Consider the following 144179-nt stretch of genomic DNA (forward strand, 5'->3'; position numbering starts at 1 on the left):
GACAGGTTGATTAGATATGTTTTTGATCTATATCTTTGCAGCATATTGGAAAGCATTTAGATTCAGCCTGCTCTCTCTTCAGTGATTTATATTTACCTCAGACAGAAAATTTTCTTCCCTTGCCATACCTGTGTGAGAACAGTGGTCTTCTACAACCCCACATGCATTTATTAGAATCTTTGTAAACTTGAACCATTGCCTTGAGTATTCTTACTTCTGTCCTTCACTCTTAAAGCCCCATGAGTCCTTTATAATTTCACAGAGTAAGAAAGCTTCTTTTCTAAAGTTTGCCTTGCAATCGGACTTACTGATTTACTGAATTGATTAGACTGAAAAAACTGTAAAACCATATGTAGCACTATATCTGATGAGAAACTTGTTTAAACATGTCTTAAAATGGCTCTTTGTGGTCTCTTTGCAAACACGTGTTTCTTCTTCCCAACACCCCCCCACAGTAACTGTTATCTCCCATGCAGGAATGTCCTGGGAAAGGTGTCCTGAGGTGTCCCATTGGTCCTTTGTTTAACCCCTTCCTATTGGCTGTTGACCCTTTACCTGATGGTTTTTTCTGTGTGACCCTGAACTTGTGATTGGTTCCCCTTTGACCCTCCTAAAAGCCTTATAAACCCCTTCCCAACAATAAACTCTCTCTTGCCTCCTCTCCACGCCCGGTGTGCTGTCTCTGTGCCTGCCATGGAGCCACGTGGGTGCTGGGGGGAGGGGAGGGCACCTCTCCCCTCCAGGCTCGGGGCCTGAAAAACCCTGTCTCTGGAGTCCCCCTTCCCCGTCCACCAAGACGTCGGAAATGGTTCTTCAGACGGAGAAGGAGCTAGAGCTGGGCTCCCCCACGTCGTGGATGGGGAAAGGGAAACCCAGAACCATCCCTCAAGCACTTGCAATTAGAAAAAAAATCAACATTTCTGGAGCAGGCATGGGGGAACTGACATGAATTTAAGCAGAACATTTTATTTATGGGACTGTAACTGAGCCATCCTAAACCTGGGCACTTCCAGAGCCCAGGTTTTAAATATAAACCTTGCAGAGAGGTTTGAGAAATTGATGTTTTTATCCTCATTTTCCTAAATTGTAGAGCTTTTCAAAGCCTTCAGGCTTTGGTTTAGACCAGAAAAAGTAGAACTCCCTGGGTGAGAGCTCCAGAAATCTGTCTCCTCCACTAGTCTAACCAGCTCTGTCCTCTTTCTTTTCCAGGACTTGCTGTCCCAGCCCATGCCTGCATGCCCCATGCTAAGGCCAGATGGTCCCTGGGCTGACAGAGGGATTGTGAGACCCAGGAGAGCCACAGGCTGCTCCAGCCCTGGCTCTGCTGCTGCATCAGCCCTGAAAACTGCTGGATGCAATGTTGCATTTAACTCTGAATCTCTGAGCCCATGGAGTTGGAGTGTCAGAGCTTTTGCCAAAAAACCCTAGTGAGTTTCAAATTAGCATAGTAGAAGAGAGATGCTTCAAAGGCTTATGCATTTAACCACATTTGGGCAAAATTTCATAACCAAAGCTCTTTTTCTGCAGAGACACATATGGCTCTCCCTGTCCAGAAGTCAAACTGCTGCTACAAAGTGTGACGATCTTGTCCTGTCCCAGAGAACACTTGTAAGGAGTCAGGGACATCATGTCACAATTTTCTTGAGAACAGATGACTTTTTTTTCCCTCAAAATGTTAAAAAACCACATCAATAACGGTAAAATAAAACTGCAAGTATTCACCCTGAGACAGAGGCCCGATGTAAGAAATTTCAGAGCACTGAAAAATAATTTATCCCAGCAGAAGCAGGATTTTACAAGGGAAATTGTTGGCCAGCGGTAACTATTGGCAGCACTGCCAGCTCTGCTTATAGGAAATAACGCGCCTATGCAAATCAGCCAGTTCTTGAAAATTTACAAACCCCGAATGCTGCATCTCAATCATGTAGCCAAAAGGAAAATTTGTTACTTCAAGAGATGCTTGCTGTGTTTTGAGCAATGTCTTTACAGGAAAGGCTTATAATAGATTAAGAAAGAAGAGATCTCAGCTGCCACACTGTTACTAAAAGACACCTGGTAGTGTCTCCAGCTGCTCCTCTACCCCTCTACTCTCTTGAGACCCCCACCTGCAGTACTGCATCCAGATTTCGGGTCCCCAGCAGAAGAAGAACATTGACCTCTTGGAACAAGTTCAGAGGAGGCCACCAAATTGACCAGAGGGATGCAGAACCTCTGCTATGAGGAAAGGCTGAGACAATTGGGATTGTTCAGCTTGGAAAAGAGAAGGCTTTGGTGTGATCTAATTGTTACCTTCCAGTACCTAAAAGGGAGCCTACAAGAAAGATGGAGAGAGACTATTTACAAGGGCCTGGAGTGACAGGACAAGGGGGAATGGCTTCAAGCTGAGAGTAGGTTTAGATTAGATAATAGGAAGAAATTCTTCCCTGTGAGGGTGGTGAAGCACTGGCATGGGTTACCCAGAGAAGCTGTGGCTGTCCCATCCCTGGAAGTGTTCAAGGCCAGGTTGGATGGGGCTTGGAGCAACCTGGTCTCATAGAATGTGTCCCTGCCCATGGCAGGGGAGTTGAAAGTAGGTGATCCTTAAGGTCCCTTCCAACCCAAACCATTCTATGAATTTCTACTGCCCCCAGTTTCAACTGGGGTTATGTCTTCCCCATGCAGGGTGAGGGCCCTTCAGGGTCAGGTCTGTTGCCGCATCTGGTCTGTCTCCTCAGTTTCAGCATAGCTCTTTCAATACACATCTAAAGTAGCCATACAGGCTTGCTTTGTGCTTGAGCCCCTCCTCAGCATGTGTGTGCCGATGTCACTGTGACATCACTTCACAAGGGACTGTGTTTTGAGCCTCTTTGCATGCAGACTCCTGCCATGCCTACATCCTTCTCAGAGACAACATGGTGAATATCTGATGCAATCCCTTTGGCACAGTGAGAAGGGAGATAATATTATCTTATTTTCCTTTAGTATTTGTAATGCTAAAGAAGACCACTGAACTTCTAGTTGTCTTTATCAAATGTCAGATGATACCCAGGAGCTCACCTTCAACACACAAATCTGTATGAGAATGGACTTGGTGGGTTTTGCTGTACACTGCTACAACTTGCTTATTATTTGGGAAGTGTGATCAGGGGTGCTGTAGGCTAAATGTGCACAGGACTGCAGCCTTGACTTCTGCCAGGCCTGGGTACCAAATATTTTGCATTCAGTTATCACAGAGCAAGAAGCCGGTGCCACAAGTTATAATTTACACTTCAGGACAAAATGTTCCCACTTCTCTGGCAGCTTTCATACTCACCCCTGTTTCTTTCCTCTTGTACTAATGAGGGTGTCTCTAAAAACCGAATTTATTGGATTGACCTATTTTACATACACTTCTGCTGACTTGTTAGCAGATTCAGTGTATCAGGCACCCTGTCTGTAAGCTCCACAGTCTGGACTTTTCTCAGTTTGTGCTTGCTGGAACAGTAGATCTCTGTCTTTTGACATTCACCCAAGTATTTGTTGCATGTGTCCACATCTCTAGCCTGCTTAAAAGTGCCATTGTAGGAAAAAGGCCAGTAAAATAACAGGGGGAAAAAGTTAATAAAGGAAGAGAGTAAAAAGAAAAAGAGGAATCAGCTCACTTTTGACAGACAGAAAAATGTAACAAACATAAAAATCTCCTCAGAAAGCAAAGCGACTAATTTGACAAAGATATAGTTTATAGTACAAGGATAAAATAGGATGCATTTTAATATTTTTTTAAGATAGCTCATGTTTCACGTTTAGTATTCTTACAATAGACAGACAAGTATTTTAACATTAAATACATTTTCCTCTAATGTGCTCTTTTATATTTTACACACACTTTGAAACATCTGGTAAATGACTTGTTTTCCCGAAGCACAGCAGAGAGCATGCTTGGATGATCCACTGCTGTTTGTGAAATGTTTTTCTCTATGGAACACTTCCCTTCTTCCATTTCCTCTCCATTTTTGCTTATTCTGAAAATAACAACACTGATCTGAAAGTGCCATAATAGATTAGAGTATTGATTGTGCTGTAGGAATGAAACAATAATATACAACAGATGCCATGTTTTACTACTGAAATATCACAATATTAATAAGATGAGGTATTTAGAAATAACTACAGTTCTCTTGGGAGTGATGAATCGAGGTGCCAAACTACTGTAGTACAGACCATTATGCCATAGCTTCTGTGAAATTTGTCATTTATTTTAAAAGTGGTTATTTTGCCACTCTTATTATAGGCAGTTTGGTATAGAGCTGTTCTCTGACTCTTTAGTATTTGGGAAATATTGTTGGATGCCATTTATCTTTTAATATACACCCTAGTTATCTTTCCCACTCACTTCCTAGGCCATACATGGGATTTTTCAGTTTTCAGCTACAGTTGTAAGTAGCCCCTAATGTTGGGTTGGATGCAGTAAACATACAGCCTCTTGTAGTACCAAATAGCCTTCTAGTGGCTGCTGTTTTGAGGATGCTGCCATAAGCCTTGCAGTAATTGAGAAAGAACATAATAATAAACAAGATAGAACTTCTAGGTAGCTCAGATGAAATATGGTAGACAGACATTTCAGGAACTGTTACCTTGTCTCTTTGACTAGAAATACCATAAGAGATACCAGAATAAGCAAACCTCAGCAATGCATTTACATATCTAGGAAAGTGTTATGTGGAATGCTCATTCCAATTCCTACACCTTACAAGCCCCATACCTGTTTTTTTAAAACAGTTTTAGCCATAGAATTATAGCAGTCAGCATGTTCAAAGAAGTTGCATTCTAGTACAGCAAAATAATACTGACCTTATATAAGCCTGTATCCCTGAGTCAGAGTCATTCTTTCCATCATTTTAGGGATATCTGAATGTGAGCAAACACATTTTTTTTATCTAGAAGAAATTAAGAATGAGATGAGGAGAAAGTATCAGCCACTACAAGCCCAGCCTTGCAATCCATCCAAGAATGGTGCTCTCTCAAGATAAATTATTTATAGCAGTGGTTTTCGCATGTGTGAGTCCAGTGAGGGCATAATTTGAGCATGGAGAGTTCTGGATTGAAGATTATTTCTTTTCCTTTTTATTGTATGAGATTATTTCCATGGTTAATTAACAGTGAAAGCATTCACTCCCCCAGTCCTTTAAAAAGATATATTAATTATTTATTTTGACACCCTTGGCTGCCTCAGGAACTAGACACGAAATACACAAATACAAACCCTTTCCTGGCCTCTTCTCCCAGGCAACCAGCGACAGGACAAGAGGACACAGCCTCAAGATGCAGCAAGGGAGGTTCAGGTTGGACATCAGGAAGAATTTCCTCACTGAAAGGGTTGTCAAGCTTTGGAATGGACTGCCCAAGGAGGTGGTGGAGTCACCATCCCTGGAGGTGTTAGAGGAATGACTGGATGTGGCACTGAGTGCTCTGGTCTAGTTGATGAGGTGGTGATCAGTCAAAGGTTGGACTCAGTGATCTTGGAGGTCTTTTCCAACTTAAATATTCTGTGATTCTGTAATTCAGGTGGCTACTACATCAAAAGTAAAACACTTTTTCACGTGATAATAATTTTAGGAAGTCTGGGGTGGGGGAGAGCTTATTAAATAGATATGGTCCCTTGGGAAAATTATCTTTTAAAAACAAAACCCAAAGAATTTATTTACTGTGAAATTCACCCAAGCTGAGAAATGACCACAACTATTCTCAACTATTATATCACAAAATATAAACTTATGTTCAGAAGTAGAGCTGGACAGGAGAAGCAATGAGGTCATGGAAAGGTAATGGGGAAAGGTTTGAGGAATCTCCCTCTACAGACCTCAAAAATTAAAGAAAAATGCAAGTACAGAATTGGAGTGTGTTTCCTCTGATGAAAAAAAGAAACACAATCTGTGGAAGATCATCATATTTTCTGTCTGGCAACTATTATCTTCAAAAACATAATGAAAACAGCATTTCAGACAAAAGGCAATTGCTATGAACTTTATTTTGCAAATGATAAGTTATTCTCTCAGTGAAGTCCACAATAGGCCTACCTTCTAAGTGGAAATTTGAAAGCCTAGAGAATTTTCATGTACTCCATATCTTCAGGTGTTTTGCAAAAGCAAAGAAGCAATCTAATAACTCTAGGTCGTTGATGGAAAAATGGGTAAAGGGAGGAAAAGGAGTGAGGACATCCACAAGGGAGTCTGACCATGTAGGAGTCTAGCTTCCCCCCACCCCTTCTTTACCCCAGTTGGCATCAGCGATGAGCAGAACACAACAGAAGAAAGCATAAAATTACAATTTCAAGCTGTATAAGAGATCTGAAGGCAGAATGCCATATTTTGCATATTTCTCAAGAGACAGTAAAGGACACTGTCTCTTGACTCTTGTGCCTCACAGACTTCCCATACACTTTAGGGAAGAGCAGTTATGTTACCTTGAACCATAATTGAGTTTCTGTGCTGTTATGGCAGTTTTCTTCTTCTAAGAGGTCCTTGTTAGTATTTTTATTCCAACAAGTCAAGATGACAGTTTTATGACTGTTTCTGCTAAAAATACTATCTAGCAATGTATAGTCATCTAAAGCTTACACAAACCATAGAGATACAAATTGTCTGGACCACACAAAAGATAAAAAATTAAATTACTGGAATTTTCTGCACAAAAAAAAAAATATAGCCCAAACATACAAACACAGAAGGACTTTGGTGAGAGGAGTAGATAAATATAAAAATTAATCCATAGGTACTTCAACTGTTATGGTAATTCCCCAAACTGTGAGCCTTAAATACACTAAAGCAAAGTCAGAATTTATCCTCTTACTGAATGTTAAATCCAACAGCAATAAAATCTTCACCCAGTTCCAATAGGAACAAAAAGTGGTTTCTCTGACATTGAACATACCTGACATGAAGCTGACCAGTCACAACTCCTTGGAACTGCTTCCATAAGTAACACATCTACCAGCCCAATATCTCATTTGTTTTATTTTGCTGTGGAGGATAGGAGTGAAAGGACTTGCTTTCCAAAGTAAATAAGCTGGGTAAGAACAACTCTGTCTTCATGTCTGAAAGCATGCAAGCACAAGAGATGAGTGAATTTTCTGCACTGGCAGTAATATGAAAGCCTAGATATATATTTGGGAAGGAGTGAATTCCCTAGGTGGCAGCTGCATTCGCCAGCTAAACCAAGGTTTGGTTGTTGGCAACCTGCTGTGATAACTTGTAATCAGACAGTCTCAGCTCATATGTTCTTCCCATCTCAACACAGAGATGTGGAAATCCTGAAAGAAATTTCCCTTAAAATATCCAGTAATACATTGAATGGATTCCTAGCACCTAACGAGTCCTGTCAGAGGAGCCACTGGTCACTTATCTCCAGTGAATCCGGGAAGGAAAATAGAAATTGCTGTCTGAAACACAGGGTAAACCCAAAACTTCTGACATAATTGGATGGTCACTGCTGAAGCTGGAGGAGTGCATGGAAGAGGATGTTCAGAAACTGTCCATGAAACAGCAAGAGGGAAAACGTCAGGGGTTTCACAATGTGCAGGAGTTGCAGAGGGGAGCCACCCCCAGGCAGGGATGGAAGAACCTTGTCTGCCTCCTCAGAGATATCTGAGTGGGAGAAGAGATTTAGGCAAGGAATAAGAAGTTGCAAGAACTCCCTGCTACATGTGTGCACAAGCCAGACACTGCCCCAGGACGAAGAGTACTGTGAAATAAGTACTCAATTACCTAAAATTAGAACCAGTGACATGGTTCACTTACTATTCTGCAAGATGCTGCCTTAGGACATGCTTGATATTGAGAAGATTCATTTCTATTCATGTATTTTAGCCTACTAAGCAAAATTTTAATAAATATATGTTCTGGCCCTGAACTTTGCTATGCTTATATGTAGATTTGAAAAATCAGTTTGCCATACTGCATGGGTAGAAGTTTATTTGAAACTGAACATACTAGAAAATTGTGCGAGACCAAGACCAATATGAGGGAAATAACAAGAATTTCATATAAGCACTGTTAAGGATTTAATAACATAATTAGAGCTTCCTGCATGCCCTTCAGAAACCCTTGTAACTGGAAATACTGATGCCTTTTAGGGAAAAGAAACACTATGGAGACTGTAAGTCGAAAGATTTTATGAGAACCATTGAAAGACTTCACATCCGGCTTGGCTTGTGTTGTAGATTTCATGCTGTTTTGCTAAATCTAAAAATATGGAGAGAGAATTGCTTAAAATCAAGCAAATGTACTATCAGTGAAGTCTAGGACAATAACTGATATATCTGTAATATTACCTCAGAGGTTGTTTATTCACGCCTGTATATCCTTTGCTTTTTAGTTATTTTACTTAGCAAAAAAAAAAAAAAAAGTAAAATTTAAAAGTTTTTACAGTTAAAGCCACTAGGTATTTAGGACTACTTAGTGAGCTGATGTGACACAATGTCACAAGTTGCATTCATTTCACTTTCCCAGGTCTCATTTATTTTGTAGACTCCCATGTCATTCGAAGGTTTCTTTTCCCAAATATTAATATATTATTGCTTTATAGTATTTACTGAAAAAATAAATCAATGTTGGAAAGTCAAAACTATACATTTGGTGCAATCCACACTATTTGCCCACAGTTCTTCCATGAGCTTGTCTGTTTTTAGACAATTCATAACCAGAAAGAGAACTGGGGTTAATCATTGAAAGAGCCATAGTATTTTGCATTGGGAAGTTTTGGGACATGAATTTTAAAGCCTGGCTTTCACTTTTTGATGCAAAATCATTCTTTCTGCAGTTGCTACCAAAAGGATCCCTTTTGCCAAACTTTCACTTTTTGAATGAATTAGAATTAGAGAAGGGGAACTGAAGCCATTAGGGCCTAGTTCTGCTCTCAGACTTTCTACAATGCTATATTTCTTTCTCCCTTGCTTCCGAGACCACACCTCTGATGTCAGCAGGATAAGGGAATGGGGTCTAATGTCATGGAGACAGTGAGTTTTGACATTGCTCTGTGAATGAGGACTTGCATGTCTGAACTTGACTGGAGGTATCTACCTGTCACATAAAGCCCGAGCAGTGTGACCCCAGGAAGAGGAGACCTAAATCAGGGGAGGCAGAAGGCTGGATGGTTTGAATTTCTACACCTCCTCAGCCACCTACACCTTCTTCCAACATGCCCATCTTTCTCCATTGAGGATACTGGGAACTGCACTTCTTCAAAGTACACCTAAATACACTGCTGAGAAGGTGTTCACAGCATCTTCTTAGCAGGCAGGACATTTGACAAGCCCATATTTTCTAGGAAACATTAGATTTTCCTTCTTTTGTACAGGCTTTAAAGTGCTCTGGAGTCCATGTCACCAGTTTGTCCTATAATCCTGAATGTATAGATAGGATTCCCCAAAAGCATCTTCTATTTCACACTTCCCAAGGAGCCATTTAATTAGATCCTCCTTTCAGTGCTCAATAAGGAAAGGGAGCCTTCCCTCATGTTGTTTTAACTCTTTCTTCACAGGTCCCATGTCCTGCTCTGGAGCATTTGGCAAATTTTTGTCCAACAGATTTTTGGTTTGGTTTTTTTTTTAAACAGCCTTAACAGTTTTCTCCAGAAAAAAAAAAAAAAAGTCCTCTGTGTCCATCCATAACCCTCACCTTCAAAAAAAAAAGAAAAAAGAAGAAAGAGAGAACTCTGGTCTCAGTGCTTCCAAGTGTTTGCCAAGTTCATCTGGAGTCAGGTAAGTCATAGCTATATACACCTGTGAATTAAAATTTCAGTCAGGAAAGCAAACTGACTGCTACGTTTCATCAATTTGTGTTAGTACCTAAATGTAGCTTCTGTTTAGGAAGAGAATCATTTGATACCTCCTGTGCATCTTTCCCCCCCTCGTGAAATGCAGTGTACCCCTTGGCTTTCTTTCCACCCTGGAACAGCAGAAGGATGTTTGTTTCGATGCTTCCTCTGGCTTGTCTCTGTAAGTATGGACTTGGATGCTGGGATACCCACTTGATTCACATGAACACAGAAGAGAAGTTCAAGACACTCTCTGCTTTCTCTGAGGTTGCTCAAGAGTGAGACAAAGCACTTCTGCCTGTGGCTGCCAAGGGGATTGGCCCTGGCCTGGCTGATATGGAGAGCAGAGCTCCAGAGGCCTCCACCAGCAAGGAGGGGAGAAGGGTGGGGCAGCAGAGTTGCCTCTGAGACACCAACCCAGCACTCCAGTGTGGGCTTTGGGTTGGGGTCAAAGGGCCTGTGCCCAGCTGAGCACAGGAAAACCAGCGGTGCCTTCCCCAAGCACCCTGCCCACCCTGTCTCCGAGTCCCTGTGTGACCTGCTGGGCACAGGAGAGGGTCGGGAGCCAAAGCCTGTCCAACCATTTATTGCAGGTGGTGGAGGAAGTGGGTTACAGAGTGTAGAGCTACTTAATGGATAGATATCTTCTCCTCTCAGGAATGGGAGACAGGCTGAGGGAGTGGAACTGTTCAACCAGGAGAAAAGAAGACTGAGAGGGGATCTCATCAAGGTCTGTCACTGTCTGCAGGGAGGGAGGATGGACCAGGCTCTGCTCGGTGGTGCCTTCCAACCTCAACCAGTCTGTGATATGAAGTTGTATCAGTGAAGATGCAAAGAAAAAAGATGAAAGCTTAATTCTTCTAGTGGGCTGCAAGAACTAGCAGTATCTCAATGATTTTAAAGTGAAACTCATCCTTAATCTCACCAGGGAGTTTGAATTTTTGCTTCAAAACAGTTATCAAATTATCTTACCCTGCAAATTAACTTTCTCTCTCTTGCCTTTTATTTAGCACTCTTTACCCAAGAAAAGGGCATATTTTTTGGATGGGAGTCAAGAAAAAAAGATAAAAAGAAAGCAAGCTTTTCAATGCAGAAAGAGAATGGAGGAGAAAGAGAAGACCATATGGCCCAAATACTATAACTGCTTATTGTAAACCATGCAGGCTTATTGTACAACAGAGACAGACTTTAATGCTCTGCTGTTGTACTTGAATAGCACAGGGACATTTGTTAATGTAGAGCCCATCACATCTGAAAGACCTACTCAGTCCTTGCCAAATAAAAAAAAATAATCTTCTCCAATTTTAAACTAAAAACCACAATAAAAATAAAATATTTGCTTATTTGTGCCACTACTGAGATTAGTTATGTATTAATATAAACCATAGGGGATAAATTTGCTTTACCAGCCATTACAAGTAGGCTACTTGGTATTTGTTTTAGCCCCTGCTAACTGCTTTTCAGAATGCCTGTTTGCAACATGTATACCATTGCACAATATTTACATTTCACACAAAGAAGGAAGCTTCCTGCCCTCAAAAACAGTTGTTTCTGATAAAGCCACTTCAGATAATACTCTACCTCTCTATCTCAAACTTGCCAACAGCATAATTTCACCACTTATTACACCCATAAAAGAACACATAGAAGACACTGAGGACTGCATTTATTGTTACTCTGTAGTACTACCAAATGCATTTCATTCCCCAGTCTCTCTTCATCTGCCAATATGCTGTAAGAGCAAAGTGTAGTGGAAAATCACTTCAGCGGGAAGGAATCAAACACCATTGCGAAATTTTCCTTAGAGTAATCCCGTAATCTGGCAGTTTTTTGAAGAAGTCGTGCATCCGTAATGTGCAGACATCTTAGTGCTAGAGAACAAAGCTTGCCTGTAGTGACTATTTGATATTAAATTTAAGCTTAAACAAAAATACTGTAACTGTTGCTTCTGCATGACACTGCCTTAACATTTGGGTGATATTAAATTGTTTAAACCCATAATTTATTTTTTCCCAAGACAATGCTGCCATTCTCAGATTTTAAAGCATTGCTAACTGTGCATTTTCTTCTTAGACTTTCTCAGCTTCTCCATCACAGATCCTGCAGAGAAACCTGTGGGGTTGGTTTTATTATCTTCAGCCAGCTCAAATGGCAAGTCAGGTGAATTGGATGCTTATTTGTGTGAACTGTCCATGGAGATGGTTTTGGTGGAGGCATCAGCAAACTTCATATGCCACTCAGTTCCTAAAATGTTTTGAAATTTCTCCCGGGTTTCTGATGAGCCAAATATCTAAAGGTAGTGGATAACTAGCAGGGGTACAGGGGTGTGTAAGAGAAGGTGTGTAACACCCAACCTCCTTCACAGCCCCACCATCTTGTAGTTTGACATGGGGGAGAAAAGCAGGAGTGCTGGCCTTGTGATCTTCTGCACTTCTGAGCAGCAATGAGAGGCAGGAGGGAGAACTCAGTTTCTGCCTCCCTCTTCCTCCCAGCCAATACAAAAAAAACAACAAGGAGAGGGACACTGATTTCTTAAAGCACATATGAAAGAGAAGGCTCTTTAAATCTTGTCTGTATGTAACTGGATTTGCCAACATGGCTTTAACCAGTGAAGCTATTTCTGTCCATGTAAAAATGCAAATCTAATTTAGTTCAGCAAATGAAACTTCCTTGTAGGTATAGCTTAGATCAGTTCTCAGAATAGAATAAAGGACTTAGGCCAGTATAAATGCATTTCACTGGGATTTTTTGCTGTTACGGTTATAACAAATTGGGTTGTGTTTTTCTTTTCCATGTTCTTCAGTGACATTACTATGCCAGCAATGCTTTTAAGAGCAAGCCTTACTTAGGCAGGTCTTGTGTGAGTCTGTCAAACAGCCCCTAGCAAAAGCAAACAAGCTCTCACTAGTCAGACGCGTAGGCAGACCCAAAGCAAGAAGAGAACTGGCTGGCTACAATATACATCAGGCTCCACTGAAGGATAACATGAAGTGGATTTAGACCACTTGACATTCAGGATGTGAGATACTCAGGTAGATGGCAAAACCCATGGTCATGTGAACTGTGGTGAAAAGCAGCTAAGCAGCGTGTCTGAAAGGTACAAATTCTCCTCTGGAGTCCCAAACATAGATGTGCCAAACACTTATCTTTTAGTAGTTCAGGTCTTGAGCAACAAACTATTTCCATTCTTTGAAGCACTTTCCTGGCATTCAACTGAAATTGAATGTGAATTGTAGGATCCATTTTCCTGGCACTGAAAAAATCCACCATCTCTTTGTTTTCCACTATGTAGCTCCCAGCACGCCTCCACAATAGGCCAGGTCTTCAGGGGAGCAGAACTGGGACTGTCTGGATAACATCAGGTCAAACCTCACCCTTCAACTCAGTTCTGTCAAATGATCCTCCATCGTCACTGACGTTAAAAAGAAGAGAGATTCTTCCCCAGAACTGACAGCTGAAAACACCTGGACAATAGCTACAGTAGCTTTATGAAATCGTATTTTCTGTTCTCTGACACAGTATTCCCCTTCAGGCTAGGCCAGTAAACCAAGTCCCTTCCTGATTTAACAAAGTCCTTTACAAAGCTGTTTGAGCTGAATGACTGGGAGCTGCTCTCTATTCTTGGAAATTATGCCCTTATCACCCGTACAAGCAGCTTTGTTGCTCCACATTAGGTAGTCTGCAAACAGTCATCAGAATAACCATTTCCAGTAGGAAGCTCTCTCCTAGGATCCTTAGGGAATGTAGTACGCAAACCTTGGCTTCATGTTTTGTTCTTTGAACAAACAATTTGCATGCTACCAGTGAGAACATGTGTCTCAGGAGAAACCAGTGATGCCTTGAATCAGTGATGCCAACACACAACTTATTTCGGTAGCTGTGAGCTCAGACCAGGTTCACCCTGGCTGCAGGCCATGTATGACACTGCTTGGCCCCACAGTGGAGTGGGTTTCCATTGGTCTGTGGCTCAACAGCAGCCCTGCATCCTGAGGGAAATTCCTGGACCTGCAGCTGGGAAGGGGAAACTGGCTAGAGGGGTTCTTTGCAAGGCCCCAGAGCACCACTGGCACTAAGATGAAGTCACTAGTTTGCTTTAAATTAACTGTTGTTGCCAATATCTTCATTTTCTCCTTCAAGTCTTTACATGTCCCTCTCACTAGAAAGTGAAATTTCCATACTGCTCTAAGCAACTCAGACACTGTTTAAAGTGCTCACATACCTGTCAAATTCCCAGCAAATACTCTGTCAGTGTCATCCATGAACTTTCATCCAGAAACTTGGAAGAGCCCACCTCCCAGGAGGAGAGTCCAGCTGCAAACCCATCCTCCTGTCCTTCCAGCACTGGGAGGTGTCTTCAGCCGGATGGTGTCAGTCCCTGTCTCTTTTTCCTCTGCGCTGCATCCCAAAGGCAGGAGCTCTCTCATTCATTCCTTGCAGTTAAAGCTGTCATGCAGTGATGAGAACATCTGTGGCACAGACTTAAATAATATCAATCTACTGATTTTTAAAGTCAGACCAAGAGGAATCTAATTTAAAACCTGGAATAAAGATGTAAGTATATGACTTAGCCTCACTAAAGCCAGTGTTCTTATGTGGGTAATATCCATTACTTCAATCTGAGCTTCAGAAATAGGCTTATACAAATTTTTGTCCCTGTGCAAATGGAAGCATTAGCTCTGAGTTGCTTGGCTTTTGCCAGCTTAGATGAGATTCAAAATTATTTTATGCAGGATTTTAACATTTATATTCTTTAATGCCTCTGACCTTCTTGTCTGCCAGGCAGCTGTTTAGTGCCCACTTGAATCCACTTCAGCTGGAGCTGAATTCACATGTAGCTCTGGAGGCTCTCCTTTCTGACATCAACTATTATGCTTTTAAAACCGCAAATAAATAAAATTATAAATTGTAAGAATGAAGTAGAAACATGTGCAGAGGTTTTTTTTAATTTATTTTTTTTAATTCATCAAAGGCAGCTGAGTCCCTCTAGTGCTTCCATGTTGTGCTCTGCCTTTGTTCCAGCAGGATGATAATGAGAAATGGAAAACACCAGTCTTCATTGTTTTAACATATCTCCAAATGTGTTTATTGGTTCACTGGGAGAGGAAAAGGAGATGGACATTAGACTGCATTTAATTCACTTTTAAATCTGCCCAGGCCTGATTGTGAAATCTAATCTCCAACATATGTTTCAAAAGTTTCCACAATTAACAATTCCACAAAAGTCCTCTCCCTCTCTCCCTTTCCCTCTCCCTTTCCCTTCCCTTTACCTCACACAGTTTTATCTCTATGAAAAGTTTCTAATCAAGGCTTGGAGTTAATTCAACCTGTAATTAAGACTCAGATTAAACACAGGAAGGCGAACTTTCCTTTGGTCTCCTGTTTAACCAGGGCTGTCTTGAATCAGGATGGGTGTAAGTATGTGCCTAAATGCCCTGTTGAACCAGAGCTGTACCCACACAACATCTTTCATTCAGGTAGCTACAGATGAGGCCAATTTTGTGACTGTTTAAAGAGCACTTCATGGTTTTGCTGCTGAAGTTAATTATTCAAAGCTCTTGGTAGGCTGAAGTGGGATCATACATGTGAGAAGCATAAGATGTACAGACTGTGGTAGGATGTGGTGCAGCTTTGAAGCCATTTCTAACAAAAATGATGCCCTAGTGATGTCAGATTTTTCCACTGCCCATCTGCCAGATGGTGCAGAATGACCCACTACTTGGTGCTTAGCTGTGCCTTCAGTGTATGTCTTGGAGTGTCCCTCTTTCTTGACATCACAGCATGCCAGTCTGGCTGTCAGAAAACTAAAGAAAACAAAATAAGAAAACCAGAAGCAAATTGTTCTTATCTTTGATGGTACAGGTTTTCAATTAGAATAACTACTTAGAAAAGATTTCTGTTAATGTGTGTTGCTTGAAAGTGAAATTTTTTAATCAAAATATTTGAATTTAAGTTGTTTTCTTACCCCTAACTTCATCTCCAGCTTTATACATGAGGAATCATACAAAGTGGCAGCACACATTTAAATTGTTTGGGAGGAGACAGGCATATTGTCTTAGTTATACTGGAAAAAATATATTGGTGCACAATTAAAATGGCCACTGCTTTCGGCTTGCCTGATTATAATCTCTACCATATGACGTCCCTCTTGGAACGTGCAGCTCCTTTTTGTGTTCGTAGGAAAATATCTTATAGCTGAGTGCAACTAATATTGGAGAAAATATTAATTTCCAGCTGGAATATCTGTGAAAATTCACAAGCTGGTAGAAACTTAAATTAGATTTGCAGCATTCTGACACAAAAGTATAGTATATTAAAGATGACAGATTTAGCACTGGTTCAACTTAGATTCTGGATGCTTAAATTTAAATATTGTCCAGGTGTCTGGAATCTCATTAGCTGATGGTCTTGGGCTGCAATATGACACATCCTTTATCACACTGAAGCTATCAAGCACAGCTTACAGGCAGAGGGACTGTAGGAAACTGTATTTCTGTTGCCCAACATTAAATCTCTTTCGCACAAGACCCTCTTACACTGTTGTGGACTGTAAAACAGATCTGTGAGTCCAAATCAGGCTACTTTCATCTCCAGCAATAATCCATCTGCCCTAGGCTTCAGGAGCACAAGTATCTGCTGGAACACCACGCTCATAGCACCACTTTGTGAACCTGATAACAATGTTTTGACTTCCCTTCTGTCGATACAGGTTGTTTTGTGTTTTAAGGGGGAATATCAAGCACGATGCACGTTTGCAACTGCTGTTTCACTAGGAAAGCACCACAGTTTGATGCTGCCATGGAAGAGCTCTCAAGAGGGTGCTGCTAGGAGAGGTGGCAATCTCCTGTTCTTTTTCTGCCTCCATATGTTGTAACAATGTGATCTGTTTATGCAAAACAGGGCAAAATGCAAGGGTTTATGCTAAATGAGGGCTATTGCTGAATGCTTACTTACACTCCTGTTGTAGCCTAGACACGTCCTAGAGATTTGGCTCTGTTCTGGGGAGGTGTGGGGGCAGGTGATCCGTTTGCTATATTTGGGTGTCGGGTGACCTTTGCTAGGGAAAACTTCTCACCTAATTATATCCTCTTTGCCTAGAGGACTAAGCAGTCCTGACCATATCACACAGGATTGATCTTTGCTCCAAATGGTGTGTGGTAGGCATGTCTGCAACTGCAGGGGATGAAAAGCTTTCCCAGGTGTATGAGGCCAGAGTAACACTGGGCTGTGAAAGCAAAGCTGCACGAGCACTTTCAGAGCCAGCAGATGAGCAGAAGCCAGACAGCACAGTGGGGTTGTTTGCTGAGGACTCTGGGTTATTCTTCTGAAGCTGCCTTGCTGAATTTCTTTAGGAGTATTTTCTTCTCCATTCCCTAACCTAATTAGTGTATTCATATATTTTGTCTAAAACTTCGCTCCCCACTCCATATAACCTATTTGTCCTACAAAATTCAACAAATCACATTGCTTCGCATCTGCTGACCCGCTTGTGACGTAGTAATGATAAAAGCAAAGTGCTTACTTGTTACTGAAACATAAACAGTGTTTGGAGATGTTGATTTGAATGAAAGCTACTGTGAAACTACAAATGAAGGAATCCAGTTGCCACATTACGAGTTATGTGGAGCTGCATTTCAGAAAGTGAAATCCTGGCTTTGCTACTGCCTGGCAAATGAGAGTGTCATTCATATACAGAACTCTGGGGCCTTTATGCTCTAAGTCCATGTCATGACATTAAAATTACAAGTCCGAATATACTCAGGCAACTGGTGGCTCTGAAATGCAGGTATCAGCTTCTGAAGTACATAGTGGCTCTAGACAATTTCAGGATTTTTCCATACCAGATGTATACAATTATTTCTTTACTCTGAAAGCTCAAACAGAACCAACTTTTAGATAGCCACCAAGCTTTCACTGCTCTGAAACCCCCTGTATTACAACCAATGGCAAAATAGTTATTTTATGACACCAACATGTCTTGGTTTTACAACAACAGTTGAACTAAAGAGAGGGGAATGCAGCAGCTTAAGAACCCTATCACATACTGTTTTGATATCACATACTGTTTTGAGTTTTTCCCTCTTTAATGTTAATACAATTTCAAGCAGTAACTCACATTATTTATTGACAGCATCAGAGGAAAACAGCTACTCCAAATTTTTTAGTTACACCATTTACAATACTTAATAGATACCACAATTTCACAACTAATCAGCTTGGCAGATAATTCTCCAGCATGAACAGTCTCCTCTTCAAACTCCCAGTTATTTTCTAACTTAGATAGTGAAGTCTGAAGATTGGATTCTGGAGATCTAGCCCTCAGACTGGCCTTCTGTCCCAAAGCCAGGCTCCTGAGGCCTCTGAAAGACAGGAAAGAGTTTTCCTTTAGTCTCATGATGTCTGCAATGTCTAAAAACTCCTCTGTACAGTGCTTTCAGTTACCCTGCTCTGCCAACAGGGAGACTGTAGCCTGATCAAGAACTGGAAGATCCTTCAGCCTTGCAAGCAATGAAACCAACGGTGATCAAGGCAGGCACATCTCATTCATTGAGACACCTGCCTCTCCCCACACCTCTGAAAATACTTGAAGACACAGGTTTCATCTGCCACACCCACACTACACAGCTAAACTCATTTATCTTATGACATTAAAAATGTTAAAACCCCCAAAGCTAGAGCATCTGTTTCCTCTGAACCTGGGAGGAAGCCAGGCAAATTTGGCTCCAAAAGGCTGTGAGGCTGTCCTCAGATGAAATGCTGGGTGCTGGGAGCTTGTCCCACCCACCCTGTCAAGCTGGACAACTGAGACAACCTTGTTGAAAGCAACAATTTTCATCTAGGGTCTGAAGCCCACAGGGGCATTAGTGGAACCAGTGACTGTGGCCCAAGAAGAGTGCCTGGGCTGGCAGAAAGTGCCAGCTCTTTTACTCACAAGTTCGTTGCTGCTCCTTCTCCCCAGAGCACTCCTTGTCAGTCAGTAACAAAGTGTTGAGATTCCTGCTTACAGTGATGGGTGTGCACATAAAAGCAGTTAAATACCCAGTCCTTTGTGAGAACAGCTATAAATTGCCAGACTTTTGGTGCAGGGAATGTGTTTAATTGTGATCTTGATTGCTACACAGCTACACTATGCTCGTTTTGCTCGTTTCCCTTATGGTTTTGCTCATTTCCCTTTGCTGGGTCACCCAGAGCAGCAGATTCTCATGTAACTAAAGGGTGCTTTGGAAGGGAGCAGTTCTTTGATTGCATTGCTTAAGTAATACATTATTTGGAGCACGTTCTCTGTTATCCAGCTCTATTAAAAAAAGGATATAATTTCATAATTTTCGTAATTTTGACAGGCTGAGAAAGTTGGGGCTGTTCCGTTTGGAGAAGAAAAGGTTGTGTGGAGACCTCATTGCAGCTTCCAGCCTGTGAAGGGGCCTACAGGGAAGCCAGAGGGGGACCCTTCATCAGGAACTGTAGTGACAGGACAAGGGGGAAGGGCATCAAACTGAAAGAGGGGAAATCTAGATTAGATATACTGAAGATATTCTTTACTGTGAGGGTGGTGAGGCACTGGAACAGGTTTGCCAGAGAAGTTTTGGATGCTCCATCCCTCTAAGTGTTCAAGGCCAGGTTGGATGGGGCTCTGAGCAACCTGGTCTAGTGGAAGGTGTCCCAGCTGATGGCAGGGGGGTCGAAACAAGATGATCTTTAAGGTCCCTTCCAACTCAAACCATTCTATGATTCTGTGATTCATGAACCTTATTACTGTATAAGAGATGCAGCTGCCAAGAATTCATGATCTAATCAAAGAAAAATAGCCAGTGAACTATGACTTGGAAATGCAGTCTTGGTCAGCTGCACTACAACTGACCTGCTGCTGCCTTGTTTGTGCTCTAAAGAAACGAATGCTACCATAGCAAATAGGCTGCCAGTATGTCATAAAACTTTACTAGTTCATCACTCATTTTATTATGCAGCTGTTTGTGAAAGTGTAAAAACTGTTATTGACATTTGTGTAAAATACCAAATGTGTTTGATTTCCCTCACCCCCTCTGACTCCTCACTGTAACCACAGGGCTGACTGACCTAGGTAATGCAGTCACGATGTTTTGGAAATGTAGAACACTTCACCACCTTTTGTTAAAGAAGGAATTGGCTGTATTTGATTGGATCCAAATTCCCTTCAGCATGAAAGGCGGTGCCTGTGAAATGCCATTTTTCTCTCCCCAGAGCCTCTTTAAGCACTACTGCAAGAAGTGAGAGTATGTCAGCACCTCAGCTGGGCTTCAGTTGATATGGATAGGTCATGGAGAAGCTGTTTCCTCTGCAGGCCTTTCTCAGCCTCGCCTTGAATGTTTCTTCTAGTTGAGGAGAGCAAATTTGGGCAATTGCCATCACCCAGAAGTCACGGGACCTCGTCAATTCTGTAGATATCACAGGGTGTTGCCTTTTCAGGACTGTAGCTCCTTGGAATCTTAAATGGAGACTGTTTCAGGTAACACCAACCACCAGCTACATATTAGGATGCGAAGTCTACAAGAAGTAACAACAACAGCAGAAAATGAAAATAAAAATGTATATTTTTTTTCTCTTGAAACTGTATATAATCTTAATTTTAACCTGCTGTAGTAAAATATTGGTGTACATATACATATATACAAATAAATAGTTATTTGCTGTATGTATACATACTTTTAACTATTTATAAATACAGAAAGGGATTGGCTCCCTCCTAAATAATGTTAGAAGCAAAATAGTCCCCAGTGTTTTTGCATGTCAAAGTAATGCTCAATGAAGTGTGATGTGATGAGAATTTTTCTATGTGCTTTAGAGGGGCCAGGATTTTATCCACAGAACAAAGTGGGAACTATTTCTGCAAGACTGAGTCCAAACATTGGCAAAGGAAGTTTTAATAGATTTTTACATGACATAAAGCCAAAAGTATCCATAAATGACTGATATCTCAAATTCCATGGCAAAAATCCTATCGAGCTCAACCGAAGATTTTCCCTTGAGTGCAGTGGTCATGAGATCAGATATGAGGGAGCAAAAATCAGTTTCTTGATGCTTAGTATCTATTTTAACATAATAAAAAGTGTAACCAACAGTGTTAGAACAGCTCATTCATACAGTACTTCTAATTAGAAAAGCACGATCAGGGGGGCCTCCAGAAACTGGTGAGGGAAACCTCTGAGTGCTTGTTAAAGGCTTTGAATTTTGAATGCTCCTTTCCCACTGGGGTAAGGTTAACCAGAGCCGGTAAAACTACTTTTGTATGTATTTTGTTGGTTATAAACACTACTGACAGCAATACTCCTTCTGCAAGCAGTTATTACAACCAGTAGCATCAGTCCAGTTGCACTGTGATTTTTAATAGATGAATTAGTGGTTAAGTAATAAAATACAAAATTACCTCTTTTAACGTGATGTATGGTGTTACAGGTAGAGTTTTCCAAACCTCTTCACTAACACAGTTAATTAGTAGCCTTTTGCATAACATTTCCTTAGATTCCAAGCTCTTTCTGCTTGATGGACTAGTTTTAGTCCAGTGAAATAAAGACGCTCCATTTCCAAAATTTATAGGGTTCTTTTATTACCTCTAGTAACATATTATACTGTATAAATACTCTATCCTTGTTATATGTCCTTTTAAAAAAGTGATAACTTAGAAGATCACATTAGACAAGAAGTATAAAAATAAATATGCTCATTATATGCATTTATTACAATTTATAACCTTTCCCAGAAGGGAAAGAAATATAAAATACTTATAAAGTATATAAAATCTATAGTAATATATTTTACTATATACATATGGAAAGCCATATTCTCTCATTGTCTATGAACTGGCACAAACTTCAATCATGTGAATGCAGCTGTGGATGGACCTGCTATCCTTCAGCTTTGCCTTCCCACCTTATCAGTGATTGAGCACTACAAACGCATCAGAGGCCACACAGGAGGTTCCCATTCACAGTGGGATTCTTCTTTTTTTTTAACCCAAATGCAAACAGTATCCATTGGCTGGGGCAAGGCAAAAGATTTGAATGTCAAAGCTTCACTCAAATGCTCACAAACTCCATCAGTCTGTTTGACAGGAAGGTAGGACCAAGCTGGAATCAGAAAAGCCAGTGGAAGGTATGCAGAAGGCACAAAGAGCAACCAGAGATAATATATGTTCCATTAAGATTTCCACTTTTTCTAGCCTCTGGATTACATATGTCACCACAATGGCACTGGAGTGGATGAGAGAAACGGACAGGCACATTGGGATGACATAAAGGCACTTAAAAAAACCAAAAAATTTAGTTATTTGTGAAGTTGTCCGACTATTCTTGATATTTCTTACTCTTTACACGTAGAGAATATGGCTTTATTTTTATATAAAACTATTCTCTAAAACAATAGCAGCCATGAATGACATAGTTAAAGCTCCTTTTCCAATCCTGTTTTTTTGCCCTTTGTGAGGTAGGTAAGCTCTGACCAATTATTTTAAGCTATCTTTTTCACTCCCCTTTCCCTGCTTTCCTACACCTGGGGACTTGATCAGTACCACAATATAAATCCAAAAGAAGGAAGAAATAACTAAACCCCAAAATGTTTGCTTAAACGTGTCTTACTGCTCCTGTTTTGTTTAATTTGTAATAGACTTTAAAAAAGGCCATTATGATGCCTTCGGGCCTTATCTGCTGAAGTCGAGTGAGTGACATGGGTCTGCTATCCCATCAAATTTTCAGTTGGCAGGGTATTTTTAGGATGCAAAGCCAACTAAAGCTATTTGCACTGTCCCACCTCAGTGGATCCTTACTATGAATTTTTTATGCAAAAACAGATGTGCTGCCTCTAGCCCTCTTTTTTTTTTTCAGTGCATTGTTCTGAAGTTAAAAAAAAAAAAAAAAAGACTTTTAGCTTTCCCAACTTGTCCTATTTTAACTGCAGTCCGTAACGTTGCAGAAGTCTATTAGGTGTTTCGGTTTCTTGGAAGGTTCACAGCTTTCTTGCGGCAGCACGCTGCCGTCGTAAGAAATGCATTTCAACAATCTCTTCTTGAAACCTTTCCCACATGTCTTAGAGCAGGGTGACCAGTCCCCCAGCTGCCACTGCGGGCAGGGCACGTCGGCACAGGGACGGAGGTTGCTGGGCTTCAGCTCCCGGGCGCAGTCGGAGGCCGGCCGGCCCTGCGGGTCCCGGCACTCCACTGCCCGCCGCTGCCAGCCCGAGCCACACGACTTGGAGCACTCGCCCCACTCCTCGATGACCCACTCGGACGAGATGATCTCCCTGATGGCGTTGAAGGACTCTTTCTTTCTACCGGGCGCCTTCTCCGACCCAGGCTGCGTGGGCTTCTTCACGAAATAGGTGAACTTGATCTTGGGCTGTGGCAGGTCCCCCACCGTGAGGACCTGGATGGTCAAAGGCTCCTTCAGGGGGCTGAAACTGCGGATCCTCTCCAGGGCGGCAGAGGAGCCGCTGTACCTCAGCACGCTGCCCTTGTAGGTGATGTCCTGCTCCAGCGTGGACAAGGTGTAGTCACCGTTGAGGACGTAGGTGCCATCTGCAGCTTTGATAGCGAGGAAGCTGCCATCGTGCCTCGCGCCCCTGTGGTTCCGCTGCTTCACCTCGATGTTGGTTGCCCCAGCCGGAATGGTGACGACATCGTGGTAGCCGGGTCTGCCCGAGAGAAAAGAAAAAGACTGAGTCCTCCGCTCTTCCCTGGGAAAGGGAAGAAGTCTCCCAGCACAAGGCTAAACTTTGTTTTTAGTCAAAGCATTTAGGTCATGAGCTGCCAACCTAATTAATGGAGTAAGGGATTCCCCAAGTCACATCCCACTTTTGCAGAGATACGCCCACACATAAGGGCTTTCTTTTGCTGCATCCCACTGTAAGTTATCCTCAGTCAGATCGTTCTGACATATCAAATCTCAGTTCCAATGACAAACTTGGGCAACATCTCACTGACTTGGAAAGCCAGAGTTTACACTCACAAAACAACCACCAGAACAAAGTAACAGCAGCAATCATATACTCACTTTGCTCTTACAAGTGTGCCAGACACTTTCTTGCAAGTGGATCCATTGCCACCACAAATACCGCATTTGTCAAACTTCTTGTTGGACCCTATCACACGGTCACAGCCGGCCTTTACACACTGCCCCTGCACACACACGGACGTGGAATCGGGGCTACATGGGGTGCCGTCCACAACCTTTGCAAGACACAAACAGCAGGACCTCTGATTAGAAGATGCACATTGCTTTGGAACTGCGTAACACGGACACATGTCAAATGCACAGTATGGACAGGTGGTAGACCTGCAGCACCTGTATTTTCAGGGCTTTGGAAATTAAAACCAAAGCAGCCCATGGTCGGAGGTACGTAGTGCTACTTCATCTCACTTGCAAAAATGATGTCATGGTGAGAGAAAAGAACAAAAAATTTCAGTTTTCTTTAATATCCCCTCGTACAAAACTGTTTTACTGATTTCATGTAAAGAAAGAACATTGTTTTCTGATGTCACTAGAAGGTAGTCATGTTCTCCAAAGTACAGCATCAACATTGCTTTTAATGTTGTTCAACATATCCTCTATTTCTAGAAGTACTGGTCTACAAAAAACATGTGTCATCGCCCCGGTAGTTACTGGCTCTCAACATCTGATGACAGTGAGTTCGAGTAGCTGTGCAAGATGAACACTTTTCCTCATGTTTATTTTAAGCTGTCAGCATATTAGTAACCAGTATGAGAAAGCACCAGTGTTTTGGCAAAGATCCCCCCCAGTTTTCTGAACATATCTTCATGTAATCAAATTGGTGGAAGGAGAGAAAAGGAAACCATGGTGGAGTGGATAGAAGGGGCAGTACGTGTGAAATAACTGGAAGTACTGTGCCAGAATAGTTAAAAAGCATGCTTGTACTGATTAAGATGTATCTGTAGGAAGAGGAATAATCCAACTTCAATATAAGAAAGACATAATTTCAGATTCCTGCACTGTTTGACCCTTGACATAAAGAGAGAAAATAAAAATTCTATTCATATTAGACAGAAGAGGTACGGTTTTAAAATACCTTTGGCTGTAAAACAAAGAAGTATCCTGTTCCTTTTGCTCGGCAAACCAACTTGCATCTGTCCTTTGGAGAGACACCAGCAAACTTGGGTGTCCACTCCACTGCAGGTCCACTTCCAAAGGGAGACTTGGAAAACTCATTGTGCTTTTCACATTGTTCCTCCCTAAACGTTTTGCCTGCAGGCAGAGAAAAGACAGGTGGACATTAGATCAACTCTGTCCATGCTCTTCCTCCACAAGACACCAATCCTCTGCCTCAGAAATGGGGACAAGATTACCATCGTTGTCCGGGCAGTCCTCAATGTTACATGATCTGTATTGCACGCGCTTCCCTTCACAGTACTTCCCGCCGTTCCTCGGGATGGGGTTGTCACACTCCCTGAAGGAGTACTGCACTCCACCGCCGCAGGTCCGGGAGCACTCTCCCCACGCCCCCCAGGACCCCCAACTCCCATGCACTGGCGTCTGGAATGACAAGCAGAAGGGGAACAAAAGTTAATACACTAAGAGCAAGACAAAACCAAACCACAAAAGCCACAATCATGCTCATTTTTACCCAAACTACTCATTAGACGCTCCAAGTTTGTTTTATTAGCTGTCTGCCTCCATTGATTCAACCCCTTTTAACTGATTCCCCCCACCGCAGCATTTTCCATGCGACTCTGCAACCCAAGATACATTCTGATTTCTTTCTCAATACTTACATCATAATGCTTCTTCTCAGTTTTATTCACACACTTGCCATTCATGCACCACTTCCCTTCCCCGCAACTGGTGCCGTCTGCCCAAGGGAAGTGTTTGGTTTGGCACACAAGCAGTCCTCCAGAAGTGCCAGTACACCACAGCGTCGTACACGTACTGGCTGCGTCGGGGCAGTGCTTGGACTCATCTCCAAATGTAAACTGGCACTGTCTGTTGGCATCGTACAACGTGCCAGGCAAGTCAGAAGGGAGCTGGATTGGTTTATGGGGCTTGTCTAACAAACACTCACCTGAAAAGGAAAAAAAAGGGGAAAAAAAAAAGGCAGATGATGCTGTGAGTGAATTCAGTTTCAAAAGGGAACTGCATTTGCTTTGTGACAGAAGTCTTTGAGCCCATTTGTGCCACCATTTCTGTAAAACTAAGGGTCTTCTAAATTCACTGGCAGCATGCAAAAGGTTAACTCTATGCTGAAGCAGAAAGCACTCTGTTAAAAAAAAGGAAAAAGAAAGAAAAAAAAGCAGAGCAGTAAAGCACAAGAGCTTAAATGCCACATGAATGGAAAGCTTAATAATCTTACCATGACCATTATCCAAAAATGTTGTAATCATGTAGGCACTACACGGAGACCACGGCTGGCTGCGATCCAGATTGGAAAGCATAGATGCCATCATGTGGAAATCCCGGCTTATTCCATTAATACCAGCACACTGCTTTGCATCGTCATGAGGCATGTTAAACACGTGGCCTTAAAAAAAAAGGAAAGTCTGTGATTTTAGGAAGTCTGTCCTATGCATTACCAGTAGTATTTTAAATATTACTCTAGTGCTGCTCATAGCCTGGTCTTTAAGTAATAACCCGAATCTGAATGCTGCCAGATTTTAAGCAGATGGCACTGTATCTTCTCTCCCCGTTTTTTTCCTGCAGTCAGTCAAACACACAGCTCTTGCAGACAATGCTGTGCAGACTGGATTCGCTTTCCCCAGTTCAACCCTGCTGCAAGGCAAAGCTTTGCCTCCTCCTGACTGCACTGGGTGAGCCCGCGGTGCAGGCTGGGCAGTTGCTTTACGGCATCAAGTTGGCTTCAATTAATCACATGAAATTGCCTTTCAAAGCTTCAAGTACCTAGTTCGTGGGCTGTTGTAAAGGCAGCCTGCAAACCATCGTCTTCTATGATAGAGCAACTGCGGTTTAGATCACAAACTGTTCCCACATCAGCCATCCCAAGAGTATCACATGTCTTGGCACCGCACAGGTCCTGTAAAAAAAGGCAGTTTCATTATTAATCAGATCAGAGACTTAACCTTGGCAAGAGCCATCCAGCCCTGGCAGTTTGCCTTTACTTATGGAAAGAGCATAAATATTCAGCACTTCAATGGGTATGATGGCAAAAATCTGTCTTTGGAACATACACAAGGGTTACACGTAGAAATAAAATGCATAATTTCCATCCTAAATCTGCTAAAAATATATGGGGCAGAAATACAGTGCACAAACTGTGAGTTTCACCTGAGATGGTGCAAACAGCAAAAGACTAACAAAATGAAAAGCACTTCATCTAATTTTTAGCCTACTTCACCAAAGCTGTGATGACACAAGACTGTCTCTGAACACTTTTTTTGGGGTTTCCTGGCAGAGGGGGCCTCCTGGGGTAGGGAGCAAAGGGCATGGGGATGGATTTGACCTTCATGTCCCTTACCTGCCTGGTGAAGAGGATTGCCGTGTCGTAGTGCTCCGCGTGCCGGTCGCTGGGCGGGTTGTGCTGCTTCTGCCAGCTGCAGAAGTTTCTCAGAGTCAGGGCCGCGTTCGAAGAGATATCAGGTCCCTTCCGCTCCTCGTAAATGACCATGATTTTCACCACCACGAGGCTGATGGAGTTGCGGATGCTGGGATGCTTGTACAGCTTGGCCGCCACGGAGAGCAGTGTCAGGAGATAGTGCTTCAGCCCGCTGCCGTGGAACTCGGCCATGGACTGGTCGGCTACCAGCATGGTCTCCACGTAGCGGGGGCTGGACACAAACCTCTTCTTCCTTCTGCTTCTCGTTTCTGCATTAAAAAAAAAGATAGGGAGAAGGAGGGAAAGCGCAGGTCAGCACAACAAAACAAGAGACCACCGTAAGGAAGCCCAAACCCACCGATACTCAAGGGATGTACCCTATGGCCCCGCGCCCACCTCCCGCCCCCAACCTCTGGCAGCCCCCGCTGAATAACCCGTCCAGCTCGCTGCCTCCGGGCGAACGCCGCACCCAGTGCGAAGCACCCCGCCGCCGCCCCTCGGGGTGCGATGCGGAGTAAGCTCTAGCCGGGGCATCCCAGCCAGCGCCCGTCGGGGCGGGGGCGCTGGGCGAGACAGATCCCATGCCATGCCATGCCATGCCATGCCATGCCATGCCATCCCAGTCCCCGCGGAGGGCGGCGCGGCGTCCCGACGGTACCTGCGAGCCCGGCGGGCTGCGGCCCCTCCGCCCCCGCCCCCGCCTCGGCCACGGCGCAGCGGGCGGCGGGGGCGGCCCGGCGGACCCCGCGCAGGCGGAGGAGGTGCGGTCCGGCGCGGTGCGCCGTGCCGGGGGCCGGCTGGATCAGGTACTGCCGGCCCCGCAGCGAGAAGGCGCCGCGCATCCCCGCGCACAGGCTGAGGGCGGCGGCGGAGCTGGGGTCCCGGTTCACGGTGCCGGAGTAGAAGCAGCGGGAGAGGTCGTCCTCGGGCGGCGGCGGCGGCCCGCCCAGGTACTGCAGGGTGAAGTCCGGGGCCAGGAAGCTGCTGTCGGGCTCCAGCTCCAGCGTCAGCCGCTCCCCGAAGGCCTCCAGGCGGAAGCGCTCGCGGCCGGCGGGCGCGCCCAGGCGCCGCGGCAGCACCAGGGCCCGGCGCTCGGCGCTGCACAGCCCCAGCAGCGCCGCCAGCACCGGCGCCAGCGCCGGCAGGGGCCCCCCGGGCCTCATCGCGGCCGCCGCGCTCGGGCGGGGGAGGCTCGCTGCTGCACCCGCCGGCTTGACGGAGCCCTTCTCGTGTCTTTATTTGACTTTATAGAGAAATATGTAATAGAGATATAGGATTATTTTTTTTTGCTTTCAGGTTTTGGGGGGTGTCTGAGTCTCTTTCTGCTGGCGGAGGACCGGGCGGGCTCCGGGTCCCGCGGTCACTGGAGCGGCGGCGTCGGCTTTCCCATGGCCGGGGCGCGGTGGCGGGGAGCGAGGGTGTGCGAGGGCGGCAGCCGTGCCCCCCGGTCCGTCTCTCTGCCTCCTGTCCTGCTCTCGCTGCCGCTTCTCCTTCCCGCCTCCTCCTCGGCTCTCCCCGGCAGCGGGCGGGGAGGACGCTCCGGCGAGTCTCCGGCAGCCCCGGGACGGTCCCGCCTGCACTTCCACGGCCCCGCCGAGGAGCCTCCCGTCCTTGCCGAGCGGAGCGAACGCCGGCTCTCCGGGCCAGCCACCCTCCAGCCCCCTCCGCCGTGCGGGCTGAGTGCGGCAGCGGGGCGGCCGCGGCCGCCCTTTATGGGGTTCTGCCGGGCCGCCCCCGCCGCGGCGCGTCCCGCCGCCCCCCGCCGCGCCGCCCCTCGGCCCGGGCCGCTGAGCTCACTGCGTGCGTAACGCGGCCGCGGGCGGCTGCCGGCCCCCCTTCTCCCCCGCCGCCCCCGACGGGGCGGGACGGGGCGCGGCGGGCACAGCCCGGGGTCGGCTCTCGGCTGCCGGGCGGCCTGCGCCCCTTCCCCCGCCCCCGCTGCTCCTCCTGCCCGGGGCCCACCCGGCCGGGGGGTGTCCGGCCCCCCCAGCCCCGAGGGCATCTGGGCCCGGGCCGTGCCCTGCGCTGCCCGGCGGACGCGGGTGTTTCTTTGGAGTGCCGGGATGGGCTCCGGGCGGCGCCGGTCCGGGGGCTTGGGCGTGCGGTGGGGCTGGGGAGCGGCAGGTGGACGGCCCGGAGCTCCTGGGGCGGGGGAGGGAGGGGAGAGAGATCCCTGATCGCCTTCGTGGCTTTTCCGTCTTTTTATTTAGTGCCCCCATCCCTCCCCCCCCCCCCCGCCATTCACCAAGCAGTTCTTGCCCTTTCACGGCCCTAATAGCTGCAGTCGGTCATGCACCTGTACTTCTGGGAAATGGTTTCTTTTAAATCACTTAAACAGAGACATTTACGTAGGTGCAGCCAATATTTTCCTTTGAAGCCATAACCAACCATAGTGGTGCAGCTAATCCCCTTAATTCTTTATATGCAACGCCCGTGCGATGTGCACTGCCAAGTAACGCTTCCTTCTGCTTCTTGAGGCCGGGAGGATGAGGACAAAGAAGTGGTGAGCAAATGCGTGAATGAAAACAGAAGCAGTGTACCTGTTGGTGACCTCCTGGGCTTCCAAATTAAAGATGCTTGTGTGTCTCTCAAAATGGCATTTTATGCAAGTGTAAAACTCAGAGGTTGAAAACAGAAGTAGCAAAACCTTGTGATAGGGTGAACATTTCTGTAATTTTATGTATCTGCTGTTTTCTTAGGATGGGGTGTCCCATATATGCCACTAAATCTAACCCGAAGACTATTCTTCCTAATTTAAACCATGTCACACGACCTTGGAACCCCGTGTCTGTGTCAATTGCACAGTCTGATTGCCTGCTAAATTCCAACAATACATTCGTTTTCGATGGTGTTCTGTAAATCTTGCAAGTTTATAAATGAACACTGTTTTGAGATGTGCAACAAAACATGTGAAGAGATAAACCCAGTTTCCCAGCTACTTGCTCAACAAAAGTGCAGTTGTGCCACAGAGGGATGAGCAAAATCAGAACTGGGCCTCAAATATGGGACTTTCTTTAGAATACAACAGGAAATGCTGGACATTTCGAGCAGTGTCATGACTTCTGGAGACTGTGGCTGCCACCCATTAATACGTCAGGAGCAGAAATACCCTTTTGGTTACAACAGAGGCCTAATTTGGCTTAAGCTGGAGATGTGTGTCAGTCTCTACCCTTTTCTTTGAGATGTGGTAACGTGTGCCCAACTCTGTTGTGCTTTCCCTAGCATAGAAAACTCACAACAAAGGAACTGTTCATTCATGCTTTTAATTTTGTGTTGCATAGGATACCTACCTAGGAGTTGTACGCACTTTGAAATTTAGGGAATTACAAGTGTCACAGATTAGAAGTAGAAGCATAGAATTGAAAGGAAAGAATTTAAATAATTTATTTTTGAACTTGCATGGATTCAAGATAGAGATGCTTGCAAATGTATTAATTAAAAATATGCAAACCTCCTTGTCTGTCATTTCACAACATAATCAGTGTCACACATAGATCACCAGGGACTAGAGCCAGGCCATGTGTCCACTCAGCTGCTGGATGCTCTCTGTTGTAAGACTTTGCTGTTAATTTTTGATGTAAATTCTCTGATTTGAAAAGATCCTGACCACCTTAAAACAGCTTTATTGGTCTGAAAAGTCTTCCCAATGTCCCACCAGGTGGCACTCGCCTATAAAGAATTGTTCTGGGAGGGTGTTTCACGGTTCATCTCCCAGATTTCAACTGTGCTCTATGTAAGTTTTGCATTTTAGCAGTGATCTTAACAGTTCTGTGATTAGGGCAAAACTTTTCCTGGCCTTTATATACTATCCAAGTAAGCGTTTTAGTAAAAAACTCAGCTGCCTTGTTTTCCACTCATTGCTAGCTGTGCTGCTGTGCACTGCTTGAACACAAATCACGTCGAGAAGACACATTTACTAAAGGTTTGCTGCCCAACACACATACAGTACCACGTGCATCATCTTGCTACAGCTTGAGTTGTTTTCTGTGAATAACCCCAGTGATTTTAGCAGGATTATTTCAGATATTAAAGCCTGCGTACATGTATTTGCAATCCTTATCGTATCTAATCCATGCCAACTCCGATCACAGTTTGTGCGAATCCAGACTTAGAAAGATAAACATACTGAACTTTTGAAGAATTTCAATTAGTTGGATGAAAACCTAGAAAAGACATAAAACTTGGATTTTTTTTTAATGAAGTTCTGGCGCTCAGAGAAAAAAAACAAAATCCAGTCAAGAAACACAAGAAATTGTAACGCCAAGTAAGCCACCAGATAGCGCTCACACATCATCGTATTTTGGTCAGATCATTGTATTTTCGTCTGCAGTGCAAGAATAGTTTTTATGGCTCAGACTCAAGTATTATTAGTCTCTGAGCAGCATTAACAATGGTGAAGTTTTAATTCCTTTGCCACTGTTTGCATAAACGGTTGCTTCCAAAATTAAAGAAAAAAAACAACAAAACAAACCGCCCCACCGTTTTTCAGCCTATTTGTTTAAATGCTACAGAATGACTGCTTCTTTCAAAAGTTTAGAATTGAAACAGCAGATGGCACATTAGGCCCACTGAATAGGGGATTAAAGACCTGATGCTGTTAAAAAAGTCCTCAGAAGAACACTTCCAGGATTATTTATGGAGATTGTTCCGCTATGGTGTCTTTTGTGTTATATGTATTTTTCCATTTATTATTGATTTTGAGGTCATTAGCTGTTGGGATTTGGTACTAGGATAACAGGGTTAAGAGAGAAAACCTCTGATTTTGTCTAAGTGTTTTGATAATCAGCAGAACTTGGAAAAAAGCAAAACAATGTCCATCATCACTTTAATGAGAAGTATACTTTTTTTTTGAGAAGAATCATGTGATTTAATGTGTTGATGTGTTTCCCCATAATTTCTGTTTTTACATTACTAAAGTTGCAAAAAAAAGGGAAAAAAAAGATGCAGAAATTTGTGCACCTTCCAAATTTCATGGCTAAGTAGCCTATGTAGGCCTGTATGCACTCAAAATGAACTGCTACCGGTTATTTCTGCTTTCCGTTATTAAACTTTATTAAACTTTTATCAAAATTGGACTCAGTGGGAACTTGGTCTGACACTTCTGGCTGTGTGAGTCAAACATTTTACTATTCAGAAAATATAATGCAGCAGACTTTGCGGTTCAGAATACAGGTTAGTTCAATTTATAAAAGTAAGGGCCAGCCAAGAAGCTTCATTTACTTATAACTGAAAACCACTTGTAGAAGTAAGAATGCATTTATTGTGTGCCAGTCCTTATTTAGGTCACAAAGAAATTTTCTGTAGATATCTTGCCCTGACTAACATAATACCGCTCCCATGATTTTAGTACAATACAGGCATTATAACTGATGGCATAACTTTTCACTGTAACGATTTTTATGGTACACAGGTAGGAGTATTTGTAATCCAGGTCACCTACTTATCTCCCAAGGACAGTATCTGTTTTTTCTGTTTGCTCCTGAAATAAACATGGTGAAAAATGTATTGACTTTTGTCCACGATAACATGTTTTAAACCATTTTACAGTTTCTTGATTGATGTGCTTGTTAGGACCTGTGAGCTGATGCATGTTAAGGGATAAAGTTCCAAGAGTAGCAGCAACAAAGATGTGCATATATTTAGTGCCAGTTTCATGGCTAGATCAAGACCTGGGGGATGGCCTAGCATTTAGTTTTAAGTTAAACTCTCTTCCCACCTATTATCAGTCACATACCATCGCAAAAGTCTGTTATCACAGCAGGGTAAGGCCGAAGAGGGAGATTTGCATAAGAATGTGAAGTCAGGTGTGACTGTATCACACACAAATCCTCTGGCTCAAAAGACTGTTTAGGTCTGAAGAGTTACTTTCTGGTAGTGGAAATATTCCTACTGAAGAATTTGCATCACCATCTAAATTTCTTGTGAACAGCTGACCTAAATCCAAATTTTCATGGTCAAAACAACTGCTAGGGATCAAATAAAAGCAATCAGGCAAAACAAAATGCTGCATTATACCATGTCTTCAAAAGTGTTTCAGAAGTTAAATATAACTGTAACATTGGCTGCAAAGTCCCTTGGCAAATGGCAAGGAGCACATTCATGCATACCCTGAGCTCCACTGACATTTTGATATTTTTATCACACTGCAGTTTCGACAGATACCACACTTTCTCCATGTGCTTTGGACAGGGGATTTCACAAGTACTGCAAGAAGTGTTACAATTGCCATGGAAGTCCTCCTAATGAAAACTCATCACTGTACCTATTGATAGTTTTTCACCTTTGAGACATCTGTGTGGTATGTCAGACAATTGCCATTCACTTAGCACATGTGGGCAATGGCCACGCTGATTCCAAAGCTACTGCCTAGTAAGGTTTCCATGCTGTCCTGGATGTGGTGGTCGTTCCTTCTGACCAAAGTCTGTATAATGCTGATACACCTTATAAAAATTGCCAAGAAATTTGAACATTAGCAACAAACATTTTCAGTGCAGTTAACTGCCCAATCTCAAGCTGGGCAGTTCCCTCACCCTAGCTCAAGCTCATCCACCCTTCCTACTTGTTATGCTGGATAATCAAAATTGGACAGTAGGTGTACTTAACGAAGGGCAAAAAACATTAAGGAAAGTGATTAACCACTCTCCACTCCCCAAACAATTTATATATGTGTTTAGACTCATCTAATCCATGCTTTGCTAAAGTTCTGGATAGGCTTTCCTCTTGGTTTGCAGGGATGGGGCTGGCCCCTCAAACTCCTCTGAGTCTTGGTTTGCTCACTTGTTCTGAGAGAGTTCCTTTTTTCTTCCCTCTCCCTTTCCAGAAAGCCTCACCTTTCCTGTGTGTGTCTGAAGAAGGTCACTGCTGGATAAATGGCATTTGTTGTAATATTCCCATGAAAACTTCCTTTTCGCCTGGCACAGCTTTTTTCTCCTCGTGAATAACAGCTTTTTTCTTCCTCATCTAGGGAAGAAAGTTAGACCCTTTCTAACTGTGGTAATAAATTCATGTATGAGAGGCTGAATGTATTGTTAGTTCTGTATTATAGTCCGACATGCTGCTTGAGGTTACCTAAAAAGGCAGTTTAAAGTAGAGATTTGTATTCATTGTCAACTTCTTCATCACCTGTGACAGAGATAATACAATAATCGCAATAATCGAGGTGCTCAAAATGGTATATTGCCATTTTCCCCCCTTTTCTTCAGACATGGGTGTTGCCTTTCTACACCTTGTGTTTTTCTGAACTTACTACAATGAAATGGACAGACAGCAGTCCCAGGGGTCTTTGATGTCCTTTTTAAAAGTTAGGTATCTTGCATTTTACCATCCTTAGATCACTGTGTCATCTTTGCTGATACTAAATAGTGCCGAACTTGGGCCATGTTGGTCTCTGACGTAGTTAAAGATTTTCTCAGTACAGTCAAGGGTAGATTTTGCTACCTGAGCAGGTCAGAAGCCCTCTGACACCTTCTAGAAAGAGTGAAAACTTCAATTGTTTCAAATATGTGAGCCACCTCTGTGGTCCTTACTATACTGAGGACATGGTCCTTGAATTTGTTGAGACACTGACCTTGCTTCTGTTGCCTTTTGATAAAATGACAATGTCTTTCTGCCTCTGTGATCTGAGGTCTGTACCACTCAGATCAGAATATCTGCAGACTGTTTGGGAACAGAAGATGCTACTCCTTCTGTCAGCTCTGGCACAGAGGTGGATGTTATGATCAGTCTTAACCTTTTTTATATATATTTTTAGTACCTACTTTTACATACTAGGTCATGGTTGGCACTTGTCGTCCTACATCTTGCTTTGATTTTAAACAAGAGCTTATATCGGCTGAGCAGCCACAGATTTCCATGACACCTACATCCCAAATGGGGTACAGCATTTGTAGTCTCCTCAGTTTACTCTTGGAGTGGAATTTGAAGTGTCAAACAAACATGCAACAGTAGTCATTTGAGAAGTAAACGGTCAAATGCCTTTAAATGTGCAAAAAGGAAAGTGAAACTTTGGGGAAAAAAGAATCAAGCAAGTTACACTTTTCTGCATCCAGCAGTTGAGTAATAAGCCTCAACAGCTCTGAGTTTTCCTCTTGTGAAGAGAGGGATTTTGATATGTCAGTGCAACTCTTTTAAGGCCAAGAGAGTTGCTAGTCCCAGTGTTTTCACTAATCTCTGCGCTACCTGTCAGCAACTGTAATGGAGATTCTGTTAGCTTCTACCTTGCTGCCAAGCAGAACCTGTATCCCAAGTGGAGAAAGTGATGGTCTAACCCTAACCCTTTCCCTAACCTTAATCCTAACCCTAACCCTAAACTAAGCATGAAATACTCTTGCCTGCATCTCTTTTATTCAGAACATGTAAGCAAAATTTCAGCAACGTATACCTCAAGAGAGAGAACCTCAAAAGGCATCTTCACTTACGAGTAAATTCGGGGATTTGCATCAAGACCTTTACTTAGGCGCTTTAATCCAGGCAATTCATCATTTTATTCTGTGACCTAAGCAGATATTTCAAAAATACTACCAGGGATTATAATACAAAGTCATGATTTTAAATACAGTTTTTTGTTTCTTTCTCTAATATTTGTTATATACCAAAATAGGGTAAGATGTCTCTTTAGTTTTTGGGAGACCTGGCTGTGCTCCAGGCTCTTTTTGAGATGAGGAACAAATCACCTTTGCTTAGTCTAAAAAAAACCCGTTAATATGTAAAAAATCAGTTATTTACTCCAGTTGCTGGGTCAATACTATTTTTTAAAATCTTGTTGGCTTTTGGGAGCTCTTAATAATTACCTCCTTCTAAGCATTGGTAGGAGGAGGGGAAAATGGTCTGAAGTTGTGCCAAGGGAGGTTCAGGTTGGATATTAGGAAAAATTTCTTCAGTGAAAGGGTGTTTAAGCATTGGAGCAGGCTCCTTGGGAAAGTGGTGGAGTCACCATCCCTGGAAGTGTTCAAAAAATGAGTAGACATGCCACTTTGCAATATGCTTTAGTGGGAATGGGGGTATTCTGTTGAAGATTGGATTCAATGGTCTTGGAGATCTTTTCTAATCTTCATGATTCCATGATTCTGTGATTGTATTTTTGACTCCCTCTTTGTGCTTATATGGCTCTCAAATGAGCAATTCACTGTCATTAAAGATTATCTCCTCAAAAGCCCCTACCAAGTTCTATCCTTATTTAACAGGCAAAAACATGAGGTACAAAGAGATTAAACAATTTATTATCAATAGGACAAAATACCTTTTTTATATTAATGCAATTCACAGATGTTTGCAGGACCTCTAGCTCTGCCATAACTTGTTGCAACTATTTCAGGACAGGGCTCATGATGTTGCTAATTTGTCCTTGCTTTTTGACAGTTTTATCCACATTTGAACAGGACATGGGATGGCTACCTCTTAGTTTTTTCTGCTTTCAATCCCCTTTGTTTTCTAATGTTAGTCTCTTAACTTCAGATGACTTCTTCACTTCTTTTTTAGTGTTAGTGGAAAAGTAAATGAGAAATCTTTGTTTACTGTTGGGTACAAGGGCACGTAAGTCCGTAAGACTTGCTTAGGTGTCTTGGGATAGAACAAACTCCTTGAAGGTCTCCCTAGGTTCTGGATATACCTATATGTGAACCCTGACACGTTTTAATCACAAGGTCAGCAAGACTTCATCCCATATTTTGCCTGACACATTGGAATGCTTAATATCTCCATTTTATCAATTAAGTGAGTAAAATAAAAGGTTGTAACACTAATCTTAAGTGAAGAAATATATGGTATCATCATGGGTTGACCTTGGCTGGGTGTCAGCTGCCTCTGACATTTCTCCTCATCAGAACAGGAGGAAGAAAATAAGATAGAAAAGCTCATGAATTGAGATACGGGCAGGGAGATCAATTACCGGCTACTGTCACAAACGAACCAGACTTGGAGAAAATTAATTTAATTTATTGCCAATTGGAGAGGGTTGATGAGAAACAAAGATAAGATCTAATTCACACTTGCCTTACCTTTTTTTCTCCTGGGCTCTAAGACCCTCTTTAGTTCCTGACTCCTCTGACTCCCTCGCAAGTGGTGGAGGAGGATGGGGAATGGAGAACTGTGGTAAGTCCATGACAGCCCCTCTTTGCATTTCCCTCAGATATTGTCCCTGCTCCAGTGTGGGACCTCTCCATGGGCTGCAGTCTTTCAGAGCAAACCCCCTCCACCGCAGGTCCTTTCCATGGGCTGCAGGGGATCCGTGCTTGGGCTTGGGAGGTCTTTCTTCCCCCCTGCCCGCTCCCCTCGGGGCTCTCAGGACTGTCTCTCACACTTCCCCTCACCCCTCACCGTTGTGCCCTCCCCTGTCCCGCTGTTCCTGAGGCACCACCGTCGTGGCTGTGGGGCTCAGCCGTGCCTGGTGGTGGGTCTGCTGGAGCTGGTGGAACTGGCAGTGATCCCCTGGCTGATCCTCACGGGGACCCTCCCGGCAACCCCTGCCAGGGCCTGGGCACCCACACTCCATACTGGTACTCTGACTAAAAACGCTGCAGAAAGGACATGCAGAAAATTATATCCCATGGTTTTCCCTTTCCAACCCATTGCCTTTTTGCCTGACTTCACTGTCACTGTCACCTGCTGCCTGTACCCTTTTCCCTTCATTCTGACCAGTCCCTTGCAAGCCCGGGATGCCAGGGAGGGGCAGCAGGAGCAGGGAGAGGCCACTGCAGCAGGGTCATGTTTGCCACTGTCCTGGAGACTGATCCCCTCAGCCTCTTCACACCGTACAATTTTCCGAAGCCATGTGAAAATCTAATACCAGATGTACTGCTCAGGAATCAAATGCTTGACAAAACAGATGAAACTGTTTTCATTGGGTTTGTATTGATGATACCCCATCTTTGGCCGCCCCTTGGTGGCAGTTGCCCTACTCCTCTCTGAGGAGGGCGGGTGAGGTGAGGAGGCCTCTTGCTTCCCTCCCTGCTGCTGATCCAGCCGGGAGCTGTCGGTAGGAAGAGGGTGAGCACAGGGGCAGTGAGGGCCTTCCTTTGCGGCTCTCTCCAGTTTTTTGGAAAGCTTAAACTCCCTGTCTGTCCTAGTTCACTGCAGAGTCACGGTTGCTATCGCCCCAGCAGATCTGGAGCAGCTCACATGAGCCCCTCCTCTGGCACATAACCTCGCTTGCACAACTCCATGTTAAGACTATTAATACACTCTGCCCACGCGAGCAGCCCTCGCTGCAGCCATGGAACACGTATCTCGGTCACATAATGTTAACAGAGGGAACTCAGCAGACACATAGGCCCCAGTCCTGATAATATTTATAGTTAGGCTTAACTCCCAGCATCTTGCTAACCCCTGGAGTGCTCACAGGATCGAAAACTTAATAAAATGTTGGCTAAAATACTCTGTTTACAAATGATATCAAGAGGAAGCATGTGCAATGTCTTACCAGGAGAAATGAAGTTTTTAAAACAAAACAGGCATCCATCCTCCATGTCAGTTTATTCCACAGACACTATAAGAGAGTACAGCAAGAAATAAACAGACAGTAGTAAGCCAATACAAACCAAATTTTTATTTTCACTCTTGTTACTCCTTACCCATCTTCTGGAAAAAACATTGTTCCTGCTTAAGACCAAACACCAAAAAGTCAGTCAACAAAACATTCAACTTCCATTTAACATCACTAAATTTCTCCTCTTGGCTTTGATATGCAAACCCTTATGCAAAACCTTTGCTGTCATGGTGTAGACAGGCCGTTTGACCTCCAGTGGGTATAAAGCTAAGCATGTGAACACGTTTGTGAGAGATGCAGGGGACCCCTGCTGATATGCTGCCTTCACTATGCCACCAACTCCTTTTTGCACAGCATGCCATAAGATATGTTATTGCTTTGGGTGATGAAGAACTAAGGGAGCATGGGGATGTTCAGGAAACCTCATTCAGTCTTATTTCCATGAGTGTCCTGGGGAATTCACAGTATATTTGACTGAATGGTTCAAATTGCCAAATGCATGCCCTAAAGTTAAAAGCTGTATTTAAGGCAAAAGTAGAGGTTTGGATATATGATGAAGATTGGTCAAGGAAAAAAAATTACAGGTTTTGAAATGTCTCAAGTCTTCTAGGAATATGTGGACCTAAGAAGAGAGGGAAGGGGTAAAGTCGGGGAAAGCTTTTCCTGGTAGTATTAGATCTAACCATTAATCCCAGTATCTTGATTCATTCTCTTATTGTTGAGTTCTACCTTCTGTTTATTTAGAGGATTATAAGTTTTAAATCCAAATAAATTTAAATGTGCAGTTAAAATATCGCAGACAGAAAGATGCATCATAGTTTCACACAGAATATTTTTTTAATCAGAATAATTAATTTTATTGCCTGCACAAGTTCAGCCATAATTTGTGATCATAAGGTGGGCGTAACTGGAAGGCAGACATCACATCCCCATACCCGCTGGCATTGCCCTCTCCTGTTGTGAAAGATACCCAGTTTGCCTGTTGGCACTCTAGGATCTGTGGGGAATACAGCTGAGGCAACCCCAAATTCTTTGGGTTGCAGTTGCCTCTGTCTGCTTGGCTGCATGCTGAGACCTGGGCAGAGGGACATCTGCGTGTCCCTTGTGAAATGCAAGTGGGTGAAGAGGAGAGAGAGTCCTCCAGCTGCCTGTGGCTGCTCCAGGCTCCTTCAGGCTCAGTAGCAGTGCTTGTTGAAGTCATGTGGCTGCTGATGGGCTGATCTTCAGCATTTGCAAAAGCTGGGCTGGTCCTCAGTAAGTGTGGGACTTAATAAGGGACACGGACTGGAGGAGAATTCTTGGGCTTTTGAGGTTGACATTCCAAGGGGAAGCATGGTCTGGTTACATATTATATGTCTTCAAAGGCATAAATGAAAGCGGCTAGGGAAACTCCTTCTCTGGGACCTCCAAGGTCTCATAGCAGGGCTCCTGCAGAGCCTGGATTGTTCTTACATTTCCAAAGTAGATCAACACTATTTCTAATCATCTGGGAAGAAAGAAATCAGTGTTATTCTGAGCTGCTTTCCTCACCAACATTTTCGTTCTTGATTATTTAAAAATGTCAGAAGCTGTTGCTTCATAAATAACATTTATGAACTGGGTGTGGCATAAAAATCCTAGCTACAGCACAAATATGCACAGCTGTCACATGTAACACACTTTTTAAAACCAATGCATCATCAGGTATTTCAGCAAACAGGTAAAAAATTCCACTTTATAAAAACATACCTTTATATAATTCTAATGATGCCAGCTGAGCTGCCATTGCTTTAAATGGTAAATACATGAGCTAAAATAGGTTGTGTAAAGAAATTGTTACTAAGGCAAAAAAGTGAAACCAAATTTAACTGAGAGGGACCCTGCCAGCTTTACAATTTGGATTTCAAAGCTCTCCAAGAAAAACGTTCTGTTTTTACCTTTCCAAAAGAATTCAAACTCAAACATGTTATCGGAAACAAGTTGAAAAACTGTAAACACTCAAGCTATGACATACGGCACTCAGAAACTGTAAGAAGTGACAACATTAACTTGTGCTCTTTGCTTCAGGGAGGGCAGAAAAGCAAAAGTCAGCGTCAGTTAGGTCACCCACTGCTAAAAGTGCCAGCACATGTTGCTTTATGTTACTCTCTGTGGCTCCAGCCCCGCAGTATTTTTCACATATTGGTGGACAGCTGTGCTTGAACAGAGGCTCATTGACTTCTTGTCATTCGAGCATCTCTTTTGCCTTCAGGGGCTTTGATCTGTGTGGCTGGAAGTCTCTTCTTCGCTTCTGCCTACAGCAGTGTCCTGACACAGCCCTACCTCTCTCTTAGCATGGTGCAATTCATCTTGACTGCTGCAACCCTGCAAAGAACTATGGAAATACGTTGTGTGTTAGCTCCCTTTAGGTCATTTGTACAGTTATGATGTGAAAAGTACCTAAAGCTCTAGCTGTGAGCAATATAACTGGTGGTTGTCCACAAGCCAGACATTTAATTATTAGTGCCAGTGAAAAGAGACCAATTATTGATGTTAGAGACTGCTGCATCCATAGCCTACGTGGCCTCTCATGGATGCTGTTTCCAGATAAGATCTACTGTAGGTGCACATAGACAGACCTGCTTTCCAACAAGAGGGATGGAGACAGAGGGCATGACAGCTGTAAAACTGAACCTGATGCGTTTCAAGACTGAATTACGTGTATCTACCTCCTACCACAGCAGAGGAAGGGATACACTGATGAAGGAAGCAGCTTCCAGACTCGTGTCCCTAAAATGCTCCAAACCATACATGCATAAATTTCCTGCCTGGGCTTATTTCAACATCCAAATGAATTTGTGAGCAGTGTTTGATTATCCAAGAGTAGGGGAATGCAAACCTTCTGACACCTCCAGAAAGCTTCCAACAAGCACTTGGACTAGGAAGCTGTGCCTGGGGATCGTTACCACACAGAGATAAGTTTAATTACAGACATCAGCATTTCATTGGAGAGGCTGCCTTGTCCAAAATTTTGCTGTATGTGCGTATGTCATTTCAACCCCAACAGCGAGCAAAAAAGGATCAGCTGGTGCTCCAGACTCCAGGGCCAAGTGCTGTAAATAAATGCTGTTCCACACATGAGTAATTCACTTGGCTCTCTCTGTGCTGTCTCTGGGACCATGAGTCAGGGAGCACAGTACAAACCCTGGCCCACTCTTTGTGTGTCTACATTGCTGCAGGAGGCATCCAAAGCCCGACTACCTCCAAGCCCTGTACTCTCCCTATCACAGGTGAAATTGGCTTTGCTATGGCTTGTTTGTCCAGGAGTAGGGATAGAAAGGACTCCCATCTCATTAGGGGAAAAGGAAACCCTGCTGAAAGCATTATCTACTTCACTCAATTTCTTCTTGCCGAAGATGAAACTAGTTGACCACCAACTTTTTCAAAGGGACATTGTCACCTAATCCTGCTGTAGACCATTGGTTGGAAAGGCAGGGGTTTATGGTTAGATTTGGTTATTAGTTGTCATGGACTAGGTACCATGGGATAAATATTTTATGTATGCTTCTAATTCTATGTTATCAGTGCAGGTGTTAAGTTGGAGTTTTGGATGCTTGGGTTTTGTCTGTTTTTGACATATGGTCTACTTTTAGACCCACCAAGGAATATGGGATAAAGACAGAAAATAAACAACTAAATTAATGAGTTTGCTGTTGATCTTATGTTAGGAGTCAGAAGAAAGAAATTTGGTGATATAGGGTGTGACTGAGATACGTAGATAATTATCTTATAAAATAGCATGAACATTGGCCAAAGTTGGAAAAAAACAGTGTTTCTAAATAGGAAAGTATTTTGCTGCTGGGGATTTGGGGATTTGTGTACTAAGAAAGGGCTGGGGGGTGGTTCTTCATGCAGCATGGAAACACTCCCAGCAATTCATCCTCACTTTGACTTTCTTTGTCATCTGACTGCTGCCACTCAGCTGTGTACTGTCCTCGCTGAACCGTGGCTAGGAAGCCGTGTGTTACTACATCCCTAAACTTGTTTCTAGGGAGTGATGGTGAGGTTTATCCTAGGTTACAGCTCCTGTCATCTCTACCTGTTTGTTCTTTAGAGAGCTCATGCACATTAGGAAGCAAAATCTAGGATAAAACCCCCACAACCCCTAGAAACAAGTTTCGGGATCTAGTAACACATGGCTTCCTAGACACATAAGTGGTGTCAAATGTATAATTGATTTGATGAAGCTGTTCTGTAGTATTAGGACCACCCAAAAGATGGCACTAAACAACCTTTAGTCATGCACACTTACACACAACAAAATTTGCTAATAATACTCAAAGAAATAGTTCACTACCTTAATTCTGTAATTTTGTGTGCAAAAGTAGAAGTCATCCTGATGATTCTATGTTAGACCAACAGGAAAATTGAGGAAAAAACACTTTTATATAAGCAGGTAAACTTTGCACTGCAAATATTACTTTCCTAGGCCACATGAAAGCATTCATATTTTTGTAAACATGACAATGTGACATTTGGTGAGTGGTGAAAATGTGTTAAAATTACTCAGGACTTAGGCACTGCACTTAAAATATTTGTTTCTTTAGAAGTTACTGATGCCATTGCTTTACATTGACCTTTATAAATCTGTGGTTGTTGGGCCAAAAGTGGTTTTATTTATGTGGGTGCAATGTGGAGTCATTCCACCAAAGCCTACAGAGCTACATGGAATGACAGGTGCTAGCAAGGGGAAGTTCTGGCCACTTGTCACTGCCTTTTTTAATAGGTAGGGCTGGATATTTCGATTTTTAAATTAGCCTAGTTGTCTGCAGTAGGAAGAACAAGACATGTTTTTACTAGTCACTTTCTGGTTTATGTTGTAATAGTTGAAGGAGGAAAAAAAACCCTTTTTATTTATAACCTCTGAAGACTCAGTAATGGGCTCCAATTTATACTGAACCCTGAAGATGAGAGTGTTCACATAAAGTGCTGGATGAGGGATCCTTGCATTCTGTAGGGGTAATTTTTTACAAGTACTTCAGTTTTATGATTGGAACCAAATACATGTTAATAATAAACAATATAAATGAAAGAACACTGAACACCACCTTTGCTTAGAGCAGAAATCATTTGGGTGGCAAAAGGAGTTGAGAGATCTAATGCCTTCTGCAAATGTTTGATCCCCTGTATTTTGAGGCTCCTCTTTTGAATGTGGTTGCATGTAAACCTGCAGCTAAAGTAGTGGGATAAAAAGAAACTTCCCAGAAACCAGACACAGAAACTTTCACCAGTTACTCCAAAGTGTGCTCCCTCCATGAGTCTAGACTTCTGCCTGTTTTAGTGCCACGGCCAGCATGGATGCATATGGAGTGTTGAGCTTTCCGTTGCTCTGTGCACTCGTTGGATTTAAAGGCATTTAAATCAACTGTATCAGCTCAGAAAAGGGAGTCAAGGTTTTTTTTTTTTGGTAGCTCAGATAAGGCATTCAGCTCATACAGTAATTTGGTTAATATATGGTTAAATTATAACTACTATCTGGTTATAATTAAAAAAATAAACTTGGATGTTGGGGGTTTCTTCAGGGAATGAGCTGGAACACATTCAAGAGAATTTAGTGACACCTGCAGAAAAACTGTGCACAGACATGAAAGCAGCAGCTGACTTGATTATATTTATTCACCATGGAGTAAAGAAGCCAAAAAAGAAGAGATAGTGGCAGTACACACACAGCGAATGGGCGAGAAGCTGGACTCCCTTTGTTCTTGTAGCACAGCAACAAGATTTACTCACTGAGAGATTCTGCACAATGCATAGCATTCAAAGCCTCCGTGTATTTCATGGTCACATTTTGGATCTCATAGTCACAGCTCGTTGAAACTAAAGGCTTACCAGTATTGATGTGTAACAGGGATACTGAGTTGTAATAACCAGTACTAATATATAATTCAAAAATTGAAAGCTCTGTAGTTACATACGATTTTAATATTGTATATCAAGGCTAAGTGAAGGAAATACTTGTGCATCTCTCCAAGGCCTTCATAATTTGATTTTAAACAACTTCATTTTAATTAAAAAAGGCCCCCACAAATAAGTCTTGGCGTAAAAATTAGGTCACTCCACATGAATATGTTCTGGGCAGGGGGAGGTAAGCAAAGCATTTTTCTGGCAATCATTGCAACCTTTACATTCTGAGGGGATTTGAATTCACTGCAAATATTTTCTATGAGGAGAAGAGGTATAGTTTCTTATGAGCTTGAAGATAACTTTCCAATGAAGTAAGAGCTGGAGGACATAAGGAGGAGGGATGATAGGGAGGGAGAGAGTCTGAATTGGAACATTACTAATTCTCACAATGGTAGCTCAGTGAAAAAAAATGCTGCAGAACAAACCTGCCTTCATCCAGTCAATTTTTGGAAAGAATTATAGCCATTTGGAACTCAGTTTTTACTTGAAAACTCTTTGGAAACAGGATACTGCTCCCAAGCACTTTCAGCCCTTGAAACTGGAATGAGATTCCTCTCACTCAGCTACAGACATCTGCACTGTAACTGTCTACATCTGAACCCCATGTCCCTTTGTCACTGGAAAGAAATACACGTTTTTAATGTGTGATCCATCTAACCTATTATGGACATCCCCTGTAGGGTGAGAAGAATCACATGTATGAAGTGCCCATTCTCTCTCTGTTGAATCCAAAAGGCACCTATAAACCCTGTTCAGATGCAGATTCAAAAGTCCTTGCGAGAAAGCCCCTCCCCAGTGTCAAAATATTTTTTTTTACATTCTTGAAAGCCTATGAAAGAGTTGTAGCAGTTTTATATATTTAGACTTAAAAAAATTAATAAGAGGAATGGTGTAATACAGTCTTGGCAGACAACATGCCACTGGAATAGTTTATGACAGCAGTGTTTGTCTTTATAGACCTGCTCACAGAGAAGTCAACCATTGTTCCATAATGCAGTCTGTGGGAGCAGTCGGAGACCAGGGATGCAGCAAACAGGGAAGCATCCCCTACATATAACAATAGAGACCAGTGGGGAGAAACAAGAACCTGTAGGGTGCTACAGGTTTGGGGCAGTGTGGCTGGAGAGCTGCCCAGGGGAAAAGGACTTGGGAGTGCTGGTCAACAGTAGCTGAACACAAGCCAATGTGTGCCCAGGTGGGCAAGGTGACCAGTGGCATCCTGGCCTGTATCAGCAATAGTGTGGCCAGCAGGATCAGGGCAGTGATTGTCCCCCTGTGCTGGGCACTAATGAGTCCACACCTTGAGTGCTGTGTCCATTTCTGGGCCCCTCACTGCAAGAAAGACACTGAGGAGCTGGAGCATGTCCAGAGAAGTGCAACAGAGATAGGGAAGGGTCTGGACCACAAGTCTGATGAGGAGCACTTGGGGCAGCTGTGGGGGGCTCATCCCAGAGAAAAGGAGTCTCAGGAGTGACCTTCCTGCTCTCCACAACTACCTGACAGGATGTTGCAGACAGGTGGGGGTCTCCCAGGCAAATAATGACAGGCCAAGAGGATGCAGCATAAAGCTGGGCCAGGGAAGGTTTAGGTTGGACATCAGGAACAATTTCTTCATGGAGAGGGTTGTCAGGCATTGGAACGAGCTACCAGGAAGGTGTTGGATCACCATCCCTGGAGGTGTTCAAGAATCCACTGGATGTGGCAATTAATATTGTCATTCAGTTGACAAGGTCATGTGGTCAGTCAAAGGTTAGACTCGACAATCTTGCAGGTCTTTTCCAACCTAAATGATTCTGTGATTCTCTGTCAATTAGCAAAGATGCCTGGGTTGACTAATTAAAGGTGCTTTAAGAGTTGCTGTAGGCAGGGCCAGCACTCCTGTCTGCAGTGTGGAACTGCTTCTGTGCATGCAGCTGCAAGAGGTGGCTGGAATGAAAAAAATAACTGAGAACGTAAACCTGATGCTGAAAGCAGCTGTAAAAAATCCTGGTAACAGAGGAACAGTTGTTTTATATCACTATTTTGGAGCCTAGAAGCCCATGGTACATTCCTGGCTGTGGTTCTGCTCACTGTGTGACTTAAAACAGGATAATTATGACTTTTATGTCTTCCAGTTGCTTCAGCTGGGAAACAGGGGTAAGGATATCTTCTGGTGTCTATTTGTCACCACTTCATTTGACCTGTGTAAGCATAGGCAAATTCTGAAATCTTGCAGCTCAACTTCACAGTTAAGGGGAACTTGGGGATATTTGATTAGGATTAGGTTTTGAATGGCAACGCTATCTTTTAGTTAGACTAGTCTCGCATCAATCCAGCATAATTTATTTGGGAGAAAATCCAAGCAATGAATTAATCAGTAAATCCTTGGAGATACAAACTTCAATTTATTTCATGCCATTATATGTATATGCTTTGCTTTTTCTTCTCATTTCTTTTAATTTCTCTGTTGCTGCAATGCATGCTAGCTCAAGGTTGGGAACTGGAGACAAAAGCAGGGAGCAGACATTCCTGTAGGTGTACAGCCTTTCTCCCTTTCTGCCACTACTCTGGAGAGGGTTTGTGTAACTCCACCATTACCCACACAGCTCAGTCACACACTAAGGACATGTGTGAGGGGCCTACTTGATGACTCCTGCCGTTAAACTGCCCAGTGGGAAGGGACTTCCAAAGGCTGAAGTCCTGTTGCTGTACTTACCGGATAAAAGAAGCTAAAATGCCTAACATAGCTATACAATACATCACTTGCACAGAGGCAGTGACAACCATTTTGGAGGCAAAAGTCTCAGCAAGGCGGGCCCTTCTTGGGGAGAAAAAGGGTTTCAGTGAGTGAGCACTGCATTGACACAGAGTACTGGGCAATGCAGTCCCATTGCTGAACCTGGGGTTGGATCCATGTCTCTGCTGTTACATTTCATTCTCTTCTGTTTTTCATGACTTCAAGCTTGTGTACTCTGTGTGTGTTTGGGTGCTTACACTGTCTACGCCCTGTTTCTTCTATTTGTTTGCAAAATATCTTGTAGGCTGAAGCTACTGTGGTGGAAATTATTAATGATCACAATGCGTGCAATGCCTAATTAGACCTGGAACTCATGCCTTATCCTCTCACATGCAGCCAAAAATCCCAAAGTGACTTGAATCATGATGGTTGTGTTGCATTTTAATAAAATTTCCAAATTCAGTCAATATTAGAGAATTCCTGCTTTATAAGTGGCTTTTCATTCTTGATTCGTTCAATTTTTGACATTCTTGTAAATTTATATTTGCTACACAGGGGCTTGAAGGAACAGCACATTGAACTGTTCGCTCAAAGCATTGCTCTGTTACAATGTTTTCTCATAATAAGAGAGCATGAAATCATCCAACTATCTGCTGGAAAACGTACTAATTATTTTCTGAGTGGGTAAAAGGTCACAAGCAACAAAGCAGGGGAAAGACAAGCAAGCTCCACATAACTCTGCACTGGAATTACACATCGGCAGGAAAATAATATTTATTAATATAGCCTACAAAAGTAATAGTAAAGCTTTTCTAAAAGCTTTAGCATGTTGTCCAACATGAAATTTAAGAATTATTTTGTGTCAAGACCAGAAAGACCTGCCCATAGAAACAGAGTTATGGTACTAGCAAAGAATAGGAACATTTTATTTTCAGGTTCACAAAGCAAACTTTGATCATCAGGCAGGAAATACACCAGACTTAAGAAATCCTACCACTGACCTCTGTGGTAGAATAAAACTGAGAAAAAAGGGGAAATAACTCACCAATTTCTTAATTACTATTATGCCAAGACTTTTAAGAGTTTGAATTCCAAACGTGTTCTAAGAAAGGAAAACATTTTCTTTCATTGAACAACCCTTGGGGTTGACTGGCTTTTTTTCCCCCTCGACTCTCCCTGAGAGATTTTTCTATTTCTTTTCTATTGCATGTACGTGTAAAAATACAAAGTCATTTGTAAGAAGTTCACTTAATTCCTCACTCTTAGCTCACATTTGTTACAGATTTTGTTTGGCTTTCAGTTTGCCAGAAGGGAAAGGAAGAGTGTGCTCCAGCCAGGGAATGCTGCTGTCCACTGAAAAATGTGTTTGGATGGAGGAGCTCTTTTTCATGGATGGATTGTGGCTTTTGGCAGCAGAGGTGGCAGGAAGCAGTTGCCATAACTACTATACCATTAGAAAAAAATGTTTTAAGTAAAGAGACATTTTTGAAATTATGGTTTTATTAACAATCCTGGTAGAAACAATCAGTTCAATATGATGGGTGGCAGGATACTGAATGTGGTCTCCTGAGTGTATGCTGAGGATATGCTTTTAGGGCTATATTCAGGCTTTGGCTTGTAAGGTACATAGAAGAGGAAAATATGTAGACAGCCAGAGAACTGAACATAATCTGCCTTGCGTGGGATTTTGGGTTTTGGCTAGAATCACACTATGGTGTTAAATAGCAGAGTAAAAAAATAATATGTTTTTCAAAAGCTTTAAGGAGGGGATTTACAAATTCACTGCAATGATTTAGAAATAAAAGTTACATTTTAAGTCAACACTAAGGACTCTGCCTTAAGTATAGACATAATTTAATATTTATCTCTATTCAAGTGGCAGCTACTACTCAGATAAAAAGCCCAGATATAGGTGGTTGACACTGCATATTACTGGAGTAGAGCCAGGGATGGTTTATACTGGGTGAAACCCAGCTGAAGGTTTTTCATCCTCAACATTACACTACACATTATTGTCACTGGCAAATTACTTTGGCACTTTTTGTGTGCTGGTGGAATCAGAAAACATTTCACACTGCTAAAACAACCTCAGTCTATTGCCATATAGACACCAGTGTAGTTTTTGTGGTCCTTTAGCTACTTTCCTGTATTGCTTTGAGACATGTCCCAAATGACCAAGCTATTTATTTACTAGTGAATTGGCCTCGTGCCCCTGCTTAAAGACTGGCTCCCAGGCAGGCTTTATCCCTTCATTCTGACAAATTTCTGGGGTCAGCACCTATGAGACTGCCTCGCAGTGAGCAACCCACGGTCATGGTGCACCTTCAGCTGGGACCCTGGTCCTGGTCCCACGCACAGGAGAAGTGCAGCCACATTCCCACCTCATTCAGCCAATGGCTTTCTCTTGTGTGACGACACCAAGAGCCCTGGGTTACTTGTTAATCAAGCTTATGCCTAAATCCCAGGTGTCTGAAGTGTGTTTCCTATGGTACGTCTTGCTGGTCTGAGCAGGTGTAAAGAAGAAACTCTAGTTTACCTGCTAACCCTTTGCTTTGAAAGCCAGCGTTACATTAAGAAGTACATTTGGAATGACTGATTCACTTCCACACCTTTGTGGGTTGTAATGCATATTGCAGCTACAATTGCTTCCATGCAAGTGTAGGAACCTCCTGGAATATCTAATTAAAAAAATAACAAAGCTTTGAAAAGGCTTGAAATTATAAACCCATCTGGGCTGCAATCTTCAGGATTTTAGTAACAATATTCACATTCTCATGAATAACTGGGCTATGAAGTCTTAAGGTACTGCTTCCAATGGAAATCCATATTTATTGTTTTGGAATCAAAAATTTTTGTTCCTTATATTTAGCTGATAAGTTTAATCTTGTATGAAATTATCCTAAACCTGGGATTATCTTAGTTACTACTTCTTCCTTGCTGTATCTAATTGAAAAGTAAAGCATTTTTTCCTCTACTACTGCCCCATTCTCTTATTTTAGCTGTTCTGTTTTATATTTTAAAGCTTACCCAAAGATATTGAGTTCTGTGAGATCTAAATCAACTCCCTGAGTTTTCCAAAGTTTTTGGATGCTGCCTGGTTATTGCTTAGATCCAGATACAAAAGAGAAAAGATCCTGTTCACAGATACTGTTCTTTCTTGGAGTTTTTCCCCAGCTTTTTTCTTTTGTAGCTGTAAATGAGAAGTAACTACATCTCTTAATTTTTTTTTGCCAATGTCTTTCTTTTTCCTAGTCTTCTAGGTATTTAACATCCTCTTTTACATATTTCTAGAAATCTGACTAGCTCTGAAAACAAACCAGGTGATGATTTGAATACACATTATGAATGCGGCCAAAGGAAATGGCTCCTGGGGTGGAAGGTGCGGACTCTGGGGAAGAGGAGCCTGAGACTGGAGCCACACTGGAAAGGCCTTCCCAGGCTGAGGCAGGCAGGGATCTTTTGGAGGCAAAGCTGTTCCACAGTAACATTACAACTTGTTCTGGCTCTGTCTCTGCCCAGCCTTAAGAAACTATTTTTGGGGGAAAAAATAGCCAAAAATACACAACAAATCTATCCCAAAATAATAAACATTCTGATGGAGGGGGAAACAAATCCTTTGGTTCTTTCTCCTCTCCTCTGAAGGAAAAGTTCTTCCTATATAATTCTTCACCGTTTCATTTTATTCCGACGAACGGGCAGAGTTGTGATGGTGATTTCCTGCATTCATGGAGAGGCTGAGGTTTCCACAGAGGAGTTCTGCCACTTCCCTTCTCCCTTTGAAGTGAAGCTGAAGAGCATTACAGCGTGCCTGTGCAGCCAAGAGTCTGACTGTGTATTTTGGCATTTGAATGCCAGACTGGTTGGTAATTTCCCCTTAAATCCTTTCATAGCTCAAATTCCTGTCGAAACAACCTATATCTCCGTAGCCTCTGGTTTACCATACAGGGTCTGCCATTCGGTTTATCCCTCAGAAGCCATGCCATTTCATGTGCCTTTATTTGGCTGTGTGCAGCATGTATTTAAAATGAAATATTGGCCCAAACCCCTCTGGATGGCTGTCAGATCTTAGCATGCCACATAAATATCAGTGAGAAAACATTCCTCCCAGCCCACACAGAATGTATCTAACACTGTTTTTTCTGGACAAACCAGCCCTAGCACAGTGAGGCCTTCGGCAAAGGACCACTTCCAGTGGGCAGAGCCCTGTTTTAAATTGACCACTTTAAAGTGCTCTGAACGTTTCCAGTATAATTTTTGTTACCCTTTAGTTACAGACCACCTTTACTAGGTAACTAAGCTTGTTTGCCAACCCATTGGGTAGCTGCCATCTGAGCAATTCTCTGGGTGGCCTGCTGCCAGCTCTCAACTATTTCAAGATGTGAGTTACCTGATGCTCTCAGGCACGACAGGACTGTAGTGGTGCTCACTGTGCTGGTTCCTGCCTGCTTTACCAGGCAGTTGTTTCTCTGTGGTGCCTCCATGGTTTTTCGGCTGCTCTGTTGCAGTGCCAGTCAAGTGCAATTTGCATTTTTTTTTTTTTTTTCAAAAATGTACAGTTTATGTGCACTAACACGTGGATGGCCCTTATGTGATTACTGGCATGGCTAGAGCAGAATTTACACCCGCAAACCTCACCAGGGCATATGGGCTTCAAACTTTACAGCAGGTAAGCAAAATTATCCATGGGCATGAGAACATCTGGCTCCCATCAGCAGAGGGCTGGGCACAGCACCTACTGCCAACAGCAGCCTAAAGCTTGAAAGGAGCAAGGGCCTCAGTGCCTGCAGAGCAAACAATGCAAAATCCATTTTGACTGCACTCTCTCAAAATAACACTGCAACTGTGCAAGGGTGAAAAAAGGACAGAAGTAGAGTTGGCGCTATTTAAAAGATTGATTTCTGATGCACACCTGTGCGAAGCATCCAGATGAGCCAGAGACAGGCATGTCCTTGACCTTGTGCAGGATCTGAAAGTTCAGCTGGTTTCACCCTGTGACACGGTGAGAGTCAATGCCGGCAGGGCTCTCAGATGCGCTGTGGGGTTCAGCCCCCTGCCCTCCACTTCTGGCAGCTGCGAGGGCAGGGGTTTCTGTTCCTTTGGAGCCCAGCTGGCAACTGTCATGACTTATGGGAAGTGCTGCTGCTAACAGGAGACTGCTTAGCAGAATGCACCCTTCTGTGGTCAGGGGCATGCAGGAGGGCTTGGCTTAATTCTACAAGTTTAGGTCCTTTGGGTTTACTGAGACAGTGGAATAGATGGAAGAAATAAAACAAAGGCACATCACTGAACCAAATTACAGGTAGGCATAAATAGATGCTTATGAGCTTCCTGTGCCAAGATGCATTAAAGCTAATAAAGGTTACAGAGTGCAACACTTCTAACCCCTTCCACCTTCTGAGACACCCCTCTCTCTCCCATACCTACGTGCACGTGTTCTCCAGAATTTCATCCAACTTCCCGGTCTTACTGTATTTGTTAAGCAACACTTGGAGCAGTCAGACTATGGTGGCAATGGCCAAAGTGGCCATTTTAATAAGCTCATCCTTAGGCTGCACACAATTGCTACAACAAAACTTTCTTGAGCAGCTGCTTAAGAAAATGTCTGTGCACTTTCATTTAGATGTGTTTTTCCCCAGAATGATCAAGGGAAAGCAAAGAGATTGCTGCCCTGGCCTTCCAAGCATGGAAAATAATAATTTTTCTTTGGCTTTTTTTAGATTATTTTTCCCACACATTTGCTCTTCAACCCTATCCTTGGGTCAGCTTAGAATGCTGAGTGGTCTAAGTATGATGAATTTATTACTTTAAACTTCGCAGAGCACAGCATAAGGAGAGTGAGAGGAACAGTGTAAGCAATGTGGAAAGGCTTGTACATTTTCTAGTTTGATTACTGGATGTATTTTGAGGTTTCCAAAACTATTTTTTTTCTTAAAAAAAAAGGATCAGTTTGGCTAGAAGACTGAAATTGGATCAAATCCATCTTGCATCCCCACCTAAAAATGAGATTTGGGTCTGCAAGTTCAGAATCTTGGGAATAGAAGTCTCCCTCCTCACATGTAATTATGGATAGTTTCTGAAGAGGTGAAATGTCACATTATGAAGAGATGGAAAATACATTAAGAGAGAATGAGTTCATCTTCCTGATACAGAACAGTCTCTGCAGAATAATGGGATTATGGCAGCGTTGGACATTTGAGAAAGTCTATACTGCTGTGTCTGCTTTATTTGATTTGTATATGAATGGATTTCTGTTCCCAGTAATCGCTTTCTCTGAGCTACTGCAAACTCTAAAATGGAAAATAAAAATGGAATTTTGGGGAGATAGGACCTGCTATAATCACCTGGTGACACTGCAGCTTGCCATGCAGAGAGAGATATGGAGGAGGTGCTGACTTATCTCTGAGATGGTAACACTTGCAGAGTTCTGTAGGAGGCAAAATGAAAGTAGAGGGTAAAGTTGTGGCTTGTTTGCATATCTGGTATTTCTACCTGCAGGTGGGCAGGAGGAGACAAGGTGTTAGAGGAGGTTTTGCACTGCTCTAGGACCCTGGCTGAGGAAAGATGCAGGGAGGGGTGAAAACCTGTTAGTCAACTTTTACTGAAGACTGTAGCAGATGATCCATCTCCCTGAAACATTTAGGCAGGGTAAGTGCCAAAACTGCCTTCTAGCACAGGTTTTTCACTGCACCCTTCACTGGTGTTGACTGGCGTAGACTTGATGGGCAGTGACCAGCCTTATAACCATTAGTGTAAATGTATAAGCAAGATTTTCTAAAATATCTTTATATATGTGTATTTCTCTCTATAGACAGTAGTAATATTAAAAGTATGAAATATTGTGCATATATCAAGCACTAGTAGAACAGCTCTCTTCAAGCAGATTTATTAGCCAGTTTTTTCTGAAGACCTTGGGCCCCTCTATAGGTACTGATGGCTCTGTAAAGCTTCACTGCCTTTGTTTGAACAGCCTAGGAAGAAAAGCTATTCTTGGCATGTATAAAACTGTTTCTGTAAATAAGAACCAATTTCATTCACAGTTTGTAAAACAAAATAAAGGCAAAACCTCCAAATTAATAAAAAGCAAAATCCCAAACTCATAAAAACCACCAGCAATCAATAAATTAGACATGCACATGGAGTAAGATTTAGACACGATGAGTTTGCTTTTACTCTGGGGAAGAACACCTCTTTGGAAAGCATAATTTCTGGGAACAAGAAAAACTCCAACTTAATGTCGTGCAATGTGAAAGGATAAGCAAGAAATCAGCGTGAAAAATGAAATATAAGGTATAATAATATGGTTCTATTGGAAGAGTAAATCTTTGTAATAGGGATCTTTGTCTGAGGCTCTGGAAGGGCACCGAATGCCCCCTTCTGCACTTTCCTGTTATGTGTCTTGACTCCTCCAAACGCTTTGCTGGAACTCCACCCAACCACAACTAAAGTGCAGTGTTTACATAGAGAAAGGATATTTATGCCTTAATGTAGAAATCAGCTCTTTATGCGCTTCTGTCTGTAGTGGGGCACAAACAGCAAACAGTTGCCCCGAACATACCATATAAACAAATATTTTGGACCTATGATACAGTTTGTATTTATTACTTTTACTGAAATCACAGAATCAAATGTTTCAAGATTACAACTGGTAAATTATACATATGTAATAGTTCACAAAACAAAATATTGGCCTTCAATGTGTCATAGTACAGTGTAGACCTTGTACAATTCAGTTCAAATGAATCTTTATTTTGCATAACATATTTTTAGGATGTAAACTGGCTGACATAGTAGTGCTCTAAAAATGTTAACTCTTCGGTTGGACACATACTAGGATGAAAAAAGAGTTTTGTGACACATCTTGTTTTTACAAAGGGTACTGGTATTTCAGCCAAGTTATCTGTAATGCACAAAGTGACACTCCCCAGAATATGCTGACACCAACAGTGTATAAAGAGGCACGTGAAGTAAACTAAGCAAAACCAAACATTGTGCTTTCCCCTTAGTCCTTCCTACAATACCTCGTTCATTTTATCTTATCTGGTGCTGGGCAGATGACCTGGCTATAGAGGTTAAAGGGGTTTATTGCTGTACAGGAGTATACACTGTCTCCAACTTGAATTCAGCGTATTATTTCCTGTATCTGGTGGGATTTTAACAATGCACTTATGCTTGACTGTCACTATGTTTCATATGATAAACTATTTGAAGATTTCACAGTTCATATGATAAATAGTGTAAACCAGTTACTATAAATTAAAGTTATGCTGTCACTTACAGTGGTATAAGTCTGAAGCACCTCCTGCAAAGCCAAATGATGTAATGAAGTTACTCTAAATTTACACAGATATAACTAAACCCAGTGTAACTTTTTCCCCCTGTGAGTGGGAGTACTGGAGACCCCGAAAACTTGCTTCTGTATGTATGTACATGTACATGTTTATATATACACAAGCATACACATGCACACACAAAAACTATGCACTTTGCATTTAGCCACGGGGAAGCTCTACATGTGCCCATGTATGAGTTTCAACACGGACCAAGCCAGGCTGATGTGTGTGGAGATGATTTTACTGTCCTTACAGTGACCATGAGCCCCCACAGACAACATCCAGAGCGAACGACGCTGTGGGTTTTGTCTTCAACGTGTAAAAGCCTGCAGTGTGCAGAGCAGCGGGGTGGGACTGGGGTGCTTGGTGTGATGTGTCTGGAGAGAAGCTCCTACACCACTCACCTGCGTTTGGGCATTTCAAATTTTGCACTCTGTCACTGAAAATTTGCACTTGTGATAAAATCTTCTAAGGCTCAAAGCCACCTTCTGGGGTCCCAGCTGAGGACCTAGTTTCCCTTACATTAAGAGTCATTACTGGTACACCTGATAAACCAGAAATACCTGCATTTGCAATGTTATTTAAAGCAAGGATGTTGAAATAGCTTTACCATACAAGTTAGTATCAGCGTACCCACAGAAAACACCCTCTCAAAAATGTTGCAAATAACAAGTATGAATGCAATGATGCACTCTGGCAGCTCTATAAAAATTAATCATTTAATTAAAAAAAGGAACAAACCCCTCCAAACCAAGCAACTTTTTTCATGAAAATTGCAGCCCATGCTCAGAGAATCCAATTTTGCCTCTTGTCATAGGCTCCATCTCCCTCAGTGACAAAGAACACCATGGCATTCATTGGCATGAGGAAAAACATTCACCTAAACATATTGCTGAAAGCCCACAATTGTTAATGAGCCATCCCTAGAAATCCTATTTAAAGCCTGCCCTGAAGATCATCAAGGACCTGGCTAGTAGCCACTCCATGGCATTTTGGATTGTGTCTTGAGTGAGGCAGCATCACCCACCGGCCACCACTAATTCATTTAAAGCCTCGTGGCTGGCACTGGGTCCTTGGTAGTGCCTGGGTGGCAGCAGGGGCTGTGCAGAGAGGCTGAGCTGGAATTTAACTTAGGTGAATGTGGGCACTGGCAGGCAAGGGGACTTTCAACAGCTTGAAATTGCTTATAAGCAATCTGTAGTACTGCCTTTACAGTGAAGTGGCTACAGGAGTCATTTGTATTGTTAAATAAACCGCAGAAAAGCTGTACGTTTGTCTGTATCACATTTTTCCCCTAACACTGGACCTGATATTAGTTCCCTTGAGTTCTGCAGTAGTTGAACTGGAGGAAAAGTGGAAGTAAAACAGATATTGTTATTTTCATGGAAACATGCTTTACTAGCTTTTTTTGTATCTAACTTTTCCTGATGTGGTGCAAAGAGCTAGAATACAATGAAGTAAAATATTGAAAAGCATTCCAAACTGGGCTTTTGACTTTTATAGCCATATATACATATTTATATATGTATATAAACAGTGAAAACACTGGAAAAGTACCTTCTATAATGGTTCAGGCTTCATAAACCAAATCATACATTGTTTGAGCTATTTCTTAAAGAGGTACCCAAGAGCTTCTCTTTAGTGTTTTCACTTTAATGTAAGAAGCTGCATGAGAGAAGACTCACTTGCCACCCTGGCAACTCAGGAACTTCATTCACATATAGAGGACTCCCAGTTACTAAAAGTCTGTGCCTGCTTCAATGGAAGCACCAGCCTCGCTGGTCAGTCTGAGGTGTGCAGCACGAATTGCACGTGTCTAAGCGAAGCAAATCTGTTGTCTGACTTCTTCAGGAGCCATTATGGGTTTTTTTCAGTCCACAGACCTTTACGACTCTCTAGTTGAGAGATTTTTGAAGTGTAAGTGTAACAGGGAGCTTTGAGCACAAGGTGTCACAAAATTACAAATCCAGAACCTACTCTAAGTAAAAGATGGTAGCAGAAAGAGAATATACATCTATACAGTGTGCACACATGTATACACATATACTCCTGTTTCATGAAAAAAGTTTTCTAAATAAAATCATACAAAAAAAAAATAACCAGTGCCATATATTATGTAAACTCACAAGGCATACTTTCAACACAAATCTGAAGCATAAATTAAAAGAGAGCGAGAAAGTGAGAGACAGAGATGATAGTAAAACATTTTAAATATAGAATTTGCACAATTGGTATTTTGTTAAATAAGAATAAATAAATTCATTACATCCATTCACATACCAGTTGTAAAAACAATAAATTACTTTATTTTTTTCAGTGCTGTGTTGCCCTTTTCTTTTTTTAAACAGCTGTTATTATTCCACAAGATTATTCCCTCTCCCCCTTGTGATAAAACTGTTTCCACAGGAGGGCAGCTAAATTTAATTTCTTGTATACAGTCAAACCAAAGTTGACAGGCTTTTTCCTAATGAGAATCTCTTATTTGAAAAGCAGATGCTGTAAAAACCACCAAAGCTTAAAGGTCCAAATTCACCTAAGGGCACCCTAAGTGTGTCCCAAAGTCAGTGTGAATTTAACTGAGGACTGTTCCTTAATATGCCAAGAGCAAAACTCTGGGTTTCTATCCCCTAGGTGCATTTTATGACTCCAGCTTGGCAACACTGGGTAGCGATGTAAACAATGATGTAACAAAGTGAGTGACACAGAATTTAGTTGGGAACAGATGTGGACATGACAAACTCAGATACCTTCCACCAATTCTTCATTCATCAGTTACATGAGACAGCCATGACTGACAGAAGGAAGGTTTGGAATTGGAATCTGACTACCAAGAACACCTAAAAAAGTAACAGTTAACTACAGCAGGCTGTGTTAACTACAGCAGGCTGACCTAGTTTATCTTACACTTTTAGGGTCCTGCCTTGGTCTGCCCCCTTTGCCCTCTCACCATAGAAGGGCAACTGCTCTTTGCTCATGATACTATGCTTCATTGCTACACTGGTGAAAAGGGTAAAGTCACTATAGTGGTTTGTTCTCATACTTATTTATATTTATATAAATAAACTCTTTCAGTGGAAAAGATACTCTTAATCTAAGGAAGCCTTAAATTTATACCCGCGTATGGTATTACTCTTCTGGAGCCTAAATAGCATCCAAAAGCTTTACTCATCCTTTTGAATATATAATAAATTATTACCATCATGAAAACACAAATACTTGTACATTCTGTGTCTATTATGAAAAAACGCAGGAAAAACAAATACCACTTAATGCAGCAGCTGTATGCTGAGACAAATGTTAAGTCTGTGCTGAGACACATTAAATCTCCTGATTTTTCCTCTCATGATGGTTTCTATTTGTTATTGACTTTTTCGAGAGGTTCTAGAACATGGGTAATATATAGATAAGTATAGAAATTTGATTACCTGAAAGGAAAATAAGGCATTTCAAAGCGATCTTATTTTAACAGGCAGAGAAGGCTCTCTGCAAATATTCAGAGCCTCTCAGTTCTTAGGGTGGGATCAAGATTAAATGGGGAGTTTTCCTCAAGACCCACAATTTTGCATAGGGACTACTCCTAAACAGAAGGCCACACCGGTTTTGAAAGCTGAAGATGATTAGTAACATTTGTTGGTGATCCATTTAACAGAGGAGGAGGCCCTGCCCCTGTTACTGTTTATTTAGAACAAGGTACAAAAATAGATACTTCTCCAGGTTTCACAGTTGTGGATGTAGCAACTCTATGCTGTTTTGAAATCATCACATGATTTCTAAGAGTTCATACAAACATGCCACAGTTGCAAAAACATGTTTGTGTCAGCCTGGAGTCAGACTTGTCCTTCTTGCTACACACTCCAACAAGTTTTCCCTCCTGATTTCATGGGATTTTCAGAAAAGCCTGAGGTGCTCGAGGACCACTGACTCACAGCTGTGAGGCTTGTCTGAAAATCCTCCTGTGATCCTGGACTCTCCTGTGTGGATGAACAAAGGCATAAAAGACAGATGGGATTCTAATTCCATCAGTGTTTTTAAACTGTTTCTTTCACTACCTATTATCTCAGGGCTTAATTCAAAGCCTGCTGATATAAGAGGAAGCAATTTTAACAGGATTTATATCAGGCCTTCACCTGCATAAGGTGAAATGTCCATCCTCAGTAACAGAACTTCTACCAGACAATAATGGGATTCAGGAACTGCTGCCAATGAAAACTATCACCAGCTACTGCCTGTACTGTGGAAACAGTCTTATTGATATTGGACAAGTCCTCCACATCCTGATGTGGTTTGACTTCCTAGTGACCCCTCTTCCTCCCAAATGTGGTAGATATACAAAACATGAATGCCTTCTATAGATTTAAAAAACCCCAAAAGACACACAAAACAATCAAAAAAGACAAATAGTTACAAACTTTTGCTGGTAAGATGAATACCAGAGTTAGACATGATGGACAAAACAGTGATAAAATATTAACTGCTTGCTGTGTTTTTTTGACCTTTATAGCCTCTTGAAAAGATGTAGGTACATTACACATTGTTAGATTCAAGGTGGAAGCCATAGAGAAAATAACAGAGAAAGCAGCTGAACACAGCCTCAGAATATCTGAGTTAGAAGACACTTGATTATCTTATCTGTAATTTTTGGTTCTCTAACTAGTTTCTACAAAATACAGTATGCCTTTGTTTCGTGGAAAGAAGCAGCTAGCAGCTATTGTTAACTGACAACAAGGACCCCAAGCTGTGGCACAGCTGGAACTAAGTGAAAGGTTTACAAGCACAGTGTACACAAATTCCTCCTAGCAGCCAAATCCTCCTTCTGTGCATGCCTGACACACACATGGTGAGGAGCTGCTGATGGTCCTGGTATTTGAGCAATGTACACGTGGGGTGTTCTGGTCTGCAAGCTGCTGCAATGCTCCTTCTGAGAATTTCTTGGTGGATACACAGTATTTGTCATAGAATAATGATATATACTGTCAGGAAATTCCTAGCATGAAAATGTATTTCCTTTTGTCAAAACCAAAAGGTATTACTTTTTAAAACCAGCAGCAAGCTCTTCATTTTCCAGTAAAACATCTGTGGCCCTTTTTGAAGAACGGACCAAGTCCAAAAGGGCTACAGATATACTTTGGTCAATCACTTTGCTTATGTAGTTTGTCTTTTCATTTTTTAATAGAACCATGTCATATAAAGTGACATACTGAATGAAAGATATTTACAAAACAGTATAAAATAAGCTACTGTGGGATCATGGGTACATGTGGCATTTTCTAAGGACATACTGTATTAGAGGTAGGTGAAAAAGGGGAGATGATTCTGTAACCTTTAAATATCCCAGGCTCCTCCATTCACTAGTTCTTCTTCTTTTGCATTATTTTAGTTTACATTTTTGCAGACACAGAGGGCTTGTAACAACTTTAATGCTTAGTTTTTTTGACATATTAAGATCACCCTACTATTACTTAAAGCAGTGCACATCTTCATTTGGTCCAAATAGGCAGATTCTGCCCATAATTTGAGACTGTATGTAAGTACATTGAAGCCTTTGCTTCGCTCTGTCTGGGCAGACCTAATACCAGTATGTCAACAATGGCTTAATCAAACCTCTTTTAAAGAAGATCACGACCACAGGTTAACACTTTTTCAACAAGCACTGTTTAAATGCTGACGGTCTCTGAGAGAGAAGACAACCCTTAGCTAGTTTTCCATGCCCGTCTTTGCACTGGACAGTCCTGGTGTGCCATCCCGTGTCACACGTTCGAGAACAGGAGAGCCACGGCCCCGTAACCCAGCGGGGTTGCGTGAGCTGCGGAGTCACTTTGCTGGTGACAGAGTTAGTCATTTGCCCGGGTTTCTTTGGCACGAAGAAACTGTAGCGGACGTCCACGGGCTGCGTTGGATCAGTCGCCAGTATCTGCACAATCAGAATCTCCTTTGTGGCAGAGTGTCCCATCGCGTGCAAAAAATCGTCTCTGTGGCTCCATCCGCTGTAGTTCATGACAGTCCCGTTGATGTCAATGATTGTTTCTGAAGTAGAGATCATGTATTTCCCATTGACAAGGTACTCACCGTTTTTCTTCTTCAGGGCCAGGTAGGCAGTGAACCTGCTCTGGTCCTTAGTCTTGAACTGCCGAACTTTGATGTGGGTTGCCCCTTCGGGGATCCTCACTACGTCCGTGTAGCCCTTGCTGAATGCAGGGAGAGAAAGAAGAGCATTCAGTAGCTAGCATGAAATAAGCCTCAAGTCTTACTGCAATGCCTCACAAAGTCATTGGTATGACACATCTCGCTTCATTCAGTTCAGGCCCTGAATCCAGCTGGATTGAGGCTCATCTTAGATTAATTTGACCAGGTTCCACTGTTGGTCTACTGTGTTGTTCTTTATGTTCTTGAAGAAATTTCTATTGCACTTCTTTCAGATTGCTTAATCTTTAGCTTTAGTAACAATTTTATGTAAGTCAGATACAAGAGGAATGAAAAATAACAGATAGCTCATATATTTCACCAAAGGGTGGGAGATACGAAATATGATGCATGCGTCTCCTGCCAAGGAAAAGATAATGAGATATGCATTGGTTACAGCTGTTTCTTGCCGTCTTTGCTAAAATGATGATTAAGGAAAGCATGAGCAGAGAAACAGCTGGGTAGATGTACCTTGGGAACATTTAAAAATAATCTTGATCACTGAGAAAAAATTTGTTTACTCTGAAACTCATAAACCCAAAGATTAATTGTTTAATAAGAGGGGCACCCAAATGTTTCATTTGTATCATCACAGAGTTCTCTCTGTTGCTACTTATGGAATATCTGAACTCAGATTTAGAAAAAGGTATTAAACTCTTTTACCGAAAGTGACAAGCATTCAAAACGTGCAAGTGTGCTGGAATTTGTCACTATCTCAAGTATGTTATTTTAACTTTACTGATACATAGAAAAAAATGTAAAGACTATACATAGCTATAAGCTACCAGCTGGACTTTGGAGACACGTATTTTCATTTCTAAATCCGTGACAAAACCATACTGCAAGTGTCCTATATGTGAAAGGTTTAATGAGAAAATACATTAAAAATATATAAAAGTGAAGGGGTGTCCTTTGGGATTGTTCAAAGAACAGATTGCTAATTTTGAGAATTTCTGGCTGCACGAGTAGAGATAGCACATACTACACATGAAATGCTTGTGCTATTTCCCTGCTATTTCCAGCAGTTATGGGACAATGACTAAAACTCTACTGATTTAGCACCTCCATAAAGCTGAAGGGATATGGTGCGAAACCCAGGCAGGGGACTCTGCTCTACAACACTGCACAAATATTTTTACGTAACAGTTGCCAGAATAAGTCTGTTAAAACATGTCATTAAGGTTACAAAATCATTTGTTCAAAAACTAAAAGCAGTACTGGAGAATTCAAGTCGTCTGCATAAAGAACTGTAACACTTCACGTGCACAAAGAAATATCTGCAGAATTAACTCTCCTCTTTCCCAACTTCTTATAATTTGGTTTTAGAGCTTTTTAAAAAAAGTTCTCAGGAAGCAAGTTTCCCAGAAGATTATGTTTTGCCTGCTTTGAAAGAAAAAAAGTACAAACAAATGCTGTTATGGCAATTGTCTGCAATGGGAAATACTTGTGCATTTAAGTTTTGCTGTACACTTAATGTACAGATTGCTACAGTTTGATTACAAAGGACAGCAACACATGAGCTGCCATTTTTCAGTGGAGGAAAGACAATTCTACTACAGCCACTGCCTTTTCATACACAACTGTAAAAACTGTTTACAGACAATTAAGATTTCACGATTGTAATGAGGGGTTTATTTTAAAGTCAATTACTCGCATAAAAGAATCGTCTCCAGTAAAAATAAATCCTCATCAGTCCAAAATCCAATCAAAATCCAGTTAGAAGATACTTGTGACTGGTTGATTATGACTTTCCAAATGGGGCAACGTTTTAAAATGCATTGAGGCTGAATTTATATTTTACCTTCTGGCCAGTCTCATGTCACTTAGAGGTGTGATTTGAGGTGTAAGATGGGAACTTCACAGGAATAATTATAATAAACCTCTCCATTTCCAAGTGTATCACTTCTACAAATTTGGCCTCACTGAAATTCATGGAATCCCTTTAACACTTCTGCTGGAGGCTGGATCCCAGCATAAGGATTATTACTGAATCATATGAAGTGAATCTCCCACTGTCTTCATTCAGACATCCCAGGCATTTCAATGTTTACAAACTGGAAAAGATTTAGTTTATATAGTTGCTAATTTGTATGGAAAGCCATTCCTTTTGGCAGAGGTGTTTTGGCACCGTTAGGTGAGCAATCATTGGTTTAGCAGGAAGAAGATTAGTTATGTTTATTTTTAGAATAAATTCACTCTCAAAGCCATTTTTGACTGCTATTAATCTCTATGTTGAAATGCATAGAAATAAAAGGTCATTTCAGGAGTCATATTTCAACTTCTGGTAGCTTTCAATATGCTATGTAAGAATTTGGAAGATATAAAACAAAATCAAGTTTATATATAAAGATGTTACACTAATGCAGTCACTGATTCTGAGTGGTAATTGTCAACTAAAAGTTCCTACCTTTGGATCTCTAGCAATCCTCTTAGACCCTGGAAGCTATATGAATGATAATTTAAAATCCTCATTTTTCTATGAATCTTAGGAATTGGAGAGGGAGGAAAATGAGCCCAGACATAAAGGAGACTTACTTGACATTGGTATCTCAGTACAAAGCCTACTGCCCCCTCAACGTGGTGAGGGAAAACCATGAGGGCAGTTCCTTTTATTTTACTTAACGCGTTAAGTTTTATTACAGTTAAAAGGTGAACTCTGACAGAAAAAAATGGATAACTGCTATAAATATTTTGACTTACAAAAATCCATCTGGAGATTGATACTATGCCAATGGACATGAAGGGATATAGTCACACTTAAGCCAATGTTTACTTCTGGTATCTCATCTAGTTATCTAAACTCCACACATACTCAGCAGCTGAAAAGGTGATTTCAGGGTATAATCCCTCTCAGCTATTAAGTAAGATGTTTACAGCCGTCTGCTTCTCTCCATTAGTTATACATGGAATGTGTGTCACAAAATCACGTGGAATGCTCTCACTGGCGTTCAGAATAGATGAGATGAAAAAACCTTCTCGGGGCATAACTTGCTAATGCAACAACATCTGGGAAATGCAAAATTTCAGATATGGAGATAATTCCGATCCCAAAAATTTTCTGATTCCTTCTTCTCTTCCTTTTTCTCTGTCCTCTAGGAACCACAGTCCACCTGACACAGCAAGATTAGCAAGTAGGATGACTTGCTATGCCTTTTTCTAGGCAGGCTTCCCATTAATGGGGTGCTCACCTGCATCACTGGCACTTTGTATCAGAAATGAACTTGGTACAGTGTTTTGCCAGATGATGATCTGCTAGTTTCAGGGTAATGCTAAGAGCCAGCTGTACACATCTGGAAAGTGCAGTATAGCACAGGCAATGTACTTTTTTCCCCAATCTTCATATGAAAGCAAATTGCATTGAGAGACATACAGAAAGCAGCACATTAGCGAAGTTATTATTTGCACAAGATACATTTAGCAATACTTGAGAGCAATACCTCTTTTTGGTAAAGGTGCCCATGACTTTTGTGCAGCTGGAGTTGTCTCCTCCACACACCCCACATTTGTCATACTGGAGCTTTGAGCCGATGATGCCGTCGCAACCAGTCCGGATGCATTTTCCTCGGACGCAGACTGAGTTGCTGTACGGTCGACATTCAGTACCATCAGTTACCTGAGCAATCAAATAAATGAGCCTCAGTTAAAACTGCCACAGAAAAGACCGAGTTTTTTGGATCCAACCGGCACGACACAGTTACTTATGTATGTCACCTACTCAGAACAGAGAGCCCGACAGACCAGGCTGAGTTTCTCTAACATCCCCAGCACAAAAACAATTTAGTAAAGCGCTGAAAGCAGCGACAGGTAACTTTCAGTTTGAGTGGTATCTGATAGAACAAACTGACCACAAGTCACATCTATACTACTTGGCTAGGTTAATTGGCTCTGTAAGATTTACTCTGGACTCCCTAAACCTAATTCAGGGTTAAAATTCCAGAATAATGGAAAACTCCAGGCAGAAACCCCTTTAGCCCCTTCTGAGAACAAACTAGTGCAGAGAGCACTAAGAGGCTCATATTTTTCATGAATTCACATACTGAGATGTGGAAAAACCCATCTCATTTTAGAGGCCAGTTCTGGTCCTAATGTATAACCAGTGGATCAAACCATTAAATCTAATCACACAGTGAAATCTCTGAATCATAGGATTAACTTCTTTTCCCTGGTTGAAGGGAAAGATTTTTAGATACAGGCCACTTCTGCACGGGAGCATGAAATCATGACTGGAGTTGCCATTACCTTCTGAGAAAACACCACATAATAGCCGGTTCCTTTGGCTCGGCAGGTGAGCTTGCAGACATCTCCGGGAAGTACTCCAGCATACTTGGGGACCCATTCAACAAATGTCTTGACACCCTTTGCATCAGACTGATAGCCATTCCTTGCTTCACACTGCTCTTGTCGAAAAGACTTAGCTGCAGAATTATTCACATCATTAGTGGCCATTTCAGACTACGCTGCAAATATCATTATGTCCATCTATTATTTCAATTTCTTCTTTACATAATTTTTAAGATACATCTCATCACTTCTCTACTTAGAACTGGCCCTCCAATCCTTCAACTGTTTTAGCTTGGAAATGTTCCTATGGCATAATAAGCATTAAAGGCCTAAAATTTGCATTACATTTCATTTTCCAGGACTGAAAATCTTTTTTCATTCACGTGTCCTTTCTCTATGGCGTCTGGGGAGGGCGTGGGTGAGAAATTACGATACCGTATTAATGATTAATGTCTTGCTTTAGTAAGTACATTTTGAGGAAACTACAGTGGACCTTTGCTGTGTCCTTCTACAGCAGATATTCAGTATTTACTGTCTATGAACAGACAGGCTGGAACACGAAGGCACTCACCGTTGGCGGGGCAGGGAGCGACGTTGCAGGAGCGGTAGATGGCCCTCTTGCCCGTGCAGTACCGCCCGTTGTTTCTGGGAGCTGGGTTGTTGCAGTGGCGATAAGCAAACTGAACTCCTCCACCACAGGTACGGGAGCACTGTCCCCAAGGCCCCCAGGAGCCCCAGTTACCATGGCTTGAAGCCTGGAACGTAAGAAACAGTAGCAGGTAAGTTCATCATCCAAGGGTGGATGAAGTGACATCTCAAAGTCGCTGCTAATATTTTCCTCATTGAAAGCAATTCTTTGATCATTTTAATCAGGAGCCTTCTTTCTCCCAGCAGAGTTAATTTCTGTCTTTTATCTGTACATTGACAACATCTCATTTGGCAAAGGCAATACTAGGCCTTGCTCCACACAGCTGCCTTCACACTGTTCCACGGAAGACACCGATGCACCAGAAAGAACGCCCAAAGTCTCATGTGCTGCTCTCTTTTATTTTGCTTTTCCTACCAAAAGGGCCCTTTAAACTGGCTTCAAGGGGTCTGGCTCCCAGAATATGTTCATAAAGCTAATCTATGATTAATTAAATCCAATTATTGTGATGTGTAGGCATTGCTTTGAATTACTGGCAAGAGATGGAGTTGTCAACTCTGCTAAATTGGCTACCTAGAAACAGTATTGCAATAGCATGTAGAAGTCTATAAATCTGTAAAACAGGGTGTTATAAGGGCTGTAGCTTGATTTGAATGGTTCTCATAGTTTGCAAATATTTTCACAAAGCTCTACAAGTCCACACCTCTTCTGTGGGGCTACTCTCTACCCAGTAAATTTAGAAGTATCTGAACTGACAGTTCTCGTGAGCTTTCAGATGCGCAGTGGACAGAGGAGATTCTGTCACTGGAGGTACAAACTTCTCTGCTCCAGAAACTATATTTTGTATTAACTTCATCAACCTTTTCCTTCACTGCAATTAGGGTCCTGGGGCCTTTCAGATGAGGGATGTAAATTAAATTTACGGACTTAATTTATCTTGCATTCCATGGCCAAGAAGCCCAGAGAGCTATGTCCTGATAACCGATTTACTGAATGGGCATATCATCTACTCTGAAAGGATGCTCCCAGTTTTCCAGGAATGAAAGTTTTCATACTTCAAGAAGAAAACATGCTTCCTGAACCTCAGCAGCATTTTTCCTATATCCCTCGCCAATAACAATCCAATTACAAGCTAAAAAAATAAGGCAGCTTTCAATCTGACTTCCAGAAAGTTCCTTTCACTTTCACAAAAATCAGCAATTTGAGGATCACGCCTTTAAAAATCCCCTAGGGTCACAGCCGGTAACTTACTGAGTAGTATTTCTTCTTGGTTTTGTCAACACATTTTCCTTGGAGGCAGATCCTTCCTTTTCCACACGGTGTTCCCTCGACAGCAGGGAGCTTCTTAGTCAGACAGACCATCTGCCCTTGGCGCACCACGGCACACCAGAGGCGAGAGCACACGTCCATCCCGGGACACACGGTGTACTCGGGCCCGAACGCCAGCTTGCACTGACGAATGGCGTCGTACGTTTGTCCCGGCAGCTCCTCGGGGCCCACGATGTGTTTCCTCGGTTGGTCCAGCAAACAGTTACCTAAAAAAGCGATCCAACCTGTTACTACTCGTTTCCTACTCTTCTCTGCAGAGCTGCAAATCCGTCAGGTAAGGCAGAACAACGATGACAGCAAACCTCACTCAAAGGAAGCTGGGGAGGGGAGGCTCTGTGAGATGACATCAGGTTCTGCACAAGGTCATACTGCTGCCACTGTGTTCTCACCCAGCAGCACACCGGGTGTCAAGCTGCCTATTTCCCATCTGAGCTTGTAAGTGAGTTTTACTCGGGTCCCCTTGGCCTTTCATCCTGGTTTCCTTTATGCGACGACCGGACACATTCCACACTATCAGTTTGTGATTTAAGGAGTGAGTGAAGTAAGCAAAGTTGTCATTTGAGTTCTGAGACAGAATGTCAGAAATGGTAAAGCTTCTAAACGGATGTCAGAAAAATCAAAAAAACACAGACTTGTAGCCAATGAGGCACTTAAAAAAAAAAAAGGAAAAAAAATCAAAACAAAAGGGAAAGAAAAAACCCTAACAGATCAAAGGGAAAATATAAGCTGCATGTCAAAACTAATGCTGGTGGTAAACCTGGACCAGTCTCCTTATAAAGAATGATACTCGGCTGCTTATGGAATTAGTTTGAAGAGGGCTATCCATTAATTAAAAAATACATAAATACCAGGAAGAAAAAATTACAAAAACATAAAGAATTGTATATGTGTTTTAAGATCTACTGCAGTGGTCAGGATTTGTCTGGCATACTCTAAACATGAAAATTCCCATTTATGTTGTAGGTATCTACTGATAGCTATTTTTTCACCACTGGAAACCTCACTTGTTGACATGCAGAACTATTTATTCAGTGTAACCTCTTTTACACTTCATGAAAGGGATATGTGGTCTGGGCAAGCTTCACTTATCCTTGGCCAAAATAACTTACCACAATTTACCTCATTTTGGAATCTATACCAGTGTTCTTCAGTTGGATCATGGGTTAGAAAAGCCTATCTATAAAACCCTCTACTATTTACACAAAATGGAATAGAATTTCAAGCTATGGCAGTGAATTTAAACAAACCAAATACTTAATTTCTCAATAACTTGGGTTTTCCTTTCAGAACACATACTTACTGCAACTGTTATTTTGTTCCTCTAAAGACCAAGGCCCATTAGCCAAATTAGCCAAAAATGCTTTCTGCATTACCTCTTACTACCAAAAACTCTCTGTTTTGCTAAACGTGTTCCATTTGTTGACCCTGATTTACCCCAGCCTTATCTGGACTATGCCGACTTTTTTAATGCAAACAAGGTGTGACAATGCTAACTCTCAAGAGATAAAGATACTTAGAAGTACCCTGGCATTCAAAGGTTGTTGTAGTGTAAAATATTATAGACATGATGAGGAGTGAGGAAGCACCTATCTTTTTTCTGGAGTTTCCGAAAAGGACATAACTGGTAAAAGTCCTGGCAAAAATACACTTTGTAAAAGTAAGTAATAGTGGAAATTCTACTTCATATACCTTGTGATGAGGAAGGAAGCTAATACATTGTTAGGGCAGTGATGGGAAGTCAGTAGTGTATCAACACTCATTATTATACATTGCTATTGTATCTATAGTTTATCCAACATGTAGAACTGTTATTCAGTATTTTAAAACATCATAATAACACTTCATTTCACCATGACAGACACCTTTGCCCCTCACTGAAATCTACTTTGACTGAAATGCCTGGAAATACAAATTTAGAGAAAAAAGAAAGAAAAGTCTCATCCTTGCATATACTTATCTGTCAATCATTTTAGTTAAAACCCATTCAAATACCTTTCACATTGAATAACAAACAGGTTTCACAAGCTTACACAGAAAATATAGCATTTTTCCCCTCCAGAAGACATTAATTCAAAACTGAAGATAGTGAACATCCCTAAGGATTCCCCATAGGAAAAAAAAATTATATTGGTAGAGAGTTGCAGTGTCTATGTTTAGACAGGTTGCAATGAAGTGCAGGTGTTGTTACCATGAGCTGGCCCAACGTCCTACTTGCAACAGTGAAAAAAGACTTGAGAAGTTGGAGAAAAGTTTGTCCTGGGCCCCCTGGTTGAGAAGGCAGAGAGGGCTTCAATTCACTCTTACACTTCAACATACAGAATATGTATATTCTGCAATTCCCATTTTTTGTCCTGAGTACTAAAGAACATCTTTGTGCCTGGAATAGAACGACATTGTTGGCTGATGACAGTGCTAATTAAGCCTTCTCATTATCTCTATCAATGTTTTCTGTAATCTATCTTGGGGAAAAAAAAAGGTAGAACAAGATCTGTGCAGGAAGCAGATAAGCAGGATATAAATTAATTAAAATACAAACAGTCCTTGTTTCAGGTTGCACTGAGCGCTGTGGCTGAACACAATAAATCTCAGGCAGTCATACCACAGCCTCGTGGTTGGCATGACAATAAAGGCAATTAGTACCTTTGGAAAGGCTTTGCTAAAAGCAGATGGAAATAAATGTCACTCTCTTCTGGACACTAACTGAGCCTTTTCTTCCTAAATGTCAAACTGCTGTGTGGGGTCATCTCATGAGTGTAAAACAAATGGTGATATCATGACAACACTGTTTATCATTCTCAGAGCAGGCCTCTGGAACAGGGAAGCAGGACCTTGATCCGCCCCAGACCTCCTGGTTGACCTTGGACAAGACATTTACATTGGGATTTATTTAGCTGACTTTAGCTGTATGTAATGCTGGTGTCTGCAATGCAGTCAGCTGTCAGGTGTTTCACTACTGAGGCAAACAAGTTTATGGTGTAATTAAGCACCACTAAGGCAACTGATGAGCTTCAATGCTGCTGATGGCATTGATTAGACCTCTGTGCACAACAATGGGAACTTGAGTACCCAGTTTAGGAGTAGCTACCTACATAGTAAGTACCCACATTTTATAAGAATAATACAGTCCCCAACATCACTTTCCAAATTTAGAACTTAGGCATATGAGTATTTGACAAAGTCATCTCAAGGAATTAGAGTCAAGACTGTAATGCTTTCTATTACAGCAGTACAGGGTGACTATCTAAATCTACATGAGAAGCTTGCTTAAAGCTTTGGTAAGACATTAACTCTTCATTTGTAATACAACAGTGCTCACAGATCCAAACTTCTGGACTTCACTCATATTTAATTTTGCTTACCCATAAGAAGGAGCAGATGAACCATTTTATTTCCTCACGCCAATGCTGCCATGCCCTGTTTGTCATCCCAAAGCACAATTCATATGCTCATGCCCGCTCAGATCTACATAGTGCCTGCTGCACTTCTTGAAATTACACCCAAATGAGTGAGGGTTGTTTCCTCTCCCTAGCAGTGCTTGAAAGAGATAGGATTTTCTTCTTTCTGTAGCAAGATTTGAGGGGAGTTCCTTCTTGAAAACGAAAAGGAAGGGAAAACACTGAAACTATACAACAGTACATCTGCCACACCTGAGGAAAACCCAAAAAGTAGACACATACTTAATCTGAAGGAAGCACAGAACTGTGGCATGTTTGCACTGTTCCATTATCAGCCCAAAGCTGATAGACAGCATTGCTCTAATAGGCTCCTGTGGTTTCTGATACACTCAGTGCACTACAAATGGGAATTATGGAGCTACGGATTAATTCACTGTCTGAAAGATGAAAATAAAACAAGAAGAACCGTTCCAAAAATAATGCATGTCCTTTCAAGCACAGTAATTTGAAGAAAGTGCAGTTTAAATCACTGACTTCCATTTTTACTTCATGGATAGCATTTGCATTCTGTTAAGATTGATCTCTGATTTAAAATAAATAACTGTAAAATTATAAATTTCAACAGAAAAGAAGACTGTTACTCACAAAAGGTCCCTGAAGGGCTGATCTATCAAGAAAAGAGATTTCCTAAACACTGTGTATTTGAAATCACATCAATCAGTAACAACATTAATTCTCAGAGGACTATGGAACTCTGTGATGAGAGGTTCAATAACTCTTATTTAAGACTACATACCTGAGTGATAACTACTCATGAGTTTTCAAAAAGGCAATATACCCTAACCCATTCCTTAACAGACTGACAGATTGTAAATCCTTTACATGCAGCAAAGAACACATAACATTGTGAAAAATTGGGTGGGTGGAAGGTGTCCCTGCCCACGGCAGGAGGTTGGAATTACATATCTTTAAGGTCCCTTCCAACCCAAACCATTCCGTGATTCCATGATTCAAGGGAAAGTGTCAGCAGCTGAGGACTGCCAAACTTCTTGTGCAGGAACTCAGCACTCATGATGAACAAGGAGACCATAATGCAGCTCTGAAGGATGTGAAGCTCTTGCCTATTTGTACATGAAAGAACTGGCAGAGTTACATTGTTAAACCTACAGGACAGACTGTTACAGGCCCACCTTACTTCGATATTGAGACTGGGCCCAACTCATGAATAAGAGTCCAAATTTCAAGCATCCTCCAGACAGAAACAAGCCAAAGGTAAGGTGGGTGGGAGAAATGCTTTCTTTGCTTGCTTACTGCTGGAGAAAGCAGCTCACTGGAGGCACAGTAAGGAGAACAACTCAGGTCACCAAAAAAAAAATAAAAGAAAAAGGAAAAAGGAAAAATACAGCCTTTCTACTCACCTGCAGCAGGAGAGGAACAGAAGAGGAAAAGTAGTTCAGAGTTCCTTTTGCTCTCTAAGAGGTTATTTATGCATGGTGAGAGAAGTCCCTTTTTTTACCCCAGTGGACTGCACTGCACCTCAGTAACTAAACTCAAAAGGGAAAGTTCTCTTTGTATGTGGAAACTAACTTGGTAATATTAAGTCACTGCCAGAGCAATATGGACCATAAAACAGGACAGTACAGATTAATGGATCTAATAAAATTGAGAGAAAAAATTAAGTCATTCTCCAATCAAGAAAAACGGGAGAAAATATTTCAGAGAGCACTGAAATTAGTCGACAAAATATTTAAGAGCAAACCTTTACATATAGCAGACATACCATGGTTTTTATCCATAAGCATTTCAGTTACCATAACAACTTGATATATTCACTCAATTATGTCATTTTTATCTCAGCATTTTGGAATTTCAGTGGTTTTTTTAAGAACTGCTGTTGCTTTGGGAGCATACCAAAGACTTTAAAACTCATTAAAGAGTGAAGACTATGCTTTTTTATTTCTACCTTTGGAAAATGAAAGCTTTACACTTATTCTCCAAAAGGTAAATTTCATATTTAACAAATAATAGTTACATGACTTTGGAAGGTAAGCTCCTGGGGCAGAAGTTACCTTTTACCATATATAGCACAGTGGACTCTGTATTTACATAGTAAATACAACGGCATTATAAGTGTAATAAATGTAATAAATATAACAGCATTATAAACATAATGAACGCCATTAATGGTAACAAGAGCTAACTCCAGGTAGACCATATCATCCACTTTAATTTCTGTGAGGAAAAAGCCCTTTTCTTGTGCCCTTTGTTTAAAGGACCACTCTGAGCTCATATCTGTGGCATTTTGGAAGAAAAGACTAACTTCATGCTTTTAAATAAACCTCTCAATTTTCCAAACCACAGTATTGCCAACATATACTCCACCAACTCTTTCTTTTCTCTTGCATTTGAACCATTGGAGGGAGGGTGAGACTGTGCCAGGCTTTTAGACTTTTGCCTAGCTTTGCAGTCACTTCCAAGATAGTCCTGAAGATGACCAAGGAATGAACAAGCTGCCATAAAATGTTCTTATTTAAAAAACAGATCACAGCAAAAACTAACATGTAGCTGACACAAGGTGTGATAATACATACCATGACCATCATCAAAAAATTCTGTAATAGTTGCTGAAGTGCATTTGGACCAGGGTTTTGAAGCATCAATGCTGGTCAGAATGGAGGACATCAGGCGCTTGTCTTCCATGGAGCCAAAGTTCTCCTCACAAAATTTGGAGTCATCATGGGAAAGTCCAAGCAAGTGCCCTATAGATATGAAACAAATAAAAAAATTATATTACTATCCGTAACAGAATTTACCAGCTGGAGCTCACGCTCATGGCAAAATGAATCGTATAATTCATCCCCAAATTTTAAAGAGCAGCCTAAAGCAGGGCACTTGAAATGTGCTATCTCCACCTAAATAAAAAACCAAAAAAGCTGTGACAGTTTACACCATTACATATAGCAAAGAAGTAATGCCATCAGCTGACATGTCATTGAACTAACTGAAACCTGATGGAGGGTAAAGGGAACTGTACTCAATTATATTAGTCAACAATTTAGCCCTTACTGTTTTTCCAAATCATCTTCTGCAAGAAAGACTAATACTTTACTCTGTAAAGGTATTCTGCAATTGCCTAGGAAGGTGCTACAACATCTTTTAAAACAGACAAAAATCCAAGTATTTATGATGCAACCAAACAACCTCTGTATAAATTCTTAAAGTGCACACCTTGCTTAAGTGCAAGTACCCTCTAAAATATCAAATACATAAGCCATTTGAATAATGTTTTCAGCCTCTTTCATGTAGAGTCTTGTTTCGTGTTTTTTTAGTTTGTTTTGATTAGGTTTCTAGTTTTGCTGGGTTTTACTTTTAAATGTACATGGTACTGGATATTTATACTTCAGAACACAAAATAATGTGTGCATAAAGCAGCACACGATGGAACTTTCAAAAATCCTTTATGTTCCAGGGGAGTTCAGTCCAGTGCTATGTGAGCTCTTGTAAGTGTGACAGCCCCAAGCCGTGTTTGGACAACACTCTCAGGCACATGATGGGACCCTGTTCTGTGCAGGGTCAGGAGCTGGACTTTGATGGTCCTTTGGGGTCCCTTCCAACTCAGGTTATTCTGTGATTCTCTGAACTCTTCCTGTAGATTAGTGATCCCCATCTTCTCTCCTCTCTGGGCAACAATAATAGTCTGTAGATAACGCACCCTGTTCCCTCTGCAAACAGCAGGTGTAACTTTAATTTCCATGCCTGCACTAGATCATTTTGCAGCCAACTTACTATCCAAGAGGTAGAAGAATGAATGGGAATAAAATTGCAGAGAGCTCAAGCTCACAGTCTTCAACCTAGGACAGGAGATGATTAATCCGACATCCAGGGCTAGACCAAGAGACCTTTAATAATAAGGACAAAGACCACCCATCAAAGCCACTGTAGAGGAATAAACCTGATGCCCTGAAAGACGCATACTGTACTATTCTGCAATAACTACAAGCCTTGTATGTACCATCAGCTTCATGTTTTGGTATAACTGCTGTGGACTAGCTGTAAGGTGACACAAGGGACACTTGATGGTAGGATAAATATTCTGATATCCATAATCATAGGCATGACAATAGTAATAATAATAATAGTAAAAAGTACAGTACAGACTGGAAAAGAAGAAAATGAGCAAATTCTACCCATTTTCCTTCTATAAACTTGCTGTTATGTTGTTTTCATCTGCTTTGGGGGAGAAGTCAAGAGGAAAGAGATGCAGGCAGTACTCACTGCTGAGCTGTATCTGCGATTACAAAAGTAGCTGTCAGATGAGAAGTCTGTGTTAAGGTTATGGGAGGTCAGAAATCAGGGTTTCTGTCCCGTGAAAGAAGCCAAGGAATCATCTGGCAGCCTTTACTCAGACACTGGGTTCCTGACCAAAGGATGGAGCCACAGGAAAAGTGACAAGAGGACCTTGATCTATCACTCCCAGTTGTAGCAGTGAGGACCAAGAAGAGCCAATCTGTCTTCTGCAGCTACTGAATCCCCACTGGAGGGGAGATGGGAAGAAGAATGAAGAGGGCATTTATCTTTTTTCCTCTTTCCCTCATGTGCACACATTTACCAACATCATTCAAAGAGAGCTAGTATTTTGAACAAAAGGTCCTGTAATGCCTAATAAATGAAGAATTTATTCAAGGAACCTGGGTTAACACTGATGGGAGTTCATACTTTTTGCCCTGTTACTCCTGTTGCTAACTGCTACTGCAATGCTACATCACAGGTACATTGCTGCAAAAACACAACGAATCAAACTTTCACACCGAAGGCACATCTAATTTCTGGTGTGTTTTATATGCAAGATTTGGGCTTATTTTTTTCAGATAACCCACTTTCCTTCCGCAGTACTTACTGTATATGGTCAGATAATGCTATTTTTATACTGCACTGAGACACAGCTGAGTATCAGTAGGTACATGTCGAATTTCAATCTGATAGAGCACTACATAAAGATGTGCTCTAAAGAGATGACAGAAACTTTTCTTTATTTAAGACAAATGCTGGTGTTGAGCAAAATAATTTACTACTAACATTATTATTTCACTTCATTTCTCTGGATTGATAGATTTCTCTGACAAGAGTAACCAAATAATCAGTGCATCACTTCTAACCTACAGAGCAAATTCTGTGGAAGCGTCACAGGCTGAGTGAGGGTTTGATGCATCAGCAGCTACTGTGCCAAGGAGGACTGCCTCTGACTTTGCCAAAGTCCTAGACACAACAAGTGTCTTCAGGAAACACAAAGCTGATGTTACTTTTGGTTGCTGTTCTATGCTGTGTTATCTCTGAGCTTGCTAATGCACTGAGGAGCAGTGAGGTCACACCTCACAGCTGAGAACTGTGGGCAGAACTGACAGGTTAGTGAACCTCAACATATGCCTAGTAGTAATATAACTAGAACCATTTTCTGCTGATGTTTCGTAACTCCTTGTTAGCACGTTTCACCAGTGTTCTGCTAACCCTAGCAGGACAGGGCTTCAGGCCTATCCCCTGGCTTTTGTTGATGGACCCCTCAATATGCAGCACAGCCCCTCATTTAAATCAGGACCACACACTGCTTTGCAGAGCTGTTCAGGAGTTTCAGCCACTTTCTTGCATTTAACTTGAATCCATTCACTTCAATATGCACATACTACCACTCAACCGAACAGAAATATTTGCAAAAAATTAGCCCAGCCAGCAAGAAAATGCCACGCTGGTTAGACTTAAGCCTCACTAGAGCAATCTTCTCTGAGACAACTTGTATGCTCAAAGGATGCAGGAAGAATGCTTTTGTATTTACTGTCCCAAGAGTACTCATAGTTGTAGAAATTACTTCATTGCAGCATGCTTGTGAAATAAGGCAATGAGGCTCTCTCAGTGGAAAAGGAGTTTCATTTCTAAGTCATTGGCTTGGTAGTAAACATCTCCGGGTGAATAAAAAAAGCTGGAGAATTGATCTGAAGAGTTTGGCTGAATAACATCACATGGCACACAACACATGTTCAGTGTAGGATATGAATGACAGCTGAGTGCAAAACAGCAACTTGAGAACTTAATTTTTCAAAGTGTTCAACATTTTATAGCACCACTCAGAACCATCCAAAACTTTGTGATATGAAGCATTCAGTCTTGTAGGGCAGAATTCAAGTTTCTTAACCTCTGGTTACCAGCCTGTGATACCACTCTCCAAGACTCCACCCATTTAAGATACAGTTTTGCTCTCTATATGAATCTCTTTCTTGCATAACTGTACTTCACCTTTTGGAATTGTTCATTTTATGTGAAGGACACTCCATGTGAGCACATAATTAAAGACTTAATGCAATGCATATATTCACAGCCCCATTAATGATGATGCTTCCGAATGCACAACTTGAGCACCTCTGAGTTTCTCTGCTACCTGGGACATTCTGAAAGGTCCTCTTTGCCTTTCCTACGTGTGTTTTTCAGCCCTGGCTCCTCCTCCAGTGCAATTTGTAAGCAATTTCAGCTCAGACTACCTACTGTTAGAGCAATGTGGTCACACCACATCAAACTATGGAAACCCTACAGCCAAGCAATGTGAATGCCCCTGGAGCAGGCCAGGCAGTACATTTTGCTTTAGTTTGCTCCATCTTCCCATCCTGAAGACAGTTTAGTTTCCTTCTCTCTCAGCTCTGAGAGACACACTGACTCTGCAGAGAATGAAACCGCTGAATTGTGGACTGAAATTCTTCTCCTTCCTTTCTTTTTTTCTCCTTCACATAGAAAAAAATATCCTTCAGATTACAGGAAGCTTGCAGCCAAATTTCAAGCTCTTCACTTTGAGCAGAGTGATTGAAAATTTTTTCATAACATGATTAAAATTTAAGTCTCCCTCTCAAAAAAGGCTGGACAGTCTCTGTGGAGAAGTTCAGAGTAAATAAATAAAATTAAATGCTTCTCAGGAGACTATTCAGCACAGAACATTTCATCCCAAATACTTTGGCAAAAGCACAGGAATCTGAAACAGGGTCATCTTCTGGAAAGTGTCAAGCTACTGGCTTCACCTTTAATTGGAGTGCAGCATAACTTCTATACAGTGGTAAATGGGGTGAGCTGAGGACACACCTCATTAACGGTGTCTACTTTGTCATATTAAATCAGGCCATTGTTCTAATGCATGACGAGAACTAAGACACTTACTTGGCAGACTTCAGCTTTTTGAGGAGAAGCCTCCCAAAGTATTTGTGAATCTCTCTTGTTATGTTTAAAATTTTCAAAAATGATTTAAAAAAAATCTTGACAAGGAAAGAAGCAGTAAGTAATAATACATAATCCTGATTGTCAGTTTTTGAGCTTCTAAATTAGCCACTGGTGATGTTAGCTGTTTATAGCATTAAATATATGGATTTTAGCTCTCCATACTGATTTGCCAGTTAAAATGATTTGCCAGTTAACTCTGTATGCATACTTACAAACGCCGCGAATGCAAATTTCAAAGGATTTTATGGAAACTAAAAATCCAAATTCTTATCCCAATCTTAATTTCCCTCTGTCCTAACTTCGCCTTTTAAGGCATTCTGACCAGACTTAAAAGTAATTAAAGCACAGGACAAACTTCCAATGACACTTAAAGCTGGTTCTGCCTTTCATTAAAAGGAATCAAAATTCAAAATATCACAGGGCTCTGCAATCTCTACTGCCTAGCTAAGTTATGCTCTTTTTAGCACAGAAGTGAGAACAACAAAATACTTCAACACCTGTGCCCTTTGTCCTTTTGCATCCCAAAATTAAAGAAGGGACGTTTCCCTTCCTACTTCAAAAAGTCACTCCCTCCCACCCCTTGCATGCATGAACATGTTGGTATTATCACATATTGCTCAGGACATTAGGGGAGTTTCTGGCATTTATTGGTGGGGTGCTCCCTTTCATAAGAATCTGAGTTAAAAGGTTACAGGTGATCCTTCAAGTGATCCTGTATGTCAGCAGAACTCCAGAGAAAGCTTTGGACAAAATCAAGACTTAAGGAATACAAATCTTATAAAGAAGGCTTTTAAAAACAGTGCCAATTTTAGCACCACACCATTTTGTACTGCTATGAACGTCAAACCAGGCTATTGAAAAAAAAGAAAGGGCTCCCAGCAGCTGTGTAAAACGATGACTGATTGAGAATGGGTTAGTAGATCATCTGATGTTTTCTACTTAATGAAGCATCTTACTGGTGTTGACAGTTCCCACTGAGTGAAAATGACATAATATAATTTTACCAGCAGGATGGTGTTTAGTTAAGTTATGCTGTAGGAATGCACAAAATGGTGAAAGAAACAGATGGCGAGGAAGCAGGGTTTGCCCTCGTGGAAGGGGAGTTAGCCTTCTTGTGAATTGGTTCTGTCCCAAGCTGAAAAAAGACCAACCACCTAAATGTACCGATACCCTTTCCTCACAGCCTTCCTTCCCTCCCTTGAGGGGAGACAAAGTGTAACTACTTCAGTAAACTGCTGACAGTGGTACAACAGCAACCTGCGTTCTTTGGACAGGAGTATATTTTGGAATACCACCTGCAAGGGGCTCTTGGCATGGCTCAGCCAGTTTAGATTCTGAAGCAAGAGGAGCAAGAGGAGCCAACAGCAGCCAATAGTTCCTGGATCCCAGTTCACCTGCACTGTCTGCATTGCTGATTGTGGACCTTGCACTGCACAGGCTTCCCTACCCCAATACTACTGAAGGCCAACACCTGCTACAGCCCAACAGGAAATAATACCTGCAATGGGTTAAAAAAAAATTCCTATGCCTTGTAGGAATGGGGTGTATATACCTAATATAAGGTGGGAATACCCCAAAGCAATTATGACATATCAGCTAAAACTTCGATCCTCTCTAAGCATCAGGACACAAATTGCTCTGCAGGGAAATCAGGAGTTGGATGTGTGGTGGAGCACACTGGACTGCAGCTATCTTATTCCCAGATGAAGTGGGAAGCAAAACAGAATTACAGAATCACAAAATACGCTGAGCTGGAAGGGACCCACAAGGATCATCGAAGTCCAGCTCCTGGCCCTGCACAGGACAGACCCAAGAATCACACCATAGGCCTGAGAGTGTTGTCCAAATGCTTCTTGAAGTTTGGATATTTCTGATTTTTCTTATTATATAGTTCTAGACTATCTGCAGAAGTTCTCTGAGTGAAAAGCATGCAAAATTATTCTAATCTCTTTCATTTTTCCCTTGTATTTCAAGCATAAGAAGCAAGAAAACAAGGTGTCCACAACGTACAGCAAGAAATCCCCAGTTTTTGCTTAAGCACAAATCATGGTGGCTCTCCTGAAAAAAAGCCAACAGTCTTGTTTATGGACATACATAGATCTCTAGTGCTTGAACTGAACAGCTTGTCAAAGTACAGCTCTTGCACTCAATTTGACCACAGGACACATGCAAAGTGACACAGCATGCTAAAAAATGCTGCAGGCATTGTAATTTGTTTTCTTAGAAAAGCTCAACTCTGGTGAAGCATGTGTCTTCCAGTGAGGTCATGCCTTTCCCCTAATTTTCAGTTGGGATGACTGGGGTACAAAAGCAGGTCAAGTGATTTGCCCAAGGTTACCCAGTGAGTCACTGGCTCTCATGGGATCAGGACTCAGGAAGCTCCTGGCTCAACATTCCTCGGTCTAATCACCAGCCCATACCTTCTGCATTAGCCTCCCACTCTCTCCTTTGGTAAACAAAGATTGCATGTGGTAACTCTTTCAAAATAAAACCACTTCTTTTCATATGTACTGTTTTTCTAACTTGTGTCAGTACGTGACGCCTTATTAAGAATTTCATATTGATATAACTTACAAATCCTCTTGAATTCATGGGAATTTTGCATAAAAATGATGGACCTAAGCAATAACAATTAATAAAGTTTTTTTTTTAATAAAATAGAAGTGATTTGAATTTCACAAGCTTACAAAAAAATTGCATAGAATATAAAACTGGCTATTCCTCTTTCTTCATCCTTGAACTTTCCTCCCAATTTTCTTTTCTTTGACTGCTATCAATCATTTATGTAAGAAAAAAGAACAAAAAAATAACTCTCTCTTTTAAATCACCATCCCAGAGGCAGTTTTTAATATTTCTGGCTTAAAAGGGTTCTTCAGACTAAATGAAACAATAGTATGAAGTGCAGCTTCTTCTCAGGAGCAGACATAAAAACAAGCCACAATCAGACATTCATACACCAGCGCTGCAGACTTTACACAAAACAAACTTGGGTTGAAAAGGCTTGTTATAACAGACTTCTGTGGGAGATCAGAGATACATCACCCCATCAGACAGGCAATTTGCAAGCAAAATTCTGGCCAGGCAATCCAGTCAAGGCAATCAGAGACCACTTGGTCCACATAGACCCAAATAATCATTAAAAACATGCGGTCTTGGAGGTCCACACTACCTCTACTGCACTAATTAATGGGGCATGTAGAAGATAAATATTAATTTCAGTGAAAAAGTGGGAGATGGTGACACCTATTTCACACCTGTTCAACTCAGAGTAACTCGCAAACAATATAATTCATCGCAGCTCATGGTAAATGAATGAACTCCAGGAGAGTACACAGTGCAAAAATGTAAAAATTGCATTGCCTGCTGCCTGCTTATTAAGTAATTCTGCCTTCCTTTCTGTACCAGAAGTACCTTACCCACAAAAACTACATGATCATACGGGTAGGATCTACCTGCCAAGGAGGAAAGCAGTCCCTACTTTACCCTGCAGCCTGGAAGACTGGGGGTCCAAGCTGAACACAGAACTTGTTCTAGGATCATAGAATCACTTAGGTTGGAAAAGACCCTTTAAGACCATTGAGTACAACTATAAACTTAACACTGCCAAGTCCACCGCTAAACCATGTCCTTGAAATATTTTTTGATAATGACTGTTCTGAAACATTAGACAAAATATGTTTTATTCTCAACTCCTCTGTGGTTGCAGAGATACTGATATTCCACTCTACGTATCTGGCTTTAAGTTACGATGTTCAGGATCTATAGCAGCTTCTCAAAGCATGGCGTCAGTTTAGTCTAATTCTTCATGAGGTTATACGTACACAGAGATCAGCACAACTCCAGAAAACCTCTGGAAACTCAGGCAATGTTAGTGCTCTGAGTCACTTCCTGAAGCCTCTGGTTGAGAATCTGGCCCTCCACCTCCTCACTGCTCTGTCAGGACCACCTCATAGGCATTATGAAGGCAGAGATCCCCAGTCCACTCAGACTTAAAAGCACATGGTAGATAAAAAAGAGCTCAGGCATATTCAGAATCTGAGGATTATATTTTTCTACAGGACATCAATTTATCCCTTCCACCTGTCTATATGAACTGCCTCACCTTCACCAAATAAGGTCTGCTATAAGCACCACATCTGCTGCAGGTGGAAAAATTATATATTTTATATAATATTACAAGTTAATAAAAATATTGTTGGGTAAGCCAAGAATTTTTATTCAAAATTTTAACCAGCAACCTTTTATACAGCTGATATTTGCTTTTTGAAGCATCAGCTCAATTTTCTGCCCTATCAGCACCTCTTGTGAAGGCTTATCTTGGACTGCTCATCTTTTCTCTTAATCAAAGGGGAGATGTTCATGAAGGCTTAATTCAAGAGCTTTTGCAAGCAGAAGTTAATACAGAAGTTTGAAAAAGGTTCAAAGAGAAGGAATCAAACAATTGTCCTGATATATGTCATCAGAGAAGACTTGGATAAGTGTATTCCCTCTCCTTTTTTGTTGTTTTAAGAAAGCAAATCTGCCTAATTATGATTACCTGGATATTTGCCTAAACTTCATCTGTCATGAAGGAAACATAATACGAGAGTCAGACAGCCTTCACCGTTTTTTCATGTGGCTATGAGATTCTGTGCCCTTGGCAATGTATCCCCCTTGAAATGAAAGGCTACAAAAGATTTGTAGCTGTCAAATCTGAAGCTTATCTTTATCTGCTTTATCTTGACAGCCTTGAAATCAAAGGGCTGCATGTTCAGCAGTGGAAAAGAAAAGATTACTGTATTTAGTTACTTTTGAGTGTACACAAAATGAGCACATGTGGTAAAATATGAAATGGGAGCATTTTTTGACTGTTCTATGGACATCAAAAGCAAGACTACCATGGAAGTATCATACACATTGTTCCCAGTTTAATTTTTTACTGAGGAAGGGTCAGAATCGTAGTTTGCTATAAACCTTAGGTAGGTTAGACGTGGTCTTCTTTCCACAGAGGCCTGCAACTCAAACACAGGCTCAGTTGCTGAATAAATAGCTTCAAACCACTTGGAATTCACCATAATGGTATTCTGACATATTTCAGTGACCACCAGAGTAGAAATGCCAGGAGTGATACCTCACTTCTAAAATGGCTTCTTTACAGAAAATTATGTTCTCTAATAAAGCACTACATTTTGCCAACAGTGCTTGTGACACTTTTGTCGTCAGTGGTGGCAGATGCTGAAAAAGATTTGGTATTAAACATGTTATTTAGTATTTGGAAGAAATTCTTCCCTGTGAGAGTGGTGAGGCACTGCAACAGGTTGCCCAGAGAAGCTGTGGCCACCCTATCCCTGGAAATGTTCAAGGTCAGGTTGGATCTGCCCAGCAACCTGGTCTAGTGAAAGGTCTCCCTGGGAATGGGAGGTGTAACTAGATGGTCTTTGAGGCCCCTTCCAACCCAAACCATTCTACGATTCTGTGATTTTCTAGTTTTAGTTTCTGTACAGTTCCTTGATTTTAAGCATTACACAGTACAGCTGTGGAGGAAGTTGTGATAACTTAACCACAGAAAATGAAGCTCCTCAGAGACCTTGAAAAGGCACCTTGTGCATGCCTCTGCCCTAGGGTAGGATCATCGTCCCCTCAGCCACAGCTGTTTTAGTCAGACAGCTCCTGTGAAACTCCAGTAATGGAGATTTCACTGCCTCCCCAAGCAATTAATTTCTGCCCTTAACTGTCCTGGTTAGATGATTTTGGCTAATGCTTAAAGTAAATCTCCCTTGCTGCAATTTAAGGCCATTACCCCTTCTGCTGTCCCAGATGGACACAGAGAATAATTTATTACGCAAACTTTTGCAACAATTTTTTTAACATATTTGAAGGTTGCTTTTATTCCCCCCTTTGGCCTTCCCTTCTCTAAAGTCACATGTAAAAGATAAAAGAAAACTAATGAACAAAAGTTTAATTAGTTCCACATAGCAATACTGAAGTTATATCCTAAAAATAAAATACTTGGAAAGAACATCAGTAAACCATATTACTCAGGACAGGAGGAGTAATAGCCTGCCAGACTGTTTGTGCAACAGAGAAATAGGAACACTGCAAAAGGTCAAATGGACATTATCATTCAGCAGAAAGGCAGCATTTTCTCTGTATTGCCTCCTCTAAAAAAATAAGTTTTTCAAGATTGATGAAAGGAACAAAGATACATATAATTTAAGCTATTAGACCCATGTAAGGCTCATTGAACTGAACTGGAGCTTTGCCTACTTGAAGACTGCAGGAAGGATGCTTTTGTATTTAAGGATTAGATCAAAACTCAAGAGACAACTTTAAACCTTGGCTTTCCTTGTGACTTCCTTTGCAATTTGGGGAAATGACCAACTGATAAAACAAGCAGTAGCTCCACTTATGTCCTCTTGAACTCTTCTCATTTTGCTTTTGTAGATGACAAACTGTTAGGATGGTGGGCTGCCTGTAACAAAAAGCATGTGGAATTCCAGCATAAGAGGAGTCAGTCAGCAGAAACTTCTGGCTGTGACTGCACCTCAAAATACTACTCCAGGCTACTAAACACGGATAATATCCCATCACAAAATATGTAAACTGTAACTTCAAACTAACTGACTGCATCTGTTGGTGACGTTGGATCACGTTTATCTTCAGGAGATGCAAAGGTTGGCTTATAATTCAACACTGTAAAAGCAACAAATCTCCAACCCCAAAGTCCAGAGTATTGAAGTGAGAATCTATTTATTATTGTTTCCTGATGGTTATTTTATAAGGGACATATGGAGAAGCAATATGCTAGTGCTGACCTATGAAAAACATAAAATAAATGTTGAGATTATGAGCAATAATAAGTTCTTCAATACTTTTCTCCGTATGTCCCCATGAAGCAGAAAAGTGTATGAAGTAAGGAAACATCATTTTTTTACAGATAATAGGCTGATGACAACAAAGACTTGGAGAATGCCTACATACTGTGCCTAAGCTAGCTCAGATAGCTCTGCAAAGCCACGGAGGTGTAGCTGAAGGAGCTGCTAAAAGTAAAAAAAGGCATCCATATGCCACAGATTGAACTGATGATTTCAGGCAAGAATCCAGAAGACTATTTTTGTGAAAACAAAGCTACTGCTGTCCAACCTGATAGAAACATGTCCTTTGCTAAAAAAGAGCCATATATGGATTTACTATTAGTGGCTGGATGTCTTGACAGGCTATGATTTAAATATAACATTTACGGTATTAGTATTGCTTCTCTTTATTCTGAGGAGAAACTGGATTATCACATTCAAAGTTGCAAGATTTCCTTCTGGTTTTGCTGCATTATCCTAATTTTTTGCATTTGACATTGGAGACAAACTATTACTGATTTCCCTACATTCAAGTAGGACAAGATTCAGCTCCTACCTCATCAAACTTTATATACAGATCTCCACCTCTTATTGTCAGCTAATCAGCTGCACTAAGTATTTGATTGCATCTATGTCTTTGGTTGCATCTGTGCTCTCCTTTACAGAGCTTTGGAGATTTTGCCTGTTACTGCCACTCATTCATACTCTTCCCCTCAAAAACCACTGGTCAAAATCCATCTATTTTATCTGAAAGAAATAAAATAAAACAAACATCTTACACCCAATGTGGTAGACACCCCAGCAACAGAAGCAACAGGCTTTACTCTGTATCAGGCTGCTTTCTGGCTTCCTATGCACGAATCCAACCTGAGCCCCTGGGCTGTGCACCGTCCTGTTTGGTTGAGCTGCAGTTCAATTGACTTTGGTCGCCTTCCAGAGAAGGAATGTGATCCTGAAAAATGCTCTTCAATCCTTCAGAGAGGAAATACGAGCATTTAGGTCCCCTTGGAAGTTAAAGTGAGGACACACAGCCGTTCTGTGGATCTAGTCCACCTTAATGATGCTGCATCTGCTCCACACGCACACAGACATGGGTTACTTAAAAAACTGCAGAGAGTGACTCTGATTCACCTTGTGGCTCACTCTGATCTTCCTACTGACAGAAAGGAACACCTTAGAGCCCTTAGTATCCCTCTGACTTGCAGGGCATCACTTGTGTCGCCATGTGAATTCTACCAAGTAACTAAGCCTGCTGTAAAATTAAAGCTACACCCTGCCCACAGGACAGGGGGAACTTTAAGATTTCTGGATTGTAGGAAGAAATCTAGTCTCCAACTAAAATAAAGCAAGGTTTTCCCCAAAGTGTTTAACTAAAGGGTATCCATGCCACACTTTTATTTTTCATCCTTTTTTGACCTTTGATTTAAGTACTCAAGCAATTTTAGCTGTGTTTTTTTCTCAACTTCTCCCACTTCAGGACACACACACAAAGATCATTCTGTGACCTGACACTCCTCCTTTCTTAAAAACTTCTGGTGAAGAGAAAAAAAAGAAAGGGTGTTATTTTAAACAGCCTCAAACTAAAGGTTTTAAGTCCATTAGGGTAGTTATTCATTAATTTTAATTCCTGCCTTTTTTACACTGAAAATGTTTTTACAGATTCCTGTAAATGTCTAGGTATGAAAATGGCTTTTTTTCAAAAATGTTCTTCTAGATGACTAAAAATAACTCACTTTTGTTTATATTTTCTTTGTGCAGAATTCAAGGTAACAATACGTATGTTTACTGCTCATCCCTATCTTTATTGATCTATATTCCTTCATTTTTAATCTGCCTAAACATGTATTTATAGCTGATAGAGTGGTAGTCGAGACACATTACTCACCTCTTCATATACCAGATACACTGGCATCATAAGCAGGTTCCTCAGCCAACCTCACCAATGCCCACTAACCCTCATCCTTCTGGATGCAAGGAGATACAAGCAGTCCCTCCCAGCAGGCTGGCCTTTGACTGACAGGCTAAGTTTGCAATCTATTTGTCCCAGGTCTAGACCAGGTTCGTGATGGGTCGTTGGCTTCACAGCATCCGTGTTTGGAGCCTCTGAACACATACAGCATGAATCTGTATTTGACGTGTTGCTCGAGCTACCTCCAAATGCTCTGAATTACTGATTTCAGAGGGCTTTTTCTTTTATAATTACATTATTGTTTATTAAAATAAAATTTCTGTTCGGGGGACTCGTCCTGCCATAATACTTTATGTTTTCATACAACACGTGATCCCCTCTCCAGCCACTACTGATTTAACTTCTTTGTAGCTCCACAGGAGCAGTAGGTTTAGGTTCACTCATCACTGAAGAGTCAGGTCACTGACACACCAGCTGCTTTTACACAGTTGGTGACCTCTGTTTGCGGAGCCCGAGGTATATGTAAGGCATGCAACTCTTGGGCTCTACCTGCTAGCTACTTGAAAATTGAACTACTGCAGTGATACTCCCAAAGCAAACTTTACTTTGGTTTGGCATGAGGTACAAGGCAATTCAGCAACTGGCTCTCTCTGAAAGTTCTCCTTTCCTTGTTATTTCCTTCCAAGAATGTTGGGGAAAAAAAAAAAAGAACCTTCTCCACTTTTAAGTTGCTGTTTGCTCACCGAAGTGAATAGCCCTTATAGCAAATGTGAACACAGTTCAAAAAACATCAGTAAATTAAACATAATCAAGACAGCAGCAGTCTCTCTGAAGGAATATATCATGACAGACGTAATATTCCAGAACATAAACTTTCTTCTGTCACTAATTCTATCCTAAATCCTTCTGAAGGCTACATGTAAGGCTTCTAATTTAATTGCTGTGCACTGTAGTGGAAACTGAAACGAAGTTAAACAGTTTTTTTGACCAAACCTTTATCACCTAAATACTACTGCACTTATTACAGCATTCATATTAGTACCATATTTCACCATAAAGGTGGAATTTCCGTAAAGTTAGAAAAATATTAGAATTATAAGGCTTTTTTTCCACAAAAGTCTTTCTCTGCAGATAATACAGTGTCCCAGGAAAAAAAGCTTTGTAACAGCAGAGTATGCAAATAGTTCAAAAATGTCAGTTATTTTCCACTCTGTATGTACTAAAAGGATGCAAATTACAGTAGATGGGCCAAATGCTTTCTCAGGAGGGACATGTATTGACATCTTTGGACAGTAACAGTAGCAGCAGCCTTTAAATTTTCACTTCAACTGCTGCTTAGAAACGACACTGTCAGAAAGGAAACACCTACTGTGCGCCTTCACTTGCCTTCTGATCCCTTATTAGTTAACCCTGAAGTGCATATGTATACAGCCTTAATCCCCAAGTGAGTATCTGGACCAGGGGAAATCTGGAATTAATTGCGAAGTATTTTGGTTACTAATGCAGCTGTTACAAGTGTTTGATTTGGCAAGGGAACAGAAAAGGCACTGCATACCAATTTCGTGAGCCACTGTAAAAGCTGCGTGGAGGCCGTCATCTTCAATCACCGCACAGCTGCGCTCAGGAGAGCATATGGTCCCAACGTCTGCCATTCCCAGAGTATCACATGAATGATGCCCACATAAATCCTGCCCAGGGAAAGGGAGAAAAAAAAAAAAAAAAGGCATTAAAATAAATTTTTACACCCATAGGTAACAACCGGTTAGGGGCACCAGCCCTTTGCAAAGAGCAGAACCTGGGTAAAAACATCAGTGTAAGCGTCTATCTCAAGGTATCAACGCAGTTTAAAAGAATGATGAGCCAATCCCACCCCTGGTAAAATCAGTGGAGGATTTTCATTGACTTTAACAGGATTTGGATGTGTTGTGTAAATAATTACTATTTCTTTTTCTGCTCAAAATTGCACTGAGGTAGGTACTCAAAATATGCTGTAGAAGCATTTCTTCATTGGCAATAAAAATGGAACATCCTCTTTATTTACAGAAGGTAAACAAAGGCAAAGAGAGAACACTTCAGATTCCTGATCAGTTCTTGAACCAGAGATCACCCTTCTTCTCCAAAGGCAGGTCTCATACTTGCACTTAAATGAGATTGTTATATGTGAAACTTCATTCCACATCTGTCAGGTAACACAATGATTAACAGTGTATTACCCAATATACCAAGTATTTAAGCAATTCTCAGAGGTTGCTTACAGAGTCAGTGATGTGATAGAGTCCAAAATGCCTTCTCTCTCAGCCTTACTAGTGCACCAACCCAACCACGTCTCCTACATGTAGATATGGGGTGTCTCCAAAAACCATGCAAGTAGCATTAGGTTTATTCTTCCATTCAGGAGGGTGATAATGGTAATGATAATAATGGAAGGAACTTTGGTCAGACGTTGTGTTTTAATCATCAGCAGTAACTTCTCTGTGCTTCTGTTGAAGCAGAGGGAAGAATACTAGTCTGAATATACGTACATAATGCTTTTTTGGGTGAGAAGGAAAAGTAGGTATCATGCTATTTAGAACACTTCAACATTTCATTGTGGTTGAATGAAATTGTAATTTTCAAGGCATTATAGTATTATCAAAGGTTATTATCAAAATGATCAAAGAGTACCTTTTTTTCACCTTCATTTTTAAGACTCTCTGCTTTCCTTCACATCTCTTTTTATAAGGACTTCCTTTGATGAAGCCTTTCATAATTTATCCATCTGAATAATAGACACTTTGTATGAGGTTTGAATTGTATGAACAATGTTCACTGATTAGACAGGTTAGGCAAACTTGAAAATGCACAGGATTCAAACCCACTGAAGTAAAAGAAAAACACACCGAGTTCACAGATATTGTGACAGAGCATCTCTTTTAAAAAAAATAAAAACAAAACCAAACAAACAAACAAAATTTTTTTTTCCCCCAAGAGGAAACAAAGAAATTTTTCAAACTAAAAATACACAGCAATATTACATATTGGAGGAAGAATTTCAGGCTCAGTTCTGGCTTCCAGGTGTCTGGGAACTCTTTTCAGTAAGTGCATTCTTGGTGCTACTTAATACCAAGATTTAAATTCTGCAGTACCAATGAACAAAACAGCCTGACAAAAAGAGAAGGGATACAGTTCAAAAGTATTTCAATTTCCAAATTACAAGTGTAATCCATGGTTTAAGAAAAATTTCCATTCTGCAGCAATGCAGATAATATGCAGACAATTTTCTCTCCAACACCCCAGGCTCCCCTCCTCGGAATCCAATCAGCTCCCCAGACTTTGCCCCTGGCTCCGCATGGGTTATGGGAAGGTATGGGATGCCCATTTTTAAGTACTTTAAAAGAAATTCAAAATGTTTTCACTTGCATTTAGGGAAATAAACTTTGTATCATTTTCAGCAGCTCTCGACTAGTGTTGGATCAGGCTCCAAGTGAGATCATGTTATTATAATGTCAAATATCTGGGGCATATTCAAGAAAAAAGACACAATCCTTAAACTCCTATATCTTTTGCTTGGGTTCATATCCATTTGGCCCTTTATGTATCACTTCTGAATCTGGCCCTTTTGGTCTAAGGGTACATTTTAGATAAAGTAAACTCCATGTAGATGTAACTGTAAGTGGTTTACCTACAGGAGCACGTGTAACAAAACTCAGAAAAAATGCATGTGCATAGTACCAATAAATATACCTTTCCATGGGGATATAATCCTCCTAAATAAATGAGCGTAAGCCATATAGGAAGTAAGATACCTTTATACTACTGCCATGCAGTGCTAAAGGCTGGGGGAAGAGTGGCTGGAAAGTGGCCCTCCCGGAAAAGGACCTGGGAGTGCTGGTTGACCGTGGCTGAACAAGAGCCAGTGTGTGCCCAAGTGGCCAAGAAGGCCAGTGGCATCCTGGCCTGTATCAGAAATAGTGGGACCAGAAGGACTAGGAAAGTGATTCTTCCCCTGCACTCAGCACTGGTGCAGCCACACCTCGAGTGCTGTGTCCAGTTCTGGGCTCCTCACTACAGAAAAGACATTCAGGGGCTGGAGAGTGCCCAGGGAAGGACAACAGAGCTGGGGAAGGGTCTGGAGCACAAGTCTGATGAGGAGCAGCTGAGGGACCTAAGGTTTATCCAGAAGAAAAGGAGTTCCAGGAGAGACCTTATGACTCTCTACAACTACCTGACAGGAGGTTATAGCCACATGGAGGTCGGGCTCTTCTCCCAGGCAACCAATGACAGGACAACAGAAAAGAGCCTCCAGCTGCACCAGGGAGGGTTCAAGCTGGACATCAGGAAGTAATTCTTCACAGAAAGGGTGATTAGATATTGGAAGGGGCTGCCTAGAAAGGTGGTGGAGTCACCATCCCTGGAGGTGTTTAAGGAAAGAGCAGAGGTGGCACTCAGTGCTCTGGTTTCACACACGGTAGTGTTTGGTCAGTGGTTGGACCTGATGATCTCGGAGGTCTTTTCCAACCTAATTGATTCTGTGATTCTGTGATAGTGCAATTTGACCTGAATCCACACAAGCCTGAAATTCTGAAACTGAAATTCTTACACAAGTACCAAAAAGCACATAAACGAGACACAAAGCAGCTCACTGTAGGAGGTCTAGGCTACTCTCAGGTCGACAGTGCCAATGACAGTATAAAATGCATTAATTCAGGCTTTGTCTATGCATGCAGATTTTATGTCATCTGGTCTTTTGTTGTGTTTGGGTGTCATTATTACGTAGATACTTACATCAATACCGCTGCCAATGTGGGCACAATTGTATCAGCACACAGATGTCTTATGCCAGTGCATGATTTACTTCTATTTGCATACAAGAAGCAGCTATGCCAATGACATGGCTGGGAATTTATACCAGCAGACACAACCAGACCTCACAATGATTCACCGGATTTGGTGACACAAGTATAATTAAAAGAATATAATCTTTTAAGCAGGCAATCTCATAAACTTCCTTAGAGTTACTTCCGATGGGACGTGGGGAACATGGAAAATTACGACAGGGATGTTAAACATAAGCAGCCCTTCTGACTCGTGGCTGGTTAGTAATCTAACCCTCAACATTTCAAAAGCTATGCACAGGATTGCATTACCATCTTCCTTAGACATTAGGGCTGTATTAGTTAGAGGCTGGCCCTAGGAAATCCCACAGCAAGAAATAAATGGTAAAATTACCTAGGTCCTCCAATTCCCCACAGACAGCTGGGAAACAGCTGTCCTCAGATGGTGTGGGATCAACAATTCCCATAAAGGAGAAGAGAGGAGAGTGACTGCACTGGGGTCAGGAAGTGGTGGACAGTGATGCATTAAAGCTCTGCTACCTCCAGCCAGCCCCGTTTCCACATCCACACTGCTGCCCCGGCACTTGGAGCAAAGACCTGGGGGGGAGTCCTGCAGCCACCTACCAAATCCCATCTGGGAAGTGGCAGAGGTGGCCTGTAAAGGATTTTGGAAACAGGGACAGGAAATATTTTCTGGCATTAGTATGAAGGTGTTTCTGGGATGTCTATGGGTTGGCCATCTGCTGCTAGAGCAGGGCATGCAATGGCTATGCTTTGAACAGAGAGCATGTGTTGAGCCTCCTGGTTTTCCTTGCCAACTTCAGTCCTCAGTGACTGCCTGAGGATGCTTTTTTCTCAGCTAATGCTGACATTGTCAAGAATCATTTAGGCAGATTACTAAGGGCTCAGATCCCTTATGTTGTCAACTCATTGTCTCGTTTATTCTTTACTTCTCTTGCCTCTGCATGATTTGAACTTTAATATATTTCTATTCATAACATCACATAGTATATACTATAAACAAAACTGTAGCCTATCAAGTGGCATTTCTGAGACAAATATTCTGAAAGATTTGCTATTGGGTTAACTCAGTAATACTAGTTTCCCAGCAGTATGACTTCAAGTGATATTGAAAATCATGCCTGTTTACACTTCCACTGATTTAAATCTTGATGGCAAAATTTCTCTTGACTTAAACCTCCTATAGCTGCACTGGCTATTGATTACTTGTTACCACCATCAACAGTTATATTTTTTTTATTTTCCTGGGCAGTCTTGGAAAGCAGTCTACAACTTTTAAGAAGTAACTTTTCTGGGAGTACAGCAAAAAGTTTTATTCCCTTGAAAATATTTTAATTTTTTTGCTAAAAACATGCCCCAATGTAATGATGCAAACTAAGAAACCTGTAAGGGTCACCTCAACTTTTCATACTCCAGCTAAAGCACTAGGAAAAAGGGGACTTGGGATACTTAAATTTCCAGTGATTATTTCACTCTGGTGTTTGGCTTCTATTAGAAAGTTAATCAGTTACTCAGATCTGTATACTCAAATGCCTTGAAACAGTGGCAGAAGCTTCAAAGAATGAGTGTTTCTTGATATTTCTAAAGAAGGAATGCAGTCTGGCCCTTGATCTGCATTACAGCAGTTTCAAAACAAGAATGACTAGGAAATGCATTTGCTACGGAGGAGGCAATAGATGGTAAGACTTAAGCTTTGGCAAAGAAACGACTTAGGAAAACTAAGCTGTACATCATAAAACTAGTAGTTAATTAGACAGCTTATTAGAGGCAAAGATTTCTTGGCATTCTAAATACATCAAGAGCAGCTGGCTGTCTGCCATGTATACATGGCATTGTGGTGAAAGAAGATAACTGTCACTGCATCCTGCTGGAGCAGTGAATTTATTTTACCTGAAATTTGTTCCGTAGGCTAATAAAAAAGCCAAACAAAAACTGTTTAGTGAAAGCTGGTATTAGATCAGAGCCCGCTGACCAGATCCAAATCAGGATGTAAACACCAACATGGACAATTTGATGGAATGTACAGGGAGAAGAATATGTCCTTTGGTCTTTTGAGTTATCTACCCTTCCTAGGGCTTGCAGTTTGTGACCTTATGGGCCCCGAAGTGCCACAGTTTCACAGTCCTAAGCAGCTTAGCACTTCGCTTATACTAAAGCTTGATTGGTTTCGAGATGCTTAATGTTTCTCTACCTTTACTCCTGACGGAAGTTAAGCCTACAGAAAGATGTTCTCAGATCAGATGTATGAGAAACCCACAGAATGAGGCTTTCTGAGGCAAAGCTGCACTTCACCTTCTCGTAAAGCTTCTACATCTCTGTGTGTTTGTTCACTTGCTCTTCTGGGTATTTTACAATGGCTCATCAACTAAAGCCTTTGCCCAGTAAGAACATGATCCAGCTTCAAATTCCTTTAGGGATGAGGCCAATTAGAAGCACGTTTCTTAGGAGAGCACCATATGGTCTATGCTAGACTGTGGCCTGCAGGGAAGGTCTGCACGTGCCCATGCACACAGGGAGTTGTGGCTCTTCCTGTAGCAGCCGATGTGCCAAAGGCTTCCCTGGCCCAGGCTGCTCTTAGTGCTTACAGTGCTTGGTGAAGAGACCTAGATTTGGTCCCTTTCTCAGCTTGCTTCTCTATTTTACACTGAACAGTCCTGTGGCAAATTACAGAAACAGTCCTCTCTCCGTGCTTTAGGAACCCAGACCACCTTGCTCTAAGCGGTGCACTCCAGTCAGCGGCTTCAGGTCACGATTCCTCTCGTTCTCACCATATGAATTACTCACTAAACAGTGACATAGCTTTGGTCAGAGGGGTGGAAAGTTTCCTTAACACCTGGAACAGCTTACAACCTACTGGTTAAGGACCTCTCCAGGGAGGTGGGCGATACAGACCTAAAATCCCTCAAGCAGAGGAAGGAATTAAGTATGACTTTCCGACTTCCTGCAGCAGCATTCCCACCACAGCCCTGTAAAGGGAGGGTGGGGTGAGGCGGCATTCGGAACACACACATCCACCCTCCCATGTGCCCCTCTGCAAAGCGGGCGAACGTTTATTAATGTCACAGCAACGCGGAACGGCACATGTGGAGGGAGGTGAGGTTCACCCAAACAGAAAGGATCTCGGGTATCGCCCAAGGAGGGTATGACATCTGCAAGGCAAAAGGAGCATAAGACTGAAGTTGACAGTCTGCAAAAGGTATACTGTAAATAAGGACTAAGGGGCAAACAAAGTAATTAGAGCATGGTCTATTTTACCCTCAGCCAATACTATGACATTTAAAAGAAAGGCTTTGCAAGCCAAAATAGTGGGACACTGTCCTGGAGGAAGAATGCTGTGAAAAATCTTCTTTGAGACACTGGTGGGTCTCTCTCATGGGGATGTCTAAGTTAGAGCACCAGGGAGAGGGCCTGGACATGACTGAAGAGAGGAAGGACTCCCATCAGACTCACTGGGTTACTGCTTTGTCCTTCTCCCCAGCCACATTTTGAGAGGATGGCCAAAGCCTGGTTACCTTTTGAGGAAAACCAGAATGGTGATGCCTGCCATACCTACCACAACAAAAATAACATATTTTTTATCCAGTAGTTGAGCTTAAAAACTGAGATTGTCTGCCTTTTGGGTTCATTTGATAAACACAGGCCTGAGGTTTGGGCATTTGAATCTCAAATGTACAGAGATGTCTTTCTGAATTTTAAGTAAGAAAATCCAACGTATGCGTGACACCTTTTTTGGCTCAGTTTAACACATGCATGCTACACTTGCTGGTTTCAGAAATTACCTCCACACCAGTCTGGATATTTAGGCATGTTCTTATTCTTCCCCTGTATGGTACAGGGACTCTGTGCACTCATCGTGTGAGGACACTGAAGCAAAGTGTTAGAAATAGAGCTTAAATTGGATTAAGCTTTTATGTTATGAAGGGACAGATTAACAAAATGTTTTTTTCCCTAGAACATTGAAAGAAAACACTGTAGTATTACCAAAGGTGATTTTAAAATATTGACAAATTGGATATAAAGCATTTGGACTCTGCATGGGGAGGAGAAGTTTCAGTTATGAAACTGGTGACTGGTGAACAAGGAAAAGTGTGTGATTTAACTTGCCTAACCCATAGTTCCTTTGTGGAGAAACTGTACATCATCTCTCTAGATCAGTGTGAATCATACTGCATCTCCTCTACAAGTTATGTCCCACTTTATTTTCCCCAGGGACGTTATTTAAAGGTATTAGATTTGCAACAAAATTGGTGAAAATATTATGAAACTGGTAGAAACATCATACTATAATTTCTTCAGAGTAATAATAATAAACAATGAAATATATTCTATTGACCATTGGTACAATGACTTGTTTTACTGCCACAGCATAATAACTGTGGGAAGATGATAATAGAGGAAAAAAAAAAAAAGGAAGAAAGAATTAGAGCCAAAGAAAGCATGTGCTCCATGCAAGGAAATTAGCATCTACAGAGCTGAGATAATATAAAACTTGGTGTTAAATTTCAACAGTACTGTCAGATGGACAGTTAAACTAAATCACAGCCACAAGACCCATATAATTACTACGTAGAAAAAGGAAGGACAGCAGCCTTTGGCTCTAGCATGAACTTTTTTGTTAGAGCCACAGCTGATGGTACTATCAAGGGTGATGCTAACAAGCACTTAGGAAAGTATTTTTTATTGCTCCTGTCTGTATCTACTGTGAGAAATATCTGTTTTAACCTCCATATGATTCAGAACTGGAGGAAAAGGAAGAGAGCTGGATTTTGTCCAAACACATTCAATTGTTCACTTGAAATTTAACTAAGGGTCACTAATGAAATAGATTGGATGAATTCTAAAGGATAATTGCAGAGCAGGCTAGACTTCAGAAAAGGTACAGTGTGAGTTCAACTGCAGTTTGCAAGTCATGTCTAATATGTTCTTCTACTGTGACAAATAATCTGGCAAGTGTTTTGTTGCACCCATAAAAATCTGAAGATAACCTGCTTCCAGCTTCTGAGAACTGTTCACAATAAAAAGAGATTGAAACAGCCTGAACTCTAAATTTACTCTTGACTTCATTGCCATTGAGAACAAGCGAGCTCATCTGCAGGGAAAGAGGGCTTTATAAGCTTTTCCTCCTTCCCACCACACAGTCAGTTCCCTACTTGCTACATGGCGTGTAGGACTCACCTGGCCACCAGCTGATCAAATCCTTGCACCACCATATTCCACGGAGGATGCTCTAAGCATGCATGCAGCCCAAAAATTTACAGCTGCTGTCAAGGACTCAACCACAAAGTAGTCGAACAGCAGGGGACCCATGTACTCTCTGAAGTCCTTATGGCCAGGCTGCCTTAATGAGAGCTCTCATGGGATTTAGAAATATTAGAAAATTATCCCTTTTTGTAACTGCCAAGTCAGACCTCTGTCATGTTTGATACTGGTCATCATGGCCCCAAATGAGAGACTGAGATCCCTGGGAAAATACACTTTTCCTCATCAGATTTTGGGAATTTACATAATCACTGTGGAACCCAACTAAATTTCTGCAATATTTAGTGATAGATAACTTCTGTGTCCACTGAAGGTTTTCACAATCTCCTACACAGTTGATAACAATGGTCAGACATGTTCCTTGCAGTTACAGAGTAAACACAGGACCTACTGCAGCTAATGGACAGGTAAATGGCCCTTGCCATCACTTGATAAGCAATACAGTGTCTTAAAATATCTTTAACGTGTTGCCTGTATCACCCAAAACTGAACTCATGTTCGTATTTATTTACTATTTACTACAGTCTGCAGCATAATTGCTTTAAAACCCTTATGAAATTAAACACAGATTATGACCGAAAGTGGCTATTTTAACTCAGAATCAGTAAATTTCCTTCTAAAAATCTTTTTTTATGGGAAGTGCTTCCTAGTATGAATAATGATGATGACCCTAATTTGAACTGCCAGTACTAATTTTATAATAAGAGAGAGCTGCCAGCACACCCTTAGTCTGTCAATGGTTACTAATTTATCTTTAAAGAAGTAAAGACAACCAAAGAAGAGAAAGCAACAGTGCTGAATTCTGTCAGGATTCTTCCTTTCTAAGGAACTCCAATAAAGCTACTATCTTTTCAGACAGCCTCTTTTGGTGTAAAAATAGCATGCAAGTAAATGTCACTCCGGGACGAAGATAATTATTATATTAGAGAGTTGTATGACAACAGACATGCATAATGTAGATTCTATCTACACATAAACAGTTACATGCAGCTGAGGAGATGCATTCAGCTGACAAATGATTTGCAAATATTATTCTGTTGACGGAGAGACACAAAGTTCAAGGTGGCCTCGGTTAGTAAACAAAGACGGAAAATGTACCTCACACACTTACTCCATGCCTAAAAAACAAGTCATTTAGAAAAAGGCGTCTGGATGTTCAAGAATCAGCATGACAGTATTCAGAGCCCATCAAAACACGCGGCCGTGGCTTGGCGTCTTGTAGCTAGGCAACGTACTTCATACATTCAAAACATAGTTGTAAAAGTGCAATTCTCCTGCCAATTGCTGCCACTCTCATTGAAAAGCCAAACTGGAAAAATATCTCTTTAGTTCAAAGTGGGGCTGTTTTGTCCAGGAAACATCTTTACTGCTTTTTCATCCTTTAACCCTTTTTGTGTTTACATTCCAAGAGGAGCAAACAGATTCATGTTGACATTTCAAGTGTAAGCATATAAAAATCGTGTGGACTCACACATACTCCCTGCAAAGAACATCATGAACACATGTAGCGAGAAACTCTGGTCTTGTTCTTATTGAGTAAAATACCGAAATACAATGCCAAACGATGTGCTGCCACGCCAAACAATGTGTGTGTGCACACAGCTAACCATTAAAGCAGATTAATTTATCCTGAACTGCATCGAGGAGATAATCCTATAGTTAAAGCTGTTAAAATGTAAACTAAGGAAACGGGAAGCCTGTGCTTTTTTCTCAGAAAGCATTTACATCCCTAAGTAACAATGCAAGCAATATTTGCACCTTAAGAGCAGAAGAAGACCACAGGAACTGTGATGTTTTGTTTAGTTTAGGTACTACTTACATCCAAAAGAAGTAACTCTACACATGGAAGATGCATTGCTCAGGAGTCTTTGAAAGTGGGTTACTGATTAGCAGTACACTCTTACTCTGGCAGGAGGGCATCCATGCAAAGAATTACAGATAAGCATCTGTAAAGCAAGTGCACTTTAAATTCACATCCTATCTCAATCCAAATTAACTTAATAATTGATGTTAAGGTTCACAGTCTGCCACCCTAAGAGTTTCTGAATTGTCATAAATCCCAGGGAAATAAATGGGAATACTGGCAGAGAGAAACACTCTTCAGTGAGAAGTGATGGATTCTGGCCCAGGCGTAATTAATAAGCCATTAGAAAGGATCCTTATAGCAAAAAGCAAGAGCATTCTGACCCAGACTTTTATTCAGATTATAATGATAAAAAAATGAAAGTTTGCAAATTGGACTGATGGGTCTTAAACTGCTAAAAAAGGCTCCTGTTGCACAAGTGATGCCTGACTGACACAGAACCTAATGTTTCAACTATTTACAGCTATAAAAGCAAGCCAGGCACTTTTTTTCCCCCTTCTGGAGCAACTCCTTCCACAAACCATCCAAAGCATCCTTTTTGGCAGGCTCCTATGATGTAGAAAAGCAGGAGAACTCAAATGAACGGAAAGTCATGCAGTTATTTTTTTCATACTTGGGGAAGGGAAAAAAAGAAAACACCAAACCCAAACCGCTGAAGGGATATTCTTACAGAAGAACTTCATTGCATAAACTCAGCCACATGTCTACTAGAGCAATGTCCCTTAACGACCTCTGGCAACGCAATTAATCAACAACCAAGCGTGGAGCATGGCTCTGCATGGGTAATACCAGCTAGATCCAAGCCACAGTTATCAGGACACCCGTTTTTCACCTGGGGGGAAAGAAAAGGACTGCATCCCCTCACCAGCAGCCCAACTCAACCAACTTTTGCAGCTCTGTTTACCTGTGGTTTGCATTTACGTCCTACACTTGAACCACAAGTGCTGCTGGCTTCCAGTGTGGTCAAGCTATTCTTGCTGGAAATAGCATCTCAATGCACTCAACAAGGAAGTCGTCTGTACTCTTAAGGTGTCCTCCACCATTTTCACTAGCAGGTTTGTTTGGGGACTAATTTAGTCTAGGAAGTGCTATCAACCCTTTGTGCTTGGACCACAACTGCAGAGAGAGAGGAGCTGCGTGTTAAACATCTCACTGGGAAAGATGGAACAATGTCATGTCTTAAGCAGAGATAAGTTGGGCGGCCTCAGCTGAGTCCCCCCGATCAGGCAAATCACCCCCTCTCCACCCTGGCAGGAGTCCCAACACTGCACTGGCACGAAAATGTGTACCCGCAGTGGGGGTGACTGCGCAGGAGAGGGGAGCGGGCACACACAAATACGTGCACCACTGGTTGGGTTCTCAACCCCTCTTCCATCCCTGTCGGCTGTCCCTGAGATGCAGTGCAACCCGACGGGAGAGCCGAATCCCTGGGCGGGGAGGCAACCACGGGCTAAAGCAGAGCTGGAGGCTGGAGGCCCGCCAGGCTCGCCACGCTGCAGCCCGGCCACCCACGGCCCGAGGAACAGCACGCCTCTGCCGGCCAGGGCGATGCCTACCTCGCGGGTGAAGAGGATGGCGGCATCGTAGTGCTCGTCGTGGTCGTCGTCGAGGCGGTTGTGCTGGTGCTGCCACTTGCAGAAGTTCTTGAGAGTGGTGGCGGCGTTCCTGTTGACCTCCAGCCCCTTCTCCTTCTCGCCCAGGGCCACCACCTTCACCACGGCCAGCCGGACGTGGTTCTCCAGGCTGGCGTGGGCGTAGAGCCGGGAGGCGATGGAGGCCAAGGTGAGCAGGTAGTGCTGCAGCCCCTTCCCGTACTTGCGGACCATGGAGGCGTCGGCCACCAGCAGCAGCTCCACCTGCCGGGCCCGGGAGACGGAGCGACGCCGCCGCCGCCGCCGCCCGTCCCCCGCCTCCGCCCCGGCGGGGTCGCGGGTCTCGCAGCTGGTGCGGGCCGGCACCGTCTCGAAGCTGAAGCGCTCCCTGCGGAAGAGGTGCGGGGTTCGGGCCGGGCCCTCCCCGTAGATCCGCGGTCCGGCCGCCTCCGCGCCGCGCCGCGCCGGCCGGACGGTGTAGCGGGAGCGCCCCACGGCGAAGAAGCCGTCGAGGCCGCCGCAGAGGTTGAAGACGGCGAGGGAGCGCGGGCTGCCGTCCACCGTGCCGCGGTAGTGGCAGCGCGGCCCGTCGCGCTCCAGGTCGAGCAGGAAGCGCTGTCCCCCGGCGTAGAGCACATACCCCGCCTTGCCGCCCCCCGCGTAGGTCGGGTCGAGGCGCCGCACGACGCCGCTGGCCCCGCGGGGCGGCCCGGGGGCGGGGGGCCGGGGGGGCGGCGGCGGCGGCGCTCCCGGGTCGGCAGGTGCCGGCGGCGAGGCCAGAGCGCGGTGCGGCTGGGCCGCCAGCAGCAGCGACAGCAGCCTCAGGAGCATCCTGCCCCGCCGTCAGGAGCGGCGGCGGGAATTAGGAGGAGTAATAATAATAACAGGAGTCGGGGACGGCGGTGGAAAGAGCCGGCCCGGCGGAGTGCGGCAGCGTAGTTAAGGGACGGGAAGAAGAAGGGGGAAGATGGGGGGGAAGGGGAAAAAAAAAAAAAAAAAAAAAAAAAAAAAAAAAAGGAAAAAGAAAGTTCTCCCTCCCAAACTCGAGTCAAGTGTGAGTGGGAGAGAAAAAAATGTCAACAAAAGCCGCTCGCGTGTGAACTTTGTGTTTCTCAGCAGGGAAGAGCCGGGAGCACATGGAAGGAGAGAGAGAGGCAAAAAATCCCAGATCGCTGCTGCTGCCGGGGAGGCAAAGTGGGGAGAGAGGAAAAGGAGGAGAGGAGGCTCGGAACCGGCAAGTAGAGAAGTTTGAGCACTTCCCACTCCTCTTCCACTTCTCTGCTGTAGTCACCGGATCATCACCAGCAGCAGCAGGGGCAGGGGCCAGGTCTGCTGCGACTCGGCACTTTCTCGGGCTCCGGTGGGGTCCCTTTCCTTCTTTTGCCCCCTTTTGTTTTGAAGAGGAGAAAGGGAGACAAGAAATTCAGGCACCAAAAACCGCCTCGATCGTCTCCGGCGAGATGGTTAAAAAGAAAAAAAAAAAAGCGCCCAAGAAGCGGAAAACGTCCTGGATTTCTGTAAAAGCGCCCTCCCTGTATCTTTTCTGTTGTTGTTGTTATCCCCAGTCTGTCGATGTGAACAAGAGGAGAAGGGAGAGAAATGTGAAGATGAGAGGAGGTGGAACAATGAATTTATAGCGGAATGCCATCCTGCAATGGCAATTTCAACAATTCGTCACTGCAGGCTGCCTCTTAAAGGGAGAGCTTCAAAACCACCACTCCCACACTTCCTTCTCATTTAATCAGACAGAAGGAGAAACTTGAGGGGAGGCGGAAAGGGGGGGGCGGCTGCGGGGGGAGGAGAAAAGGAGGGATAGTGAGAGGGAGAGAGGGAAGCAGAAGAGGGGAAGAGCCGGAGGAAGCCGGGGAGGAGAGAGAGAGCGGGAGAAAAAACTGTGTGTGAAAACCGCGAGGTTTTCCCCGAAACGCTTGAAGCCCCAGAGTCACCCGGGGTTTGAGCTGTCACCGCTGGCCGGGGACGGTGGAGCCGGGCTTACCTCCCGTCCTGCCCGCCGCCCCCGCTCTGCTGCCTGGCGCTGCAGTTTGCAACGCTCGGTGGAGGAGGCAGGTTTGCGTCTGGCTCCGAAGGGGAGGGAAGCGTCCGGGGCTTTTCCGAGAACGCCAGTGATGCGGCGCCCGAGGCGGCCGGGGGAGCGGAGCGGCTGCGGCTGGCCGGGGGTGTCCCCGGCGCTGCCCCCCGTGTCCCGGCTCGGCCCCTGCCCATGCCTCTTTCCCGGGTCGGCGGCAGCGCCAAACTTCCCCTCTTTGTCTGGGCGGCCGCGGCTCGTCTTCATTCAACCTGTCATTAAGACCCGGCAAGCTGTCATCTAGTGTGGACTGTGATTTCCCCTGAGCCCCGAGGACGAGAGAGGGCGGGGAAGCGGTAATGCTTGCTCTAATCTTTCGAATGACTTCAGATACTTAGATCATCCCCCCGCTGACACACATATCCACTAACCCTATTCCCTCGTCTTCCACCCCCTGCTTCGTGCTCCAACAGGGACACCGCGAAGCGCAGATGACTGCATTTCCCTTTTCATGTGCCCTTTCCACCTTAACATTGCCCACAGAGTGACTGGAGATTGGCAAACAGCTCATTCTCTGCCCAGACCATGGCTGGAAGGCAGCATGGGCTCTGGGAAGGCGGGAGGAAGGGGACCCCTGAGGATTCCGACCCTGCTGATTTCCCCTGCTGAGTTACGGACCCTGCGTAGCCAGGATGGATGCATGGGATGCATGCGTAGCATGGATGCATGGGAAACAGCAGTGCTTATTATCTCATGTTTCCTCTCGATGTCCCAAAACGGGTGCCTGGAACAGGTGCTCTCTGGCTGTAGGACTCCAGAGGGATGCAGGTCTCCAACTCCATCCTCACCTGTAAACAGCATCTCAGCCCAACTGCTCTGACTGCAAGGGAGTGATGGGCACATCTGGATCACAGCCGTGGTGGTGGGATGCACAGAGAATGGCAGACCAGCACTCGCCTCTGTAGCTTCCAGGGGCTGCTTTGAGAGTCTGGCACTTCTCTAAGGAACAGGTTAATTAAAGCCACAAATGTTTCAAAAATTAATATTCCCATGTAAATGATTACATTAACATAACCCTGAGGTTATGCTTATGAAATGTTTAACGCACTGAAGTTTTGCTGGTGTTTTTTCTTCTTTTTCCATTTTTCCAGAAATGGTGATACCTGAGATCAGAAGTTCATTTCTCAACCTCCTGGTATCTCTTTTTCTACATTTCAGTATTCTATCATCACCAAGAATTTTTAACTGGAGTCAGTAAGTTTCAAAATTAAGAGTTATATATCAGGAAGATCACATTAACATTTTTGGGTATTGGTCCAGGACTATTCAACATTTAAAAATTTAAACATTTTCTCAGCTACTTTAAGCTAGTTATAAAGTTAAAATAGTTGAAGAAAAATTTAAAGAGAGAAAAAGAAGACATATTTTGATTAGAAAAAGAACCTGTAATTTGCCTCACATTTTTTCTTGGATGGGTTTTACTTTTCATTTGAGATTAATGCATATCTTTTCAGTACCAACAATATTTTTATTGACTTCACTGGGACCTGATCAAGCCCTGGATTTGCAAATATGTCTGGATCCAAACTCCCAGATACCCCTGGGAGAGGTGCTAAAGATGAGATATGGGATAAGGAATGTATTTTGGATTACAACCTCAGAAACTCTCATTAAAAAAGTGTTAGTTTGTCAATGAAAAGGCATATGGTGCACAAGAGGCCAGTGTAAGGTTCTCCCATGCTACAACCTAATTCCAACTGTCTGGACATATATAACCTTAGAAAAGCAGGAATGCTAAAAGGGCTAGTGATAATTAAATATGTCTCACTGCTCATCTCTTGTGTTATCTTTGATTTCCCAAATGACAGGAAAAGTTGACTAAGCTTCCACAGTGCCCTGTTTCACTGAGCAAGGATCTAGGCTTTCCAGGAAGGTACAAATTAGCCTTTGCAAATTACCCCATAGATTATGAAATCTTTCCTATTTATATTTCAAAACTGCAGTAACTCAGCACAGCAGTGCAATAACGGAAAGATAGGTCAGTCATGCCTCGTGCAACGAGAGAGACCTCTTTTAGTCTGAGAGCCTGGAAGTGTAAGGATAAATCACAAAAATGAATCATCTTTTTCCTCATAGTTTTGCCCTCTTAGCCTCTTTTTACAGTTACAGCACTGCCTTTAAACAAGAAATCCTGTTAGCATGTCCCAAGTTGTGGATGACGCTAAATCCTTGTCAAACAGTTCTGACCTGGAAATTTCAAAGCTGACCTTTCTCAACTGAGAGAGAGAAGTCCTCAATTAGCTTTAAGGCACAATGCAAGTTTTGTACACTTTGGACCAATTCAATACTGATGAAAGAAGACAATATCCCCTGGAGTCTCTGGGAGCTACAAGCTGCTTTCATTAAAGTTGTGTTTCAGCCCCTGGGTTTGTCCTTGAAAGCCTTTAGGATCCTTCAAATAACAGCCTTGGTAGCTGGAGATTCCTGATCATGTAGCATCTTAGCCACATAAGAAACGTTGCTCTAAGCAGTAGAAACATTCACATGAAGGAATAACTTGAGGGATGTGGAAATACCAGCAAAGTTGTTAATAATTTTATTTGTGTGTCCTTTAAATTGTTTATAAAATGGTCCTGTTTTGCATCACCTCTTTTTCAATTCTCAGTCATGTTACAAGGGGTAGAAAACCATGAATCCAACTGGATTGTTGACAAATTAGCCTTGTGTTTGCCTGCAGCCCCCTGACAGTAGTTAAGGCCTAGCAGAGATGTCCTACCCAACACCACCTGCTTTCACCATTGACTTAACTCTTTCTCCTTGAAAATTAAAATAATTCTGTTCAGCTTTTATTGTTCTGGTGCTAGGACTGTCTGGCATTTCTATGTAATTGCACAGGGAAGATAGCAATTACTATGGGAGGCAACATTTTTTCTATAAAAATATAAGAAAACCAAATCAAACTCAGGAAAATTGCCTGCTCATCATGATTCAAAGTAATACCAACTGAACAGCATTTAATAGACATGTGATCAACACAGGGAACTGGACCCAGATTTGGGTAAGATCCTATTCAAGAAACTACCTGTAGCAACACTCTTCTTAACATGGGACAACTTTCTCTCTCCTGAGAATTGAAAGCCTCTGTTCTATTAACTTTATAGGAAATTTTAATATGTTGAGAAGGACTTGGGGGTGCTGATGGATGAGAAGCTGGACATGACCCAGCCATGTGCACTGGGAGCCCAGAACCCCCCGTGTCCTGGGCTGCATCCAAAGCAGTGTGGGCAGCAGGGGAGGGAGGGGATTCTGCCCCTCTGCTCTGCTCTGGTGAGACCCCACCTGCAGTGCTGCCTCCAGCTCTGGGGTCCCCAGCACATGGACCTGTTGGAGTCCACCAAGGAGGCCACCAAGATGACTAGAGGGGTGGAGCACTTCTGCTATGAGGAAAAGCTGAGAGAATTGGGATTGTTCAGCCTGGAAAAGAGAAGGCTTTGTGGTGACCTAACTGTGGCCTTCCAGTACCTGAAGGGAACCTTCATGAAAGATGGGACAAAAGCATGGAGGCACAGGATAAGGGGAATGGCTTCAAACTGAGAGACAGTGGATTTAGATTGGATATTAAGAAGAAATTCTTCCCTGTGATGCTGGTGACGCCCTGGCACAGGTTGCCCAGAGCAGCTGTGGCTGCCCCATTCCCTGGAAGTGTTCAAGGTCAGGTTGGATGGGATTCTGAGCAACCTGGTCTCATGGAAGATGTCTCTGCCCATGGCAGGGTGGTCGGAACAAGATGATCTTCAGAGTCGCCTTCCAACCCAAACCATTTTATGGCTCTATGATTCTATGATATTGGCAAGGCCAAGCCTGCCTGCAACAGGAGGCTGTTTGAATCTTTATTCCTCCAGAAATCTACCAGTGATATTTTGCTGCTTCTCTAATCTACTATGCTTTATTGGTCTTGTCAGCAGTTTTAACAATACAAACATTATGATTATAATGTTCAATTCTATTCACCTTAAAGTCTTCCTACAGTGATGCATGACAACCACTGAAATAATTTATTTCTAAAGTGCTCATTATTAAATAAAATATTCATTATAAGTGATTTTGCAAAGAGCTCTTAAAGATTAATATTTTAGGCTAGTGTTCTGGAAAGGACTAGATATTCCAGCATTTGGAATAAGTTATACAGCCTTGACCCCCACCCTAGGACAGCAGCACAGTCAGCATTGTCCCTTATTTGGACCATGTCTCTTTACATGGCTTGAATGCTATGAAAACCCATTCAAATGGAGACCTCTTGGTGGTTGTTTTGACTGACTCTAAGTTGCTTGTTGATATTGAAGTGGGTTTGTGATTGATAAATAAGACAACATCACCGTTATTGGTGTATCCTTCCTGCCAGTCTTACCAGATGTGTTGGGAATTGAGGGCTTCTGGAGACCGAGGTAACTTCTTTGTCTTTCTCATATTGCACGTGGCAAAGGCAGTAGTGGAAAGCTTGTTGTGGGCTGTACGTTCTCTCTGTTCCACAGCTGGCATTTCCTCCAAACACAGCTGACATTTTTAAGGAGTCCGGTACAGTTTTTATAGGACTTAAATTATTTATTTAAAGGTCAAGTAACATCTACCTCAGAAAAACAATTAGAAAGTATTTTCACAATAAGACAGAGGTTGGTGTTCCTCACTGTGCAGGTTCTTGGGTGGCATTAGTCAGGTTGTACCTTTGTGCTCCTCACAAGCCACCACTGCATTTGGCCACCACCTGTAGTTGTTGTAATTGGCCAGTTTAAAATAAAATTGTCTTCATTTACAGTAAAATGATGAACTTAAAGAAGTTATACTTGGTAAGGAAAGCAAGTCTTTATGGTGTGAAGTGCTGTAGCTTTAAGGCAAAATGTTTTGCTTGTTTCTTTATGGTCAATGACATCTTCAAGTACAGCCATGTGGGAGTGAAGGAGACGCCTTTGGCTTGGGGCTTATGTTTTTATAAGTGGCATGTGTAAATAATATATCGAGTATATAACAGTTCCAGTAGGCTGGAAATCTTACATTTGACATCAGCTTCATTTTTCTGTAAGAGCTAAGGAGGCAGCCATAAGGGGTATGGAGTCGAAGGTGGGTTGGGCACTGTTTAAGTGTAACGACACAAGAATATTGTGAGTTTGTGGGTACCATATCAAATGAAAATAGGAAACTCTTTGAGGCCTGGCATCCAGAAATCAGATTGTTAGGGTGTCAGCTTATGGAGGAGGAAAAGAGATTTCTGCAAGATTAATCATATATAAAAATAAATCACATAATAAAAGTGCACCCTTCACCTGCATAGCAGGATCCAGAGGAGGGGTGAGTTGACTGATCAAAAGAAACAATACGATTGTCCAGTCAGGGGGAAAAAGAAGACACAAATGACAAATCGTATTTCCTAGGTGTTGACCTAGAGAATAGACAGGAATGAGGTCCTCACCTTCCTACAACTGTTGCAAGAAATGGACTCACATAAGCCATAAGTGAGTATTTGTGACCATTGAACCTACTATGAATTTTATTTAAAAACACATGTTGGGTGGAGGCAATGCTCTGCAGGAAGTATCAGATGTTAGTACAGTAAGTATCAGACCCTTTTTTATTTTCTGAACAGCAGCAAGATAATCAGGAGGGTAGGGTAAAATGTTAAACTTTCCTTATAAAAAAATGACACTTGTTATAAAAATACATTTTAAGAGTGCAAGATGTGCATGTGATGTATGCTACAGCTGTTCGTTCAGAAGACTAGAAGGCCCAAAAAACTCTCAAGTGTAGTTTTTGTGAGGAGCAACAGACATTTAATTAATCTCAGTCCTAGGATTTTACAGCCGATATGTGGTCTCTGAACATCTCTGCTCTAGTTAGCAGAACATCTATAGTAGAAAAACAGAACTCAAATAAATCTGCATTCTCTTGTAGCCCTCCAAACCTTACCACTTTTTATCATTATTTCTTTAAATATTTTTCCAAAGATTTTTATGTTTAGCTTCTCCCTCTCCTCCCAGCTCCATTCATGAATCTTTCAGTGATCTGTGCAACTTAAAATTTTTATTGAGCCTCATCTAAACAAAAACTAATTCAATACTGAATTAGGAGACTCACTTCTACTCAAATCTTGTTTTCCTTTTTTCACATAGACTGTATATATATCCTTAAATACCTAGATCTGAAATTCTGGAACAATTATAAATAAAGAAGTGCCTCAAAAGTTCTCTTTTTTTTTCTCCTTTTTTTTTTTTTTTCAGTCAAGTCCTCAGTTTATGCAAATTGGCATAGTTCCATGTGGACAAATTGTTAGAGGTATAGCTTTATGAATTTACACTTCTATAAATGATATTCCAGTACTGTAGGTGGAATATTTTTTTACATGTCATCTGAGGCATAAACCAGAAAATGTACTTCCCTAGACTTCAAAGTTAAAACTGTAAGAGTGATTAAAGAGAAATTTAAAACAAACGTTCACTTGCCAGATCTCACCTGGCATTAATACACATGCTCCACCATCTAAGATATCACGTTCTGGTTGTCGTGTGCACAGATTTTTCCATCTGAATCCTGGTTGCCCTGAAACTCAGGGAGGAAGAGCTTTGCAGGTGCTGTGAGGCAGGAGCTGGGGGCTGTGCTCTCAGGTGGCATGGTTGTCAGCACAGGGCTTCAACTGGACGGCCCTCACTCAGAACAGAAATCTTTGTCATGAAGGGGAAACGTGGAGACCCTACAGCTTGCTCTTCCCACAGAGAGTTCTGTAACATTAATCCACAAGTAGGATCATTTTAAGAGCACTTCTTGCTCTTGCACATTGTCTAAGAAGGCAGGTAGGTGTGCACTGGGCACATCTAGGGGAGGATCATGAATGTGCTTTCGGAGGGATTCTCCTGTTATTCCCCTATTATCTCCACTTACTGCGCTTTGATTTGCACCAGGTAGGGGACATGGAGCACACAAACAGGATTCCTTTTGAATGAAACTAAATCAGAAGTTATGTTCCCATGGGCACAAGAATAGACTAGAGCTAGACCAAATAAATCCACCTAAAGGTGTACTGAGTGGATGCCACATCGTTAGCACCAGCTGTTCCACATCCAGATCTCCTCCTATCCAGCTGCACTACTTCCCAGAGTGGAGAGTCCTGCTACTGTTGAGGAAAATCAGAAGGACACAAACAGACTGCAGTTTCAGCTGAGAGCTACACAATGTTCCTTTTCAGATGGGGAGGTCTTAGACACTTTGCAAACTAGGATGTTGTATGAAGAAATGATAAAAGAATGCATACGTAAGACAGGGCCATCATTTTTGGGATGTATTTTACTGTCTTTAACAGTGGAAAGCATACATTTAATGAATAGCACATACATTTTATTGATTAACACATACATTTTAATGTTTAGCACATTTCTTGCAAAGCACTCACTTTCATCAAAAGGGCCAGGAGGTCCATCAAACATTTAAATGCTATGTTAGTCTTATTTTAAGGGCTTAAATGGATCTCAAATGATGCATTAGACTTATGCTGGCCTTGGGCATAAGGGCGCAATTCACCCTGAAAGAAGAGACCAAACATAAGTGTCATCACAGCTGCAATATTCATTTCTGGAATGCACCCAGCAGGTCTTATCCAAGCCACTACAGACAGGCAGTTTGAGTTTTTCCAGTTCCTAATGATTACACAGTATCCTGGAGTCTGTTGGACAATTTCCACTGAGAGTGAAACTCTTTGTATTTAATATCCCCCTAAAATAAAAGTGGTATAAAAGAAGGGCCTCAGTCTTTTTCTTCTTTTATTGCTGCTGTTGAAAAGGCATAGCCCACAGGGATTGGAGCACTGGGCAAAACTACAAAATATGCAGTACATCCTGTTTCACCAAAGTAGGCAGATCCTCTCCTGTAACAACCAGACCAGTACAATGGAAGACTTTGTCTACTTTTCCTGCCTATACAGTGCTATAGCGTGCGTGGTATTTCATTATGGTTTCCATTTCAGGAAGGTAAATGGTGAAAATTGATAAATATCATGACTCCTTTTTCTCCATTGTTCCGGGATGGTGTGTGTTTAAAAGGAATGGGAAAATCTCCCCGGAGCTCTATTACATGATACTGCAATGTACCACAGGAAATTATTTCCCTTTTTAGTAGACACCAAAAATATCATCAAATATGAGTCTTGAAAATTGTCAGCAGCCATGTTGCAAAGAAATTTGTAAAGAAATAAACAAACAAAGTGTCTAGGGATTATAACACATGGGCAAAGCAGAGAACAGCTTGATGTTAGGTTGATCTGAACAACTGGTCCTTTCAAAATCCATCTACGTGATCTTCAGCAGGAGAAAACTCTGGAGCAGGTTCACTAGACAAAAACACTACTTCCACTATACATTATGCTACAAAATGTCATTCCTATCTCTGGAATTGTTTTACAAAGCAGTATCAAAACACACAGCCCACCTTTCAGGGCATTAGGAGAACAGGGCAAGAAACCTCCCAGTCAACGCAAACTTTTGCTCTCCTGTGTAGTCTGAGTTACAGAGATTTCATCATAGCCTCAAGGCTGTTTCCCAAATTACCTGCTGTCTCTCAGAACTTCTCTGCTCCCTTGCCTGCAATATTTTCAGATTTTTTTTCTCCCTAGAGAACATTTTGAAATGTGCATGTCATGGTCTAGATCATAGCCACACCAGGCAACCTTATTTCCTTACTGATGTTTACTGGGGTTTATATGCTCCAATATGAACTGAAAAATGTGTGTACTCAAACCCTTGCCAATGAACAGCATGACTTTCCATGGTTCATAAAAACTCACCCATCCCCTGTGTAGGAAAACCATTCTCCTCTGCACAAGAGCGGAAGTTCACTACTTCAAAACATGCAAACCATATGGTGACATGTTTTAAAAGAAAACATAACAACACAGTGTCCCACCCATGACCTTTCCCAACAACAACCCACCCTTTTCATCCTGGAACACTGACCGCTACAATCACCTGGTTTACCACAGGGTTCTCACTGCTGTTGTGTGAGGAAGGATGAGTGTTAGCACTGTGTTTGTGCTTGGCAGCTGCAAGTTAGCCTGTTGTCAGCCTCACCACCTTCTTATTTGGTGACTGATTTATGCCCAAAGCAGGAGGAAGGCAGAGCACATTAAGGGGTGGTTTGTGTCTTGGGCTCTTCCCCTGCTGTGGCTGGGAAGTTCTCAAACCTCAGCCTCCAGGAGATCAGAAGCACACACATAGACTTTTGGAATCAATATATGTTTGGGCTCAAGAAAGGCCAAGTGTTCACATCCAAAACACTGAGCTTGACCCACTTGACTCATTAAACCCAAGATCTTGGTATTTCCAGGGAAGAAACAAGAGCTTTTGGTAAAGTGTTCCAAGGCTTATTTAACCTTAACAGTTAAAAAGTTGCATCCAACTTCTAATCTGAATGCATTTAGCTGCAGTGCCCAGACATCACACCTTATTAAACATTTTCCTGCTAGTCTGAAGAATCTACTTCTTCTTCCTAGTGAGGAAAATTACAGATAATAGCCTTGTCACTCTAGCACTTGCTTTGTGAGGCTTAAACACAGTAAGGACCTTGTGCATAGGCAAAGAAAAATTTTTTAATATTTCAGTCATTCTCAGGGTCCATGTCTTAGCCTTCTTCAGTTTACAAAAAATATCTTTCAACTGTGGATGTTGCTGCTGGACAAAGCAATGCTGCTCATGCCAGTGTAAAATACATGCACAACTTGACTTGCCATAACTGTGTTGTGCAGAGCACCACACCAGGAACTCACATTACCTGATGAACAGCAGAAGTTTCTCCCTTTGCCTTGGCAAAAGGTCTATGTCTCCCTGCTTCTCTGGAGCGAATGTTCCTCTTCTAAGGTGGAACAGTCTTTGTTTCCAGATATACTGCTCTGCTCCATACTTAATCATCAGGATCCTAAATTCTTCATGTCACTGTCCAGCCCACCTAAAGTCTTAGATGGTTTCCCAAACTGATTTTATGATTTATGATGTGACCCTGATTTTATATGTCAAGTGGTGTCCTTCAGGGGTCTATATTGGAACCAGTGTTCTTCAATATCTCCATCAATGACATAGACAAAGGGATCAAGTGCACCCTCAGCAGATTTGCTGATGACACCAAGCTGAGTGGTGCAGTGACACACCTGAAGGACAGGATGCCTCCAGAGGGACCTGGACCAGCTTGAGAAGTGGGACCATGGGAATCACATGACGTTTAACAAGACCAAGTGCTGGTGCTGCACCCGGGTCAGGGCAACCCCCAGTACCAATCCAGGCTGGGGGATGAACAAACTGAGAGCAGCCCTGCTGAGAAGGACTTGGGGGTGCTGGTGGATGAGAGGCTGGACATGACCCAGCCATGTGCACTGGGAGCCCAGAAACCCCCCGTGTCCTGGGCTGCATCCAAAGCAGTGTGGGCAGCAGGGGAGGGAGGGGATTCTGCCCCTCTGCTCCACTTTGGTGAGATCCCACCTGCAGTGCTGCCTCCAGCTCTGTGATCCCCAGCACAGGAAGGACATGGAGCTGTTGGAGTGAGTCCAGAGGAGGCCACCAAGATGATTAGAGGGATGGATCACCTCTGCTATGAGGAAAGACAGAGAGAATTGGGATTGTTCAGCCTGGAAAAGAGAAGGCTTCAGGGTAATCTAATTGTGGTCTTGCAGTACCTGAAGGAAACCTACAAGAAAGATGGAGAGAGACTATTTAGAAGAACTTGTAGTGACAGGGCAAGGGCGAATGGCTTTAAACAGAAAAACAATAGGTTTAAATTAGATAGTAAGAGAAAATTCTTCCTGATGAGAGTGGTAAGGCACTGGCACAGGTTGCCCAGAGAAGCTGTGGGTCTTTCATCCCTGTAAATGTTCAAGGCCAGGTTGGATGGGGTTATTAGCAACCTGGTCCAGCAGAAACTGTCCCTGCCCACAGCAGTGGGGTTGGAATGAGATGATTTTTAAGGTCCCTTCTAAACCGGGTCATTCTATGATTCTAGGATTCTATTCTGTTTCCAGGTCACTGATAAAAATATTAAACTGTTTTGTGCTAAGAGTTGTGTTCTTTGGTATTCAGCAGAAAAGTCTTGCTTGATAATAAGTGCCTCTTTATAATCACACATTGAGGTCTATCAGTCTTCAGTACAGTCAACGTTTGCTGCGTGTTTTCTACTCCTAGACAAAGCCACATGAACAACACTGAGCAACTACACTGTAATAAGGATGAATAATAGTTCTTGGTTGTGTAGTCACTTCCTTCTTATCCTCTGTCTGCTGGCACATTTGCCATTCAGGTCCAGGGCTGCTGTCTAGAACATTGCTGCTGGGGTCCCTCAGGGTGAAGTCAGGCTTCCTGAGTGGCACTGACAAAGACATGACCTCACTCCAGTTATGTTTTGTCTGCTTGTACACGTTTCTACTTATAGGGCTCAGATAGCACCTCCCTTCTGTGCTTCACAGAGACATAAAAAACCCTGTCCTTTCCAGACTGCATCTTCTGAGAGCTCCTTTTGGTAAATCCTAATTGCAGGGGGGTTTTTTTGTCTTACTTAGAACAATCTGTCTACACTTTTGTGTACACCAGGTCAGACCAATTTCTGGTGAAGAGCAATATAGCAATCTCACTTACTGCTGAGTTTTACATATTATGGAGAAAAGATTTAGTGGGTGAGGAAAATCTGCAAATCCTTGACAAAAAGCCTTACTGCATGTCATTGTGCACAAGCTGTACTTGTCCTTGGAAGTAAACACTGAGTGAGGACCTATGTTCTGTTGGTTTGGTTTTGGATTTTGTTTTGGTTTCGGTTCTTCTTCAAGAAATTATAATGCAGCAGTCTTGCACATGTGGAAATTAATGACTGCACGAAATGCAAGGCAGTGGCCCATCAGACTGTCTGTTGTCTGCAGTTTAACCCCCGTGGACCTTTCTCCTCTCTCATTTTGCGAAACCTGTTTTAACAAGCACCTGGAATGGTTCAGCTATGATGTTCCTGCTGTTCCTGCTCTGTAAACCCAGAGGACTCCCTCACATACTTCTCTTGACACAGTGACTCGCATGGGGCAGAGGCAAAATTCCAAAACAAAGCAAGCAGATGCTGTGGGTCCATGAAAACCACATGAAGTTGGAGCTCTGATGGTTTTCATTATGTTGTGGTGTGAGTGCCCTGCATTCACATGGCCTGATGAATTTTAGTAAACTCTGCCATTAGTTTGAGTTTCACTCTCTCTGCAAATTTGAAGGTGCTCTGTGTGCATGTATACTTGCCTGCATAAGATGGGGATTTTATTTTATTTTTTAATGTTGGAAAGCAAAGCACTCTTATTCTCTATCTTTACTTACACTCTCCATTCTTTACTTACACTTTACTGTGCTACCAGGAAAACGTTAGGAGAGTTATTGGTCAATACCTCTTCGAGTAAAAGTTAGTAATCTTTCCCAGTAGTAAGTGTTGTGGGAAAGACATGAATTCCTTTTGAGTTCTGAATCAGATTCTTTTTTTCCTTCAACCCATTCCTGAGATCTGAGGAATTCCGAAAAGAAGGGCTTTCATACTGAACCCAAAACTATCTATATTGTTAATGGGACCATCAAACTGCTGTTTTTACAACGTGTGATTCAGAGAACTCAGCCACCCACACGCTAACTGAAACCACAAGAGGCAACACTTCAGAGCATCCTATCTGAGAATCCATCTATACGGACATTTCAGACAGACCTGAGGCTGCTCTGCTTGTGCTTCGAACTGCCTGGACATGAGCCAGCTCTAATTTAGAAGTCCTGCAAACGTGTTAGCTCAGTTCTGTGTTTGAGCTAATATCAAAGCCCTTGCAATCATCTGGGTTGAGATGATGCCTTGTAGGTAAAACTCAGTCCTCAGGTGATCCAGGGTTGTGTTGCCCCCATGGATGTCAGAGGAATTTTGCCTCAGAATACAAACATACAGGGAGTATGCGTTTTTCTGCTTTTTGTTGTTCATGTGCCATAACCATTGCTCTTGCCCAACAGATTTTTCTACAGAACTGATGTTGAGCCTAGAACCTGTTTCAGAGAGCCTTCTTGAACACAGCAACCTCTCTGCAGAGCATGAAGGAGCTCGCTAACAACCTCCACCCCTGGCCCGTCTTTCTCTTCCTTGCTTTGTATCCACTCAGGCCTGGCCAAAATCCAGTCCTCAGCCGAAGCCTGTAGGACTCCTATCCCAGTGCACATACTTCACACACAAAAAAAGTAAGACTTGAATCAGAAGAAAAACAGCCAGAAACCCCCTGCCTGCAGTCACGTGTCACACCCAGAAGCAATATAGAGGGTTCTTGGCTCTTAGTCTTGACAGACAACAAGTTTGCACCTGAATCATTTGGAAGGAAAATCTTTTCAGGAAAAAGGCATCTGGTCCAAAATACAGTATCAATTCCTTTGTTTAGTTTAGCTGAATCCCATGGTTTTGCATTTTCATCCCTCAATCCTCCCTACGAGAGAAACAAATCTCCGGTAATTTGAACACGTGTATGCTCTGCACTAACTCCCGACACTGGTAACTTGTTCCATACTCTCAGTACCATTCGCATTAAATAGTTCTGCCACGTTTCATCTATGCTGCAAGTGCAGAGAAACAGATGGGTAAACAAAGCAAAGAATGGTTGTGCCTGACTGCACCTGAGTTTTGGTTTGAAATCTATGCAAACTTGGGACTAATTAGGTCATTTTAAAATAAGGGAAATTCCTGCAAAACTTTTTTTTTTTACTTCTTCGAACAAAATTAGATGGGAAGCATCCTGGATTACAGCATGTAAATTGATGTGGAGATAAGATAGGCTTTGTTTTATTTGAGACTCAGAAAGACACTTTAGGTAAGGCTCCTTGTTGTTGGCAGCCTACTTAACCTTACTAAAATGCGTTTTAATGTTATCATTTACCAGCTTTTTTCACAACACTTTGATGAGAGGAGGAAAGTGGCAGTGGGAAGTCTTTCTATGGGAGGTGTGCTGAATGATTATGAAAATGTTACACGTAAAAACCGGTGCAGGATAACCTCTCTGCTTATTTTTTTTTTCTGAAAAGTCAGACTCATGGTTGACTGTGTCTTTCACATCCTGTTGCTACTGTCTGTATCAACATTTCTCTCCATTGCAGACACATTCATGTTCTCTGCTTGTGCAGCACAGCCTTCTGTGGCCCTGGCTGTGTGGGTCAGCTGGTTCTTTCCACCTCTTTCTGGTGCCCAAGATGCTGTTTGCCTCCAGCAGCACCCCTTTAGGGAAGGGCATGTTTGACTTGCTCTACCTGACAGCCCTTCATTGCCACAGAGCTGCAGAGGGAGCAAGGATGAGATGGAACCCATTGATTGTTGGAAAACAGGAGACCAGTTGATGAAAAATAACTTCACAAAATAAATAAATTCTCTTCAGCTTAATGGTTACAGTTGTGGAATTTTTTTTCTTTTTGTTTGTCTGTACTTTCTTTTGTTTTTTTTTGTTTTGTTTTGTTTTGTTTGTTTGTTTGTTTTTGTTTTTGTTTTGTTTTTGTTTTTTTTAATGGGCTGAAACTTTTTCATGCTGTTTAGCATGACAATAATAAAAATTCTTCAATTAAAAATAAATACAGATTTGGTGCCTGGAAAGGCTAATTACTGCTTCCAAAGGTTTAAGAGACTGCAACTCTTGATGGGAGGTTTTGTGGGAACCAGACAACTCTCTAAGCTGAAGTCACTGCTATGCTTTTTTATTGCAAATTTTTCTACTCTCTGGCCACCAAATAGTCACAGCAAGAAGCTGTGTTGATTCAGGGTAATAACAGGTGAAATTCTTGATAAAGGGACTTACAGCAAACGTGGAGCCTGGATGGCATCTGTTTCTCAAAGATCTTCTTTATCAGAGGATTTGAGACTCTCACAGCAATTTGCTGTGTGGCACTGCAGCACAGGGAAATTCATCTTGCTCTTCTTTCCAAGTCAAGCCGCAGAGAAAAGCTGATATTGTAACATCAGGTTTCCTGGTTGGAGTCACGTGGAGAGCTCAGGCTGGAGGAACAAACCCCTAGAGCCCAGACGAGCCCAGTAAAGTCACCTCTGTGAGTAGCCAAGGATGGGTGTATCAGACCTGGGAACACAGCGATCCTCATTAGAATAAATTGTTTCCTGTGAGACCTCCCGATGGCCTGTAAAATAGGAGAGGACTGGGCTGCAGTCCCGGACACGGCAGGTGCGAGGGCAAAGGGTGCTGTCCTTGGGGCTGGGACTCACCAGGCCCCCTCCAAGGTCACCCTGCTCTCTGCACAGCCCTCGCCGTGTCCTGGGAATGTGCACACAGGGAAGCAACCTGTCAGCAGGGAAGGGGACAACGCTGATGCCTCTGAGGATCCTCTGACCCCTCATTAACAACTCTTAAGTCCCCCTGTTGGCTCGTACTGCTCTGGGTTTTCATCCCTTTGGCTCCTAGATTCACAGGTGCTTAATGTCAACATCCTAGCTGAACCACAGTACACTGAGGGGCCTTGGCACTGAGACAAATGAGGAATCTTTCAAAACTCAGATTTTCTGTTCTTCTGTTTTAGTTTTTGGGCTTATTCAGGATGTATTGAATATGGCAGATCCTTATCCAAACTCCATAAGCATTCAAATTTGCAATGAGCTGGAGATGCTTGAACAGGGAGGTTAGACCAGATGACCCACTGTGGTCCCTTCCAACCTGACCCATTCTGTGATTCTGTGGAGTACCTACAAATTACCTTCATTAGAACTCTTGGGAAATGACAGCAAAACCTTTTCCTCAAGTTCTTACACTTATATTCCAGATAAGTACCTGAGGCCTTTCTGAAAATCCTAAATGCTGTTGAAAGTCACTGACAAATGGCTACAGAGTTTTTTCTGAAACCCCAAATAATATAGGATATGTTTAGTAATCCCATGAAATTGTAGGCTTTGTAAAAGCCTATTAACGTGAATTTATCATTCCAAATGAGAGACAACAGGAAAACCTGTGAAAGGCCAAGTCTTTTTTGTTGTTCTGGAAGACATCAGCTAGCACGTTTTGTCTTCTCCTGCATCTCTACCTCAATTTGTTCTCAAATCTTGGAACAAAAGAACGTTTTGGTGCCCAACTACTTCAAGAACAGTTTTCCTATATATGAAATTACATGTCTGAAAGCATCTTGACTCTAGTAGTATTAGTGCTGTGATACCGAAATGTTCTCTTTCGTGCATTTGATATTTGGACTGTGGTGACAGATCTGCAGCCTTGCCTAATAACAGCGCTTGTAAAAGTAAGATTTCACTAAGCATTAATTTCACATGACACAATTTTATTTTTATCATTCTGTTTGCCTAAACAAAAGCAAACTTGCCTTGCATAATTTTCCTTTACTGATGTTAGTTGTACAAATATTTACTGACTCACCTAAGCCAGGGCTTAACTAAAACAGTTTTTACCCAGCTAAATAAGGTAATTTAAACAGTCATATACCATTAAAAAAAAGAATTTTCACATACATCAAATGCAAATTTTACTTTTGGTGAAAGGGAGGGTAATTTGCTGTAATCAGACTTGAACTGGGCTTCATTTTATAATGCAGTAAATAGATTAATTTTGCTACCTCTCAGCTCAAACCAATTAAAGTGGCATTGGTGTATGATCAACCTGTTCACAACCTCATTCTGCTGTTTTGTTCAGAGTAAAAGGATGAGTAAAACATCTCCAAAGGGTGTTTTATCTAGGCTGACATTGCAAAATGAGCATTATTTCATTTGTTTGTTTGTTTTGCTCTGTGGACTTGTATCCAGGTTCCCAAATAGTGCAATCTCATCAGTCAAAAGATGCACAGCTTACAGCAGTCTTTGTTTTAACCACAAGCAACAGGGAAACTGGAGGAGGTCCATCATGCAGGAGGAAGGAGAGAGGGAGGTACCCATTGTGCAGGCTGCCTTAGAGGCCATGAGCATAATGGACCTCTATTTGGAAGGATTTTTTCTCCTCTTCTTTAGTTTTAGCTTTTGTTTAAAAAAATTAGATAAAAGGTATAATGCCATTAGTCACAGGTTTGTTAGAAGGAAGCCAGCACTAAATCTTGCTTCCTTCTAGGTTCTACCTTATATTTTGCTGATGTGAAGAATGAGGTCTGAATGCAAATGGCCCCAGTGTTTATTCTGACCTTCTTTTCTATTTTTCTCAACATTTTTTGTTCAAATGCAGCATCGATTGTCTGTTTCTAAGGCCATGATTAATGGGAACAGCCCACATCCTTAGCAAAACCAGGAATGCCTCTGACATTTTCCAAGTCTACACCAGACACAATATTCCCTGAACTGCAGTGGAATCATTCAGCTGACCCCGGTGGTTTTGAGCTCAGACCCAAGGTGTGTGGTGAATGTGCAGAAGAGACGATCTGGATCGAATTCCTTTTTAGTGTCTATTTTATAGAGGAAGGAACTGGTTAGTGGGCCTTCCCAGCTCAGGTCTCAGTGCTCAACCATATCATCATCCAAGAATGGGAGAGTTATGAAGACTCTCTAACTGCTGTTTTCAAAAGAAATGCCTTCCTCATGCCTCTGCACTAGAAGCATCTGTTCTTATTTATGAGGTTGTTCATACAGAAGAGGATAATCATGCTGGAGACCTTATTGCTGATTGAAAAAAACAAACCCAAACCTACAAAAAACAACATATGAAAGAAAAAAAAAAATCTCACACCTTGAAAATGTCTCCAAAGGAGGTGGGACTGGGTGCCTGGTTACTCGGTGAGATGTTTTCACCCAGGCTGGCCCTGCTTCAGCAAAGCACTCAAGTGCATCCATAAACCCCGTTCACTCCAGTGGGTCTTGAAGCCTGGACTTGAGTTGGACTTGGTTGAACAGCTGCTGAACAAACTCTTAGTACTGCCTCCCCCTCAGTGATGCAGGGAGGAACCTGATTAGAGCTGATGTAAGAGGCTGCTAGCAAAAGCTGAGTGCTCTGTACAACAACAAGTTTTATTGATCTCGTAAAACTCAGGAACACTTCTCTTAGCAAGCCACCTATTTTTGACTGCCATTTACAAAAAAGGAACATACTATTCACGTCTAAAGACATAGACCAATCAGTCTCAGCATTTAAAGTACTCCATAAAAGAAACATCAATACTCTCCCCCCTTGTGCAGCTACATAAACCTTGTCTCTTATTTGGATATGTCTAAGAGGGTTTGTCTGCCAAAGGTTACTCTGGCTGCTGAATGCCTGGTGCTGGTGCACCATAGGTAACAAAGTTGGACAGCCTCTGAAGGTGGTTGCAGTTCTCACTGCAACCCTGAATCGCCAGGATAAGCCTCCTCTCCTTCACCACTGATCACTCTTAGAGAGCTCCCTATTAGTTGTGTGGGAAATGAACAATTGAACCATGTGCCCATGAGCCCAAGGAGGCCAGTGGTGCCCTGGGCTGCATGAGGAAGAGTGTGGCCAGCAAATTGAAGAAGATGATCCTTCCCTCTTCTCTGGTGAGGCCACATCTGGAGTTCTGTGTCCAGTTCTGGGCTCCCCAGTTCAAGACAGACAAGGAACTATTGGATTGGGTCCAAAGGAGGGCTATGGAGGTGAGGAGGGCACTGGAGCATCTCTCTTATCAGGAAAGGCTGAGGGAGCTGAGCAGGTTCAGCCTCCAGAAGAGATGACTCAGAGGGGATCTTATCAATGCATACAAATATCTTAAGGGCAGGTATCAAGAGGGTGGGACCAGACTCCTTTCAGTGGTTCCCAGAGACAGAACAAGGGGCAACAGGCACAAATTGAAACACTGGAAGTTTCATCTGAATATGAGGAAAATCTTTTCTGTGAGCGTGACAGAGCACTGGAACAGGCTGCCCAGAGAGAATGTGGAGTCTCCCTCTCAGGAGATATTCCAAACCCACCTGGTTGTTTTCTTGTGCAACTTGCTCTAGGTAAACCTGCTTTAGTTGGAATAGATGATCTCCAGAGGTCCCTTCTGACTCCAGTCCTTCTGTGATTCTGTGAACCACTGCTATGTGCTGCTCTTTGGGGAGTATTCAGACATGTGAGACTTCCAAAACACAGCTCTAGTAGAGTGTGACCTAGGATGGTGGGGAGAAAAAGAATGAAGTAGGGAACCCCATTCTCATGTGCCACCCACTTAATCCACTATTGTTACCTACATAGTTATATTTATTCATTTACAGAGTAACTCAGATCTGTTTCTTTGCTCTTGCCCTGGCTGGGCAGGGAACTAGCTAGTTCCTCGTACTGACAGATTTCAACTTCAGCTGAAATCAGACACTAGAGGAAATGAATTGGATTTATGCATGTGTAGAAGGGTTACTCAGGCAGGATCTATGTTTATTAAAGCACTGTCTGGCTATTCTCATCGGGTGCCTTTATAACTTGTAAACCTTTAATAGAAAAGAAGATTCAAAATACAATCAAGAATACAATGGGGTTTGCAGGTTCCTGCGGTTATCCCTCTGCAATCCTATAATCCGTACTTGCGTGGTGACTTGCATAGTCCTGGCCTGATTCTACAACCCTCTTCATATGGAAATAAATATATTCATACTAATAACTGTTGAAAATCAATACTATTTTATTACATGGTTTATATGTTTCAGAATCAGACCTTCTGAGACGGTCTGTTCTGTTTGCAGGCAAAATAGTCAAGAGAGCAAAGTATTACTTATGCTCAAATGACCTAATGGGAGTCAATATATTAATTTCTCTCATATAGGGAAAAGAGTGAAAATATAATATTTCTAAACCAAGAGGAGAAATCTTAAAAAAAATGTCCACTTTAATTTAGAGACATAAAAATAAGTCTTGAAGAGGTGTGAATTGGTCATGTAGTCCATATCTTTATTGGAGGACTGGTTTGTAAGAAGAGACAACAAGAGGAAAATTTTGTCTGGTGTTAACTAAGTATATCAACATAAAATACACTTTTAGCAGTTGGTGATTAGTTCTCACATTTTTAGAAGAAAAATGTTACTAAATGGCTGCAATTTCTTTGATTTTTTTTTTTTTAATGCACACAATGCTTTTCTGTTTCTGAACCAAAGATAACTTCTGTTGCCTGGTTATCTCAGTACAAAAAACTCAGTGGGCAGGCAATTGTATTTTCATTTGCGTTTGATTGCTTCTACTTACTTTATTAAGAAAGACTCCCACTTTCAGCAATGTTATCAGCTCTTCAGATAATTTATGAGCAAGCACAGATTACATTTGGGATGAAATAACTATAAATCTGTAGTATCTAATAACATGGCTTTGTTGAAGTAAAAATAATTTGGAATTAGTAACCTTAAGCACAAATTTGTCTCTGATGCCAATAAACCTTTTTCCCTGGGAAGAGCTTATGCTACGGCAATCAGCTTCTCTTCTGAGTCTGGAAAGAAAAACAGCTTCTCACTTCCACTAAACTGAATACTGAAACACAGAATTTTCACCTTCCCACCATTGCTGATCCAGTCTCTGGAATAAATTAAACCTTAGAAACTTTAACTAAGGAGAGCTTGCAGTGTCTGAGACTGCTTAGTGAATTGCTTAAAACAACAGATTCTTGGCACCAAAAATTTCTTGAGATGCTCTTTCCATTGTAAAAAGGATTAATAATAACCAAACATTGCTAGTTAATTTCTCCAGAGTACTTAAAGGGTGGAAACAGTGTGCAGATGAGGGAGAACCCTTCACTACTCTCAGTATTCAAAACCCTGCTGGGTATTCATAGTCTTTGAAATGTCTGCTTTTAATTATGCACATTGCCTTTCTGCCAGAGAGCAGGTGGAACAGCTTTCAGTTCAAGTGGGAGCTAATATAAACTCCTCTCAGCAAAGTCTCTTCAAGAGGATTTTCTTTCAAGGCTGCCTGTGTCAAGCTGAGACTTTAGGTATGCACAGGAGAATTTCCTCCTTTCAGTTAATTGCCCAAGAACTGTCTTCTTCTGCGTACTGAGAATTCAGTAAAACCTGCACTTCCTCTCCTCCTCTGTTATCTGTCCAATAGCCAGCTATGTGGCTGTGCTGTACTTTGGTGAAATAACACTCTCTCTTTGTATACAGCCTGGCATAGAATCATAGATTCATAGAATATCTCAAGTTGGAAGGGACCCATAAGGATCATCGAGTCCAACTCCCTCCTATTTACAGGACTGCCTAAAACTAAACCATATGACTATCAAGAAAAAAATTAGAAAAATGTTAACTAGGAAAGTCTTTCAGAAAATGTCACACTAGTTTTCTTTTTATATCCAAATCTCCCAAGGTATATACACCTGTGTACTTTGTGTTGGGATTGTTCAGCCTGGAGAAGAGAAGATTTTGGAGTGACCTAATTGTGGCCTTCAAGTACCTGAAGGGAACCTACAAGAAAGATGGAGACAATTTACAAGGGTCTGTAGTGACAAGACAAGCAGAAATGGCTTTAAACTAAAAAGAGTAGGTTTAGAGTGGATATTAGAAAGAAATTCTGTGTGAGGGTGGTGAAAAACTGGCGCGGGTTGCGCAGAGAAGTGGCTGCCCCACCCCTGGAAGTGTTCAAGGCCAGGTTGTGTGGGGCTTGGAGCAACCTGGTCTCATGGAAGGTGTACCTGCTCATGGCAGGGGGGTTGGAACTGGATGATCTCTAAGGTTCCTTCCAACTCAGGCCATTCTCTGATTCTATGATTCCAAAATAGAAGTTCAAACAATGCATTAATGAAAAATACTGACATCAAGCTTGTCCAAGCACCCAGAAGTCACTTTTGTCTCTACCATATCTTTTCGTGACTCTTTATTTTAGGCTATTATAATAGCAAGAATAACTACTGGATAACTAATGTAGACCTGCTGTTTGTTCTTATTCCTTCACACCTTACATTGAATCTGTCAGGGCCACTTTTTCTCCTTTTATGGCAATTTTTTCCAGGTTTTCCCTGCATTGTCCATGGACAGAATGAACACAGCTGTATACTCAGGCATGACTGAAAGTCAGGCATTCAAACTCCCTGCTTTGTTACAAGTTCACATGTGCCAAAGGGCTTTTGTGCACAAGCTATTTGTTGACAGACATAAGGAGTTAGAGGTTTGAAAATTCTTGGAGATATTATTACACTGTACCAAGAATATCTGTCAACAATCAGGAGAAATCCTATAGACCCAAGGTCTGCTGTTCGAAAATGGCTCACAGAACTTTGGTAAAGTTTTGTTAAAGAAGACACAGCTACTTACAGACTAAAAGAACGTTACAGTTTTAAACTTCTGATTCAAGAAAAGGCAGGCTCTACATATGAGTCAAAGTGCTTTTCTGAATAAGTGTAAGTGTAAATAAAAGTTCAGTCAAATGAAAACAATCTAATAGCCCCTACCTCCCATAAGCCTCTCATCCCCTTGGTTTCATCTAGAACTAATGTGGATGGGAGAGGAGGGCTTGGGAAAAGACAGCGTGGGCTTGGCCCACCTACAGCTTTAAAAAGTGTTAATATTTGTCTTGAAAATGAAAAATATAGGCTACTGCCACTCAGTAGATGGATTTTGTTATAAAAACTATAATCAGCATCCAACTTTTTTCCTGTTGACTTCATTGTCAAGTACAGACAGGAGTTTTTTCAATTCAAGACTTTGGTTTTGCAAGGAACGCAGGAACAACTCTCAAGGGTAGGTCTATAAAAGTAGCATATACTCCACATCACAGACCAATTTTGCATTTGAGAAGAAACTTTCACCAGAAGAGATAAGTCTTATGGTGCTATGAGGTGATAATTAAGAAGAATACAGTCAGGAACTTATTGTCTCTGGAAGGGGTCTATAACAAGCAGGAGAAAAATTAAATGGAGAACTAGTAAAAGCAAGAGGGGAGGAGAACATTTTATTCAACAAGGCTACTGAAAAAAACCCTGAAGTAACAACAGTTCTCAACTTCAGTGTCCAGAGGTTATTACATTTTTATCCCAAACTCTTAAAAAGGCAGTTCCTTATACATTTTCTCAGATCAGGTGACCAGCTCCTCAGCTATTGTACAGAGATGTCACTGTCAATTTTCATTAGTTGTAGATGTAGGCAAAAAAATCAAAGTAGGGCTTAAGTGGGGTTTAAGATGGGTATAAGCTCTTTGCAAAGCCCGAGGAACAGCTGGCATGCAATGTAAGCATTGTTCATCCAGCATGTAAGAATCCTGTGTCTTCTCTTACATGAATACTCTCCTGAAGAGCCTGTTAATCCCTGCTGTGGCACTGAGCCCCATAAACAGCATGAGAACCACAAGAAAGGTAACTGAAACATGCACAGGGCTATGAAAATACATGTGGCAGTGAAACCTTGCAAACTGTAAAAAAATCCCACGCCAAAACATGTGAACTAGAATAGTAGGAATGATCCTAATACTCTTAAAGGCTGCCTCTGTCTTCAGTACTGTGTTGACATTTTGTATAGCCATAAGACTCCTCTAAGGACATGCTTAACTCCTTAGTGCATTTTGTGCACGAGAGACTTCACATTAAGACTGTGTTCGTTTAGGTGGTTGTCAAAAACTGTGTATAACTGTTGAAGAAAAATATCAGTGGAATATATGAAAAGAAAGTCAGGCTGAAAATGTACGAAAAGAAAATCAGGTGTATGCAGCAGTTCTGATGGCAATGCACAGTGGTTCACTGCCTTTTCAGAAAACATCTGCAGTACTTGAACACTTGATATAGGATACTGATGTAAATAAGTAAGGAAGAGTACTATGTGCCCAGACTGTTCCAAAGCATGTTACAATGCCACATTTTTTTCCACAGGTACCCATTTCATACTTTTATTAATAAGAGGAAATGGGTTCCTTGATGTGCAAAACCCAGTTGAAAGTAACTCAGAGATTTAATGGAGTTATTTACAGCTGAAACAACCTTCAACTAACCCCATGTGTTGCTTCCATCTCTCACCATCTTGTACTGAAATTGTGGTGTGTTAAGAATCCTCCCATGGTCTAAGAAAAACTCAGGCCACATATAGAGATAAAATGTCTGCTGCTTTCCTTTAATACTATTCTAATTCTACCAAAGTGAAGCAGAGATAAAGTTTTAATGTAAGACGCTTAAAATACTTTTTTTTTTCTGTCTTGGTTTAAGTCAAAGCTCTAATGGCATTTGAGCTTTTTTTTTTTTTTCAAAGACATGTAAAGCTGGACACTGTGGCAAAAGGCATAATGGAAGGAATGTGCTTCACTTCTCACCTGTCTTTCCCAAAATGTGCTGGCAGCCAAGTAAGATATTTGAGACAGTTTCAAAAGAATGCTTCTCTTCTCTAATAAAAGGAAGCTTTATTCAGATACACTTTTTAATTCCAAAGTCCAAAAGGGGCCACGCTCTTAACATCCTCAGAAGCTCAGCTGGATTGAAACGGAAATATTGGAGCCAGCACATGTGTTGCTACTTCTTTTGGCCCAATAATTTAAAAAGAAAAAAAAAATCATTATTAAATCTGCTAAAGGGTTCAGTTTTGCCTGGTCCTCAGTGACCTGAAACTCCCATAAGGCAATAAAGTTGAATGCTCAGCCTCTTTTGGGAATCTCCATATGGTACCTGCCAAGCACATGACTTCCTGACATCTGCTGAAGCAGCAGTACCTGCACAACCCCAACACTGCTTGAAGTACTGGGAGAGCACTTGAGTCCAACTCTTTAAAGATGAACATTGCAAATATCCCAATATATCAAGTAATTTCTGACATCTGTGGACAGGAGAACCTCTTAGCATTGCAGTACTGGGTAAGAACAAGCACAGAAATACATCTTTAAATTTAAATGGAAACAGACATAAGTATGGATTTTGCTCAACTTTACCCTCCAAATTACCAGTCATTGCAGTGGGTTGCAAACAAATCTGTTGCCCCTGTGTAGATTCTTCAAAACCAAAGAATGAGTTCTGATATTTAATCTGACTTAAAAATTACTTTCTTAAGCTTTTTTTTCTGGGAAAAAAAATGTCACAAAAGCATCTAATGTAGTCACTAAATTGTATAAGATAACATTTACATAGGTCACTGAGAAATTTCTCAAGATTTACTAGCACATCTTTTTGTTTTTGGTTTCCCACACCCCCATCCTTTCAGAAAGCTGTGAGTTTTCACACAAAACACCCAAACCCTGTGAACATGTTCTTTCTTTTTAAAAGAATAACAAAAATTTCTTAAAAAATAGCACATACTTTTGGCTGAGAACTAACCTTTTCATGGTTTCCACAGATTTAAACTGTCTATGTTTTCTTTATGGCTGCCAGCATCTCATTTTTATTTCTTTTTCAAAGCATAAATTTGATTTTACAAGGAAAAGTTAACATTTTCAATTGAAAGCTTCTTGTGAATATCAGTAGTTTTCAGCAGAGAGCGAAAGTTTTGTCACCTTCCCTGCCTTTATCTGTTCCATATTTATTGTTCTCACTCCCAGTGAAAAAAGGAAGGGAAAATTAAGGATAGACACATGAGAACCAGAATCAGTCAAGAATGGCTTTGCCACATGCCAGCTTCTCAGCCGGCCCCTCTAACAAAATGTCCATCACCACCTGGCCTTCCCCTCTCATTATTTGCCATCACACCTTTATTTCCACAGCAGGTTATGTGGCTTGTTTGTACTCCTGAGCAGTGGGAGACCAGAGCATCCCATCCTACCCGTCTCACAAGACAATAAGACCACAAGCATTATCCTGAGCACTGACACTATTAAACTATTCTAAATTGTCAACAATTTCATGGAATCATAGAATCTCCTGAGTTGGAAGGGGTCCACAATGATCATCGAGTCCAGCTCCTGGCCCTGCATAGGACAGCCCCAACAATCCCATCACGTGCCTGAGAACATTGCCCAAGTGTGTCTCTTTCCACAGACCACTTGTAAACTAAACTGAACCACACTCAGACTTTGAGCTAATTAGCGAAGAAAAGGAGCAAAGGTGTTTCTACAACTCTGTTTTGGTTCAGACCATGGCTTCGAAGCCACCTCCCCTGCTTGTCCCCACTTGCTGCATTTTGTTTCTGTTCCCAGGGTGGTTTCAGTATCTGTGAACAGGTTTCATTTCAGAGGCATTTAAGGCAGGTGATCTGTTCCAGCTGCACACCAAATGCATTCCAGCTCCTAATGGAGACAACATGGGTCAACGAAGCATCCTTTTGGCAGATACAGACGAGGTGGGGGTGGTCTGTCCAGCAACTCAGCCCAAATTTATTTTGACTTAAAACCACCTGTTGCATACAATGTACATGTAGGGCATTGAGCACCATCTTCCCTCACAGAATCAAACTAATGTAAAGTAGCAAGAAAACTTTAAACTCGTGTTTGCAGAATTGGCCAAATAATTTCTTCACTGCTGGGGAGTTTAGGCTTTCAATTTAAAACATGTTAAAACCTTTAATAACAATGACATGATTACTATTATTAAAACCCCATTATTTTTATTTTAAGCTCACTACTGAACAGTTATTACCCTGTAAAGCACTTTCATAATCATAACCAAAGTACTTGTCAACAGGTGCATTTTACTATGTATTATCCGTGTCTCCTTTCACTGCATTCAATTCATTGCCACATTTTCTTGGCACAGTTGTGTGGCACCAGGCATCTAATGACTGAGAGGGAAGCTTTGCTCTGCTTTATGCCTTCCAGAGCAGCCTAAGGTTTGAGTAATTTCTCTGCCTTTACCTCTCCATCTTTTTGGAAGCCCTTCCCCTCACCATCCCCTCCAGCTCCAAATGTTCCTGGCTTGTTATTCCTTGGCTTGTTGCAAAGAACAGGTTACACTGTCCACCAGTGAAGTAAAAATATAACATCATTGTAGACCTCCTTGAAATAGAGAGCGGCCAAGATTAGCCACTGTCCCAGTGAGGTTTACTGGCTCAGTGAAACAAGATCATGCAGAACTCTTCCTTCCAAGATTTCTTTTCCAGCGGAGTAGTGGATCCCCAGAAAACTATGTAAACCTGGAAAATAAAATATTTGGAAGCTATGTGCCAGGCTTGTATCTCTGTGCTTTCCTAGAGAAGTTCATTAAAAGCTTTCAGAAATGTCAATAAAACGGAGTTAGTTTTGTCTTTTGAAGACAAATTAGCTGTATTTTCTCAGCTTTTATTTATTTATTTATAGGGAGTCAAGTCTCTTAAAAATCTTTCTTCCTCACCAACAGGAAAATAATTGCATGTTTTTTCCCTCATTCACAAATAAGGATGTATGCAGCACAAAGCACACTTTAAAAATCTCTTGTTGGCTTGCCATTTCTTAATTCTAAACATCTATTGATTCTTTTCACAATGCAAGGTCACTGAGATGTTTTTACCTGTAGCTGAACAGGCAGGTGATTGGCATAAAGGAAACCTCAAGGCTTAAAAAGTAGAAAAGCTATAAAAGCAACCCCAGTCTTACTTGCTGATTACAACAGCAGCTCTGAAGCCTGGTGTTGTGCACAGGCAGTCCCAGTAAGGGTTCAGTTGCCTAAGCACAAGCACATTATGCCACTGGAAAGGCACTGGCAGCACTGGCAAAGATTCTATGGGAAACTCATGTCCTTCTGCATCAGCAGCTAGAGGCCAGGTGGGATCCCTAGGGCATCTCAAATGTCCCTAAACACCTGTGTCTGGCAACTGAGTGAAATGCAGCACTCCCATTCCAGAAGGCATGTTTCTGAATAAACGTACTCTGATGCCACTCCTGATAGAGTTAATGAGATAAGGACCAGTTTTTCAACTTCACAGGCTGTAAAGAATTACTCTGAAAAGTGAATAGGTAAACCATGTTGGTGTCTCACCAGATTTTTAAACATATAATTTATCCTCCTTTCTTCTTTGAAACCATAGTTTATAAAAGGCAATTCACAATCTTGTTCTAATTTCTTGGGTTTGTTTCTAATGTATGACATTCTTACTGTGTTTTTCAGCTTCCCTCTATAATTATAAATATATAAATGACACTATAAATATATTAAATAAATATAATTATATGGAAACTTTTCTTTGTTTTCTTTTAGTGTTCCAGGACATACATGGTTTTAGGAGACATAAGTTTAAAAAGAAAAATTGCAAAAGTTACAATATAAGACATTCAAAAAACCCCATAAGTCTTTGCAGCTTGAACTACTAGTGTTATCCTGATTAAACATGACTCTGTATAGCTCAAAACTTAGAAGAACTGGATGTGTTAGAATATGATTTTCTGGAAAGTTTGTGTGTGTTGTGGAAGTTTTTGCTACAGCTTTATGCTCTGTATACATTCCAAGTTTTACTGCCTATTAGTAAAGTGCAAATAAGTGACTGTTGAAGTGAAAGTAGGCCTAATGAAGCATCACTTCTGATTCTGATTTGATTATTTTAAGAATGTGCAGAACAATTTGCAGCAGTTGGTAGCATCCACTTTACACTTTGTATTCACTACCTCTGTTACAGAGGTATGAAGGATACTTAGGAAGCTGAAAAGTCAGAAAAACATGAGCTTGCATTTTAAAAAGCTGAAGAATAATTTTTTTAATTAAGAAAAATTAAAAACATTAATAATGACTGTTGGTTACTAAACCCTCCATCATTCGGTCTGCTTTCTTGTCTGATTTCATTTAGTTGGGAGAGTGGAGTAACTGAACAAACGTTAGCTTTTGTACCTTCGTGGTAATAAAAGGTATTTTCTGTACAGCTAGTTTAGCTCTCAAAAGGAGTTGCTTTGTGTTTTAAGCTTGAGAACCTCTGCTGTTTGGTTAGATCTTGGATTAATGTCTTCTGGAGGGCAGCAAGAGCCATCAGAATTAGTAACACTGAAAACCTGAATGATTTATAGGCTTTATGGAAACTGCAGAGGGTTAGGCAATGAGGCCCAGTAACCCCCTCACTTTATAACTTCTGCCTTGCTACCAGGGTTTATAGCAAGAAACCATTCTATCAGGCAGGTGGCCTTGACAAAGAAGGGTCACTCGATGGTAATCTAATCTCTGAGACTGTTTTCAGTTGCAGGGAAGATGAGAATTATTCAAAAAAACTCTCAAAGAGAAAGTTAAGTAGGAACCAAAAAAATCTATTTAAAACTAATCACAAACCAAACTAAATAAGAAGCATAATCTATCTTCTGTGAAAATGCTGTCTGAAACTGCACTGGAAACAGTGAATAGCTTCCATTAAAACTAATTTCTCAAATTGCCAACCTGCCTTATTAGATACTTCTTAACTCCAACAAGAAATAAAGTTACCAGAGTTGCCTTCACTGCCTTTTCAGTGAAACATTGTCAGCTTTTATGTTGCAAAAATTATTTTAAATTTTGATTGTGCTGCTTTCCATGAATGCTGTGGGAGCACTGGCAAAAACTTGCTTGGTGTAGGGTGTGGGATTTCAAAAACGCAGGGGGCTGGGAAAGCATTACTGTCTTATTGCTTTTGCAATCACTGAATCACATTGCTGACCACTATAAAGTGGTTAAATCAAATCTGCATGGCCTTACTCTTTACAAATGGTTCACTTGCTTTCAGCATAGACAGAGGCTTAGGAAATTGGAAAACCTGGTAATGCATGGAAAAATGTTTTAGCTGTTTTGATTTTCTTTTTTTCCCTGCAAGTATCATTTTTTACAGCTGCTTTCATCCAAAATTCAGGTTAAGGTGTCCAACAGACCAAATGGTGCAGAGTTAACCAGTCTGGCAGCTCTAGTCACCCATCACAGCTCCCTTCCCTGCAGAAGAACAATCCAGGTCACAGCAGCAAGATGACTGCATCAGTTTCCGGAGAAAGGTCCCATTTCCTTCCTGGCTTTTTGGTCAGGAATAGCACTGTCATCTTCTGAGGAAGCAAAATCCAGTGGGACTGTGTAATTAATTCCCCAGCACCTCCAAATTATTATTGTTCATTACGAGAATATTTGTTGGTGTTTTTTTGTGGTTTGTTTTTTTTGTTTTTTTTTTTGTTTTTTTTTTTTTTTTTTTGGCTTTTTGTTAATAGTTGGTGACTTTCTGGCAATTCACAGTTCACAGGTGCATTTGAGGAAAACACGTTTCCTCAAGGCATTAAAAGACATAACTCACAGCAACTCCCTGGGCCTTTCGTAAAACAACATTAAATGTCCCAGTATCATGTTCCTTGAAGGTTTGTCTGGATTCAAGTCTCGGTGCACAAGTCTTAGGAGGAGCAGCTGAGTGAGCAGGGTTTGTTTAATCTGGAGAAAAGAAGCCTAAGTAGAAACTTCACTGCTCTCTACAACTACTCGAGAGGAGGGTGTATTGAGGTGTGGGTTGGTCTCTTCTACAAGTGACAGGATGAGAGAGAATGGCCTCAAGTTGCACCAGGGGAGATTTAGACTGGATGTTAAGAAAAATGAAACGTGGTCAGGTATTGGAACAGGTTGCCCAGGGAAGTGATGGAAGTGTTCAAAAATGTGTAGATGTGCTTCAAGACATATTTTAGTGGTGGAACTGGCACTGTTACGTTACTGGTTGGACTTTCTCAAGTATTAGAGGCCTTTTCCAACCTTAATGATTCTATGATTCTATATGACTCTTTATCTTCCCACCTCTTGAGGTCTGTGGGATTTAATTTGGATGGGTTCCTTGACCTACTTCATTCTGTGTGGGTACTGAGGGCTTCTGGCTGGCACTGACAGGGGTGTACACGTAGCCTCACACTTGCTCTGTTCCCTGGAATGTCCTAGTTCCTGCCATGCCCCTGCTCCAGCCCTGCTGCTGGTAAGTCACTGTGTGAGTGCCTCAACTCAGGAAGGTGGAAATTCAGCATGAGGCAAGAGGATATTTGAGTTCCTTACAAAGAGGAAACTCCTGCCAAGGAGCAGCAAGAGAGGGCAGCTGGAGGTGGTGGCCAGATCCCACCAGGAGCTGAGACCATAATCATGGCAATATCATGGTGATGAGGCAGGTCTGGGGTCAAGCTGAGAGGTTAACCCCAGACGTAGGGCCAGGAGCAGGTCCAGAGGCTGGTGGGCAGGGCCATGGGGTTGGGAATGGGCTGGGATGTGGTCCTAAGCATGGGCCCAGCTCAGCAGGACCCGTGGCTGGGCAGGGCAGGGCAGGGCTGTGGGGAGCTGGAGACCAGCCTTGTTGTGTCATGGCTGGGGCAGGGGCTGACGGCCCCATGAAGGCTGGGACACAGTCCTGGGCTGTAGGCAGGGGAGTGAGAGCCCCAGGGGATCAGGCAGTGGGAGTCAGGGCTAACGGTGCCCTCAGCACCTGGATAGGTGCATACGTGTGGCCAGAATATCCTAGGAAACCAGAGGAGAGGTCGGACATACAACAGCTGAAATGCAGATGCTGGAGAAACCTGGAACAGAGGAGGAAGGTGTCTCAGGACTCCTTGTCATCTCACTTATTATGATAATTCTTCTGCTGAGAAGTCTGAGTTTAGGGGTCTTTTGTTATTGTATATTTCTCCTTCTGTGTATTGATACCTCTTTCACAGTAGCTGGAAGATGGGAAAGTGTTTTTGTCTTTGGGAAATCATCTGGACCATACAGTATTTGTGTCACAAATAATAACGCGGAGGGGAACAACAACATTAACAAAAGAATCTGGTATAACAAAACTTATCACCGTGGAAGCTGGAGAAAAGTACGTTCCTTTGCTTTTTACCTATCACTTCTGTTTTCAGAACATCCAGAATAAGCAATGATAACCTCTGTTGACACTGAGATATAAACAATTGGCAATTTAAAAAAAAGGCAAAAATCATACCAATGTTATGGGATTGAGTGTCTTTATTTCCATTTAAAATACATCTTATAGTTAAAAAAAATAAAAAGTGAAATGTGAAATTAATCTAAAACAAATGACAATTTTGCAGCATCAGCCTCTCAGTTGAGCTCACTGGAGTTTGAATAATTGAAACCTACCTGCCCCAAACCCCTTTTGCTATGGAATAGGGCATTTTTAAAGTATTTTCCTTTTTCATGACTGTCTCATGGAAGCAAAAATGGGAAAACTTTGTAATTGTGGACTTCTCTTACAAGCTTTCCCATTTGTAATTCTACTCTTATTCCAGAGCCTACAAAGTCTTTTCTATTCAATTTTACTCTTTGAAGAAATCATTGGAGACCCTTCTCCAGATACTGAAGTAGCAACAGGAGAAACTGATGTTTTATTAAAAAAGAGTCAAACAAATAATCAAACTTAAGATAACCTAAAAATATTTTTCGTATCTTTTAGTTAGAACAAACTTGCATGTAACTCCTTTTTTAAAAAAAAAAATAATATTTTCTTTTTAAATAAAATTACCTTCTAGTATGCTCAGAAAATTCAAGATCATTCACGTCTTGTTTTACATCATCTTTTAATACTGTAAGATGAGAAGAAAATAGTGTCTGGCATCCTGCTACACAGAGGTCTATCTAAAAGCCTTTGCATTTGTTCTCATACAATAGTCATTGTAAAATGATACCTCTGCTCATGGCTGGGAAGTTCTGAAAGATTAGGCAGTCTTCATTTGGCAGAATGCAAAGCCCAATTTTCCTTCTGTTCAAGGCCTCCTGCACAGTACACTTACTTCAAAATCCAACTTGCAATGATGTTGCTTTGTAAAAGTATAATGAAAGGGTTTGGAATAGGTCTTTCAAGTCAATTGCTTTGCAGCTTTGCTGTAGTTTTTTGGAAGGCACTTCTCATTATACTGTGTTTTATCATAGCTATTAACATTTATCAGTTGGTACTTGATATAAAGATTACTCTTGTATAATGAGCATGATGAAAGACCTGTTTGTGCCTCTCATATCAAGCACACTGGAGATCTCTTGCAAACTAAATTACCTTTATGAGAGCAGCTTGCAAAAACAAAGCACTCCAAAAACCTAAGCTCATATTCCTTTCTTGTATGAAAATGCACTCAAACCTTAGCCTTAAATGAACTATGCTTTAATTTACACCTAAATATATACCAAGAATAACTTCTCCAGCTCCAGTGCAACTTTGTACAATCCTAGGGATCTTCCCAAACAGATGTAATTGAAAGGTTGAGAGCTTTATTTGTTAACCCAACAACATCAACATGCTAGTGAGTCATCTGGTGACTTTTATAGATCTAAAATTACACATAACTAGGGCTACTTTTTTCCTCATCCTGATCCCATACTACTATGATCTGATGGGTTCTGGTTTAAAGGAAGAGCAGTTTTAGACCAGAAATGTCATGATGGCTTTTAGCCAAGACCCTTATATAAGGCAAAACCCACAATGAACAGCTGACATTAGTAGTTCCTTGAAGTAAGTCCAAAGCAGTTCAATACAAGACTGTAAGCATAAAGTATGATAAAACATCATTGTCGATTTAAAAACCCTTTTTTCAAATCAAAATCTGTAGTCTTTCAGGGATTTGGGATTTACAAAATAAACTGCAAAGGAAATAAATCCATACCTGGCGTAAAGTGTTCAAGGCCAGGTTGGATGGAGATCTGAACAACCTGATCTAGTGGAAGGTGTCCCTGTCCATGATAGGGGGGTTGGAACTAGTTGATCTTTAAGGTACCTTCCAACCCCAGCCTTTCTGTGACTATGGTTCTATGGCAAGATTGCTCTCTGAGTGATGTTCCCTCTAGTCATGGTTTTCTCTCTCACATATTACATCTCTCTTCTGTATCTTGTACTACCTGTAGCAGAAACTGCACAAAAACAACTACAACAGCAGAGTAAAAGAAAAATATTTTGAAGATCAAGATGCTAATTGTATATTGTAGCAATGGCAGAAAAAAGGACAGGAAAAGGCCCATGAGTGAAGGAATGAGTGTTGATGTGAATTAGTTGATGTGAATGCACTGTTTGAATTATGTGATGACACTGATTTAAAAAGTAATGTACTCTTCAAACAGTAGCAAATTATTTAATTAATAGTCCAGATTCCTGTAGTGTTCATCAAGCTACTATTTAGCCCTTCCAGAGGAGGACAAGAGCATGGCTTTTGTACAGTAGTATAAAAACTTTGTTCCTTGTGTAGGAGCACAGGAACAGGCAACAGGCGAGCTGGTGCAAGAGGTATCTGAAAGGGCAGATCACGTGGTTGGCAGTGGGAGAATCTGTGGGAGTAGTACAGGACTTCCTGGCTTTCAGCAAGAGCTTAAACAGGTTAGGTAGCAAAGAGGAAGGCAATAAAGGGCCTGAGGAGGTAGGTTTCAGAGGCAGAGTGAGCAGCTATGAAGATGATTCTGGCAGAAAGTGTGTGTGCGCTTGTGCATTCAGGAAGAGGGAAAGCTGTGATGGGGAGAGATGAGGAAAGAGAGAGAAAAGCTGCTTAAGTGGTGGAACAAGGTCTTGGAAATAGTTTGAGAGGAGAGCAGAGAAGAGTTGGATGTGTGGGGTGATGGAGAAAGCAGTCCTAGACAATGTTTTTTTCTAATTCAGTAGAAGGGCAGTAATATTTCTAACAGTGACAAGGAGATAGGAACGCAAAGTGAGATAGAATCTTGGCCATGATATATTTAGGATAAACTATTCAGGAGTAAGTGTCAGAAATATAATGATAGGAAACAACGAAGAGAGAAAAACTGAGTTAAAAAAAATAAATTCAGAGATAAGGTTGACCTTGTCTTTTCTTGTATCCATGTTTGCTTCAAGTCTAAGCAGATAATTTATTTTTCCATATTAGATCATAAAATCACTATTAACTTCAGAAAGGAGGAGAAAAACAGAATGAACAGCTTTGTGACAAATGTGCTTATGCTGTCACCTTTAAATTACTAGGTTTAGTGTACCTGTCCAGTGTATGCTGCAATGCATTTTCACATTTTTTTGTTCTGACAGGCAGGATTTTATTAATTTTCATATTTTGGAACATGCTTCAGGTCTGCACAGATACACAACATGCTCCAGCATAAGAATTTCCTTCTTACCATCAAGTAATAGCACACATGGCAGTTCACACAGCTTGTGTCAAAGTAAGTCAGAACTCGTTACAAATTAAAGGGTGGCCATATACTGTTTTCTTTAGGCACTCAATTAAAGGCAGGTTTCTGGCCCCTCATCAGTTCTAGGTGGTCTTTTCCTCTTGGGTTGTTTTTCTTTTCTTGGTGGTGACTCAAGTGCTTTCTTCACTTTTGAAATTTGTAAAACAACCCACGATCATTTTGTAATATTCTCTCTAGTTACACGTGCAAAAGTTTCCAAGTAACACTCAGGACTCAGTAAGTAATTTCTCTTTCTTCTTCTCCTAGGTACATATTTATTCCAAAGTCCTAATGGTGGTTAGTGATCTCAAAGGAAATCAAATAATCCATGACTGTGGATGGCAGACATGCCAATTTTCCATTGATGAGTTCAGGGGACACTGTAAATTATGTCTGCTACTAGAAGACCCCAGAAATGGAACAGTCAATCAGAGGACTCTTGCCTTGTTTATCCTATAATTTTGGGACTTGAAATTTAACTCCTCTCTCTGTCCCTTCCTCTCAACAGAAAAGCTGAGAAGGCACCACATGTTTGGATTTAGCCTCTTTTGGATGTGCACAAAATTCACATTGACTCTGGGACCTTTGCCAGGGTACATGCTGACAGAAGACAGCACAGACCTTCATTTGATAATGAACCTTTCTTCAGTTATCAATATTTCACATTAAATAATATAATCATAGGGTAACACTGTTAGTCTGAGGATCAAGAACTGCAGAGACCCAAACTTAGAGGAAAAAGATGAGAAAATACCCATGAGACTATGTGACTAGGATCATTTGCTGTAAAGAAAAATTAATTTTAAATGGACTGTTTACCCACACCAGGTTGCTAGAGATAAGCTCCCATCTTTGGAAAAACACCTCTCTTCAAGAAACAGCCATCCGCTTGTGGTGGAGCCACACCACGCTTGCCTTGAACAAAAAACACAAACACTTGCTCTGGCAGCCTGCTGCTTATGTTAAGCAGTGGTGCAGGAGCAAGTTTTGCCCATTCTTTATACAGCTGTGCCTTGCAGGAAATGGTGGATGGAGCTGTTTCCTTAACCTTGCCTGGCTCCTGAGCCTGCCAAGATCATGGGCTCTTTGTGCTCTGGAACTGAAGAGCTCACTCCTCCAAAGCTTCCTTGACACATAGCTAACCAAGAGAGAGTGGACAGGGGAGGAGGAGAGGGTAAGGAAAAGAGGGAAAACAGTCTGGCCGTTTGTCAGGGGGTTTCCAGATGGCAGGCAGGCCAGCTGGGGCAATAGCTAAACCAGGCTGCCTGACACCCAGAAGTCCAGGACAAATGGCTGCTGCATGCGCACAGTATGCCCAGAGTACATTAGATTTGTCATGCATGTGCAGGCCATCTGTGAAGCAAATGCTCAGTAGTCCCAGTGAGCTGAGATGGAAATATGAGGGCCCCTGCAGAGCACAACTGTCACTGGAAAGCGGCTCCCCCTGAACTGGGTGAAGAAGGACTCTGTCCCTCTGTGGTATCCATGCTGTATTTCGGCATCTGACTGCCAGCATTAAAGATTTTTTCAGTGACAGCATGACCATGAGAACATTATACACATCTGTGGAATAAGATGGATGTTAAATTGTGCCCACAAAATACATCTGTTTTTAAAAGTGGGCAATTGCATTTGCCAACAGCTCATTTAAGCAAACTAAAGTTACCATTCACTTTCACAGTGCCAGCTGCTGGCAGGGAAATATTAACATTTCTTGCCCTCCCTCCATTACATGGCACTGCTGGAGTGCAAGAAAAGGACAACCAGTGGGCTGTTTGGGAATTAAGTTGTCCCTACTGCTACTTTGATGCTCCAAGAACTGATTTTAGTGAGATATTCCAGAATCATAAAACCATAGAAAAAAAATATGTTGGAAGGGACCTCTGGAGGCTCTGTAGTCCAAACTCCAGGCTAATTACAGGCTTATGCAGGGTTTTGTCCAGTTGAATTTTGCAAATCTCTGAGGATGGAGACTTCAGAGCCCTCCTGGGCACCTGTGCCAGTGCTTGGTCACTCTCACAGTAAATCAGTCTTTTCTTAGGTCCCCCTAGGACTGCCTCCATTGCAAGTCATGGCTGTCATCTCTTACCCCTCTCACTGTGCCCCTTGAGAAGAGTTTAATTCTGTCTTCTCCATAATACTCTTTTAAACAGAAAGGGAAGAATTTTAAATGACATTTCTATCCTGCTAGTTTTTCTTCCACTTAGAATCTTATACTCTATTGTTCATTCTTTCACAATGAGGGATAGGTTGGTGCCGGTTGCATTTAGCATTTCATATATAGGCCCATTTCTTCACCATACCAGAGTAAAGCTTATTATCAGGAAACCTGAATAGAGGATATGCCTAAGTGTTAGAAAAAAAGGACAGGTTTAAAAACTTCTAAGCAATTACTTTTTTCTTGGAGGGGAGCAAAACACAATACTACCATCTCCTTTTGTCTCTCTTTGCGTGGAATTCCACAGATGTATTATTACTCTCACTTTTCCAGCTTGGATTTATAGACAGAGAAATGGGATGTGTTTTTGCGTAGGATTTTTCCTACCTCACAGCGACTTCATGAGTGTAAATATAAAAGATGTTCTGTGCATACCTCAGAGAAAAACGTGCCTTGACAAAAGAATTTGGGCATATTTTTACTAGTATAGTACCTTTCCTGAATCCAGTCAGGAAGATTTTTGATGGGACAAAGCAATCACTGAAATGCGCTGGAATTTATACAACTACTATCCATTTGTCTCTTTGAAAATCTTTTTACCCTAGTTAAGATCCTCTTTGAATTGGTCTGAAGCCATTAATGGTGGCAGACTGGCTTCTCAACTTTCCTATAACTTTCACAAAAATTTGCTACCTCTTTAATTCAAATTAAAGTTGTGTTTTAATCTTCATGACATGGCAATGCTGCATCATGATTCAGAGGCAGGACACAAAGGTCTTGTCAGCTCTAGTCAGCTTGCTACACCTGTTCCATATGATCTTGACATCAGAAAAGGAAACATGGAAATGATGCCATATAAAACAAAGTTTTATCCTTTTAAACAATTGCAAAAACAATGCCTGTAGTTTACCTTAAGCAAGCACTTGGTTTTTTTCCCCATAGAACCTAAATGTGTATATCATGTGTTTGGAAAATGCAGATCCCAGGAAGAGCCTAACAACCGCCCTCTGGAACTGTATTCCTCTGGTTTCTCTCTGCTTGAAATACCTCACTACTACCTGCTTTGTTTTTTAATGTATTTCTACAATTTTAATTATTTTCTAATTTAATTACTTTTCCCTAAAAGAATCTTCAAGCATATGCTAAAAGTAAACATGAGCAATCTTTAACAAACTGTTACAGAAAAGTGTGTCAGAGTTCTTTCTATCTCTGTCACGTATTCATGACAAATATTCTGTCTGGTCTTAGAAAAGTAGCAGTGAGGGAATTGCTCATAGGGCACAAGCATGAGAAGAGATAAAAGTGACTAATTTCATGTGGTCTTTCATTAGTATTCTTTGTAACACAGGTGTAATGACCACAATGAAATGTGACATCCCTCAGGTTACTGGAAATGTTTTAAGTAGGAACCAGGTAAACAGAGGCTATTTATACTCTTTTGGAGACAAGTAATAAGGCTGTAATGGACAGCTATAGACAGGCAGTGACATAGTGACTAATGAAAAGAAATAGGAAAAAGCAATTGGAAAATTTTCTTCCTTATTCCTTCTATGAAAAATAAGTAGGAAAAACACCATGCTAACTGGAAAAAATGCAGATCTTAAAGGTGTCTGATATCCTTCCTGTTATGCTGAAAGAAATGGGGAACTGGAAGCAAGCGACAGGGGAAAAAAAAAAACCAAAATAAATAATCAACTTGTTTACGAGGAAGATTGCAGCAGCTGGATGAGCAGCAGGAATGGAATGGGACAGGATGGTCTGGCCCAAGTCCACACTGTCCACGCGCACAGCCTCCTCACAGGAGTGACATTATCCCCAGCCAATAACCTCTTAGACAAAAATATAACTTCAGCACTCCTCCCACAGGCCAGTGAGTAACTCTGAGCACGGGGCCATGCAGCTGAATTAACTGTCTTGTGGGTTTCCTTTTCTGCTTTTCCTTTTGCTTTCAGGTTTCCTATTCCCAGTCATACAGTTGGATCTTTCCCATACAATCCTAAACTTGATGGCTCCTAAATCAGTTGCTATTGAGCTGGATGTCCCAACACAGTTCCATGTTTTTCTGTGATCGTGGCTATGGCTGCACCTCCTGAGGGATACTGGATCTGGGGAGGACACTGATAGCAACGTTGTGGGAACAGCCTTGTGAGTGGCCTGGAAATATCTCAGGCATTTTGTCTCCTCCAAAGAAAAGATGAAGGGTGATTTCCTTTACTGACTCTGCATCCATTTCCCCTTAATTTTTCCTCTCTCATTTTCCTTCAATGTCTCTTTTTTCTTTTTCCCCTTTTCCTCCCAGTACCCCTTTTCTTGTTCCATGCTCACTACAGTGCTCCTGACATGTACTTCCCTCTCTTCCCTCGTTGTACTCTTTCCCATTTTCTCTTTTTACCTCCCTTTTGCTTTATTCATTCACCTCTACTGCCACTCCTCCTGTTCCCTCTTTCCAGGTATCCTCCTCATTCCTGTCAGGTGGTTCTTCTTTTTCTGCTAAGTAATCCTGCAATAGCTCCATTTGTTTTCCAACTCACTTTTCATGGCTACACACAGCAAAACCACTTTCGTACCATACAAAGAGTCAGAGGACATAAAACGGCTGCATCTCTGTTCTTCCTGTGAAGGCTCTGGCTCACATCAGTCCTGTGATAACACCGGTGAGATGAAAATGATGGACAGTTGGACAGAGTGGCCTCCATCGCTGTAGTCCCATCTGCCCTGACATGGACACTGTCCCCTCCTGCTGGCTGTGATGGGGTGCTGAGGCGGATAAAGCACAAAACCAGTGAGTTTGGCTCCCAGAAGGTGATGGCACCAGGGTCTTTCAGGGCTCAGATACTCATCGGCTGAGTCAGGGAGACAAAAGTTCAAAGAAGGGCAGCATCTACAATCAGAAACATGTTTTGGGCCTGAGGACTAGAGGAGTTAAAAATAGGAACATGTGGACCTAATTACAAAACAAAGGAAAAAGGGGCTAGAAAAAGGAACAATTTGAGGAAATTAGGAACAGTTGACCAACCAGAGTTGCAAACAACCTCAGATACTGCTCCTGCTTTCCTTACAGAAGAGATACAAATCATGTAACAGATGCCCCATGCTCTGCATGGGAATGAAATGCAAGGAGGGCTAAAACCTCGAGATATGCAGTTGACAAGATGATCCTTGCATGATAAAAATAGGAGTCAACTGTCCTTGTAGAAACTGTGCAGGCCTAAAAGCTGTAATAGCCTTCAAAGCTCACAAAATACAAAACCTGCTGGTGGAGACCTGCCTGATCTGTCTCTTCAAGCAAACTAATTCATGTCCTCTCTCTCAGGCCCTCACAAACTTACTCCCCTGTAAACTTGAATGGATTCTGCTTAGCTTACTTCAACTTTCTCTGCTTTAATGAAATATATATTTTAGCAATACTAAGACTCTGAAGATTCTCAAGTTCAACTATATTGGCTTTTTTGAATATTGTATTTCATTGGGTGTATCTTTAAAACTCTAATCAAGATAATAAGTTGATGGCAGTTGTACTATAATCTGAAAATGCAATGGCCTTATAGTGGTACACTGCAGCCAAACTTCCTTTTGACTTGGATCTAAAACCTGTGTTTCATCTTAGATTTCTCGACCTGCTTATATTTGCCTGTTTTGAATGCCCTCCATGCTTGTACAGATGGTAGAAGATTGTCTCAGCTGTGAGGCAAAGAAGAAACCTACCATAGCAAAGTAGTGGCCAAAGCAAGCATGGAAATTACTGGATCAATGTATTAGACTGCTACTTTTCTTTGTTCTCGCTCTGAATCCAGCAGGGCATATTTAACCATGCCTGGCTCTGTGCAGTGCTCCAGCGCTCTACTGGACTTCGATGTCACATTTGCCAGTAGCACCTGAGAGTAAGTGCAGTGACTTCCTGGTTATGTCTTACTTTGCAGTGGTGAAACACCATTATAGAACACTGTCTTTTTCTTCCAGCATTTATAGTACAAGCTTTTGTATACCGAATCTAGATTATGATGAGAATCTTGTGCAGAACTGTTTCTTTCCATTAAGATCTTCC

The 144179-nt window shown here is 41.9% G+C and overlaps 3 protein-coding genes across 3 annotated transcripts; 1 reads left to right on the forward strand and 2 right to left on the reverse strand.

The window, feature by feature from the left end:
• Positions 1-20649: 20649 nt before the first annotated feature.
• Positions 20650-28975, reverse strand: ADAMTS1 (ADAM metallopeptidase with thrombospondin type 1 motif 1). Its single transcript, XM_027744134.2, has 9 exons — positions 27953-28975; positions 27217-27563; positions 26643-26775; positions 26098-26265; positions 25523-25809; positions 25097-25283; positions 24820-24995; positions 23787-23962; positions 20650-23427 (listed from the first exon to the last, which is right to left on the reverse strand). Exons 1-9 carry the CDS (start codon positions 28455-28457, stop codon positions 22686-22688), a joined length of 2721 nt encoding a protein of 906 aa, XP_027599935.1. The 5' UTR covers positions 28458-28975; the 3' UTR covers positions 20650-22685.
• Positions 28976-54983: 26008 nt separating this feature from the next.
• On the reverse strand, positions 54984-101949 carry ADAMTS5 (ADAM metallopeptidase with thrombospondin type 1 motif 5). The gene is made up of 8 exons (XM_027744149.2): positions 101083-101949; positions 89124-89256; positions 74167-74334; positions 68103-68386; positions 66777-66960; positions 66164-66339; positions 65362-65537; positions 54984-61929 (listed from the first exon to the last, which is right to left on the reverse strand). Exons 1-8 carry the CDS (start codon positions 101947-101949, stop codon positions 61374-61376), a joined length of 2544 nt encoding a protein of 847 aa, XP_027599950.1. The 3' UTR covers positions 54984-61373.
• Positions 101677-104187, forward strand: LOC120322942. Its single transcript, XM_039379627.1, has 3 exons — positions 101677-101688; positions 102238-102652; positions 103688-104187. The coding sequence occupies exons 2-3, from the start codon at positions 102255-102257 to the stop codon at positions 104022-104024; spliced, it is 735 nt and encodes a 244-aa protein (XP_039235561.1). The 5' UTR covers positions 101677-101688; positions 102238-102254; the 3' UTR covers positions 104025-104187.
• The last annotated feature ends 39992 nt before the right edge of the window (positions 104188-144179 follow it).

The sequence above is a fragment of the Pipra filicauda genome, unplaced genomic scaffold (assembly GCF_003945595.2).
Source record: "Pipra filicauda isolate LSUMZ 115617 unplaced genomic scaffold, ASM394559v2 scaffold171_size1565689_pilon, whole genome shotgun sequence".
Lineage (NCBI taxonomy): Eukaryota > Metazoa > Chordata > Aves > Passeriformes > Pipridae > Pipra > Pipra filicauda.

Excerpts from the sequence above, each read along its gene's own strand:
- LOC120322942 (XM_039379627.1), top strand. The coding sequence starts at position 102,255 with ATGGAAGGAGAGAGAGAGGCAAAAAATCCCAGATCGCTGCTGCTGCCG. Across the intron at positions 102,653-103,687 it reads TCTGTAAAAGCGCCCTCCCT|AGTGACTGGAGATTGGCAAA; the intron begins GTATCTTTTCTG and ends CATTGCCCACAG.
- ADAMTS1 (XM_027744134.2), bottom strand. The coding sequence starts at position 28,457 with ATGAGGCCCGGGGGGCCCCTGCCGGCGCTGGCGCCGGTGCTGGCGGCG. Across the intron at positions 26,776-27,216 it reads CAATCCTCTTCACCAGGCAG|GACCTGTGCGGTGCCAAGAC; the intron begins GTAAGGGACATG and ends CTTTTTTTACAG. Across the intron at positions 23,428-23,786 it reads GGCACACTTGTAAGAGCAAA|ACCCGGCTACCACGATGTCG; the intron begins GTGAGTATATGA and ends TCTCTCGGGCAG.
- ADAMTS5 (XM_027744149.2), bottom strand. The coding sequence starts at position 101,949 with ATGCTCCTGAGGCTGCTGTCGCTGCTGCTGGCGGCCCAGCCGCACCGC. Across the intron at positions 89,257-101,082 it reads CCATCCTCTTCACCCGCGAG|GATTTATGTGGGCATCATTC; the intron begins GTAGGCATCGCC and ends TTCCCTGGGCAG. Across the intron at positions 74,335-89,123 it reads TACAGTGGCTCACGAAATTG|GGCACTTGCTTGGACTTTCC; the intron begins GTATGCAGTGCC and ends TCATATCTATAG.